This window comes from Lissotriton vulgaris, chromosome 5, assembly GCF_964263255.1.
Source record: "Lissotriton vulgaris chromosome 5, aLisVul1.2, whole genome shotgun sequence".
Classification (NCBI taxonomy): domain Eukaryota; kingdom Metazoa; phylum Chordata; class Amphibia; order Caudata; family Salamandridae; genus Lissotriton; species Lissotriton vulgaris.
In genome coordinates this window covers 1,733,284,929-1,733,429,107 of record NC_141693.1, presented here as the reverse complement: position 1 = coordinate 1,733,429,107, position 144,179 = coordinate 1,733,284,929, and the positions used below count along the sequence as shown (strand labels likewise).

The 144,179-nt window shown below is 46.3% G+C and overlaps 1 protein-coding gene across 1 annotated transcript; it reads left to right on the top strand.

Annotated features, from left to right (window-relative positions):
• The first annotated feature begins 43,294 nt into the window (after window positions 1–43,294).
• Window positions 43,295–128,573, top strand: PDK2 (pyruvate dehydrogenase kinase 2). The gene is made up of 11 exons (XM_086923966.1): window positions 43,295–43,683; window positions 67,276–67,417; window positions 90,111–90,182; window positions 96,384–96,568; window positions 99,061–99,150; window positions 113,460–113,537; window positions 113,775–113,851; window positions 114,139–114,237; window positions 115,805–115,912; window positions 116,078–116,191; window positions 127,912–128,573. The coding sequence occupies exons 1-11, from the start codon at window positions 43,557–43,559 to the stop codon at window positions 128,053–128,055; spliced, it is 1,236 nt and encodes a 411-aa protein (XP_086780092.1). The 5' UTR covers window positions 43,295–43,556; the 3' UTR covers window positions 128,056–128,573.
• The last annotated feature ends 15,606 nt before the right edge of the window (window positions 128,574–144,179 follow it).

The window sequence follows — 144,179 nt, the reverse complement described above, 5'->3', positions numbered from 1 at the left end:
CGCTTCACCAGAGCTCCGACCGGCTCACTTCCTCGATGTATCCCAGCCAGCTTCCACTTCCGTCCAGTCAGCAACGCGGGTTCGGGTATTCGTGGCCCCGCTTACTCGTCACTCCGTCAACCCTTAACTCTGTGTGCACGGAAACCCAAGTCTACTCTTTTCCAAGCAAGCTATTCTATTCTAAATGTCAAGGAAATTGAAATGCCATTAAAAAGACTTTCCAAATAACCCAAATTGAAGAAATGTCCTATTGTGGTTCACCGAAACGGACAAAAACCCCTCCTCTTTGTCACCAAAAACGCAACGCTATCCACACAGTTCCATGCCACACCATTTAACTCCACACATTTCCAATCCCCACCACATAATTCAACGTCAAACCACATTATTCCGCAACATGATTCCACTAAAACTCAACAACACAATTACACATCACATATATACAATCCACACCACACAACTCCACAACGCACAATTCCCCATCATGCCACAAAATTCAACAGCGCACCACTTAATTTTTCAATTCCATTCAAAATTAGCTTTATTCGGTGTTTTGACAAAAAAACCCATAAAAGCATACAGGATACAAAAATAGAAACATTAGCAGACTAAATAACTTTCCTCGTTAAAAAACTTCTTACAAGATACATGTCATGACTACAAAACAAGTGAGAATCATTAAAAAGCGTACAAAATTCTAAAATTCATTAAGGACTCATGGAGTTCATACAGTGTCCTGTGTTGCGTATTATTTGATGTAATAAGGAACAAAGTAATACAATATTTTTGCTTTATCCATACAGTCCTAATCATTACCCATGGTCCCTCTGCACTTTACAATGAAGGTCAAAAATGTTATTGCTGTCACTATGGTGATTTCATCTTGCATCATGTACAATCTGACCAGTGCAGTTTTACAGGTTCTCAATCCCCATGTTTTTAACAGTGGTAACAGGTATCTTTTTCTCCCCCATTGGTAAAATTTGCAAAAGAAAATGCAATGTATGTTTGACTGCTTAGACAGGTCGTCACATGGACATTTTGCCAAGTTAGCGGACCAATCGTTCGTGGCAGGAAATGATATTAACCTATAGAATGTCTCCGTCCTCATTCGAGTCAAGAGCATTCTATGATAGCAAGAATAGATTGGGGCTAGGTAAGCATGAAGGCCTGTACCATCTAGGATATTACGATGGGCTACTATTGTAGACTTATGCCCATCTAAGTACCATCTCCGTTCCTCCAGTAGATCAAGACATGCCACTTTTAGGGCTTTTTTTCTATTTGTGAGCATGATATGGGATTCAGGTAGAGATCTGGTTTGCCAATGTAAAATAAAAACTTTTTCACATAGGCCAACCATGGCTGCTTACTGGAAGCGAGATGATTCAAACAGTCTTGGATTACTTCCCTGTTGAAACTTGTATCATCACATGTCCAGATCTTGAACCACAACATCACTGGGGCTATTTTTATCAGGTCGGTGATATGGACTCTATTCAGTTCGTTGTGGCAGATTGTGGTAGACGTGGAACGGGGGACTGATAATAGATATCTCAGGAAAGCATTTTCCACTGTTTGGATTTGTGCACAATCTGCCAGACCCCAGATACCCGCCCCGCAAACAGCCGTGGAGACACATTTCGCAGCATAAATCTTAAGTAGTATGTCTACAGGTTTCCTACCCAGTCTTTTCGCAAATTGTTTGAGGGCACCTATCGTGCGAGAGAAGGCCAGATTCCGAGAGGTTATTGCTGTTGACCATGTGCCCCTATTGTTAAATATGATACCTAGATAGGAAAAGGTTTTGGTCATAGCAATCTTAGTATTATTAACGAAGGTTTAACACTCTGGTATAATTTTCCTAGTTGTACATGACATTGTGAATGTTTTTCCCTCGTTTATTTTTAATCCTCTCATGGTCATGAAGGTTGAGAATCCTGTTAGCGCTTTCTGAAGGTCCAACTGAGTACGAGCCATGATCACGGCATCATCAGCATATAGTAATAGTGGTACTGAGATGCCGTTTATTTTAGGATAGTCCACTTCAAAGTCTTTTAAAAAGTCTGCTATCTCATTGATATATAAATTAAAAAGGAATGGTGCAAGGATGCAACCCTGTCGGACCCCCTTTGCTATAGGGAATTTCCTGGTTCGCTCACCATTTTTTCCATATCTGACTGTGGCGCCAGTATCTCTGTAGAGTTCCTGAATAAAGAGTAGGATATTTTTATCTATCCCCAGTTTCACCAGGGTTTTCCATAACATGCTATGGTCCAGACAATCAAAAGCCGAGGTTAGGTCGACGAATGTTAAAAACAAGTTCCCTTTTTCCCTTCCAATATATTTACTAGTTATTAAGGCCATGTTTAAACCCTGCTCTACGGTACCTAGACCGGTTTTAAAACCATACTGAAATTTTGATAATATCCCTTTGCTCTTAGACCAAGTTTGCAGTTTGGTTAACAATACTCTGCCTGCAACTTTCATCAGGGTGTCTAGCAAGGAAATAGGGCGGTAGCATTTTGGGTCCTGTCTATCCCCTTTTTTAAATATTGGAATTACTATGGCTTCGTGCCATGTATCAGGAAAACCCCTCTTGTTATACGCGTTTAATACATTAGCTAATAGAGGAGCCCAGAGATCTACATTTTCTTTAAATATATCGATGGGAACTCCATCTGGGCCAGGGGCCTTTAAATTAGCACTCTGTGAGATTGCTAGCTCGAGCTCTAAGGGGGTAAAAGCTATATTTAAAGGGAAGGTCTCTTGCATTTCTGCCTGTTCCACTTGGCTATTAGTAAAATCATATTGTGAGGACATAATTGTTTGATCTTTTTTGTATAGGGAGGTAAAATAGTCAACCCAGACATCTTCCGTTATGGCTATCTCCATCGAATCCGCCTTGCTGTTCGTGGAAAAAAAGGGGGCATTAATTTCTTTCCAAAAAGAAATATTATCCCTCAGGGCACTTGCCTTTAGTAGGGCTTCCCAGGCCTGATTTTTCAATTCATCCTGTCTCTCGCGTAAGGTCTGTTTGTAGGCCCGCCTGGCATCTTTAATCAGACTGGTATCTTTAGGGACTGACTTTAATGCCTGTAATAGGTCTTTATGGGCTTTAGAACAGGCAGAATTAAACCAGCCGTATAGTCTCTTTGCTGCCCCTATTTTTAGTTTTTTGGTTAGCTTTTCATTTATTGTGGCTGTTATTCTTCCATAAGCCTCTACAATTAGCTGGGGGTTAGAGTTAAATTCTAGACAGGTCGAGAATTGTTCTAGTTCTTTCTGGACTAACTCCTTCACAAATTTTTTGGGATCGATTTTTGCCCATTTTATGGCATATCCATTCTTTCTTGCCAGTGATACTGAATGACCATGTAGAATACTAGGTATGCTTGTTACAGGACTCTCGGGCTTCTTAACGGCAATAGTGGTGCTAATCGGGAAATGATCACTTATTGCCAGGTCTTCCGTATTAAACTCCTCCAGACAGCCCTGGTTCCTATTGGACACTAGAATATAGTCAATTACAGTGCCCAACCCTCAACCAAAAAAGGTTGTCTGGAAAGCTACAGAAGGCTCACATAATTCATTGGCAAACCCCAAGTCCCAATCATGCAGTAGTTGGTTTAACATGTTACCCATAATCGAGTGTTCAAAGTGTGTGGTAGGGTCCCCTCTTAAGTTGTAAATGCCACAGTTTTTTGTGGCACTGTAGGGACACAGATGACAATTATAATCACCTACTATTAGAGTACAATCTGCATCTTGCCCACCTCTTGTGAGCATTGTAACAAGCTCAGCTATTAAAGCTTTAGGATCTACTTTTGGCACATTGATATACAAATTAATCACAAAAATGGACCACCCCTTTGCTTTGACCATAAGTCCTTGCATTGATCTGGCCACCCCTACTGTAGATCCACCTGCCATGTATGGAGTCAGTTTTGTGTTACACAGATTAGAGGCAAAGATACACAAACCCCCCGACCCTCTACCTCGATTACCCTGTATTGACGGGACGTAGAAGGTGCTAAAGCCCTCAATGTGGGTCTCCTCCTGGTCCCAGCATTCTTGTAGGCATATTATATCTTGGTTACCCATAAAGGATAGAAATGATTGGGCCCTTGATTTATTGTTTAGCCCTGCGATATTCCAGGAAGTTATTTTTAGGCTAAATTTTTGTTGATTGGCTTCTAATGCCCGTGACTGTTTAGTTGGCCTCTCCGTACCCTCTGCACTATGTTCTACCTCCCTTATGTTTTGTGTGGTATCCCGTGGGCTTGTGGGTGTGACCCCACCATTTGGTTTCAGTTGGGCTGCGGGGCCTTCCCTTTTTGGGGTCTCTTTTAGTTGGTGTGGTGGGTGCTGAGGTGTTAGCGGTATTTCCCCTATTGGGGGATTAGATATGTTCCTTGATGGCCCTGTACTAGTGTTGAGAATCTGGTGGTCCTTTATACTGGACTCGTCTGAGATGCCTACATTAATTCCTATCTGATTTATTGCCCTTATTGGTCAATCGACCATGTCTAGGCAGTCGAACCTGTTCCTTGTGGGAGCCCCTCTCCAGTAATCAGGATTTATGTTTTCTCTTCTTGGTGGCCAGGGACGATTATCCCACCCTCTGTTCCAGTGATTGCTAGTATTCCCATTTCTGTTTCTGTTGTAGTGCCCCACCTGTGTCCAGGGCCAATCCTGAACTTCATCCCAACTGTTCGAGTCACCGTAATTAAAAGTATTTAGAGGTGGGTAAAAAAAGGAGAGGCGCTGAACGTCAACCCCCCCCCCTTTTCTCCAGGGCTGGCCATGAGGATATATAATCAGCTGTGACAGGGTCCTCGCAGTTAAGTACAATACAATCGCCCTGCAGGCTTTTTTTGGTATCGCCAATCCAGAACACTCTTCTCATTGAGATGATTCTGCTATGATTAGATGGATGAAGAGGTCTGTTTTGGCTCAACCACTGCAATACCTTGTTGCGCAAGGACCAGGGGGGTTCGTCTGTACCATCTGCCAGCTCGGTGACCCCGGTAAGTATGACAGTGTATGGGGTCGCCTCAGGTGGGAGATGTATCGGACGCCTATACCTATGGCCTTTCCTCCCATTGGCCTGTGGCTGGGGTGGTTGGGCTTTTTGTGAAGTCTGTGGGGTATCCTTCTGCTTCACTACTTGGCTAATTGACTCGACGGGAGCCGGGTTTTTTTGGGGGTTTTCAATGGGGCCTTTTTGTTTCCCACTCCCTTGTGTTGGGGCAGGTTTTGGAGTAATTTGTTTGTTTTTTGGGGCTTCTGTGTTTACAACTCTTTCAATCGGCGAGGGCTTGGGTCGGGTGGCTGGTAAGGGCGGGGGTTGAGCCAGGTTGTTTGTGTCTTTCCCATTCCCCAAAGCCTTGGCTGGTGTTCCTAATGATTTTTGCTTGAAAGCTGGGGTATTTAATTTAGCTAGTTGCTTCTCAATGGTCATGATGCTTTTTTCCAAAGGTTGCAGATGGCGTTTTAGCAACATACCCATACTTTTTGTGATGAAATCATGTAGTGTTACACATGCAGTACATGGTTTCTGTATGCCACCCCCGTGGGCTTGATTCTCTGTCAGCTCTCGGTGAACAGCGTCCTGCGAGATTGCTATACAATCAGTGTTACTATTAGTAAAGTTCGATTGATCTGCCTGGACTATGTCAGTAGTTGGTTTAAGTGAGGTCATAGTGTTATGCGCAGCTGGTGTTGTCTCATGTGGGGTCAGGTCAGTGTTTTGCCTCTTTGCTATAGCACCCTCCCGCTCGCCCATGGGGTTGGGGTCTACATTATCCACATTGTCATAGGGGAAAAGTAGATCTGGTGTTTTTTCCAAGTCCTCACTGGAGTTAGACCCCAGTGAGAGTTGGGTGGCGGATAGATCTACAGTGTTTGACACCGTATGTATTAATACATTTGTAGTAACCGGTTCCTTAAGCAGTGGAATAATAGGGCCCTGTTGTGTAGGGGTTTGTGCAGAAGCCAGGAGCCCCATAGAAGATCTTCTTGCAACCTCCAGTTCATGGGATACCCTCCGTTCTAAAATGTGTATGCTTTTGTCTATTACCTCATGGGTCTTGGTAATGAATAAGTCTAGGGGACCAGTAATGTCAGTTAAGCTAGAGGTCTTTTTACTTCTCGTACGCTTATTCATTTTTTACACCAAGTATATCAGAGTTATTAATAAGAACAGGACAGATACTTGGTAGAAAATCAGCAAAGGTCACAATTAAAAGTAGCGGTATGGGAATGAAAATATCAATACCGTGGCCCAGTCCAGTCCTGTAGAGTCTGGAACGGGCTGAAACGGGCCCGCCCTTGGCCCGGGCTTCGCCCCACGCTGCGTCCCGCGCTGCGGGAGGGACTTAGCTAGTTTTTATGTTGTGCTGTGATGAGGGGGCGTGGCCGCCGGGGGAAGAGGCACCAGCTGTGGAAGCCAGAGGCTGCTGGTCCTCGCAGTCCCCCGGTGTGGTCCGCAGTAGTTTGTTTGTCAGCCTAGGTCCAGCGCACGCTGGGAGCGTGCTGTGTTACCGCCGAGTGCGGAACTGCTCCCACCAGCAGCGCGACCTGGAAATAGAGCCCCTTTCGACAGTGAGACCCTCCGTGGGCAAATGAGCAGCTTCCTCGAGAGACTATCCACAAAAACAGAGAGGATGAGCGGCACCCGCGGAGCGGGTGTCGCGAAAGGTATGTAGTCGGTGGTGAGGGGGCGTGGCCGCCGGGGGAAGAGGCACCAGCTGTGGAAGCCAGAGGCTGCTGGTCCTTGCAGTCCCCCGGTGTGGTCCGCAGTAGTTTGTTTGTCAGCCTAGGTCCAGCGCACGCTGGGAGCGTGCTGTGTTACCGCCGAGTGCGGAACTGCTCCCACCAGCAGCGCGACCTGGAAATAGAGCCCCTTTCGACAGTGAGACCCTCCGTGGGCAAATGAGCAGCTTCCTCGAGAGACTATCCACAAAAACAGAGAGGATGAGCGGCACCCGCGGAGCGGGTGTCGCGAAAGGTATGTAGTCGGTGGTGAGGGGGCGTGGCCGCCGGGGGAAGAGGCACCAGCTGTGGAAGCCAGAGGCTGCTGGTCCTCGCAGTCCCCCGGTGTGGTCCGCAGTAGTTTGTTTGTCAGCCTAGGTCCAGCGCACGCTGGGAGCGTGCTGTGTTACCGCCGAGTGCGGAACTGCTCCCACCAGCAGCGCGACCTGGAAATAGAGCCCCTTTCGACAGTGAGACCCTCCGTGGGCAAATGAGCAGCTTCCTCGAGAGACTATCCACAAAAACAGAGAGGATGAGCGGCACCTGCGGAGCGGGTGTCGCGAAAGGTATGTAGTCAGTGGTGAGGGGGCGTGGCCGCCGGGGGAAGAGGCACCAGCTGTGGAAGCCAGAGGCTGCTGGTCCTCGCAGTCCCCCGGTGTGGTCCGCAGTAGTTTGTTTGTCAGCCTAGGTCCAGCGCACGCTGGGAGCATGCTGTGTTACCGCCGAATGCGGAACTGCTCCCACCAGCAGCGCGACCTGGAAATAGAGCCCCTTTCGACAGTGAGACCCTCCGTGGGCAAATGAGCAGCTTCCTCGAGAGACTATCCACAAAAACAGAGAGGATGAGCGGCACCCGCGGAGCGGGTGTCGCGAAAGGTATGTAGTCGGTGGTGAGGGGGCGTGGCCGCCGGGGGAAGAGGCACCAGCTGTGGAAGCCAGAGGCTGCTGGTCCTCGCAGTCCCCCGGTGTGGTCCGCAGTAGTTTGTTTGTCAGCCTAGGTCCAGCGCACGCTGGGAGCGTGCTGTGTTACCGCCGAGTGCGGAACTGCTCCCACCAGCAGCGCGACCTGGAAATAGAGCCCCTTTCGACAGTGAGACCCTCCGTGGGCAAATGAGCAGCTTCCTCAAGAGACTATCCACAAAAACAGAGAGGATGAGCGCCACCCGCGGAGCGGGTGTCGCGAAAGGTATGTAGTCGGTGGTGAGGGGGCGTGGCCGCCGGGGGAAGAGGCACCAGCTGTGGAAGCCAGAGGCTGCTGGTCCTCGCAGTCCCCCGGTGTGGTCCGCAGTAGTTTGTTTGTCAGCCTAGGTCCAGCGCACGCTGGGAGCGTGCTGTGTTACCGCCGAGTGCGGAACTGCTCCCACCAGCAGCGCGACCTGGAAATAGAGACCCTTTCGACAGTGAGACCCTCTGTGGGCAAATGAGCAGCTTCCTCGAGAGACTATCCACAAAAACAGAGAGGATGAGCGGCACTTAATTAAAACTCCACTACATACCACTCCAAACCACAAAATACCATTCCACATAATTACACTCCATAACACAGAATCCCTCTCCAAATGATCGCAGTAAACTAAATACCACAAACCTATCCACATAATTCCACAGTACACCATGCGGCATAATTCCACTACAAATCCAATCCACATCACACAATTCCACGCCACTCAACAAATCAATCCAGTACAACCCACATAATTCCATTACACCCCACATACATACACTCCATAACAAAAGACATTCAGGCACATGCATCAAGCTAAAAAGTGGTTGCAAAAATAGCGAATAGCTATTTGCAAGCGCTTTTTAGCATTTTCCAATGCATCAACCAAAAATCCCCAAATCGCAAAATAGGGCGTCGCAAAAATAGGGAAACGAGATATTGCGATTCCTTAATAGCGATAAACCAAACATGTGATTACAAATAAAAAGTTGCTCAAATAAATCGCAATACTAAGCATGAAAAATCGCAAATAGTGATTTCCCTGAAAATCGCTATTTAGCTAGTAAAGATTAAGGGGAATCACAATCAGGTGGTTAAAAAAAATTATTACTCAGCTGCAAATTATCAGAAGGCTATTTAAACTGACCCATGAGGCCATAGAGGCCTTTCACAATGGCAAGCACTCTGCATGTTTGCGAGGAGGATGAGGATTCATGCAGCAGGCCAGGCCAGAAGGAGAATACAGGAGAGGATCTTCCGACTGCGCATTACTTTGTTGGGACAAACAGCAGGGGCAATATTTGATAAGTACAGGCTGAATGCTGCAATGATTCATTACTTAATAGCTGAATTGGAACCACTAATGCAGCGCCAGACACGTAGGACCCATGCGTTCCCAACTCATGTCCAGGTGCTATGTTGCCTGCACCTACTTGCGTCAGGCAGTTTCCAGGGGGTTGTGGCAGTAGCTGGAGGGGTATCACAAAGCTCCCTTTCACAGTTCTTCAAATCCTTCTGGGCGCCATGATGACCAGGATCGACAACCACATCACCTTCCCCACAACCCAGCAGGAATTGACCCAAACTAAACTCAACTTCTACCAAGTAGCACATTTTTCACATGTGATCGGATGCATAGATTGCACCCACGTAGCCATATGTCCCCCAGCAGAAAATGAGTATATCTTCCGGAAATCGTATCACTCCATCAATGTTCAAGCAGTGTGCAATGCGAAAAATATCATAACCGACATTGTAGCGCAATACCCTGGGAGCACCCATGATTCATACATCTTTCGACATAGTGGCATTCACACACGTCTGCTCAGGGGTGAATATGGAGAAGGACACCTACTAGGTAAAAATAAATACGTATTCACATTACTAAAGTATGAAATGGAAATGCATACCTGACACTAAGACTTTGCTTACTACCCTGTAGGTGACAGTGCATATGCCGTGAGGAACTATATCATGACTCCATACTTGAACCCAGCCACCCCACAAGAACAGAGGTACAATGCAGCACACATCAGGACACATAATGTGATTGAATGGACATTTGGATTGCTCAAAAGACGCGTCCGCATCCTGCATAAAACTGGAGGAGCAATGCTGTACCAGTCGGAAACCTGCTGTAGGATAGTGGCTGCATTTGCAATACTGCACAATATAGCAACAAGGAGAGGTATCCCCATAGAGATGTCCGACACTGAGGACAACCAGCCCCCGGCACACCCCAGACTGGCGGATTTGGCAAGTCCAGCGGAGGGGCAAAGGAAACGTGCAGACATCACCCAACATTATTTCCGAAGTATGTAATGATGAGACGCAACACTTAATTTCAGGGAAAAAAAGTTTTTACTGGCACGTGAACAGGTAGTGGTGTTTAGATTAACATAGATGGTGGCTATTATCACAATAACTGCATGCACTAAAGGACAAATAAAACACACAATGGACTTGATACTCAGTCACTATGAATGTCTTGGGCATGGTTACGTCACCATGGAAAAATCCAGAAGTATAATTCTGTTTAGCGCTACCTCCCTCGCACAACCAAACGTCTTTCGCCTGCATCTGCGTCATCACTCATGGATGCAGCGATAGGTGTTGTCCTACGGGTACTGCACATCCTGCCAGTGCTGACTGGCGCCGATATGCTGCTAAGGCTGCATGCCTCACTACCCTCTTACTCTGTAACATTGCTGTGCTCACCAGTACCAGCCTGCATCTGTTCAACAGCAGTGGTTATTTGGCCAAGTGCTTTGGCCACATCCCCACAACAAAGGCCCATGTATATTTGCATTGCCACCGACCTACGTGACAGCAGTGCAGTGCTGTTGCATAACTTGTTGTTAGACTTGGTTTAGCCAGCCAAGCACATCATGAACTGGCGATGCCTCCTCCTCTGTGTGTTGTGTCCCTCCTGTATCACACCACCCAGCTCCTGCAGTGTTTTGTTTGTCTTTCTGTTTACTTTCCACAACTGCTGTAGTCAGTTCCCTCACACACTCAGCCATGACTGATAAGTTCTTGTTCATTTTTGTCATTTGCAGACTTATGGCTCCCATATGTGTCGCTTGCAGGCACTGCACCCTCATCATCTGGGACTACACGCCACCCCACACATTGGGAGATTCTGCCTCCTGTGCCCCAATGCGGGCCCTTGACCTGCGTCTTCGACTCATCCGGACATGTGCCTGAGGTGTAGTTGTGGGTCTCAGGAGCTGTTTCATGATCCTGATCTGTCTCCATTGGCTGCAGAGGTGTGACTGTGGCCCTGCGTCTTGGCGGTGCCTGGGGTATGCTTGGTGGTGTCACAGGTGTCGACACGGCAGCCTCTACAGTAGCCTGTGTGCTGTCTCCACATTCACTGTCATCAGTGTCTACTTCTTCAGCATCTGTGGTGTGAAACAGTGCAAAATAATTTTGTGTTGGTGCTAATGTTGTGTCACATTAAATTACTTTGCATTTAAGCTCTCACTGTCTCTAATCACTGACTGTAATGCATTTTTGTGACATTTAGGCTTACAATGTTGATTTTAACTACCAATTTGGTTCTGCAGCCTACAAGTCCCATAATGCATTTGGGTCCCTATGTAACATGTGGACTGGAGTTTATTACTGTACTTTTGGTGGTTACTAACAGTTTGGGCACAATTAATATGTACATTGATATGTATATTTGAATGCATCTTACCTTGTGTACTACTGGTACTACTTGTGTACTACTGGCCGCCCTGGATGTATCCAGCTGTGTTACTCCCACTACTGCTTCTGGCTAGATAGTGCCCTCAACCAGGTCCTCCAAGGCTGTGTTGTCTGGGACTGTTGAAGTTCCTCCTCCGGTCCCCTTAGCCCCCTTCAGCCTTTGTGCTATTCGCTCCTTAGCATGGTGACACAGGTCGTACCATCTTTTCTTTAAGCCTTCTATGGTGCGATGTGTCACCCCCACAGCATTAACTTTGTTCTTGATCCTGTTCCATATTGTTCGTTTTTCTGCTTCAGGTACTTTCAGTGAGAGTTTCCCAAAGAACTTATCATGGCTCTTTACCACCTCCTCAATGAGGTACCCGAGTTCCCTCTCAGTAAACGTCACCTTGCTCTTCCTGGCCACTGCACCCTCTTCTGTTGTTGTTTGGGAAATTTTTGCTCTCCTCAGCTGTCAGCAAACCACAGTTTGTATTTTTTTACTCTCTCCCCGAGCACTCTGCTTCTAGCTCTCACTTCCTCTGTGCACAGAAAGCATCATGGGCTGATTGACTTCCTGGTTGTGAGGTCATCAGCCTGCTCCCAATGCGACTCAGTAAATTTGCGATCTCGCAATTTGCAATGTTTTTTCTACATTTGCGATTCTTTATTTTGAATTCACTAATATATTTAGCGATTTTTACTGATTCTTTATTTTCTCGCAATCTGCATCAAGCATAGGTAATAGCGAGTCCTTATTTGCGATTCCTTAAAAATCGCAAATAAGGATTCTCTATTTCTTTGCTTGATGCATATGCCTTAAGCCATTTATAATGTCAATCGCTCTATCTCAAACTAATGTGAGATCGATTGCATTTTTTGTTAAAAAATATCCCAGCATTAAAATAGGTAAGGGTGCATTACCTTATATGGTTATAGAGGTCCCTTTACAACTCCACAGACACCTACTAAAAGCCTGTGATACTGCACAATTTTCTTGCTTCTTGGATTTTCTTTTATTATTTATGCTATTGCTGGGATATTTTTTAACAAAATAAAATGTAACAAACACTATAATTTGTAATACTAATAGCTGAAACTTTCAGTAAGGTGAGACCTGTTGAATTGCAAATGCTTGTTTAGGACTTGTGCCCTGACTCAGCTCGTGCATGGGCTCTAAGAGCCAAGCCAGAACCTTTGCTCGGCTCTCCCTGTTAATTTGTTGGCCTGCCCACCTGTACCCCCAACACACAGTGCCCAAAATTGCAATTTTAAAGACTGAAAACAACATTACAACGTTGAGATGAGGAAGCATTAAACAGGTGCCATCTCCATGGCCTCTTCTGCCGTGACTGGGTGAGCCAAAGATCATGTTTGGGTGTGCCTGGCACACTTGCTAGAACCAAGCCTGTTATTTGTCCATGTTATCCATGTTGCCCCACCACCGCCCTCCCTAAAGTGTCCATATTGCCCCTCGCAACCAGTCTCTCTATTGATCTATTGTTCACGTTGCCCCCTTCCAACTACCACCCTCCGCTGTCCATGTCAACACCCTCACCCCCCCAAAAAAAACACTGTACATGGCCGGCGCTTTTCCCCGTACCCTTCCGTGTGTTGTGCTCTTCTTCCCTCCCACAATAAAAAAAACAAGCATTTGCAATGCAATATGTCTCAAGAGTTTGGGCTATGGCATTGTAAATGACAATCCCTTTTATTTATGTGTTTTGAAAACCTGCAAGCGGACCGTAAACATACACTTGGCACTTATAGTCATTGCTTACGAGAAGCAATGCTGGCAGTAACTGCGCCTCTTTTATTGCCATCATTGCTTCTTGTAAGCCAGAACTAAAAGTACAAGGTCCGTGTTTATGGTCCGCTTGCAGGTTTTCAAAACACATAAATTAAAGGCAGTATTGCTTACTATGCCAACAACTCAAACTCTCTCTAACGAAAGACCTATTGCATTGCAAATGCTTGTTTTGGTAGTGCCAAGTCTGCAGTCTGGCACTTGAGGCAGAGCACCCAGCATGCCTAGCAACAGTGCAAGACTTCCTGAATGGTCTGTGGACTATTTTCAATGTTAGGCCATTTAGAGTTTATGATGGGCTGCTTCTCCTGTAACCTCATCCAAATGAAAAAGTGAGACTTTCTCGGTAAGAAGTGGACGAGGCACTATTTTGAGAGAATCAGGAGAACCAAGAGGTTGTTACTGAGACTATTCTCCAAGAGATGGGGAGAAATGGCAGAGTCAGGAGAGCCAAGGCTTGCTGACCCTTCAAGTGCAGCAGTACTGGAGGAGGAGTAAGGCGTGCAGTGCCTTTCCAAGTCAACAAAGTGAGGCAAAGGGAGCAAGGACTCTAATGGCTTCAAGAATTTCTACCATCTACCAGCGACTTTTTCCTACCATCTACCAGGTAGGAAAAAAAATCAATGTACACAAGGTCACATAGAAAGTCTATGGCTGAAAGTCAGCGCAGGGCATCAGGCCAATTTTCCTTTGGAACATTTACTAAAAGGAACTAGAGTCACACAAGCGATGAACCAAAGCATGGGCTGCTCAGAGGAAGCATGGGGGTGCTGAGCCTGTGCAGGGGGATTCATCTGTCAAGGCTGCTCTCATAGTGTTCAAGCGGGGTTCGGGTGACGGGTCATCTAAGACTAAGCGCTTGCTTCAGAATGGATGTGCTTGTAAACACAACGTCTCTTCAGCAGGACGTGCTCGGTTAATGCATGGAGGTCTCTGCTAAAACAGGGGCTCTGTTGATTGGGAGGGTCTCGGGCAGGGGACGCTCGGTAATGTCAAAGAGTGCGTAGTCAAGACATGCATCGCTTTGATAACCCATGGTCTCTATAAAACCAGGCGGCGATCTGAAAATGTTGGTGGATGCGGGAGTGCTCAGCTAATATATATGGGGGGTGAGGGGGCTCAGTTCATATTTGGGGTACTCAGCTGATGCTGGAGTCTGAAATAATGCAAGGGTGCTCTGCTTCTGCTCAGTTTCTGCAGGAGGAGCTCACCACAACGTACCTTCCACAGGATGTTCTCAGCTACTACACAGTGCTCTGATAAAATACAAAGGGCTTCGAGCTTTGACAGGCAGTGTTTAGCCAGCACATGCAGTGCTGCAGTAAAGTAGTGGGTATCTCGTGAATCCAGTGTGTGTGTGTGGGTGGCGGGGGCAGCGGCTGTACGGGGGGATACTGCTGAAGCAGGAGGTGTTCAGCCTGTGCAGGGGACACACTCTACTACCTATGGTGCTCAGGGAATGCGGGTGGGCGGGGTGGAGGACTCACTGATATTCTGAGGTCTCAGATAATACTGGTAGTACTATCTACTGATTGCGAGGTTAGTTAAGGGGTGCTTGTTAAGCATAAAGTGTCTTAAACAAGAAGTCGCGTCGAACTGTATGTTCCATATCCCGGTCTGTTGAAGATAATGCGCCTAGCTGATCAGAGGAACCCATTGTGACGCTGCATCATCACTGAAAGAACTGTCCTCTGATTCCTCTCAGAGGGAGCAAGCATCTGAGCAAGTAGAAAAACTAAATGAATTACTGAAAACTGTGACTTGAAGAAACAGTTCACAACCTCTCTTTCCATCTTTCTTTTAGTTGCTTCCCTGTGAAATGGATCCAAAAAAGTACAAGCCCGCGAGAGGTGCGCGCGTGCCACAGCTAGACATCCGGTTTCAATTATCACGCCCATGTCTGGGCACGATAATTGAAAGCACATGGCGGCCGTGCGGGTAACCGACACCAATAGGCCATGGGCGGAGCAAGCGCCCTCCTTTGGCCAATTGCGTGCTCTTTTTTAAAAAGATGCACTCAAAGGCCAATAGCCTGGGGAAAAAGTCAAAGCACACACGCAGTGTGTGCGAGCATCAGAAGCTTTTTCGGAAAGCCCTTACATGAGTCTTCGCCAGAACAGCGAATGCGCGCTGTTAAAGGCTCGACCTAAGAAGCGATATGCCGGAACCTCTACTACTCGTGGTGGCTTACAGATGTTTTCGCAGGTGTTTATTTCTGACGCACAGCGTAACCCCTTATGCTCCGGCGATACCACTGGAGGGCACCCCCAGTGGGCAATTAGTTCTGACGGCCCTCGCGCTTAGGGAATGGCACGACAAAGGCATACATACCCTTGGGAACCTCTATCACGAACGGATACTTATACCCTACACAACCCTCGTAGACGAGGAAGGGTTGCCACCTGACAATTTCTCACTCATTGCGCACTAGTGGCCTCACTCACGGCAAAATGGGGAGATGTCATGACCGAGCTACAGACGCACTTCACCATATAATACTTGCATGTCATGGGACGCGGCAGGCACTTGACTTGCAGCCTCACTCCAAACTCATGCGGCATTAAGTCTGGCCACGTCGCGCCACAGGTGGGAGTAGGACCAGGGTAGCCAGCTCACTGATAAGGAATGGGCCGGAGTACTGGAGAGCCGCAAGCGCATCCCCAGGAGCATGCGCTTCAGACAGATACAGCTTTACATCATCCATAGAGCATACCTGACTCCTGCGAAAATCAATCGATACTTTAATTGCGGGGATGCAGCATGCCAGCGGTGTGGGGAAACAGGGGACGATCTCCTGCACATGTTTTGGGCCTGCCCTAGGTTGGAGGGATACTGGAGGGAGGTGGTCACTCTGCTGCGCAAGAGCACTGACCAGGTGCTGCCCTACACTTGGCTCACATACCTACTACATAGGTTTCGCAGAACCCCCCGCACAAAGCTCACATCCAGATTCATAGATCTGGGAATGATAGTGGCCAAACAACTGATCAGCAAACGATAGAAAGCTCCTGACCAACCTCACATACAAGCTTGGAGCCACTCTATGCTTGCGTGGGCCAAAGCAGAAAGCCTGCCTATTAAACGCGAGGAGACGTTAGGATTGCGTACGATTCCCATTGCAACATACTGGGATACGATCTACCTCGCACTACAACACAGCTCAGACACGCCGCCTGCAGACCCCTCCACCACGCTGGCCTAAGGCAGCGCTTAATTCCGTGGGCAGCAGCTATGCGTAGGCCGCGCTGTTCTCTTTATGTCAGAAGCAAGCTACCTGTGGCACTTGGTTGACGCACACTCTGGTCATGGGGTAGCAGCTGGATGCTATTGGGTATGAAAACTGCGGGCCATGCCATATATGGACGCAGAAGGGGGAGGGCTACAAGCTACCTGTTTGTTTGCATGCACTTTGCATTTCTCCTTTCTTTACTTTCCACCCTTTCTAATGCATGCGCAGTTCTTAGTTATTTTTAGGGCTCGTCCTATTAATCCCGCAAAGGATAATAGGGCGAGAGTATAGTAGCCAAAATAAGCCGTCAAACCATCGGGCGGATTTCAAAGAGTGCATGTACTCATGCACGAGCTTGCCATTTGCTTCCCAGCCGCCTTGCATCAGGCAGCGCGGCCTCAGGCATTCACCCCAGCGCGCGCTAATTACATCTAATTAATCCCTGCTGTTTCACACTTCTTTCACGGCCGCGAGGTGGTGCTTCAAAGGGATCCGCTCCCCCGCCCCTAAAAGCTTCGTAAACTAACAATGGACTGGAATGTGGCCCAGAGTAATTGCCAATGGTGAGATTAATACAAGCATTCCATCCATCAAGTTTTTGTGTGCTTTATCCCAACACCCTAAGTGGGACGGGTATACCTAGACATGGGTCGCATGCACAAGTGCTACCAGAGAACCAAATCATAACGGACTGATGAGGCGTGATAACCATGAAACCGGTCTTGTACACTTGTGTATGTATTGGACAACAAAGGACCTGCGATGGGCATGCCCTTTGGATTGTATATCTTGGAGATCGAATAGTTAAAACAAGACTGTAAAATAAAATTTCTGTGAAAATTTATGATGAGTATCGAACCTGAGCAGACCTGTGATTCACACTTTATTATTTATTTGACACTGTAAATAAAGACGTTATAAAAATGGCTGTATTTCGCTACCTAAACAAGGCGCATGGGGCCCATTTCCTTCCTGATGTTAGGCACATGGCACCCACGCCTCTGTACCATATGTTTTCATATTTTTATGATATACGCAGAGCCATGCGTTTTGCCCTGCAAGTACACTAATCTGCCTGCACGAGAGGGGAGCAGCTGGAACACACAGCGCTGGCGCCGTCCATCTGTCGGCAGCGCCTTCTGATGCCACCACACACGGAGCTGCTTGAGCCGGTCGGTATTCAAGCTGCAAGGCGGCGGATCGGTGGCACGTCAATGTGAGACACTGATGAACGAGACACTTAACCGATCTCTGCTGATCCCGAAGCAGCAAACAGCCATGCACAGCCGAAGGATGGGAATCAAAGAACTGTAAAAAACAAGGGCAACCGGATTGAGAAAACGCGACCGTCCATAACAATGATAGACGGGGCTGCACAAATGCTGATAACGTAACATTCATTCACAGGTTGTGCAAGTAAACATGCATTGTGCCCTGGAAACCATCCCACAAAAGGTTGTGGAAAAGCCACTTATGAAGCATTTTGAATTTCAAATAACTCAGCGAGCTATTAGTCGGATTTCATATTCAGACCTCTGTGGCATTTGCTAAGGAGTGCATCGCGTAGTTCTGTTGTCTTATTTCTACACATTAGACACATCTGCATACAAAAACAGTCGCCTCCAAATGGGGAAAGCGTTTGTTCTCCACTTAATAGCGCACAATGCGAACTGGAGAAACCTCATTAAATTCAACCTGCTCCAAAGCAAGGCAAAGAAATCAAGGTTCGCAGAAAAAGTCAGCCTGCGGCGCCGCACAATGTGGTGGTTTTAAGAAGGCAAAACATATCCATTAAGAAATACCCCGCAACAACAAAACTAGTCTTGAGACAAATGCAGTCACTATTCTAAAGATTAGTGTCAACAGAGCCAGTACATTCAACGGGGCAAAAACTCTGCAAGTGATATCGGAAGTAAAAAATAAATGAATAAAAGCTGCCATTAAAGGACTTGGAATTAGGCTTAAACACCAATGATAACCTGGAAACAGGGCTCTACTCGGATAGTAACATCTAATTTTGTTAACATTTTCTAGCAGGCACTTACCTGTGGGTATCATCTTAGAGCAAACTGTCTATTGATGTGTCACCCTATTTTAGGTAACATTTTTTTAAACACATCAATTACTTGTGAACGTGTGTGTGTATTCACCTAAAAACACTCCATCCATCCCCCCACTCCATCCATCCATCCCCCCACTCCATCCATCCAACGATCCCACTCCATCCATCCATCCATCCCACTCCATCCCCCCACTCCATCCACCCATCCCCCCACTCCATCCATCCATCCATCTCACTCCATCCATACCCCCACTCCATCCATCCATCCCACTCCATCCATCCATCCCCCACTCCATCCATCCATCCCCCACTCCATCCATCCATCCCACTCCATCCATCCATCCCCCCACTCCATCCATCCATCCCCCACTCCATCCATCCATCCCACTCCATCCATCCCCCCACTCCATCCATCCATCCATTCCCTCCATCCATCCCCCCACTCCATCCATCCCGCTCCATCCATCCACCCCCCCACTCCATCCATCCCCCACTCCATCCATCCACCCCCCTACTCCATCCAACCATCCATCCATCCATCCCACTCCATCCATACATCCATCCCCTCCATCCATCCCCTCCATCCATCCATTCCCCCACTCCATCCATCCATCCCCCACTCCATCCATCCCCCCACTCCATCCATCCATCCCCCCACTCCATCCATCCATCCCACTCCATCCATACATCCCCCCACTCCATCCATTCATCCCACTCCATCCATCCATCCGTCCCATTCCATCCATCCACCCCACTCCATCCATCCATCCCACTCCATCCATCCATCTCATCCATCCCACTCCATCCATCTATCCATCCCCCACTCCATCCATCCATGCATCCCACTCATCCATCCCACTCTATCCATCCATCCATCCCCCCACTCCATCCATCCCCCCACTCCATCCATCCATCCCCCCACTTCATCTATTCATCCCCGCACTCCATCCATCCATTCACCCGACTCCATCCATCCCTCTCCCGCCACACACTCCATCTCTCCCCGCCCCACACTCCATCCCTCCCCACACTCCATCCCTCCCCCTCCCCACACTCCATCCCTCCCCCGGCCCACACTCCATCCCTCGCCCACACTCCATCCCTCGCCCACACTCCATCCCTCACCCTCTTGCCCTGCCTCTATCTCTCACCCTGCCTCTATCTCTGGCCCTCCCTCTATCTATCTTTCGCCCTCCCTCTATCTATCTATTGCCCTCACTATCCATCGCATCACCACAGCATCACTCAGGGGCACCACAACATCACTATGCGCTACCAGAGCATCACTGAACGCCACAACATCACTCGTCGCCGCCACAACATCATTCAGAGCCACCACAGCATCAATCTGTGCAACCATTCAACAACAACTGATTCAAATTGGTTCTCTCAATGTTTCAAACTTTATTACAAATGTCACAAAAAAAGTTAATATTTCACTTCTGTTCTTGTATTTTCATCACAATAAAATACACTAAACATAATCTTCCAAAAAGTTATTTGCAAAAGTTTAAGCTAATGCCATTATAAATTACAATAACTTTTATTTAAATATTAAATATTGAAAAAATACAACCCATTGTTATTTTTAATATTAATTCATCTAAGTCATGTAAATACAACACATATTGCATTACAAATGCTATAGGTGTCACGTTTGCAAAAGTTAACACTATTGGCATTGTAAATGACAAAGTTATTAATTTCGCTATTTTCAAAACAAAAATAAAAAATGTGTCATTTACAAAACTAATACCTCTAACTTTACTAATGCGAGCCCTATTGCATTGCAAATGCTTGTTTCTTCCTTTTGACGTTAACAATTAATCTTTTATTGGCACTCAATCACAAGTGTATGCCAGTGTTCCTGCTGGCTGTATGGGACAGTACGTGCATGTGTGTGCAACAATAGACATTCCCCGACATTTGTACCTTAGTAGATTTTCCATCTGTGTATAAGGAAGTACTTATCATAGCTGCTTACCCTTTTCTCCTTCCTGCTCTTCCACCTTTCGCTTCCCTGCTGGAGCAATGTCGTGCATGTACCTGGCAGTTGCACTTTTGATCCCTGTATTATGCTATTATGCATTACTCAAGCGTGAACTGTAAATGTAATGTATGACTATGCTGTGCCTTTTTGTTATGTTCCTGGAGGCACGCCCCCGAAGCCCGGGGCGTGTGGCGTGCTAGTCACGTGACTCCCTATAATAAAAAGAGGTCTTGCACGCACGCACGTATTCTGATGCGCGCAGACCGAGCAACCAAGTTATTCCCAGTGTCCGACTGAGTTAATTCTAGGGCCACGTGTCAGGCCTAGTCAGGGTTAGATGCCCCGGAGTGTAGGTCCCAGAGTGATACCCCTAGAGCAGCCACTTCCCTACTACAGGACACAACAATTGGCAACGAGGGTGGTTGCCGACTGCTCGCTTGGGGTGTGTGTGTGCCCACTTTCGCGTGAGGCGGCTGCGAGCGTTGCCAATAGCTCGTGGTGCTCGTGCCTTGCTGTCCCGCACACCCCCACACAGCGCGCCCGGAGTGACGACGACTTCAATCCCTGGCACATCGAAGGTGAGCCGCGCTGCCCAACGCTGCCCTGCCGCGCATCGAGGCACGAGTGGCCGTGCGCGGACTTTCTCCCGCAAGGCCTCCCCGTCCGGTGCCGCACCGAGCCCGTCGGCTCGTGCGTGAAGCGCACCTCGGCCCGCCTGGCACGGCGATCAGGGAGGCGGCCGGTGCTGCCTGGCTGCTCGACGGGACGTGGTGTCCACCCGTCCCAGGCGCACCGTCGCCATCCGAAACAGGAGCGCCGGTCGCACGCGCTCCGCCGCCCGTGCTGTGGGATACACCGCGGCCCCTGTCTACACTGCCGGTGGGCACCGACACGTTCTTACGAGGCCGTAGCCTTCAGCGACCTCCTCGGTGTGCCACCTCGGGCCTCGCCTCGGCCGGACACGGGCCTGATCAAGCGCATCCTGGGCGATGGCTACCATTCCGCCCATTGAACCGTTTGTGGTGGAGGGTGCGCCCTCCACTCTCGCTCCGAAATGGAAGGAATGGGTGGACAGGCTCCTAATATTCTTTGAAGCCACAAAGGTCCACAAGGAACAAAAACGCGCCATGGTTCTCCACCTTGGCGGCAAAGACATTCACTCCATTGCTCGGACCCTCACAGAGGCGACCCCCAAGACTCATCACACCCTGATTAATGCCCTCAATGCACACTTTGAGCCCATGGCGAACCAGGACTACGAACGCTTTGTCTTCCGACAAGCACGGCAACTGCCGGAAGAGTCACTGGACGTGTACCACACCAGACTCAAGAAGCTGGCACTAACTCGTGGGTTCCAGGATGTAACGGAGGAAATCAGGGGACAGATAATACAGGGCTGCGCCTCTGCAAAATTGCGAGAAAGGATTCTGGAAGAATCGGGGAAGCCTCTGCCCGACATCCTCACCCTTGGCCGCACGAAAGAACTCTCCAAGGCTAGGGCGGCGCATATGGAGGCTGCACTTCAAGCCAACGTGAAGGTGGAACCGATCAACAAGCTACAGGTCCAGACACCATCCAAGTGGCACAAAAGAACGACACCCATCCAAGGCGGGGCATCGGGACATTCATGCGGATACTGTGGAGGCCCGCGACACCCGGCAACAGAATGTCCGGCACGGGGCAAACGATGCTCCGGATGTGGCAAGATGAACCACTTTGAAAAAGTGTGCCGGTCAAAGAAGTTCCGCAAGCCACGCCAAACGGTACAGACAGTTGTGGAAGGTGATCCAAGCAACAGCGACATGGATGATGATGAAGAGGAGGAGCGGTCCGTGCACAAGGTGCACATGATCGGTACCGCCACCAGACGCAGCAGGATCCTGCCCCAATGCGCCATTCAGGTGGCGGATCAGGAGATTATGGCGGTAGTGGACACAGGCGCGTCCATAAACCTCATGAGCACATCTCTCTACAGAACCATGCCTACCCCTCCGGTTCTCAGCCCCACCCCCATCACTGTGTTTGCCTATGGTCAAGATATTCCACTCCGGATCCGAGGAAAGTTTCGAGCGGCAGTCCGTCATGGGGACAAAGTCACAAGGGCTAACATATTCGTGTCGGAAGAGGGCCAAGGCATGCTCCTGAGCTGCAGAGCAGCTGAAGACCTGGGAGTGGTCACGTTTGCTTTTGGAGTCCACGAAGAGTCGGTGCAACAACTACTCATGGACTTTCCGGATCTATTTGAGGGCATTGGATGCTTTAAAGGTCGGGAAATACATTTACACGTGGACCCCACAGTGCAACCCGTGGCCTTGCGACACCGTCGCATTGCATTCCACCTTCGGCCGCTAGTGGAAGAAGAACTACACAAGCTAGAAGCGGCTGGAATAATCGAGAAGGTCTCAGGCCCCACCCCCTGGGTTTCGCCCATTGTGGTCACGCGGAAACCGAAACAGCCAGGAGCAGTCCGGATTTGCGTGGACATGCGCCTCCCAAATGCCGCCATCAAACGGGAGCGCCATATCACTCCCACAATAGATGACTTAATCGGAGAAATGGCCGGAGCCTGCTGGTTCTCAAAACTTGATCTCCGTGCGGGATACCATCAGCTGGTGTTAGATAAGGAGTCAAGGAACATCACCACCTTCTCCACACACATTGGACTCCGCAGATACACTAGACTTAGTTTTGGGATCTCCAGTGCAGCTGAAGTTTTCCAAAATGTAATTCAGGAACTGATTACCGATATACCTGGGGTGATAAATGTCAGCAATGACATCATGGTGCATGCCCGCACTATCTCAGAAAATAATCACCGGCTGACGCAAGTATTCCGCAGGCTCCGAGGTGCGGGGCTCACACTACATCGAGACAAGTGTGAATTTTTTTTTTTTTTAAATTTTTGTAAACCTTTATTGTGCATGAAAAAGGGAACAAATACGGGCCTACAACCGTCAGGCCGGCCACGGTACATTTGAAGCACAAAAGTGAGCAGTACAGGTTCTCAGTGACATCACGTTGCAACTAGAGTTAAGAAGCGCCACACTGAAATAATCCGTGCCACCGAGAAACAGGAGCATTGAAGGTTAATTTTTTAAAGTTTTTTGATCGAAATGCAAGTAATGAAGAATAGTAGTCAAAGAGAGCTGAGTCCGCACGGTAACTTAAGAACATGAGCAGGCAACATCAGAGTTTGTAATAGCAGCGGGAGCCAGCACCCCCCAAACAGTATGATGGTTCAAGTATAAACAGCAGGATCGTCAGCCAGCTGTTGCGCATCATGTACATCGCTACCCACTCCCCACCTACCCCTACCACGGACCCAGAACAGAAAGAGATAAGAAAAGCGCAGATAGAGAGAAAAAATTAAGGCCCATAGAAACTAAATAAAAATGAAATCTAACCCCCCACCCTACACTCATGCAGAGGCTACGGCCTACCCCCCCCCAGCAGTGTGTCTGTCGCCCCATAAAGAACCCGAAATTTAGAAACAGAAAAGGAAGAAGGAAAAAGAAATTAATACCAAAAATACCTGAAATATAGAGAGGAAGAGAAGGAATCCTAATCTAAACTCTCACAAAAAACAGAAGCTCGGAGGAGGGCCAAGAACACTTAAATCCGGACTCCCAGCCCGCACCAAATCCACGCCCCAGCAATAATAACCCACAGAAGTACAAGGCATTTGCATCCGTAAATGAAGAATAATAGCAACAGTATAGTCACACAATGCATCTAAGGAGTAAGACAGTTCAGGTACGAGCCAGCAGAACAATTAAAAACCCAGGGAAGACGTCTCCATCAGCACTTATCATCGGACTGCCTGTCCACAGAATTCCCACCCCATAGATATGAACCAGCAAATGTGCCCAGCAAGTACAACCACATGTGGGAAAAACATTACACAGAGCATATTAACAATACCAAGGCATCAGTCCAGTCCGGGTCTCCGCTAGCCAAACAGACAAAGTCAGCGCAAGGAATGCCGTCAACCCTGGCCCGAGCGTCGAAAACCTTCCAGAAATGGCCACCGCTGAAAACAAGCCGAAAGAAGAACAAAGGACCAAGATGGCCGTCCTCGATGAAGAAGAAACATAGGAGAACGGAATGGATGCCCCCAATCATTTGGAAGGAATATTTACACGCCAAAAATGGCTGCCACACCGTTTAGACCACCATCTACCTTCACTCCGGGTTCACATTGTATGAGCCAACGGATATTGGCATTTGAGCAAATTGTAATGCAAGAGGTAATGACGAGTATTGAAGAGAGGCAATACGTACGATACAACCTTACGAAGGAAGAGACTCTTGCACTTAAAGAACTTAGCAATAACCCTGCTATCATTGTCAAACCAGCAGACAAAGGTGGTGCAATTGTGCTATAAAACAAAGAGGATTATGTGGCCGAAATTAAGAACCAATTATCCGTGAAGGAGAGCTACCAGCCAATATCGAGGGACCCGACCAGCAACATAAAGGCACTGATTGAAACCCTGACAGAGGACGGTGTCAACAAAGGCTTCCTGAGTACATCGGAAAGAGATTTTTTGATTAAAAAGGATCCCCGGATCCCCACAATATATACCTTGCCAAAGGTGCACAAGAGATTGGATAACCCACCCGGAAGACCAATAATCTCAGGTTGTGGCTCTGTACTAGAACCCATAAATCAATTCATTGATTATTTCCTGCAACCACTGGTACCCGAAACCAAATCCTATGTGCGGGACTCTATGCACATAATCCAACTCCTGGAAGGACAACCATACGACGAGGCTACACAGTTTATGGTCACACTCGATGTCTCCTCGTTATACACATCGATACCACAAGACAATGCAATCAAGGGCATCCAGGAGATATTGGACAAACGTCCAGCTCCCCACTGGATACCAACCTCCTTCCTAATTGAACTGCTTGAAATCGCAATGAAGCGGAACTATTTTGTATTCCAGCAACAGTTCTACCTTCAATGTAAAGGGGTAGCGATGGGAGCGACGTATGCTCCAAGCCTGGCGAATATCTATATGGACCAGTATGAGGAACGCCATCTGTACACAGAAGACAACCCATTCATTGACTCTATCTCGATATGGAAACGTTATATCGACGATGTGATAATGATTTGGACTGGATCTGAAGCTTACCTCAAAGAGTTCTTCCTCTGGCTCAACACAAGAAGTGAGGATATACAATTCACCATGAATTATGACAAGAAGAGCATCGCCTTTTTGGATCTTGTTTTCAAATCGGAAGAGGGTGTAGTAATCTGTGACCTATACAGAAAACCTATGGAGAAGAACACCCTATTGAAATATGACTCATACCACCCACGCAATCTACGAGATAACCTGCCATTTGGTCAGTACCTACGCATTAGACGCAACTGCACGAAAAGAACTGACTTCTTTAAGGAATGCGAGACTCTAACTAAACGCTTACGGGAACGTGGCTACCCGGTAGGTCTCCTGAAACGTGCCAAAAAAAGAGCGTGGTACTGCCCGAGAGAGGAACTCTTGACCCCAAAAGATAAAGACTCAGATTCGGCTGGTTTGGTTTGTGTCACCACTTTCCATTCCAAAAGTAATGTGATCAAAAAGACAATAAAGAAATACTGGAATCTGGTTGCCTCGGAACTGAATACTGAAACAACCCCATTATTCGCCTTCAAGAGAGGGAGAAATATAAAGGACAATGTTGTAAAAGCCTTTTTAGAACCACCTAAACCAGTGACTCTCAGAGACCAGCTAGGTCTACCACCTATAAAAGGACATGTCAGGTGTGGTAACTGCAAAGCGTGTTCCATGTGCATGGATGGTCCATCCTTCATCTACAACAACAAGACTTATAACCTGCCCACCCTGACTAATTGCAACACTGCCAATGTCATTTACATTATCCTTTGCCCATGCAATAAACCATATGTTGGACAGACGACGCAAAAAGTGAAATCACGTATTTTGCAACACATGAGCCGGATTCGTTGTAAAGTACAGGGTGCACCTATGGTGGAACACTTTTTGAGTAATAACCACGATCCTACAACCATACGCTGGCGCATTCTGGAGAAAATCAATATGAATCCGAGAGGTGGCTCACTGACAACAACACTGAACAGAAAAGAATGTAAATGGATCCATATTTTAAACTCCGTAGGCCAGGGACTAAATGAACATGAGGAAATTAGCAAACAGATGGCCCTACTGTAAACACCTGACAACAATTACTGATCCATATGAAATAACCTAGATTATCTCTATTTTATTCTAGGATTGTAATTACGCATATGAAATAACCTAGATTATCTGTATTTTATTCTAGGATTGTAATTATGCATACTATGCTGTCTGTAATTATTTTCCACTGACCTCATTACTGCAACTTTTTGTATGGCTCTACTTGTATGGCGCATATGATTATCAGCAAAGTATCTACTTGATGAGTGTTTGGTTAAACAAGTACCCCCTTGTTCATCTGACATCCTTTCCCCATGAACTTGGGAGCTCTTTCAAATGCCCGTGGTTGTCCAATTTAGAACCCTTCGTGACCACGCGCAGCGCGACTAGTTGCCTAACAACAGACGATCATTGTGCGCATGCGCTTCCAAAGCGTCCAACTATTGCTTAGCAACGGACGTTCACTGCGTCCTCGAGGCGAAAGGCCTTCCGCCTCGCTCGCTGACGCATTACCTGATTGGCCTATCTCGTTCCGGCTCCACGTTGCCTGGAAACGATTACAATTACCGCCCTGAGACAAGCCGCTCAGTACGAGCGGTTTCACCCCGAGAGCTCGGTGCTGGCTTTCACGGCTGGATTGCTTTTTCCACATCAGGGAAGCACTGACGCTGATGTCGATAGATTGAGGGTAAGTCTACACGGCAATTCCTTCCCAGTCTCTGTTCCTATAATATCACGCAGGCAATCCGGCTAAGATACCAAATCACCCGGGCAAACAATAGCATGTTAAAGGACGGCATGTCTTTGCCGGCGCACTCACTATAGTGCTCCCTTCCAACCACGGATGTTTACATTTGATCCTAATTAGGATTCCCTCTTAACCACCCGGGGAGCTTTTTTGATATAAGTTATAATCCATAGGCTATTTCACACGTGCACTATTCAGGGCAGACTAACCGATGTTGTCACTTAGGCACTTTAAACTATGAGTGTACTGAATCCCACACCAGTTGGTCCTTAAATCCCGTTTATATACTTTGTTCCAGGTTGACCAACGGGCTACCTTCTGGATTACATTAATTGTTGAACAATTCCCATGTAAGTAACCTGGAGATATTCTCGTCATTTAAGACGATCATTACAATGCATCTCTCTGATACAGTTTTCCCTTCTTTTCCATCCCCCCCCCCTGTCTTGATAAAGACCCGCCGCGACCACCAACTGGGGCGCAACCAGGGTCGAAACGTCGACGTTTTTTCCCTTTGGCCAAGATAACTCCAGGAATATGGACAATAATTCCTTGATTTCCTTGGAACTTTTACTAGGATGAAACTGGCCACAAAACGATAAAAGAACATATCGTGCTATCCTTCCCCCTTGCCCCTTTTTGTAAAGTGTATAAATTGAATACGTCCTTGTATATAAGTGTCACTACGTATTTCACTTTTGTCACTGGATTCACTACAGTCACTGCACCTTTGTTTGATAATAATGTAGTGGAATGAAGTAATTCCATCTTACTGGTTCATTGTTCTTTGTTTTTAATATATATAAAAACTTTGGATATCAGAGAGTTTTGCTTGTTTGTTTTTTAGAGCTGTCTGCAGCCTAACCCAAAGAGATTGTATAATACCCGACAGAACCACATTTTTTGTCAATCGCATATACCCAGGTTCTGAGGGACACAGGGTTACCCCATTTTGTAAAAATATTCTTTTGCAAGTTTTTACTTGCGAGGGTTCTTTCTGTAACAATTAATTTTGTTGGTCAAGCTTCATTATATTAGAATATTGTTGTTTCCAAATGCACGTCTAGTAAAACCAAGACATGTCAGATAAGGAAACCTTATCCTACACAGAAGAGTACATCACTAAACTAATAGAAGATCAAAACTCTTCCAGTTTTCTCCTGGGCTCTGAGAGAACAACCTCTGATGTAACGCTAAATGAAAAATTGATCAAACTAGAGCGTTTGGAGAAGAAATTGATTCGTTCCAGACTCCATGGACATGTGCTCACGAAATATCTGGCCTCAAATATAATCCCTAAGGGATTACAAGTAAGGAACGAGCCAGGCATTTTCATTGATGTACCTAAATTCAGAGAAGGCTTCAGCTTTGTGGCCAACAACTGCTCCAGGCACTGGATGGTGCTAGGGGTGGAAACGGCCATAGACTACGTCAAAAAGCTCACACAGGAAATTGCTGATTTGAAAAAGGAAATACTAGAGGACGGAGCCCTTGCAAATGCCAAAGAGGCATTAGAAAAAGCTGAAAAAACACTAGCGGAGTTCAACACAGTGACTCTAAACAGGAAATTGAACAAACTCAGCAAGGATATCCGTGCATACGACAAGAAGGTCACATATCCATACTTGGTTGACGAATACTACCAACAAGACGACCAAGGCTTCTACACCAACAGAGGCAGGCAAGCACCTAGGAGATTCGCAACATTCTCGGATTCCTCTGTAGGTAGCGGATCTGACTGTGAGCAAGAAGGAGCATCAACCAGCAGGCAAGCATTGGATGCCCAACAACAACCTTTTTAGGGCTCGCCTGCTGATGCGCTTCTGCGCATCGCTGGCGAAGCTCTATTACGGCTTATCCAGTGTTGATCCACCACTGGCGATTCCACTGGCGATTTCTTCAAGTGCATGTGCTTTTTAGGTCATTGCGCAAGCGCAAGCCCTAAAAAGCGCGTGCACAATGCCACCAGCCGCCTGCCTGCCTGCCTCGCATTACCAGATCAAAGGCAGCCCAGCCCCCCTCCCACAAGCTTCTCAGCGTGTGCTCTGCCTCAGGCCTGCATTTCTCCTCCCCTCGGGCAAACAGATAGCCGCAATAACACCCTCCCTGCTCAGCTTTTTTTTCTCAATTTCTCCCCGTCTACACTTCCCATTAGGAGCCCTTCCTCCCCCCAGATAATCTATCTCCATAAGAGATAAGCAGCTCTTCCACCATCTCAAACCCGTATTAGTGCTCCTCACTATGCATGTTTTTACTTAGAAAATCAGCACAATGCAGCAGTGTGACATCAAGCCAGGTTCATCGACATCACTGCAAAAGTAAAGTTTTTATTCCCCATTTCCTCTTCAAGAAAGTGACTGCGCATCAGCCTCTACGGATCAGAAAGCGGAGCCCCCCCCCCACTGACCGGGCTGCGAGTCAAATGGCCATGTTTCACAAATTATGGTTTTCGTGGTCTTATTCTGGAGTAGCCCTGTTGGCAAGAGAGGAAAGAGCAAGGCTCTGACAGTCAGTCCTCCTCTGCTTCATAGTATGCCGAGCCACTATAGTAAGTTGAACAAGGGATATTATTTGACAGAAAGAGGCAACCTGCATCTATTCACGGAAATACATTGAGCAGTCTACATTTTTATTTTTTAAAGCTACATACAATGCACCATAACTATTCTAGGTCTACAAATGGAAATACATAACAAGCAATATTTTTATTTATTTTTTAAGAGGTGCATACTTAAAAAAATTATTACAAAAATTAAACATCAACTAGTAATTAAAAAACCTAGCAATTAAGATATGCCACGTCAAATAATAACTTTTGTCGCCAATTAATTATCAGTGTCTGGAATGGATATGGTCACACCCTCACTCACCCTCAACCCCTCACCCTCACTCACCCTTAACCCCTCACCCACACCCTCACTCACCCTCAACACCTCACCCTCAACCCCTCCCTCACGCTCACCCACCCTCACCCTCACTCACCCTCAACACCTCACCCTCACTCACCCTCAACCCCTCACCCTCACTCACCCTCAACCCCTCACCCTCACTCACCCTCACTCACCCTCAACCCCTCACCCTCACTCACCCTCAACCCCTCACCCTCACTCACACTCACCCTCACCCTCACTCACCCTCACTCACCCTCACTCACTCTCACTCACCCTTACCCTCACTCACCCTCACTCACCCTCAACCTCACTCACCCTCAACCTCACTCAACCCCTCATCCTCACTCACCCTCAACCCCTCACCCTCACTCACGCTCAACCCCTCACCCTCACCCTCACTCAACCTCAACCCCTCACCCTCAATACCTCACCCTCACTCACCCTCACCCTCACCCAACCTCAACCCCTCACCCTCAATACCTCACCCTCACTCACCCTCACCCACCCTCACCCTCAACCCCTCACCCACCCTCAACCCCTCACCCACACCATCACTCACCCTCACTCACCCTCACTCACCCTCACTCGCCCTCACACGCCCTCACTCACCCTCACTCACCCTCACCCTCACTCACCCTCACTCACCCTCACTCACCCTCAACCTCACCCTCAACCTCACTCACCCTCACCCACCCTCAACCCCTCATCCTCACTCACCCTCACCCTCACTCACCCTCAACCCCTCACCCTCACTCACCCTCAACCCCTCACCCTCAATCTCTCACCCTCAATCCCTCACCCTCAGTCACCCTCAATCCCTCACCCTCAGTCACCCTCACCCTCACCCTCACTCACCCTCAACCCCTCACCCTCACTCACCCTCAACCCCCTCACCCTCACTCACCCTCAACCCCTCACCATCACTCACCCTCACTCACCCTCACTCACCCTCACTCACCCTCACTCACCCTCACTCGCCCTCACTCACCCTCACTCACCCTCACCCTCAACACCTCACCCTCACTCACCCTCAATACCTCACCCTCACTCACCCTCACCCACCCTCACCCTCAACCCCTCACCCTCACTCACCCTCAACCCCTCACCCACACCATCACTCACCCTCACTCACCCTCACTCGCCCTCACACGCCCTCACTCACCCTCACTCACCCTCACCCTCACTCACCCTCACCCTCACTCACCCTCACTCACCCTCAACCTCACTCACCCTCACCCACCCTCAACCCCTCATCCTCACTCACCCTCACCCTCACTCACCCTCAACCCCTCACCCTCACTCACCCTCAACCCCTCACCCTCACCCTCACTCACCCTCAACCCCTCACCCTCAATCTCTCACCCTCAATCCCTCACCCTCAGTCACCCTCAATCCCTCACCCTCAGTCACCCTCACCCTCACCCTCACTCACCCTCAACCCCTCACTCACCCTCAACCCCCTCACCCTCACTCACCCTCAACCCCTCACCATCACTCACCCTCACTCACCCTCACTCACCCTCACTCACCCTCACTCGCCCTCACTCACCCTCACTCACCCTCACCCTCAACACCTCACCCTCACTCACCCTCAATGCCTCACCCTCACTCACCCTCAACACCTCACCCTCAACCCCTCACTCACCCTCACACTAACTCACCCTCACTCACCCTCAACACCTCACCCTCACTCACCCTCAACCCCTCACCCTAACTCACCCTCACCCTCACTCACCCTCAACCCCTCACCCTAACTCACCCTCACCCTCACTCACCCTCAACCCCTCACCCTCACTCACCCTCAACCCCTCACCCTCACTCACCCTCAACCCCTCATCCTCACCCTCACTCACCCTCAATCTCTCACCCTCAATCCCTCACCCTCAGTCAACCTCAATCCCTCACCCTCAGTCACCCTCACCCTCACCCTCACTCACCCTCAACCCCTCACCCTCACTCACCCTCAACCCCCTCACCCTCACTCACCCTCAACCCCTCACCCACACCATCACTCACCCTCACTCACCCTCACTTACCCTCACTCACCCTCACACTAACTCACCCTCACTCACCCTCAACCCCTCACCCTCAATCTCTCACCCTCAATCCCTCACCCTCAGTCACCCTCAATCCCTCACCCTCAGTCACCCTCACCCTCACCCTCACTCACCCTCAACCCCTCACCCTCACTCACAACCCCCTCACCCTCACTCACCCTCAACCCCTCACCCACACCATCACTCACCCTCACTCACCCTCACTCACCCTCACTCACCCTCACTCACCCTCACTCACCCTCACTCGCCCTCACTCACCCTCACTCACCCTCACCCTCACTCACCCTCAACACCTCACCCTCACTCACCCTCAATGCCTCACCCTCACTCACCCTCAACACCTCACCCTCAACCCCTCACTCACCCTCACACTAACTCACCCTCACTCACCCTCAACACCTCACCCTCACTCACCCTCAACCCCTCACCCTAACTCACCCTCACCCTCACTCACCCTCAACCCCTCACCCTAACTCACCCTCACCCTCACTCACCCTCAACCCCTCACCCTCAACCGCTCACCCTCAACCCCTCACCCTCACTCACCCTCAACCCCTCATCCTCACCCTCACTCACCCTCACTCACACTCACCCTCACTCACCCTCACTCACCCTCACCCTCACCCTCACCCTCACCCTCACTCACCCTCACCCTCAACCTCACTCACCCTCAACCTCACTCACCCTCACCCACCCTCAACCCCTCATCCTCACTCACCCTCACTCACCCTCAACCCCTCACCCTCACTCACCCTCAACCCCTCACCCTCACTCACCCTCAACCCCTCATCCTCACCCTCACTCACCCTCACTCACATTCACCCTCACCCTCACTCACCCTCACTCACCCTCACCCTCCCTCACCCTCACTCACCCTCACCCTCACTCACCCTCACTCACATTCACCCTCACCCTCACTCACCCTCACTCACCCTCACCCTCACTCACCCTCACTCACTCACCCTCACTCACCCTCACTCACCCTCACCCACCCTCAACCCCTCATCCTCACTCACCCTCATCCTCACTCACCCTCAACCCCTCACCCTCACTCACCCTCAACACCTCACCCTCACTCACCTTCACCCTCACCCTCAACCCCTCACCCTCAATCCCTCACCCTCACTCACCCTCACTCACCCTCACTCACCCTCACTCACCCTCACTCACCCTCACTCACATTCACCCTCACCCTCACTCACCCTCACTCACCCTCACCCTCCCTCACCCTCACTCACCCTCACCCTCACTCACCCTCACTCACATTCACCCTCACCCTCACTCACCCTCACTCACCCTCACCCTCACTCACCCTCACTCACCCTCACTCACCCTCACCCACCCTCAACCCCTCATCCTCACTCACCCTCATCCTCACTCACCCTCAACCCCTCACCCTCACTCACCCTCAACACCTCACCCTCACTCACCCTCACCCTCACCCTCAACCCCTCACCCTCAATCCCTCACCCTCACTCACCCTCAACCCCTCACCCTCACTCACCCTCAACCCCTCACCCTCACCCTCACTCACCCTCACTCACCCTCACTCACCCTCACTCACCCTCACTCACCCTCAACCCCTCACCCTCACTCACCCTCAACCCCTCACACTCACCCTCAACACCTCACCCTCACTCACCCTCACTCACTCTCAACCCCTCACCCTCACTCACCCTCCCCCTCTCTCACCCTCAACACCTCACCCTCAACCCCTCACCCTCACTCACCCTCAACCCCTCACCCTCAACCCCTCACTCACCCTCACTCTCACTCACCCTCACTCAACCTCAACCCCTCAGCCTCACCCTCACCCTCACCCACCCTCAACTCCTCACCTCACCCTCACTCACCCTCACTCACTCTCAACCCCTCACCCACCCTCACCCTCACTCACCCTCAACACATCACCCTCACTCACCCTCAACCCCTCACCCTCCCTCACCCTCAACCCCTCACCCTCCCTCACCCTCAACCCCTCACCCTCGACCCCTCCCCCTTAACCCCTCACCCAGCCTCACTCACCCTCAACACCTCACCCTCACTCACCCTCAACACCTCACCCTCACTCACCCTCAACACCTCACCCTCAACCCCTCACCCTCACCCTCACTCACCCTCACAACACATATTGTGTTACAATAGGTGTCACATTTGCAAAAGATAAAACTATTGGCATTGCAAATAACAAAGCTATTAATTCGCTATTTTCAAAACAAGCACATAAATAAAAAATGTGTCCTTTACAATACCAATAGCTCAAACTTTCCTAATGCAAGACCTATTGCATTGCTGTGCTTCTCTCCCCTGCTGCACTCTCCTGCTCTCTAGAGATGTGGCCTAACGACAAGAGCTGCCATCTAAGTCACGTAAATACAAAATATGTTGCATTCCAAATGCTATAGGTGTCACATTCGCAAAAGTTATAACTATTGGCATTGTAAATGACAAAGCCATCAATTTAGCAATTTTAAAAACAAACAAATAAATAACATATGTCATTTACAATACCAATAACTCCAACTTTTCTAATGCGAGACCTATTGCATTTCCAATGCTTGTTTAGAACAAGGCTACCGTCAATCCAACCGAGGCGGAGGTGCCCAGCGAGGTTGGACACCGAGAAGAACATGGAACAAATCGAAAGGAGCCCCGAGAGGGAACACCAGAGTGAGATTTTACCAGCCGGAGGTGCATGGGGAAATCTCAACCCGCAAGCAAACCTACAGATGGTAACAGAGAATGAAGAAAGAAGATCAGAACTAAGAGTAAACACACAGCGGGTGGATGCCAACAATCCCCGCATGGATCAGGCTATCACAGTCTCTACACCATCGTTACAAACAGCAGGATCTGAGTCTACGGCATATGAGGGGACACAGAACGATCTTGAACAACAAGGGGGTGCCCCTCCACCAGACGATTGCATTATAAATCTTTCCAATCATCAGATGTCGCCTGCAGAAAGAAGTGTTCTGAACAAAGGCCTTACATTTGTGCCCAGTAACCGACCAGATGCCTTCACTACGAAATTGGAACTGCAAAAGTTCTTCCGTAAAGTAAGGCTACAGTATCACTTTGGAAGGAATATTTACACGCCAAAAATGGCTGCCACACCGTTTAGACCACCATCTACCTTCACTCCGGGTTCACATTGTATGAGCCAACGGATATTGGCATTTGAGCAAATTGTAATGCAAGAGGTAATGACGAGTATTGAAGAGAGGCAATACGTACGATACAACCTTACGAAGGAAGAGACTCTTGCACTTAAAGAACTTAGCAATAACCCTGCTATCATTGTCAAACCAGCAGACAAAGGTGGTGCAATTGTGCTACAAAACAAAGAGGATTATGTGGCCGAAATTAAGAACCAATTATCCGTGAAGGAGAGCTACCAGCCAATATCGAGGGACCCGACCAGCAACATAAAGGCACTGATTGAAACCCTGACAGAGGACGGTGTCAACAAAGGCTTCCTGAGTACATCGGAAAGAGATTTTTTGATTAAAAAGGAGCCCCGGATCCCCACAATATATACCTTGCCAAAGGTGCACAAGAGATTGGATAACCCACCCGGAAGACCAATAATCTCAGGTTGTGGCTCTGGACTAGAACCCATAAATCAATTCATTGATTATTTCCTGCAACCACTGGTACCCGAAACCAAATCCTATGTGCGGGACTCTATGCACATAATCCAACTCCTGGAAGGACAACCATACGACGAGGCTACACAGTTTATGGTCACACTCGATGTCTCCTCGTTATACACATCGATACCACAAGACAATGCAATCAAGGGCATCCAGGAGATATTGGACAAACGTCCAGCTCCCCACTGGATACCAACCTCCTTCCTAATTGAACTGCTTGAAATCGCAATGAAGCGGAACTATTTTGTATTCCAGCAACAGTTCTACCTTCAATGTAAAGGGGTAGCGATGGGAGCGACGTATGCTCCAAGCCTGGCGAATATCTATATGGACCAGTATGAGGAACGCCATCTGTACACAGAAGACAACCCATTCATTGACTCTATCTCGATATGGAAACGTTATATCGACGATGTGCTAATGATTTGGACTGGATCTGAAGCTTACCTCAAAGAGTTCTTCCTCTGGCTCAACACAAGAAGTGAGGATATACAATTCACCATGAATTATGACAAGAAGAGCATCGCCTTTTTGGATCTTGTTTTCAAATCGGAAGAGGGTGTAGTAATCTGTGACCTATACAGAAAACCTATGGAGAAGAACACCCTATTGAAATATGACTCATACCACCCACGCAATCTACGAGATAACCTGCCATTTGGTCAGTACCTACGCATTAGACGCAACTGCACGAAAAGAACTGACTTCTTTAAGGAATGCGAGACTCTAACTAAACGCTTACGGGAACGTGGCTACCCGGTAGGTCTCCTGAAACGTGCCAAAAAAAGAGCGTGGTACTGCCCGAGAGAGGAACTCTTGACCCCAAAAGATAAAGACTCAGATTCGGCTGGTTTGGTTTGTGTCACCACTTTCCATTCCAAAAGTAATGTGATCAAAAAGACAATAAAGAAATACTGGAATCTGGTTGCCTCGGAACTGAATACTGAAACAACCCCATTATTCGCCTTCAAGAGAGGGAGAAATATAAAGGACAATGTTGTAAAAGCCTTTTTAGAACCACCTAAACCAGTGACTCTCAGAGACCAGCTAGGTCTACCACCTATAAAAGGACATGTCAGGTGTGGTAACTGCAAAGCGTGTTCCATGTGCATGGATGGTCCATCCTTCATCTACAACAACAAGACTTATAACCTGCCCACCCTGACTAATTGCAACACTGCCAATGTCATTTACATTATCCTTTGCCCATGCAATAAACCATATGTTGGACAGACGACGCAAAAAGTGAAATCACGTATTTTGCAACACATGAGCCGGATTCGTTGTAAAGTACAGGGTGCACCTATGGTGGAACACTTTTTGAGTAATAACCACGATCCTACAACCATGCGCTGGCGCATTCTGGAGAAAATCAATATGAATCCGAGAGGTGGCTCACTGACAACAACACTGAACAGAAAAGAATGTAAATGGATCCATATTTTAAACTCCGTAGGCCAGGGACTAAATGAACATGAGGAAATTAGCAAACAGATGGCCCTACTGTAAACACCTGACAACAATTACTGATCCATATGAAATAACCTAGATTATCTCTATTTTATTCTAGGATTGTAATTACGCATATGAAATAACCTAGATTATCTGTATTTTATTCTAGGATTGTAATTATGCATACTATGCTGTCTGTAATTATTTTCCACTGACCTCATTACTGCAACTTTTTGTATGGCTCTACTTGTATGGCGCATATGATTATCAGCAAAGTATCTACTTGATGAGTGTTTGGTTAAACAAGTACCCCCTTGTTCATCTGACATCCTTTCCCCATGAACTTGGGAGCTCTTTCAAATGCCCGTGGTTGTCCAATTTAGAACCCTTCGTGACCACGCGCAGCGCGACTAGTTGCCTAACAACAGACGATCATTGTGCGCATGCGCTTCCAAAGCGTCCAACTATTGCTTAGCAACGGACGTTCACTGCGTCCTCGAGGCGAAAGGCCTTCCGCCTCGCTCGCTGACGCATTACCTGATTGGCCTATCTCGTTCCGGCTCCACGTTGCCTGGAAACGATTACAATTACCGCCCTGAGACAAGCCGCTCAGTACGAGCGGTTTCACCCCGAGAGCTCGGTGCTGGATTTCACGGCTGGATTCCTTTTTCCACATCAGGGAAGCACTGACGCTGATGTCGATAGATTGAGGGTAAGTCTACACGGCAATTCCTTCCCAGTCTCTGTTCCTATAATATCACGCAGGCAATCCGGCTAAGATACCAAATCACCCGGGCAAACAATAGCATGTTAAAGGACGGCATGTCTTTGCCGGCGCACTCACTATAGTGCTCCCTTCCAACCACGGATGTTTACATTTGATCCTAATTAGGATTCCCTCTTAACCACCCGGGGAGCTTTTTTGATATAAGTTATAATCCATAGGCTATTTCACACGTGCACTATTCAGGGCAGACTAACCGATGTTGTCACTTAGGCACTTTAAACTATGAGTGTACTGAATCCCACACCAGTTGGTCCTTAAATCCCGTTTATATACTTTGTTCCAGGTTGACCAACGGGCTACCTTCTGGATTACATTAATTGTTGAACAATTCCCATGTAAGTAACCTGGAGATATTCTCGTCATTTAAGACGATCATTACAATGCATCTCTCTGATACAGTTTTCCCTTCTTTTCCAGCCCCCCCCCTGTCTTGATAAAGACCCGCCGCGACCACCAACTGGGGCGCAACCAGGGTCGAAACGTCGACGCTTTTTCCCTTTGGCCAAGATAACTCCAGGAATATGGACAATAATTCCTTGATTTCCTTGGAACTTTTACTAGGATGAAACTGGCCACAAAACGATAAAAGAACATATCGTGCTATCCTTCCCCCTTGCCCCTTTTTGTAAAGTGTATAAATTGAATACGTCCTTGTATATAAGTGTCACTACGTATTTCACTTTTGTCACTGGATTCACTACAGTCACTGCACCTTTGTTTGATAATAATGTAGTGGAATGAAGTAATTCCATCTTACTGGTTCATTGTTCTTTGTTTTTAATATATATAAAAACTTTGGATATCAGAGAGTTTTGCTTGTTTGTTTTTTAGAGCTGTCTGCAGCCTAACCCAAAGAGATTGTATAATACCCGACAGAACCACATTTTTTGTCAATCGCATATACCCAGGTTCTGAGGGACACAGGGTTACCCCATTTTGTAAATACAGACAAAGTCAGCGCAAGGAATGCCGTCAACCCTGGCCCGAGCGTCGAAAACCTTCCAGAAATGGCCACCGCTGAAAACAAGCCGAAAGAAGAACAAAGGACCAAGATGGCCGTCCTCGATGAAGAAGAAACATAGGAGAACGGAATGGATGCCCCCAATCATCAGTAAGTCCAATGTCAAAAAGGATCAGCTTATCGACGCATACAGGAGGAGGCACATTTTGTCTATGAAGATAAGAGGCTCCGGGGGCAGATGTAGCAGGGAGGACCAACAACCGAGGAGTCAGCGAGCGATGCTGAGGCAGCAACTGCAGAGGCAGAGTCCCAGGCTTCGGAATAAGGGGAGACAATGTAGCCGAGTCTCCATCGACGGGCAGAGCCGAGTCATTGTATCCAGGGATCGCCCGCTGTACTGGAGAAGCCTGCTGAGACACAGTATCCACTTGAGGAGCATTTGTGGGCAGCAGGGGGTCCGGTCGTCTCAGGCGCCCCAGTGCAAGTGCCACCTCGTCAATCTTGCGACCCAGCTGGCGAGTATTCCGCTGCCATGCAGTCCGTAGGTCCGCAATGGCTCCCAGGATATCGCTATAGTCCAGGGTCCGCCGCGGTCCCACACAAAGCCAGCCTCGGGTCGATGTCAACGGTCCGCCGCGATGGGCAAGAGCAGGCAGGACAGGGCATACATGGGACAGGGAAGCACTCCCATCCCCGTCCTCAGAGACCGGCGCCATCTTCGTCTCCTCAAGAGGACCCCAGTGGAGAGAGAGCGGCGACGTCCGTGACACACAGCATCAGGCAGGGGCGTCGGTGAAAGTACGGCTCACTGTACAGAGCGGCTCTCCATGATTGCCCCTCTGCCGCCGGACCCTCAGGCCGATCCACGGCAGAGAAGGCACCGCAAGATGGTGTCGATTCAGCCCACCCGCATCACAACAAAGGAGGCGGCGGGGGAAGGGATCCTGTCCCGCCAGCCCGCATCGCCACCAAGGCAGGAGTCTCACCAGGTCGGGAGGGGGCCACACCGTCTCTTTCTGCAGGCGGAAGCGCCACTTCGAACACCGGCACCTCCACGATCCGTCCCCCGGACCCTGGTGTAGCAAGTTCAGCAGCGGCGATCGGGGCAGGTTCCAGGGGTAATGACGGCAGACGGCTCGCGCAGCGGGTTCACCTTCAAACCAGCCCGCAGAGACCTCGGAAAAACGCGGTTACATGCAGCGCGTTCAATCCGTCGTGTCACCGCAAGATTTAGTCAGGATCAAGTGTGAATTTTTGCGAACAAAAATAGGGTTTTTTGGATATGTCTTCTCAGCTGATGGTGTCAACCCAGATCCTGACAAAGTAAAGGACATCAAGGATGCGCCACCACCCACGACGGTTACGGAAGTCAGGAGTTTTCTTGGCATGGTAAACTACTGTGGTCGCTTCATCAAAGACCTGGCCAACCTAACTCTCCCGCTGCGTGAGCTCACGAAGGACTCCACTCCGTGGGACTGGGGACTGGAGCAGGAGTAGGCGTTCCAAGACATCAAGGCCTCCCTCTCCAGTAACACCACGCTGGCATTCTTTGACCCTCGAAATGCCACACTCATAGCGGTAGATGCCGGGCCGGCTGGGTTGGGGGCCGTGCTGATGCAAAGGCCGAGGGATGAAATAGATTGGACTCCAGTTGCCTTTGCCAGTAGGTCCCTCACGGACACAGAACAGAGATACTCACAAATTGAAAAGGAAGCAATTGCAATTCATTGGGGATGTCGACATTTCCACCTGTATATCCATGGGAAGCCATTCACGGTGGTGACCGACCACAAGCCGCTAGTGGCTCTGTTCTCAGGGACTTCATCAAAACCACCCCCAAGAATAGAGAAATGGCTATTGCAACTGCAGGAATACAACTACAACATTGAGTATCAACCTGGAGCGAAGAATCCGGCAGATTATCTATCGCGCCATCCCAGACCTGCCACTCCGGAGGAGATGGATGAGGCGGAAGAAACAGAAGCGTATGTAAAGTGGGTAGTGGCCAGGTCATGCCCGCGCCCCATATCCCTGGAGGACGTAGTGAGCGCCACGGCCCAAGACGCCTGCATACAGAGGGTCAAGGATATCCTTCGGACTGCCAACTGGCATAAAGCCAAGGAGGGCTGGAAGGCGCTCACCCCGGAGGCCCACAAAGTCATGGAAAGCCTGTACCATGTCAGGGACGAACTCAATGAAGACGCGGCGGGATGTCTGCTGCGAGGGCATCGTCTAGTAATACCCACGGCCCTTACGGGACAGGTAATCCAACTAGCGCACGTAGGCCACCAAGGGATGGTCAAGACCAAGGCCCGGCTGCGAACGAAGGTATGGTTTCCTCTCATGGACGACATGGTGGAGAACATGGTGAGGTCGTCCACTGCCTGTCAAGTCACGGGAGAAGCATCTCGGGAAGCCCCCATTATTGTAGAGCCCCGACCCCAGGGACCCTGGGAGCGGGTCAACATGGATTTTGGCAGTCTCCCGGATGGGAGACACACGTTGGTGATGATAGATGACCACTCAAAGTACCCCGAAGTAGAAATCGTGGCAAGTACAAGTGCAGACTGTGTAATCCCGAAAATGGAAAAAATTGTTGCCACTCATGGTGCCATGAGGGAGCTTCGAACGGACAATGGGCCCCCATTCCAAGGGCAAGATCTGGATACCTATCTGTCATCTCTTGGGACTCGCCACAGGCGCATAACACCACGGTGGCCTCAAGCCAATGGGGAGGCCGAGAGGTTCATGAGAACATTGAACAAAGTTATCCGTATTCAGACGAGGAGATGTGGTGCTTCTTCGTAACCGAATAACTAGTGGCAAGTTCAGACTCAATTATGAGAGGAGACCTTGGAGAGTGATTGGGGTGAAAGGCACCCGTCTTACTGTGATCCGAGGACGAGAGAGGGTGACTCGCAATGTATCTCACTTCAAACTCTTTCACTCAGCAGCTACAGAATCAGAGCCTCGGCAGAGTGTTGAACAAACTGAAACTGCAACTAACACACCAAATGTTGAATCAACACCCAGTCACGAGGTCAGCCAAAGTAGCGATCTGAGAGCAGCAAGTGAAGAAGTGGGAGGTGACGCGGAGACCCTCGAGGAGGCTCCAGATCCGGAGGGGGCCGACAGAGAGGCGCCAGGTCCCGAGTCAGAGGCTGGAGCAGAAATGCTGAGTCAAAGGGGGTCGCAGCACCGTTTGAGAAACAATCCTGTTCCCTCCTGCTGGTTACGAGACTACTTCACGTAGGACTGTTCCTACTGAATGTCTATGTAGCAGAAATAAACAGTAGATATGATGTTGCTGCAATCAAAGGACGCTGAAGGTGTTTACCAAACTATTACCTGAAACTGTTTGAAAATGTTTGAGTTCGGTTATCGTTGTGTTTTTGGTTTTTCCTTATTTTAGGAGGAATGTTATGTTCCTGGAGGCACGCCCCCGAAGCCCGGGGCTTGTGGCGCGCTAGTCACGTGACTCCCTATAATAAAAAGAGGTCTTGCACGCACGCACGTATTCTGATGCGCGCAGACCGAGCAACCAAGTTATTCCCAGTGTCCGACTGAGTTAATTCTGGGGCCACGTGTCAGGCCTAGTCAGGGTTAGATGCCCCGGAGTGTAGGTCCCAGAGTGATACCCCTAGGGCAGCCACTTCCCTACTACAGGACACAACACTTTTATGCCAACTGTACTGCTCAACATTGCTTTCTTACTAGTATGACTTGCATTGCATTATTCTTAAAACCCAATAAAACAGATTAACAAAAAAAAAGCGCTGAGACAACATGGCTAAAAAACTGACAAAAGACAATAGTTGCTGCAAGGCACGACCTATTGGCTTTGCCAATGCTTGTTAATATTTGGCGTTTGTACACCAGGCTGGAGAGTTGGTTAATTAAAAATATAGAATTTACAGAGGCAGTATTCCTCTCGTCTGGCCCGGCACAAACTCTCATACTAGCCGCGCTCCTTGTTGACTCTCGGTCGCTGGGCGGAATGAGCCAAAGTCCACCCCTCCGGCTCTTGGCACATCCCACTAGGGGCGTGGCGATGCCTGTTTACTTGCTGTGATTGGCAAGAGCGTTGACTTGCGCTGATTGGTTGAATGCGGACAGACGGTTCTTTTGGCTGGAGAGGTAGAGTCAACGGAGACCCTCTGAGTTGACGAGGGCCTGGGTCGTAGACCCCGAAATCTAGGGGCGGAACTAATAGACTTCAGATTGAAATCCGGAAGAAATAGCAGGCTGGGAGAGTGGAGCCGGACAACCCTGAGATCGAGCCCTGGATTAGGGCTGCAGAGAGCAGACACCCAGCAGCCCATGCACGACCTCCACTGACGGCCCCACTATGAGGATGCCCCTGGTTCGCACCCTGATGCTGGCCGCGAGCCGGGCAGGGGGCGCCCCAAAGCAGATCGACCATTTCTCCAAGTTTTCTCCATCTCCGCTCTCCATGAAGCAATTCCTGGACTTCGGTGAGTTCTGCTTGCCCCCAGGGCCAAATACCGTGTGGGGGAACAAAAGGGTCATTTACAGTGGGGTATATCCTGGGGAAGATGCCGCGGTTAGAGGTAATGCCATTTGGAAGAGCAATATAACAAGGACGAAGGAAGGTCCTCCTCCCCAAGCATGCCCCCCCCCCCCCCCCACAGGAATATGTAAATATTGACGCAAGCAAAGTGTATATAAGGGATATATATCCGGCTCGAGATACATATATTTGAGGATAATATGGTAATCGGAGCACATCAAATGCAGAAGCTATACAGAAAACAGATATAACCAAGTGGGTGGATGTACATTGTCAAGAGAATGATCTGTCATGTACCTTCTGTACATTTACATGACAACTTTTTATAATTATGTATTTATTACTTCAGTTTCAACAGCGTGTAAATTATCTTAAATGACCAATATTACTATTGTCCAATTCAATGATAAACAAGTTATCAAACTTGGAGCTATGGAAGGATGGGTTGACCTTCCTGAGGTGCAACCTGTGCCCTGTACAGCACACATATGTTAGATTGAGCACACATCTGTGTGAGCCATCCTGCTTGACAGGGGTGTACACATCAGAGTTAGAGCTGGGGATATATTGGTGTATTTCACATTTACAGGCTGTGTACCACTAGGAGTGAGGCCCATACAACTTTTAGGGTGAATCGACTTTCTGACTGCATTAGCAAGCTACAAATGGCTAGGCAAAGGGCATATGCTAAATGTCAGAATATGTATAAAACCATGGACCACGTATTTGGATAGGTGTGTGTGTGTATATATATATACATATATATATATATATATATATATATATATATGTATGCGGGGAGTATATCCTACAGGTATACATCACAGACAGGAAGACTGTTCATGTTGATTTCTATTTATGTCGCGCTGAAACGTGTGGGGTTTTGAGCGGATCCGCACTGCAAACATACATTTAGGTTTGCTTTTCTGAGTAATTGGTTACAGTAGACAAACACGTTTTTTTGCCTTTCTGAAAGAAGTTGTGATGTAACACCGGGGCAATCCCACAAGCAGTTTACCTAGTAAAGCAAAGTGTTTGTATTTTGTTGTCGATTTGTAAAACTCCTTTTGTCTGTTAATTTCATGCTCCTGCTTTGGCATTTAGTGTAATACTTCATTTTTTTTCACAGGTAGGTGCAGAGTGCCACCAAGAACTGTGTTATAGTTTCAATTTTGAGTAAACAGTGAGTCCCATAACCTGAGTGAGATATCATGGTGGACTTTTGGTACAGATATGGATGCCCTTTGCATTTTTTGTAGGTACCTCACTAGTTTTTCTTGGGGATGCCAATTACATTGTGACTGTGTACTAGTTCTCCTAAGATGTTTTCATTTAATTTCTTTCTTTGCATTCTCAAGTGCAATTTACTCTAGTTCTCCTAAGGAGTAGCAGCCCATATATTAGTATCTGTCGTCAAGGAAAAATTGAAGACTGTGGTTAGAGTCTAGTGTTAAGACTCGGCACCAAGGTTCCCATTTGGGTGGGGGCACTTTTCATATACTGTTATTTACTCTGCCGGTCACAGAAGAGAGAAGGTCAAAAGCATTACAATTAGTTTTTTTTCCTTGGAAAATTAGTTTCTTTCATCCACTCCAAAAGATTTGCATTTAGCTGTTAAATAGTTTACCCATTTTATGGACTTCTATCTTTAGATTGGGCATGTCACCATACAAGGACAACCAGTTATTGTGCATCGTCAATTAAATTGCGCTGTGGTTACCAGTCATAGTCTCAGCATCCTCGATGTGAGCCGGCCACAGAGGTGTGAAAAGTTATCCATCTTGCATAAACAGATCGTATAGGGAGGGGCCGTCAAAGGCATTAAATGGGCGAGGTCAAAATGGGGAGCCTGATGGTTGCGTTTCCCTGATAAAAGATGTCTTCTATGGTGGCTGATATGTCTCGGTACATACTTTTAATGTTCTATCTTAAAGGGGTATGGATACCATCTAGACGTATTTTCTGAGGTGCTCGCTACGTGTTTGAACCTTACTAGTACCAGGGGTGGCTCTAGGCTCATGGTTACCTGGGCAGGGAGCGTAGGTAGACCCCCCCCAAGAGGGGTGGGGGGTCAGGGTGTTTGGAAGTGGAACAGAGCCGTAGGCCGCTAAATCCCTGCCAGGGGGCGCCACGCAAATATGTATCCATCCTCAGAGGATTATTATATTAAGGATATATAGTGGCTTGGCGGCCCCTGTGGTTTGTCGGCCCTGTGCAGGTGCACAGCTTGCACATGCCTAAGGCCGCCCCTGCTAGTACAGTGATGTGATGTCAAAGGTAGTCAGACAAGTCAATCATTGTTAGCAAGTGCGCGTTAACCCTGTAGGCCTCCATTAACAGCTGGTCTTTGACAGCAGCCAAACGACCTCTTGTAATTCAGCAGAATGCTGTTTAGCAGTCACAAGACTGAATTGTTTTTTTAATACAGAAAACTTGTTAACTTTTACTTCCTAGACATAGTCAACTTTATTCTAGGAGAGAAAACATCGTCATTGGTGGATGTAAATAAGCTAGCAGGATTTATTGGGTCTAGTCTTAGGTGTAAGATTCACGTCACAAGCAGAGAAGTAAATACTGTGCGGAGGCCCATTTCAGAACAAAAGATAATTTTAACGGAAGTGACGTATACATTCTCCTAAGGGTAGAACTTGGGGGCACTTGTCATTGGCAGAGGGCATATAGCTGAGCACAGAGCTTTTTTTGGAGCGGGGAGGGGGTCGCAAATAACATGGTTAGAGTTTGTTACAGCACCGGTAGGATACATGTATGGAGGTCCGACTGGGCCTTCCTCTGGGCATAAAAGGGAGCTTAACAGCCTTGGAAGCAATGTGTTGTGGTCTTGCGATACTTGGTTCCATTAATTGTTTGAACCTCCTGTGATGCAGTGAACAGGGAACTCCAGGCAATAAAGTGAATTCTGCATCTTGTGTGATCGCCTTGATTATTAACACTACACTTTGATAGCTTATGCTCAGTATGCATTTCTGAGGTTGGCACCATTTGGCATAGACATTGTTTGCTGTTTAGGGCCCAAGAGAACTTTACAATCAAAGAACATGTTTTTGAATGTATTATGAAGGATGACAATAAGATCTGTATCAGAATGTAGACGTGTTATATTTTGGTAGTATTATTTATATCGTAAACCACTGCTTATTAGTTGAGAAATGTATGTTTTGATTTATAAACTAGAATACATGTGTGTAATTTAATGAAAATAAAAGGATGGCCTTGCCAGGGGATGCAGTTGCATCCATGTTGGAGAGGTGCACAAAAGGTAGTATTTGACAGGACGACATTGCAGGATGCACGTATAATTTCACCATTCGGGGGGGGGGGGGGGGGGGGGGGGGTTCGGGTGTTTCTTGTGTGTGGGGGTAGTGTTTAAGAGCATGCATGGTGGATGGGTGAAAAGGCAGAGGGAGAGCATGCAGAATTATGTTGATTGTTTCACATGGTGTAGTAGGTAAAATCAAGAGATAGGCAGTGCCAGTTTGTGTGAGTCTAAAGCAATGCGTGGAGATGATAGGACATTGACAAAGAGGTGCGATGGAGCTTCAGTGATAGATTGTGGAGAGGAGAGTTGCAGTGGCTAAACGTACCTACCATAGGGTACGATAAGGTATTGTCTCCACAAGGGTTGATAGCAGGTCTATGGCCAAGGTTGGTTGAAAGTAAACAAAGATGCTGCTATGACGTGGTGAGTACGGCTGCTGTCTTGGTTAGTAAGATGCTGCCTTGCTATCATTGCTTAATAAGGATGCTACCCTGTAATCCTCATTAAGTAAGGCTGACCAAGTTGTGATGGTTGGGTTAAGTCTGTGATCCAATTTTGCTGAATGGCTGAAGCTCTGTTTTTTGGGTAAAGTCTGCGTTTCTCGTCTGCTGGGTAAGTAAGGTACATGTAGTGATGGTTGAGTTAGGTCTGTGACGCTCTAATGCTGGGTGAGTAAGGCTTGAGCTTGGATGTGATGTCGGGGTTATGCCCAGCCCTCTTGTGCTGGGTGTCACTCATGCGGTGGTAGTTGGTTTACATCTCCGGGTCTTTTGTGTTGGGAGACTGAGGCTGGAGCCAAGATGTTGGCCGGGTGAAGTCTGCGGGTCTTTGTGCTGCGTGAGTAAGGCTGGAGTCATGTTGTTTGGGTTGTCTTTAGTCTGTGGCCCATTGTGCTGTGTGAGTAAGGGATTTGTCGTGTGCTCTTCTCACTGCGTTTGGCAGTTTACCTTTTGGGTAAATTTGTCGTACTTATTGTGTTCGTCAGGTGACCAATATCAGTGACGCTTGAACCACGGTGTCCAGCTGGCAGAGGCTGCTGTCCGGTGGCCCTGGCTTGGCATGGCTATTTAGTCGGGTTGGGGGTGCTACTGCTTGCCTGGTTAATATCGTTATTCTGACTGCTTGTGACTGTTTCTTTCATTGTTCAGTTGCTGCTCATGTCTCGCAGCTAAGCAGTTACACTGTCCACGTGGTGTGTCCAGAGGCTGGGTCAAAGGCCCGCCTTTTGATCCCGCCTCACACTGCCAGGTAGGTAAACATGACCCTGCAATAAACGGTACCTATTTCATCATCAGCAGTCTGTGGTGCGCGCGCAGTCAACAACACACCCCTCTTCTGACAACGCCCCCTCCAGCGTGCCCCTGCCCAGCTGTCTGGGTCCACGCCCAGCGCCGGGGCTCAAGGGGTGGGAGGCAGGCAGGCGTTCGCTTGGAGAGGTGCCCTACTTCCTTTGCCAGGGCATCGCTTCCTGAAGCAGGGGTTGTTCACTTTCTGCTTCATGCACTTTCCCTGCACCCTTTTCTTTCCTTATTGACTTTGAACTTTACCTAGTTGCATTTTCCCGCAAAGCTTGCTCCATACCATCTCTATGCCATCTGTGCGGCCGCTGCTTGTCTGAACAAGCATTGGCATAGCTAATCGGTCTCACATTTGGGACCCAAGCTGAGAGATATGCCTAAGTAGAAAAGAGAGCGTTTGATGTACCCAACGATTGAAGGGCTGTTAGTGTGGATTAAAACGATGTACAGACCCTAATGCACTAGCAAATGTTAAAAGGGCTTGTCCATGAATCAGAGAGACCGGGAAGTTTGCAAACTTATTTCGATGTTTGTGCAAATCCTGCATTGCCGATTCCTGGCGAGTTGCACTGCTGAAACAAGGTCAACAGAGGTACCTATAGGTGAGATGGACTGGCCCCAAGAGTTCTGTGACCTCAGTGACCGAGCCAAACTCGCTATAGGGTGTGCTGCTTCGTAGGTCTGCCCACAAAACTGGAGGTGAACTTTAGTATGGAATACGGTGGGCATGCCTTCAAGGTTAATCCACACTTGCCACGGCTAGGGTCCACCTGCTGGTGCTAAGATACCAGGGCTTCAAAGGTCTAGTGTGGCCTTCTAAGGCCTAGCATGGGAATGTGCTCCCTAAGGATAGTGGTCTTGTGGACTGGTCATGAATGCTAAACCTGGTTCCCCAATTCCAAATTCGCCAGCTCTGGCCTTAGTTCTTCATTGTCTCCCCCACAAAACACCAATAATGCCTCTCTGAGAGAAACTCACATTGCCTTCATCTGCAACCCAATTGTGTCCCACTATAAACACCTGGATGCGACTCATTTTAAATTAGGCACTAGACAAGAGTAATATGCTACCTGTAAAAAAAAAAAGTAATATTCCTGGAAAAGCAAACAATTATACGGAACGCAAGATTAAGTAACACATGTGAAATCTAAGCAGGCACAGCATGGTTACCTTAATGCTGTTACACTCATTATTCAGAAATCAATGGGTGCTTTTACCCAAAATGTCAAGCACATGACTACAGGGCCAGGAAGGGACCCATTTCAATGTCCATTGCTTATATCCTTACAAAATGTAAGCAGTATGGTTTAAAAAGACCACATCCCTGAACACAGAGCTGCGGTACACATTTTATAGTTTAAATATTTTTATTGGTTTTAAACAAGAAGAAAAATGAAAGCACACTACTCCTCAAATCAGTGCCCTAGTGACCACAAGGTCGCAATAAGTATCGGTACCCGAAGGTATAAGCATGGAGCGGGATCTTCAAAACATAACTAGACTACATAAAGAACCCCACTTCCCCCCCATCCACCTACCTCCCTCCACTCGTCCATGTAAAACCAACAAAAAGAGGAAAGGGGGGGGCGGGGGGAAAAACTAAAAAGGAACCAGATGGAGCGTAGTGTCGTGTTTTCCGGCTGGTCTTAGGGTCAACACTCGGGATTTGTGTATCAGGAAGGCAGAGGAGTCGGAGATACCTAGGGCATGTGAGCTCCCGGAATTCAGAGATCAGCATAGTGAGGAAGGGCCGCCATAGCTCAGGGAACTTAGACCCTCTGCCCGCTAGTGTAAGAGTGAGTTTCTCCATACGCAACACCGACCACAGCCGTTGGAGCCAACCCGTATGTGTTGGGAGTTGGGTGGAACGCCAGTGAATTAGGATATTCTGTGTCGCCGCACCTAAAGCGATAGTAATCAATCGGCCCCTCTTCGATTTAAGGGGATATGTCAGTGGATTAGGCAAACCCAGGAGGATATAGGCGGGGAAGCGTGGAATTTGTGTCTCGAAGTTGGAGTCAATTTCGTCAAGGATTTGGGTCCAATATGATTGTATACAAGTGCAGCTCCATAATATGCGCCAAGGTGCCCACCTCCCCACACTCCCTCCAACAAAGATTGCTCCGGCGAGGGTCAAATCGGTGAATGCAGTCGGGCGTGTAGTACCAGTAAGTGGCAATTTTGGTAAGGGTCTCCGTGAGTCCCATGTGGTACGCTGAATGTCTCGCCCAGTAGTAAATGCTCTCCCATTCTCTGTGAGACAGTGTTCTCCCCAGGTCTCTTTCCCATCTAGAGTGGCCCGCGTTAGAAGTGTGCGTGGTGGTGGATAACAGCATTTTATAGAGATCAGAAATAAGTTTCTTGTCAGAGATGCGTGTTACAAGCCATTTTTTGTATGGAGTCTTGAGACGCTGTGCTTGTGGTTTGATCGTGGGTTGCAGCGCCCAGTGTCGGGATTGTAGGTATGGTAAACGCTCTAGTTCTGTGAGGCCGTAGTCTTCTTTAAGCTGTGAGAGCGGAATTATGCCTTTCATGTCAAAGAGATGACCTAACCGGGGTGTGGAATTTTATGAAATATGTACTTGTCCATGGGACAAGTAGCTTCATAAATCTACAAGTCCTGTAACAAAATCCACTTGTCCATTTGGTGCCATGTAGTGCGCCGTCAAATAATGGCTGCAATCTCTTTATCGAAGAGCTCTGATAATAGCCTCTCTGGTTATGTCAGGCTATTACTATAGAAGGATTTAAATTTTTGAGTTTTTCACCAGCTCTTCTCTCATTTTTTTCCATACTGAGAAAGGTCGGCAATTTACCCCTGACAATGGCAGAAGTAAAGTTTCTTCCAGGGCCGGGAAAAATTTGTTTGTAGAAAAAGTGAACTTGTAAATAGTGAACAGATTTCCGCTGGAGCATATTCATATTTGCTCATGCTAAGATGCAATTCTCAAATATTTTCTAGGACTACGGTTTCCTGGCCTACTTAAGGAAATTCATGTGAATTCATGAAAAACGTAAATCTGCATTAATTCAAAGACATTTATCATGGGTGCACTTTTGTGACTTTAACATTTGAGCCCCTAATTAAATCTGAGTTAACCAAGACCTTGTGTTTTTATTAAAATGCTATCTCTTCCTATCTGTGAGCTGGCTTCACTGTGTGTCACAGCATTCTGCTCTTTTACAAAGTAGTTTTGTTCAGAGCCAGGAATGTCTATGGCAATATGGCCTTTATGAGACCAAATACTAGCGGTCTAGTAAGAACGCGCTGGCATACAGCACCACGCCTACCTGATGATCCCAATGTAGAGAAAGGAGCATAGTGTAGGCCAAGAACCAGAAAATTAAAATACCCACCACGTTGATCCAAAGTTCTTATGACACCAAACAAGCAAAAAAAGTAATTGGAATCCTCGCTAGAATAGCTCTCTTGTCTCTTCCATCTAAGCATCTATCCATTCATCCTTTCACCCACTGATATCTAGCATTTCACTTTTACATTGGCACCCATTCATTCTTTTATCCATTAGCCTTTCACCAATCTGTTCGTCCGTCAGTCCATCTGCTCATCCATTTCCAAACCTACCCATCCATCTCCAAACCTATCCATTTCAACCATCCATCCATCCATCCTTTCGCTCATCCACACACCTTCCCTTTCACTCATCTATCCACCCTCCATTTCACTCATCCTCCCCCCTTGACCCATCCATCCTTCCACTCAATCTTCCATTTATCCTTTACACTCATCCATCCTTTCGCTCTCTAATCCTTACACCCTGTAACCCATCCACCATCCCTGTCACTTAACCATCCGGTCACTCATTCATCCATCCATCCATCCATCTAGCCAGCCTCACTTCTACTCACTCATCCTTTCACCCACACATTCATTCATCCTTTCACATTAATTACGAATCTTTGTCTGCCGAGCTGCAGACAGAAGAGGCCCATCAAGAGCACCACCTCTACTGTAGCTGCTAAAGTGGGGCATTCACGAAGCCCCTGTTCAAACCTATCCTGACATCTCCAAACCTATCGATCCAACTGATCCATCCTGCCTTCCTTTCACTCATCCATCCTTTTGCTCATCCATCCATCCTTTTACTCCACACATCCTCCTTTTCACTATTCATCCATCCTTTCACTCATCCATCCATCCCATCCATCCTCCTTTTCACTCATCTATCCACCTACCATTTCACTTCCTCCATTTATGCTTTTGCTCGTCCATCCACCCTTTCACCCGTCCATCTTACGTTTCGCTCATATATCCATCCACCCTTTCACTAATCCCTCCATCCACCTTTACACTCAACTGTCCACCCATCCATCCATCAACCATTCCACCCAGCCACCCACCTATCCATCCCCGCCCACTCAGCCATCTATCCCCACCCACTCAGCCATCTATTCATCTACTCTCTCACCCATTAATCCACCCTTTCAATAAGCCGTCCATCCTTCCACTCATCAATCCACTTTCAACCTATCCATCCACTCACCCATCCCTTCATTCACCCTTGCACTTATCCTACCATTCTTTCAAGCATCCATCCTTACATCATCCACTCATTCATCCATGTATATATCCTTTCACTCCACTCATTCATCCATCTATCCATCCAGCCTTTCACTCATTCATCCATGCATCTATACATCCACCGTTCACCTATTCATACATGCACCTATCCATCCATGCACCTATCCATCCACCCTTTCACTCGTTCATTCATTCATTTAAGCATCTAAACATCCACCCTTTCACTCCACTCATTCATCCAACTATCCATCCAGCCTTTCACTTATTCATCCATGCATCTATCCATTCATTAATGTATGCATCTATCATCCACTCTTGCACATATTCATCCATGCATTTATACATCCACCAGTTCACTTGTTTATCAATGCATCTATTCATCCACCCATTCACTCACTCTCCCACCCACCCTTTCAAGCCCATTATGGGCCTTTGTCTGCGGACCTGCAGACTGAAGAGGCCCATCAAAAACTCTACAGCTGCTGTAGTTGCTACAGCGGTGTGTTCACAATGCCCCTGGTGCAGGCACAAAGTGAGATGAGAGGCCTAGTGCAAGGACAGAATTGGGGGTGGCCTTAGGCCTGCATGAAAGTCCATGGGGAAACTAATGAGCTTTAAAGTAAGCCCTTGATGAAGTGAGATATGGGAGGCCAAGGGGAGCGGGTCAGGGATGTTAGAGAGTGCAGCAGAGGGTGGGGTGGGGTTAGCAGGTTCAGGCACCGGGTGTAACATAAGGTGTACAGGAAACGCAAGGTGCCCAGGAGGAAGGGCATGAGAAGGGAAATCAAATTGAGTTGAAGATAAGCAGGGATATTGGAGCCCTATGAGGCCCAGGAGTGGAGCAGAGAATACAAGGCAGGGGTCATACAGTTCAAGTCAGAGCAAGGGGGCAAGAGGCAGAAAAAGCAGCCTCTTACATGCCATTGCTGCAAGTGTACTGGAGCTGCAGAAGCTCGATGTGTATCTCATGCTTGTAGAAAATAAAAGGACCAGGGGAGGGCCTGGAAGCCACACGAGCTTATCGAGCTTATCGAGCTAGCTCCAACTTTGAGCTCTGCTTTATCATTTTGTTGTTCTGCTCTGAAGAAATTAAAGTGCAGGCCCCAGCTTTAGCATTGACCCTTTCACTGCCAGTAAACTGCTCAGAGCAACTTATTTACTGGCTGTGACCTACAGGGTTGAACAGCTGTGTATCGTATTACTATAAAACTGTCTACTTGTCCTTTGGACAAAATGTAAATTAAAACCTCTTGCCCTCCTAAGAAATCTAGATGTCTCAGGCGTCGGGAGATAGGAATTCCCGCCTTGAAGTTAAGCTTACATTCAGTAAGTGAGAAGGAGTGAGGCAAACAAAAAGAGAAGGAAGAAGGGGAATAAAAGAGAGGGGGGCAGCTGACCGCGGCAGGGCAGAAGTGGACATTGTCCTTGTCAGAGCAGAAGACGGAAGGGCCTCTTTCTAGCCAGACATGCCCAAGTACCGCCTGTGTGCCGACTTTTCTTGGTATAAAAATTCGTCAACTATGAGAAATGTTTTCAGCACATGACAAGCATTGTTTAGCATTATGAAACCCACTGACTTTTTAAAATATAGGAAATGCTATCAATTAAAATAAATATGCATACATGCCAACTTCAAAGAATACCTACTGAAGTAGGAGATTAAGTGAACTGCAAGCAGCGCTGTGTGCCAGCGAGCGGCGAGTAGAAGGCGGAAAGAAAAAGAGTGCAGTTAAACAAAACATATGGCCCATACTGAAAGGGTCCATTTAGCAGGGGCAGTCGGCAGGGCGGTCTGCAGGGCGGCAACAAAACACCCACAAGGCGAGACAAATGGAAACTATTCACCAACAATAACTATAGAATTAGTAAAGGCAGACCAAGCAACCAATGAAAAGCGGTGGGCTTGTGGTGAGTGTCCACAGACGGAATAAAACATGCCCCGCAGAGCATCGCATGCGCGCTGCCTCTGGGCTCAACGTAGTTTTGGCAACATCCTGCTAGGCATTACAGCGCTGCCCATATCTATTTAGGGAAGTTTTGGGAGTTTACGTCTGTATTTTTGTTTACTTTTTTAAGGTTCCTTGCTGGCCAACACAAGGTCCGCCCTTCTTCAGTAGTCCACTAAACCAATATTAACCAGCAGGTCTGGTACCTTAACCCTTTCGCTGCTGCGGCTATTCCGGCGCAGTGCTAAGGGGCGGGGGGGCCTGCGGCACTACCACGCTGGTGATGAAACCGCTCCGTCACAGCCCACCGAGGGGCAAGACGGAACGGTTCCGTCACCAGCGTGGAAGGGGTTAATTGGTGCGTTGACTGTAGAAGCCTGTGTTCGACATCATGGTCCAAATCCCGGCAGGCCCACTCAGCCTTTCATCCTTCTGAGGTTGATAAAATGAGTACCATTGAGTTGTGTAGCAATAAACATCGGTTATTCAGCTCCAAGATACACTTCTGAGTAAATTTGTCCGTTACTAATACACATGCTATGTTATGTTATTTAAGAGACACATCATCAAAGATCAGACACAATGATGCCAGGCCATTATTAACCCGTTGCGTGCTCATGACGAGCTCAGCTCGTCACGAGGCACGGTTGAGCTGCACTCATGACAAGCTGAGCTCGTCACGGCCGTTGGAACGTTCGCAGGCAGGGATCATTTCCCCACTGTGGTGAACTTTCCAAAACGGGTGTGGCCGTGACTGGCTTAGCTCGTCATGAGTGCAGCTCCAATGCGCGTCATGAACACGGCGGCGCCGCGCGCGTTCACCCCCCACCCCCCGCACAGCAGGAAAAAACGCCCCGCAGGGAAGGGGTTAATATCCAATGACAAAATCCCAGACACTCTGTCTTTGAGTGCTGAGAGCAATACAAGGGCATTTTCCACAGTAGAAGCGCAATTTTCAAATGCTGCCAACATCACTTTTTTTTTTTTAAATTTGTTTTTATTGCAGAATTAGAAACCATTGCATACAATAAATCAACCATCACACTCATGGTGTCCCCCCGCATAGATCGAGTAAACATAGAGTATACACAGCCATTCAGCCTGTATCCCGGGGGCCGGGCGGCATAATGTTCCAGATTGCCAGCAAGACATCATAGTGAGCATCCCTGAGGGACAATTGGTCGAAAATCTCTTCATGTATCTGCATTTTACCCCCCCAACACCTAACCCATCCCCGACACCGTCCAGCATAGTCTAACAGCCCGGTCTCATGGCGATATTGCGATCCCGCCCCCCAGTCCCTGTGAGGGCCTTAACATAACAGTGCCGCGTGCTCCTGCCCCTGCTCCGCTATCTATCCAAACTCTGCAGACCCGTAGGGACAGTCACAGGCCCGGAATTACCTCCGCTCCCCAACCTGGATCCCGGTGCCCAACCCACACCTCAACAACCCCAAAACATCACCCATTCCCTCTCCCCCAGCAACCGCTAATGACGTGGGCCGTGTTCCTAACGCCAGTATGGGTCCTGCTACAGATCTACTAATACCTCCATACTCGTAAGCCTAACGGTGTCCTCATGCCCTATCCATTCAGTCCTCATCGTCCACCAGGGAGTCACGCAGAGCCTGCACTGTCAACTCCCACGCGCGCGCTGATTCCAGGCTCTTTTCATTGTCTAGCTTGACTGCTTGTCTAATACGGAGCACACTCTCGCATTCAGACCACCTCAGCAATTCATTCGTCCATCTCCTCACAGACGACCCCTCCCTGGACTTCCAGTGCCAGGTGATCTCCCTCTGCGCCAGTATCAGCCCCAGGTCAATACATTTACTTGTCACCTTAGTGTTTTTTGTGTGTGGGAACCAGAGCAACAAGCACGCCGCCGTGTCAAACTCCACCTCCCTGTCGGTCACTGCATTGAGGAGTTCCCCAACCTCCGCCCAGTAACCCTCCAGATTCGGGCAGCCCCATAACAGATGATCCAGACCCGCCTCCAACGCCAAGCATCTCGGACACCGCGCTTCCTGTACCTGAAAATACCATTTGATCTTCTCCGGGGTCAGGTAGGCCCTATGCAACACATAAAAATGCACCTGCTGGAAGCGTGCGTTCCTCGTGCCCTTCCATGTACGCTTAAGGATCTGACCCCACACCGTGTCCGGAATGGGCCTGCCTATGCTCACCTCCCATTTCGCTTTCAGGCCCAGGAGCGGTTCTAGCCCCTCATGCAACATCCTATTATGGAGGCAGGTCACCGCTTTAAAGGTGCCGGCGGCCATCACTACATACTGGCAAGCCATAGTTGTTTCCGGTTCAATGAGCCCCCCTTTCCAATGCTTTTGCATGGCCGCCACTACGGCCGCATGCAAGAGGAAGCTCCCCTCCGGCAGCCCAAACTGTTCTTGTAGCGTTTGGAAGGGCACCAGCGTCCCATCAATATACAAATCCCCCACCACTTGCAGCCCCAGCTCCTCCCACTCTAGTAATGGAGACCAGTCGCCCCCATGCGGCAGCGCAGTTAGCATACCTATCGGTATCTCCGGGGCATACGGTCGGGACGCCTTCGCTCTCCTCAGACTCCTCTGCCAGCATAACCTGAGCGTCCTCTCCTCCATGGTAAGGCCTCGCAACTCCAGTTTCTGCTGCATGATTATGTAGAATTCAGGGGTCCCCCTGCTGGGAGGGGAACACTCTAGTGCACAACAAAAGGACCGTAGTCTTATTCCATAAACAAAATGGTCAAGAGTCTATATGTTTACTTTCATAGGTTTTTATTCACTGATGTGAATATTTTCCTTGTATTCATGTTCATCTTTATATTTCAAAGCAAACTGGTGTTATGGCACACTGGGTAAATCCACATTAGTAATCCTCAACAAAAGTCCCGATGCATTTCGGGCCAGAGCCCTTTCTCAAGGGAATACTCTACAATGAAAACATAGAATGAAACCAGAGTCAGTATATGGGCGTGAAAACAACCGAGTCATGTCAGTCTGGTGCATGCAAAAAGCGGTGAAAAAATAGTACGAAAATAAAAGCTGAGCCACTCACTGAGTTAAAAAAGTGAATCCGCTGGAAAACGGTAGTCTAAAGTGATAAAATGAAGTAGACGGAACCGTGTTCAAAGTAAATAGAAAGTTCTAGGTGTGCACAAACCCAGTAGTGAAAGAAACGTTAAGACGCGCGTGTTCATAGTCAGATACCCAGTTTCCAACGTGAATGACAACCTCGTGCATATTAAAAATAAAGCGGGAGGCAAACTGCCCTGATGTTACTTACTAGGTGAATTTGAAAGAAATGCCTCGCGATGTGCCGACGAGACAGAGGTGCAACCATTCGGTATACGCGTGTGTGTTAAATATCTAGGTAGTAAACAAGGAGAAGGGATGGTGAAGCGCGCCTGGCAACACCCGCAGCGCGGAAAGTAACCTCAAACAGCTACTCTATCTATTGAAAAAGGAATCCAACCAGAAACTTCATGCGAGCACCCTGATACGGTACCATCGGGTACAACGGATCCCCCGTGGCCTGAGGGTCCCACTCAAACCACTTCTCTGCAAGAACAACATCCAATTTGTAGAACGTTGGTATTCTATACTAAACAAATGTTCCCTCGATCTTATTTTATTGATCGTAGAGGAACTTTCCAAATCCTTGGAGGAATTAACACGCGAGATAACAAATGTAAAAAAAGAGCTGACCGATACTATGTCTGCTGAGGAACTGAACAAAATGTTAGAGGACATCAATATCCAACTGGACAAACATACCCGCGAAACACAGGAGAGAAAACTACGCAAATTTAAGAGGGACACTATAGATTATAAGCTCGGCGAGGTGTATACCTGGGCAGAGGTGTATGCCCGCCGACGCTCCAACAAACCTTACAATCCCACATCAGCCACGGAAACATCATCTTCAGAAGATGACACCAGATCTCGATCAACCCGTACGACACCAAGTACGGATACACAAACTCCGAGCACCTCCACTGATCCCTCTGTGCATTTTTTAGAATTAGGTCTGGACCAACAGAAAGATCCCGGGGGGAAAAACCCGCAGAGGAAATCGAAAAAACACCTCCTCAAACCAAGAAAAAACCCAAAGGCAGACGTTGAACATTCAAGACAATCTTGTTATCAACATCTCTTCAACTACCTTAACCAATGAAGAAATTAACACCCTACAAAAGGGTCAATCTTTTGTCCCCACCACGGCCATTAACACATTGGAGCTGGAAGTTAGTGCATTCAAACTGGGTATCTGACTATGTACACGCGCGTCTTAACGTTTCTTTCACTACTGGGTTTGTGCACACCTAGAACTTTCTATTTACTTTGAACACGGTTCCGTCTACTTCATTTTATCACTTTAGACTACCGTTTTCCAGCGGATTCACTTTTTTAACTCAGTGAGTGGCTCAGCTTTTATTTTCGTACTATTTTTTCACCGCTTTTTGCATGCACCAGACTGACATGACTCGGTTGTTTTCACGCCCATATACTGACTCTGGTTTCATTCTATGTTTTCATTGTAGAGTATTCCCTTGAGAAAGGGCTCTGGCCCGAAATGCATCGGGACTTTTGTTGAGGATTACTAATGTGGATTTACCCAGTGTGCCATAACACCAGTTTGCTTTGAAATATAAAGATGAACATGAATACAAGGAAAATATTCACATCAGTGAATAAAAACCTATGAAAGTAAACATATAGACTCTTGACCATTTTGTTTATGGAATAAGACTACGGTCCTTTTGTTGTGCACTAGAGTGTTCCCCTCCCAGCAGGGGGACCCCTGAATTCTATTGTCGACTCCCCACACTGCCTGGCCAGACGGTGTCATACTCTGGTTGCACACTACAACCCTTCAACTTCACGCTACCGTTAGGAATATTTACGCTGTGCGAGCTCCCACTCTTCGTTGCATGATTATGTAGGCCAGGACATGGCGTTGTATCCCCTGCTCTCGGTCGTGTTCCGGCCCTCTAAACACCCTAGCCACATGCTGTGTGAGAACCTGAAGTTGCGCGGCCAAGTAGTACAACTCAAAGTCAGGGACTGCCATCCCCCCCTCAAGCTTGGGACGAAGCAACGTGTTCAGTGCCACTCTACGGCGACCATGCCCCCAAAGGAAGTCGATGGCCATCGTCCGCAAGTCCCTAAAGATCCTCTGAGGAATCCAAATGGGCATCGTGCGAAAATAGTACAAGACCCGCGGGAGCGCCACCATCTTCAGCAGAGCAACCCTACCCAACACCGACAGAGGGAGGGAGGCCCAAAAAGACATGCAACCTCTCAGCGCCCGTGTGCACCGCCCATTATTACCCTCTAATAAGTCCGCGACCTCGTGGTAGATACGGACTCCTAGATAAGTAAAGCAAGATGGCTCCCAGACCACCCCAACATCACGGACGGGGCAGGGCGCGTCCGCCCTAAGCGGAAAGACACAAGTCTTCGTCCAGTTAACCCTGAGGCCCGACAACCGACCAAACTCAGACAGCATTTCCATTGCCCCTTCCAGAGCCCGTTCCATATCCTCCATGTACAGTAGCAGATCGTCCGCATACAATGAATGTAGTGCAACTGCCCGCCTCTAGCGATCCCTGCGTACATGTCTCCCGACCTGGCACGCACCGCCAGTGGTTCCATCGCCAGTGCAAACAGAAGGGGGGAGAGGGAGCACCCCTGTCTCGTCCCCCTACCAACTGGATAAGCCGCAGACACCAGAGTTCCCAGACGCACTTGCGCCGTTGCCGAGGAATACAACACCTTCGTCCATCTGCGAAACCCTTCACCAATGCCGAACTTCACTAGAACTTCATCCAGATAGACCCATTCCAAACTATCAAAAGCCTTCTCAATGTCTACAGATAACACCGCCTGGGCATCGTCCGTGTCCGCTGCACCATCCAATATCCCAATCAGACGGCGAATATTAAGCGCCGTGCTCCTCGTGGGGATAAACCCCGCTTGGTCCCTGTGCACCAGTCTGGTCATATGCTGGGTCAACCTGGAGGCTAAGATACGGCTTAAAATCTTATAGTCCACCGTCAACATGGACAATGGCCTGTAAGACCTCACGTCAGTCGCTTCCCTGCCGGGTTTCAGCAACGGTACTATCAGTGCCTCCCTCATTGATCCGGGCAGACCCCCCAACCTGTGAGCCTCCTCATACACCACCAGTAGTCTGGGTGCCAAGCTATCAACATACTTCTGGTAAAGTTCTATCGGCAGGCCATCCACCCCGGGTGTTTTATTCCTCGCCATATGTTTAATGGCCGCCCTAATCTCGGCCAGCGTGACAGGTCCACCTAAGTCCTTTGCATCATCATCGTCAAGCACCGGAAGCTGCATCGACTCCAAATATTCCTCAATTTCCCAAGCCTCCACTCCTAACTGACTCTCGTACAACTCAGCATAGTAGGCCCGAAAGCACTCCAGCACCGCCGTTTGTGAAAAGACCGTCTCCCCCAGTTCATTTTTGATGCTCAAGATCGGGCAGCCTCTGAGTTCAGGATTAGCGAGCCTAGCCAGTAACATGCCTACCTTATCCCTTTGTAGCATGCGCTCTAATGGCATATTGTCTGTAGTCATAGCTCCGCAGCCGTTCCGTTTCGGTAGCCACCACCTCTTTGGCTTCCAGTAACCGGGCCTGTAAATCCGGTCGGTCCGGCCTACGCCGCTCCAGATCCCTCAATTTCTCCTCCGCACTGGCAAGCGCATTCAACACCGACATTCGAGCATTCGAAAACCTACCCATGCATACTCCTCTCACCACCACTTTCATCGCGTCCCATTCAGTGGACCTACAAGTAGCTGTCCCCTCATTCTCATCAAAATACTGATCTATGCCCCGTTGGACCGCGTCACTAAACACAGAGTCCTCCAGGGTGTCGGACCGGAGCCGCCATGTTGGAATCGCGGAGCGAGCCCGCTGCCATTGGACGTGCACCAGCAGAGGATTATGATCCGAGATGGTCCTGGCCAGGTACTCCGTATGGGAGACTAATGGGGCTAGGGACCCGCTGCACAAGACCGAGTCGATCCTAACATGTAAAGCGTGGAGGGCTGAGAAAAAGGAGTAATCCCTACCACCCCGGTGTTGTTCCCGCCACACATCCAGCAGTCCCCATCTTTCCTGCCAATCCTTCCTGTGTGCAGCTAACTTACGTACAGGGGAATCGACCAGTGGTGGGTGAGATCTATCCAAGGCCACATCTGTGATCGAGTTGAAGTCCCCCCCAGTATCACAGGCCCCGCTAAGAAAGAGGCCAAGGAGCCGGATAAACCATCAAAGAAGCGGGCCTGATCAACATTTGGAGCGTATACACAGCTGAAAACCACATCCCGACCATACAACCTCCCCTCCACCGCCACATATCTGCCCTCAGGATCCACCAATTGATTCAACACCTGGAACGGTATCCCCGCTCGCACCCATATCAGTACCCTCTAGCAAACGCGGAGTAAGTGGTGCCAAAGACCTGACCCCTCCATCTCTTCTGTAATGCGATGCATTCCTGTTTCGTTAAATGAGTCTCCTGCAACATGGCAACCTGAACCCCCCGCCTCACCAAATAAGCATGCACTTTGTGGCGTTTGACCATAGTTCGCAGTCCTCGGACATTCCATGTTAGGCATTTCAAGTTAAGTAACGTCCCCATACCAACGTAGAGTGATCCAGTTCAAGTATAGCCATTCAATGCCCACACCATAGCAGTTGCCCCCCCCTAAACGAACCATAGAAAAAAACTCCCCAAACCCCACTCCCCAGGACAGAGCCTACAAACCCAGTTTCAGCCCCGATCCAAACCTTAAACAAAACACACATCCGACTAACCTGTGGTCGCCACCACAGAAGGCCTTAGGGGCCCTGAGAGGGTGAGTTATCGCCGACCCCGGGCAGGCGGAGCCCGCGCCCCGCGCCTTCCATCCCGCAATGCTGATGCTTCACCCTACCTGGCGACCCATCTAGTGCCAACAGGATACCTCCCCACAAGAGACAGTGTCCCAAGTCCCACATAAGAGTCAGCCATGAAAAATCTCATCAGACGTCTGGGGGGTGACCACCGGCCCCTTCAAGCTCTCCGCCTCCGAAAATTCCTCTCCAGTCCTGCCACCGTCCTCGCCAGAGTCCGTAGTCACTCTCCTGCTGTGATCTCGTGATGGCCGCCGTCGCTGCCAGCGCCCCTCTTTTGTCCGCAGCCATTTGGGCCTCCCGTTTCGCTCGCTGAAGTTTATTGCGGGAGCGAATCCGTTGAGATTTCCGGACCTGAGGCGGTTTAGGCCTCTCTCGCTGACTTTTGCCAGTCCTGTCCGTGCCAGCTCGATACGATTCCAACCACGACCACGCTTCATCCGGATTTTGAAAAAAATGAGTATTCCCATCCAGGATTATCCGCAGCTTGGCCGGGAAGATCAAGGAATACTGGATGCCCTCCTCCCTCAGCTCCTTTTTCACCGCCAGGAAGGATGCCCTGTTCTTCTGGACCACCTGAGTATAGTCCGGGAAGATCGTGACTCGGCTGTTTTCCACCTCATACGGACCCGAGGCCCGAGCTTTCTGGATTAGGAGGTCCCGGTCTTTATAATGGAGGAGCTTCACCACCATCGGTCTAGGGGGGCGGCCAAGCGCTGGTGGGCGAGCCGGCACCCTGTGTGCTCGCTCTAACGTGAAGAAGGAAGTGAGACCCTCCGGTGCCACCACTGTCCGGAACCAGTTCTCCATGTAGGCCACCGCATCCTCCCCTTCAATTCTCTCCGGCAAGCCTACGACCCGCACGTTGTTCCGTCTGTTGCGGCTTTCGGCATCCTCCGCTCGTCGCTCCAACGTGTCCAGCCGGGTCAGGATGTCCGTTATCTTATGTTCCGCGGTCACCACCGCCGGTTTCAGGTCTAATAGCAGCTGCTCATGGTCCTTAACCTTATCCGCCAACTTGGCATGATCCGCTCTCAGGAGCCCCAGCCCCGTAGCGACCTGCGCAATGTCCTGCTGCAATGCCTCCTTGGTCGAGGTGATGGCATCCAGAATAGCATCCAGGCGCCGGTTCAGTCTCTGCTCCTGGTCCATCATCGGCGGGGAGGCCTCGCCGACGCGGGATAGCGCGGCCGAATCGTCCCGGCCCTGCTCCGTGACGGCCGCTCCTCCCGCAGCCGCCATTTTAGGTGTCTCTGTCGCCATTACACGGGCAGGCCCGGACCTCACCAGGGCCCGATATCCTCAGCCCAGGGGACGTGCGCATCAGCAACGATCGTGGTAGAGTGCCTCCGCTGTGCCTGCAACTCTAAGAATCGAAAGTTCTAGCGCCGTCCGCCCCACTGTCGCCAGAACCAGGGGGAGGGGGGGGAAGTAGAGACGAGTGCGTGCCCCCAGTGCACCAATCCAATGTTGGTCACCAATCTCCCCGCTCCTCAGGTCCGTGCCAGCAGTTCCCACAACTCCGATCTTGCATAGGCGGGCCACCCCGCAAGCCGATGCCAACTCTACCCAGTTTCGGTTCAGAGACCATCGACCCTCGCCGCCGCCATTTTCTTCGCACTCCGGGCAACACCTCGGGCGTCGTCTTACTAGGTCTCCGTGGGACTAGCGGTCCCCAAAGAGTTCTCAGCCGCTCTCCAGTGGTTCCCCAATACCTCGCAGGCCAGTTGCACCGATCAGGGGTCGCCCCAGGTGTAGTTTTCAGGAGAAATAGCGGGACCCTGCGCGGAGCTGCAAGCTCACGCCGCCATCCCGATCGGCGTCCAAGCCACGCCCCTCCTGCCAACATCACATAATGCACAATGTATGGCGATCCGGAATTGTAAGATGTCCAATCATGCAGTTCTGCCTTCAAGATCATTGCATCACATTGCACTTCTTATTCTGATTCGTGTATGTCTTATCGAGCCATGATTCGCCTTGTACTACTTTTGTAGCTGTATCAGCTGTTCATAAATATCGAACCTCTACACAAAAGGACCACCTAGCTTATCAAGGCAGCTCAGTTACCTATCTGCTGTAGCACCATGTTCACTGTTTTTCTCTTGCTTTATCTTTGCTTTTAACACCAGCGTTTTCAAATTCGTCATTGACTTGGCGCAATGCACCACTTCTGCAAAGCAGTTCGGTGCATTTCCGCCCCTTTCTGTAAGATAGAACTCTTTTGAGTTATTTTCCGCTCAGGTCCAGTCCCATGACTTCATGTTCTAGAACCACATGGCCTCCAGTTTGCTCAACTATTTTACTACACTTCTATTCTTTGGGCATTCAGATATCTGCCGGGCGAAGGTAGTGCCATTGCAAGGGGAGAGTTCAAAGGTTGAAGGTCAAGATCACCATTTGCTGCAGAGATTAAGACTGCTCCCATCTCAGGTCAGCATGCCTGAAGGAGTTGAGGGGTCAAGGGAGGGGAGTAGGCTTGTAAATACAGCCAAGTTCAAGGAGAAGGAAGGAGCCACTAGGAGGTAAATGCTTCAGGCAGTCTTTTGCAGACTAACAGGCCATTGCAGTAATCTGATGCGTTCTAGTTCAAGGTCTTACCCTATTTATTTGTTTTTCCTACTCGTTCAGAAGTAGGTTGCAGGCATTTTTAAAGACACTCATTTTCTAATATGCATGTTATCCCACAGGCATAGTTTTATTGTCGTGTGCATTTGTTTGTGTGTGTTATTGGCTACATCTCCGCACAACGTTTGTACTTTTCAGAGCAGGCTATAACTACAGTCTGACCTATGTGTAAGGTCAGTAATCAAGGCGTGGGTGAATACAGAGGGGAGATCTGTGCCATTCCCATCAGCCACTACCCTCTGCCAGTAGTGAAATCCTTCCTGTGTGGCATGGTATGTGCTAAAAAATTCTTGTGATTGTTGTATTAACATACAGTGAGTGGTATGTAATTTTGAAAGTGATACTCTAAATGACCAGGTCATAGAGGAGCAATACGTGGACCCTGTTGAAGGGAATCCGGTATATACGGAAGAGTGAGTTTTCGTTATTTCATGTACCAGATCATGGATTTAGGGCCAGATGTAGGTAAGTAACATTTACCGAATCTTAATTACCGAAAATTACCGAATGTTACCGATTCGGTAATTAAGATTCGGTAAATGTGAGGGGTTGGTATGTAGGGAATCCAGATGTTCCCTTTTACCGAATCGGTAAAATTCGGTATTTACAGATCGGTAAATTTACCGATTCTGTAAAATACAGGGCCCTACATCTCAATTTGCATTTACCGGTCGGTAACGGCCGAAATCGGCCGTTACCGGCCGGTAAATGGCCACCTACATCTGGCCCTTAGTTCTTACGTCTTCAGAAGGAGTGTTTCAGTGGGTGGTGGTGGCTCACATGAAAATGTGGTTCAATGCTCAAGAGGCCTCGAGTTTTAGTTATTCTAGATGTGCAGAATTTTGTTCTTGAGATGTTGTTGATCATCCACATTGTTGACTAGATGTGAGGTAAGCATGATAGCGTGAATGGATGGTTTTTATAAGTTAAACACCGGATCGTGGATTTAATCCTTTCTTTGATGAGGAGTCTGTGCTGCTCCTTGCGAAAGGGTGAGATGTGGTCTCATATTCTTGTGGATGGCATAAGGCTGGCGCTTCACTGTAGGACTACGTTGATGGAAGCAAGTGCAGCTTGAGGGACCACCAGCAAGGTTGTATTTGCCAAAGCTTAGATACGAGATGGCTTGCAGATTTTTAGTGTGCAGAAGAAAGAGTTTGGTCTTTTTGAGGGAGTGTAGTTGATAATTGGCTATTTTGTTCATGTGAGGAATAAGAGTCTGAGTGGAATCAAGCATGAACCCCAATATTTTTGCTGAAGTTGAGAGCGAGGGAGTGAATCCATCCACTTTCAGTTCATCCATCAAAGCTATTTTGTTTCCGTGCCTATGAAATATGAGAAGAAAATCAGTTTTCCAATAGTTTAGCAGTAAGGAGTGGCCTGCAGTGTAGCAAGGCTGGGTTCTAGTCTTTTAATGACATGGCTGGATGATGATTTGCTGTAGAGCTGATTGTTTATTGGTGTGTATTTATGGCATTTAGTTATAGTTGTGGCACAGTGAATAGGACTGCAGTGTGAGAAAGGTGCAGGGAATTGGCGATGGAACTGCAAAAGTGCGGTGTGTAGTCAGAGAGATTTTTAGTATGTAGCGGGGGGTTGTGGTTTAGGAGACCATGGTGCAGTGTATGTAGGTGGCAGTGGTGCAGTATATTGGACAGTTAATTGAACAAAGGGGTGTTGGGTATCTGGCCAGAGAGGTGATGGGTGTGGGACAGAGATGATCGGCAGGGGATGGGTGCAGTGTATTAAACAGATTGGAGCAGTGTATCGGACTGAAGTGCAGGTATGAGAAAGAAGTGTGCAGAAGAGTGAAGTTTTTGGACAAGAAGGGTGTATTGTAGGAATTATATGGTGGGTCAGTGAAAGGCATGAGAAATAATGGAAACATTACAAAGCTGATGTGTCCTTCTGCTCCACTCCAGGATCTAGCAATGCCTGTGAAAAGACCTCCTTTGCCTTCCTGCGCCAGGAGCTGCCAGTGCGCCTCGCCAACATCATGAAAGAGATTAACTTGCTACCAGATCGACTGTTGGGAACCCCTTCCGTTCAACTCGTGCAGAGCTGGTAAGAGCTAAATCTACTAAATCTGTACCTTTTAATCTATTCTGCACCTTCCAGGCTGCTGTCCACCTCACTGATCCTTCCGGTTCAACCCAGTGGGATGGATCATTTACCCAGTATCATGAAGGCAATAACACAGCTTTTGGTGGGCACCTCATTCACTCTCCACACTTTCCGTAGAACCTGGTTATGCAACCAGCTCTAAATGGAAGTAAGCTGGTACCAGGTAGGCATCTGGGCACACTTCTGTCCTAATTGATGGGTGATCAGTCCACAGCAGAACCACCAACCGCCAGGGAATACATTACATGTTCGCCTTTACCAACATCATTGATGCCACTTATTTGATGAAAACACACCCACTCTCATTCCCCTCCTTCTACCGCCTTCCTCTTTTTCCCCTTCTGTCTCTCAAAATTAAGTGCTTTTTATTCCACAAATTGCTAAATTCTAAAAATGGTCGGAAGATCATGTTGAAGCTTGACTAATTTTGTTATAAAATAAAAGAATCCGCTGCAATGAAAACTATGCTTATTGAAGAGTCAATAAAGTTAGGAGCAGCGTTTTCTAACACCTGAAACCTTTACGTATTTTTGTAAATATATGCTTAATTCACATTCTATGCGTATAGCTTTTCGTCGCTGTAACCAGCAAGAATCAAAGGTGCTCATGTTCTTGACCTTGTAATGTAGGGTTGAAAAGCGGAGTCTCACTGCAGAGTTTGGAACCAACTGCAGAATTAGCATGTTGTACAAATGCAAAATTAATCTGCCCATTGAAATTTTTATATAACATTACTTTAATGTGCTGCAGGGCGGCCACAAAGATCCAGCGATATCACTCAATAAAAACAATGAAGCGAGCAGAAGAGGAAAAGATACAATGTGCTATTTTTACTTTTTCAAAAAGGGTTCATTTCCTTTCCGCTGGCCTCGATGGGATCTGTTCCCATAGAAACCTTGGTCCGGAGAGACGGAACTTGGCGCAACGTGCCGCATTTACACGCGTTGGTCTACACAGTATCTTATTATTATTATTTTACGGTATTCACCTTTCCCCTACTTTCTGGCTTGCGCATGCCCAGCAGCTAGTGACCTTTCCCCCATTTTCTGGTCACGTGGAAGTTCGTCTAGCTTTCTGGTGGTGCACGTGCAGGGGTGTACGTGCAGCAGCGCCACGCGGCCGTCACAGAGGGTAATGGAACGAGCCGGCAGCAAGTGAACTGGAAACACGATAATGTACCGACCCCCTCACATTTGTGTTTCTCATAGCTGCGTAAGGATACCGCCAACGAGCAAATAAATGAGCAATAGAACATGGACGCCATGTAGTATATTTCTATACTTTATTCTCTTTAGTTTCTCTTCTTGGTAGAGTAGTTCATTACGTACCTTTTTTTACCGTGGTGTTTTTTTTAAATTAAGATAATACCTTCCTTTATTTTTTGGATATTATAGGAACTTTGAATCATATATTTGCAAACCGGGGATTTGCATTTTCTGCATCGACTGGTTGTGAGTTGGAACCCAGCCTGGGATGCAGTATGTGATGCCACCTTTGAATTAATAGGTTGCAGCGCAAATCCACCCATGGCAACATTTTGTAACAGGAACGCGGGAGCTGGATCTGAAAAAATCGAGGCAATTTATTTACCCCTTTGGTTGACATTGAAACGGGCAAATTTATGGGCGGACTACTAAAAGAAACCACTTTTTGGCTTTAAAAAGTGTGAGTCTCCTGCCTGAGTCTGGTCTTTTTGCCACGTATACAAATTGCCCATGTATATGGGGTCGCAAATAGACCTGCCTAATGAATATTAATTGAGCAGGATGCAATTTGCGACCCACTATGATTGGCTCAAAAAATGAATGGATAAAAAGGACTACTACGTACCTTCGTTTACATTTTTTAACTGGAAATATTTTTCTTAAAAGCTGGCTGTGTGCAGTAAACACAGATGCTGCTTTAAAAAACAAGAAACGTTTACCAAGTCATGAGGGGGAGTCGGCAGTTCTCCTCTTTAGTAATGCCTGCTCCCCACGAGGCCAGCAATAAGACTCCTAAAGGGAAAGCTGCTGTGGAACGCTATGCCATGGAGATTCAATTACCACCCCAGCTCTGAGGTCAGTTACTAATCATTGATTTTTCGACTGTACTTGTGCTCATAAATCAATGATACATATCCCTTTTTCGAAATGAGTCGTACAGGAATGCCTCTTTCACACCTACTTCCTTTTTACAATTCGAAAAAGGTTGCATAAGTCAGGAAAAAAATCGAACTCCTAATGGGTCTTTTGTACACAGGAAACATCTCTATTGCACTCACAAACCGTGTGATTCTCTGATTCGAACTCTTTGCTAACACAAACTACCTTTTATACATCTGGTACCTCATGATGAGGATGTTGTGCAGCTTGTCCTGGAAAATGTTAATTCCCAGGCATATAGTCCGAGGCACACTATAAATGACCTCACCATTCAAAGGAACACTCCTCATTGAACTTATAATAGGATGTTCAAGTTCTAGAAGAATTTGCAGAATTTTGTTTGTTGATGTGATTTTTTAGTTGTGATATGGAAGCACAGGAAGGCATCGTGGGTCTAACACTGGGACGCTTACAGTGGCAGTGTACTCTGGACTGCTGTCCTAGTGGTGTGGATATGGGTGCGTTTGTGTGAATGCTTTTAGTTGTGCGTAAGGGAGATAGACTAGCTCTGTTTGCAATCGAGGATAATGTAAAGGCATAGGAAGCAAATCCTTCCCTGTCGTGAGAGCCAATGTGGAGCTTTCAATGCTGTGGGGAAATGGTCTTTTCTCTAGTACCCTTCTGCCAGACAAACTTTTGCAATCTGTGCTCTCTTAAGGGCTCCTTGGTTACACTCATTAAAAGGGCATCCTAGACTATTGTCTATAACAGCTGTATTGAAGGAGGACTGTAAGGATGGAGGAGTAAATTTGATTACCTTGAAAAGGTACAGGATGTGGTATCAGACGTTACTGGTACCAGTATTAATATGAGCATCTTTAGATGGAGTGTTGTCAAGGTGGACCGTCTTCTTGAGAGAGATGGTGCAACTAAAGAACAGGGATAAAGATTAGGCTGGGCTACTTTCACAATAGGCGGACATAAGGACTTCTGTTTTCCCTCTATTAAGTTTTAGCCAATTTTCCTTGTTTATATATTGAAGTCATGCAGGCACATAGTGGTTTGCCAAAGTTTGTCTCTGGGTTATCAGTTGTTAATAATACAGTGGTACTTGGGCGTCTTCAACGGAGAACTGAATAAATAGCTGATGACTTAAAGGTCTGTAACAGCCCAGCAATCATGTTACTTCAGTCCTCGACCGAAAACCAATCCAGTGGCCATCAAATTTAGAGTGACATAGGTCCACCCGTCATGAAGTATTATTCTCTGCCCCATTTCATCTATGCTTCACAGACCTCCCAGTCACACAAAGGGCAGGCGGTGATGAGGATGATAGTTCTTTACCTGGCTGATGCTGTCCTTGGCTCTGAATCCTTTTGTTGAAAATAGGTATCAAAAGATGTTTACCTACGTTTTGAGGCTTCTACAATTGTCATGATGAAGCCTGAGACCATTCTCTCAAATCCCTTGTAGGGTTATCTTTAGTCACATTTCTGTTATTCATCATGTTATTAGTATACAATTTCTACATCATGCTATTAGTATACCATTTCTCACCGTAAGGAATCACAGAATTCCGGTCAGCTCCTTCTGTATAAGGTTTTTATACTCCCTCGCAGCTGAAGATAGGCTAATGCTAAGACTTTGTTGTCCGCAGTGTTAGATGTGGGAGTAAAATATTCCAGTGCTCCTGGAGAGTCTTTGTATTGAATTAAATGTTGATACTATGCCTTGAGATCCTGCTTTGAAACCCACTGTGCCCTGTAAATTAACTGCTATCAAGATTATGGGGCCGATTAGGATGGCGGACGGACTTGCGTCCGTCCGCCACCCCTGAGTAGGAGGGACCGTCCGCATGGGCAGCAGCGGTCCCTCCATGGCAATTAGGATGTGACCGCCACCCTGGCGGTCACATCCTGTATGTTTTACATTGCGGCTGGTGCTGCTTGAAGCAGCACCCGCCGCAATTTAAAAAATGAAAGCAGTGCATTTGCATGCACAAAGCGGCAGGCACCGCGCGGTGCCTGCCGCTTCGTGCACGCAAAGGCAGGGGGGTACCATAGGTACCCCCCATGTGCACCCCCCACGCAACCTTCACCCAGGGGGCCCGCAACGGGCCCCCAAAGTGAATGTCCGTATGCTTTTCCACGGCAGAAAAGCCGCAGCGGAAAAGCATTACTTTCCCTACATCCTAATATGGCTGGCGGTGTCTGATAGACACCGCCAGCCATGTTAGTGCTTTTCCGCCGTGGTCGCCTTCCGACCGCGGCGGAAAAGCGAAGGACAGATTGTGAGACCCACCAGCCATCCTAATTTGGCGGTGGGTCTTTCAAGCCTCCTCGGCGGATTTCCCGCATCCTCCGGGCCGGTGGTGGCTTCCGCCGGCCCGGAGTATGCGGGAAATCCGCCATCATAATGACCCCCTATGTGCCTTTCTCTTTTGATTGCTTTGTTGAGTTGCCTCATGCCTCTCACAGCAGTTTGTCCTAATGCGTGACCATAGAGGAGCATGTCCTTGGAAACTTTTTAATAAAACGCATGTTGTAGTTTTTATAGCTCTGGCTTAGCTTGACGGCAGGCTGGCACAATATGATGTGATGTCAAGCACCCCTGGTTATACAATGGTGTCCATATGTAATCTTACTTGTTTCTGATTAAGGTATATCAGCCGTTCGGATTGTATAGTATATTCTTCCAGTTCTGTGTCTGCCCCACATTGCCTGATATACCACATTTAAGCTCAGCTGAGTGCCAGACCGTGCTCATGTGACATAGATTTGCATGGGGATCTTCCATTTATGCAATGTGAATGACTGAATAAAAGCCAAGCTAGCCAGAGTATATGCATAGGAAGAAGTGCACCGCAAAGCAGCATATATTAGCATGTTTTCACTAGGGATAGTCTTGGGCTTGCCTGTTTGTATCAGTCTTTTTTTTTGTTAATTTGCAATTTTTTGCTGTAGCATGGCTAAGGCCCAAAATATGACAATGGACCACTGCAGTGATGAGGAATTATAGGGTTGGAGACTAGGGCCGGTCTATTATACAGAGATAATTGGCATAAGTGCAAACAAATGCATAGCAAGTATTAAATATCAGTTAGCAACTTGTTAAAGGGACGCTTAGCATGTTGCAAAAATGGCCTAAGTTCCAAAGTGTGAGTATAGGTAATAACTTGGTTTTATGAAATGAAATGAAAAATAAACCTATATAGCGCTCTAATCCCGCAGGTATCAAGACACTGTGTTCCAGAATTTCTAAACCCACTCAGGAGAACCTGATCTAAGATGAAAAAAGCCTGGTCTTTAAGTGCAGGGGTGTCGAATCTAATAAAATATCTACTTGTCCATAGAGCAGGTTGCTTCATAAGGCTACTTGTCCTGTAACAAAATCTACTTGTCCCTTTGGTGCTGTATAGTCCGGCGACATATTATGGCAGCCATCTCATTATGTAAGAGCTCTGATAATAGCCTCTCTGATTATGCCAAAGCTCATACCATAGTAGGATTCAATTTCCTTATTTGTCCACATTCTATATATCTTTATACTGGGGCTGAAGAGTGCGTTAAGCAGCAGTTCCCCATGGTCGTATTGCCCTTTTGAGTCTGTGCTAACCTACTAACTTGCATGTTTTATGGGTTTTCATCAGCTTGTCTTTAATATTTTCCCATATAGAGACATTTTAGAAATATACTCCTGACAAGAGCAGAAGTAAAACTTCTTTCAGGGTTGGGGAAAAAAGTGGTTGGTGGGAAAGTGAACTTGTCTTGCGCAACCGATTTTCACTTGAGTAAGTCTACACATGATTATTTCCCACTGCTAAAATGCAGTTCACAAATTTTTCTAACAGTACGATTACTGCCTCACTTCTGTATAATCTTGTGAATTCATGTGAGCGGTAATCTGCACTACCATAAGGACGTATACCATGGGTTCACTTTTGTGACTTTCTTTAAGAATTGGACCCCTATTTAGGTCTGGTGTTTTGTTTTTATTAAAATTGTATGTCTGTGTCTACCAGCTGACTTCACTGTGAGTGACATCATTCTGCTCTTTCACAAAGAGCATACTGGCACACAAAGCAGTTTTGTTCAGTGACAGTAACTACTGTGGCAATGTATGGTTTTTGAGACCAAGAATATTTTTGCTTTTGCAAATGTTTGTTATAATGATGAGGGTCTGGTAGCTTCCACAACAATAACGTTTTACAAAACCAATGTCAAATCAAGACACGCATTGACAACCTAAAGGCTGACCACCAATGTCATACCTATAGGATTTGCCAATGCTGGTTTATTTTCATGTTTCCTATAATTTTGTTGCAACTGGTTTCACAGATTTTCCATTACGAATATATTTTTTATAGAAATGTTAACATGCATCAACCTATTTGGTTAAAGAAGTTTCAAAGAAATGGTACGTAAAATTTCAAAGTAGTTTAGCAAACCTTTATTTTCTAGTTGCATTTTTTTAATGAACATTTTATTTTGAAAGCAAAGAATCATCAATCTTGCTTTCAAGCCTATGCATGTTTTGCATCCAATCAGAGAGCATCCTGGAAGCATTGTACGTAGCCACATATTGTTAAACTTTACAAACATATGTACACATTTTTAGGTCTCGCTAGAGCCAGCGCGTATGCGCTGGTCTGCAAAACATTTAGTAACTGGCTTTTAAAAGTGCTACCAAAGCCTTTTGCCGGCCACCAGCGTGCGGTCACACGCGCGTGATCGTGCACAGGCCATCTGGCTTTTGTAATGGCTCATTAAGCCATGCTCCTCCACCCCCTCTCTCTCTGCTCTCAGCCTTGCACTGCCCGCCCCGTCTTTGCCTCTCTCGCCATCAGTCCCCACCCCCCTCGCTCTCCTTCCTTCACTCGCTCTCTTCCAAAGCAGCTGGTTGTAAATCCGAGTCCTATAATCATCCATCTTTTTCACTGTCCCATTTTCTTCTAAAATAACACCCACGCTTAAGTTTCATGCCTTAATTTTCCTGTCTATGTTAATCACCCCAATAGACTTTTGACCTATGAGCCGAGATTGCTGTTTCGTACACATTTTCTGATCGAAATGCGCTGGCTTCTCAATATAAATGAATAAACAGGCTCATCCTTGTTACTGGAAGGAATAATAAGTCCAAAAGAGGGGGCACGCAACAGGCAAAAGTGAACATTGTACGTTTAAATGAAGACAAGCAAAAGTCAGGTTTGTGTAAAATTACAGACCTGAACCTAAAATTATTTTCACTCACAGAGTTTATTTAGGGTCAACATGCACATTAGGATTTCAAACTGCACATTTTACAAAAGGATAATACCGACTCGGCACAAGCTTTCAGCCGAGATTCGCACAAATCATGCTAGAAGGACAGCAGGCCCCTCTAATTAAATTTTCAACTCTCTGAATAAGGAGGAAGTCTGGATGCTAATGACACCACCAGGCAAACAAGAATCCCACAGGCAAGCCATCCGACCATGAGGGCACGTGCTGGCTAGGAGCGCCATCTATCAACTTAATGAGGAAAGTCAAATAATGTTTCTTAAGTATGGGGCCGTACTGAAGAACATTTGGACTGCAGCCATAACAGGGAAAGTCGGGTTTGCCCTATTTTTGTGCTTCTACAGCAGGTAATGGAACAGGCAGATTTTGCTCCTGTGCATATTAGAGAATGTTTTTTTATAGTGCACAAAATGGACCACATAGATTTTGGAAACATTGCTGAACATATATATATATATATATATATATATAACACATTTTCTTTACATAAATTTAATTTATGTGTTCCATAAATATTTTAAATCAAGACTAGTGACCCCTATTATCCGCCACTTTCTTGTTACTTAATCTCTTTCCAGCCAGAAAAGAACAGTAGGAATAATGGCAAAACAGAATATTTGAAGAAACAAACTACAACTCACAGCAGCCATTGGGCTGGAACTACTAAATACCACTGCACAGGTGTAAATATGTTATGCTTCATCTTTCTTTCCGGGGGTGGCAGTCAGTTAAGAGGCGCATTTACCCTGCATTATGTGAATACAGCTGTATACTTACTCACAGTGAAACTTTTACCTCTGAGGCCTTGTGACTAGTTTTGAGTTCCTGATCGCTTTTCACCGGGGCCACCAGGGTCACCGTACAGGTATCTCCTTGTGCTCACAGTTCGGTCATAGCGTTTGAGTTTTCTCTGCTTAAGGGGTATGTGTGCTCCAATTAATAATTTTGCTGTCACAGGAACCAGAGAGAGTTTCCTTTACACCAATTTATAAAACAGCCTCAGTTGCCCTGCCAGAGCATCCCTTTTTCAAATTCTCTACCACCACGCCTCTCCCCATTTCACCTCTCAACGACGGCTTCTGGGACATGCTCGGCACTTCCGCACCTGTTCACTCGACCACCGCAGCGTACATTGCAGGGGCCTGCGAGCTCTTGGCCAGAACAGGGGCAGCTCCAGCCGTGCTGCATGTTGCACACTCGCTCGGACAGGACCCCGCACATCTTCCCGTCTTCAAGCTGTTTTTCAGTCCCACTCCCCCCGTAGGCCCTGCCCCTAAATCACCAATGGGGTCCAGTCCTCTTATTAGATGTCCCAGAGAAACCGTCTCATTACCATTCACTTGTGACCGCTCTTTTGTTTTGCCGTCTTTACACCAAGGGAGGTTATGTTCAGCCTGCTGATTGCAGGGGCAACTCTCGGGTCACTCTGAGGAGCATTAGAGGCCCTGTCTTGTTCGGATCACTTAAGGATCAGGTCCTAAGGGCAGAGCTTCGGCAGCAGTGTTGTACCGCATCTCGTGTCTGGCCTCACCCCCTAATTTGTTGAACTTTAATGTACTTATTTTGCAAGTGAGGTCCAATGTGTGCTTATTTGTTCTTGGGGTCTTAAGACCTTTTAAATGTTATTTGTATATGGTCTGGGCTCCAATCTCGATTGCTTCTTTTTTTTCTTCCTTTTCTAAGTTTAAGGTTTGGTTGTACAAACGCAACAGGCATTCTAATGCCAAATCCTTAAAAAAATAAATAAGGGATTTTCGCTTTGGTATGTGGAATTCCTGGTTTGGCAGTTGTTTGAGCTGTCAATGCATTGCTTAGGGAACGGGTTTTAGAAGCTTCCTTGTATTCTTTTACAAGCATCAGCTTCTTTAATTGACTTTACAGGATTCATTCCATTCAGGTAATGCATTGCCTGGGTAGCCAGGATTATTCAGAAAGCCTATCATTTTCTTTCATGTCCTATTACAAAGATTTGTTGAATGAAATTATTGGTGTCCAGGAAAAAACCCATTTCAGACGACAGAAAATAACAAGCATTGGCATAGCGAATAGGTCTCGCTTTTGGAACCTTCTAAGTGTTTAGCCATGCAACAGTTGATGTTGTTGCACCAAGGATATTGTGCTGCATAACTAAATACTTAAAAGGTCCCAAAAGCGAGAACTATTGGCTATGCCAATGCTTGTTATACTTGGACCACTGTCAGTAGTGCAGCCTGAACTTACATTTTCTTAGGGCGCCTACCCTAATAATAAAGGCTTTATATTGATGAACCATAAATAAAAGTTTGAACAGCATTAACATATGGACACAAATATTATGGTAACTGCAGACAATGCCCTTCCTTGGGCCATAATGTTGTATGTAGTGTAATATGGCAGCCAAAGGGTTTGTGCTGCAGGGGGTTTGTCCTATCTGACCCAAGGACAAATCTTGTTCTGGAACCCAAACAATATATGCTTGGATGTCGGGCTATAGGAATTCCACACCCCTATAGGTGTTTTCGGAAAGAAGCAAAAGAGTTGATTTTTGCATTGTGGCTTGGCAAGGTATTCCATAATTTGGCAGCTGCAACTGAGAAGGAGCATTCGCCACCTCTTGCCTTTCAGAATTTTGGCACAGTAACTTCTATACTTGAAGCTGATCTTCGAATCCTACTTGGCTTATACAGACGAAAGGAAGATCTAATGGCCTGTGAGCTGTTGCTGTGAAAAGCTAGGTGAACTGTACAAAACGCTTTGAAAATCACCCGCTTCTTGACTGGAAGTTAGTGGAGTTCTCGAAGGCCTTCTCTAAGAGAGAGCTATTTCCGGGTGTTAAGAATGAGTTGTGCTGCGCATTTCGCACCAACTGAAATTTGTTCAGAGAATAGCTGTTTATGTCATAATAGATAGCATTTCAGTAGTCTAATCGCGAGGTAATTAACACGATAGCCACTGTTGTGTGTTGCTCCTCAGTAATGAAAGGGAAGATCTTCCTGAGGGATCGAATTATATAAAAGCAGGTGCTTGTGGTTCGATTTACCAGCAGATTGAAGTTGAGGGAGTTATCGAACAGAACCCCTCAGTCCTTTACTGATTCAGCAGGAGTTTGGAGGGACCCACATGAATCCTTCCACCAGAGCTCTGACCAGATTGAGTGCTGGGATCCAAAGGCCATATCTTCTGTCTTATCCGCATTAAGCTTAAGGAAAATTCCCAGTCATGCAAAGTTTGAACTTATCAGTGAAGAACACAATAATTTGTGTGTCATCTGCAAATGATACTACCTGGAATCAAAACGATCTCACTAAGGCTGCCAAAGGGAGACATAAGAGTTAAAAGGTTTGGGCTGAGAGAGGAGCTCTGCGGAACCCCACCTGGAAGGCTGAAGGCCTTAACTCTAAAGTGACTACAATTTACTATCTGCCATCTCCCAACAAGGAAGTAGTGAAGCAGTTCTACCTCCTTGGGCCCCACCCCTATTCGTTATAGCCGTTTCACAATTTGTGAGGGCATGATAGTGTCCAAGGCTGCTGATAGGTCCCAAAGGACCAGGACAGCCGACCCTCCCTGATCCACCTGCATTCTCATATAGTCAATGAAGCAATAAGTGCTAGCCCCATGCTGTGGGCACTCCTGAAACCGTTTTGAGAAGGGTCCAGCAGGGTGTGATAAGTAAGAAATAGTTACTTTAGAAGAAGAGACTTCGAAAAGAGTCCTTAAGTGATTGTTAAATAATACATAGAAAGTAAACAGATATCAAGGCCACCTGAAAGAACCTTTTAAATAGTAAAATACACATTTTTGCCAGTTCTAAGTGCTGTAAGTAACATGTTATTATTACTCAATATGCAGTATTCACTATATTGACCCATGGAATATTGGAGGCTGAGTTTGGCTGATCAGGATTTCAACTCCATAACCTCAGAAACACTGCATGTGTCTACATGTTAAACATTCACTTCAGTGAGCCATCTTGCTGATTGTTACGAACATACAGGAAAGAAAATACATTAAGACTGAGGGCACCCTTTACAAAAACATGAGAAGCTGCAATAGCCTTCTTTAGAAATATCCCTCCGCTGTGCATCTAGAGAGAAGCCGGAGATCAGCTCATACTTTTCTACACATTACTGTACCACAGAAGTACAAGAATGAATGCAAAAGTGAGACAAGTGATGTTAAGGATTTTTTCTGTTTCAACATCATACCTACTTTCTCTGCAAATTAAAAATAGTTTCTTCTGTGCACCGCAAATGTAGATGTGTTTATTTGTGGAACAAAGTTAAATGATCACAATCTTATGTCAATGATTTTACAGCTTGAATAGTTGGTGAATCACAGGTGACCAACTCAGCCTCCCCATAAATTTGAAAGATTATAAACATAGCTCGTTCTTTTTGAAAAACATTCTAATGACTATGACTAACAAAAGCAATTGAAGATCTCTAACCCTACTTGTAGATGCCATCAAGCAATTGAGAAGCTGACAAAAATTTAATATCAAGATGTTGCCTTTTTGTTAGAGATATTTCTATCTAATGTAAAAACACAGCAAATTATTTTTCACATGTTGACTTGTGATATTATATTATCAGCTTTTGGAAAGTATGTGAAAATGTTTTTAGGTCCTGTCCCATAGAAGCAAATAAATCTCATTGGAGTTTTGTAGGTTGAGCATTTTAGGGTCAGGAATATGACAATTACCTTGAAAAAGTTCATTTGCTTTAGCTTTATATAAGTTACAGGAGTGATAGATACTTTTTGCCCTTTTTTAACTGCGACTTTATAGATTTTGGAATAATATAGTAAGTGAGTTCATCGTTGTGTTTGTTTTGCTTTTAGCCTCTTTCTGGATGCTTTGTAGAAGTCTTTTTTGGAATGATGGTTTTGAGGACTAATGTCAGCCAGTGATTGAACTTGTTTTCTGGAGCGATGAAAGTTTTCCTACCATGGCAGCTAGAGATGCATAAGGCAATGTCTGTTAGGTTGTATTCATTCAGTAATGATTTTGATATTGGGCGCAGAGTCCAGCTTTGTAGATGGATCCTTAAGTGGATGTGGGTTCCCGTTTTAAGGTTTGCTGTAGTAGTTGGTTCTGGAACAGCGGAAGCTAATCTATCCAGACCGTATGGAAGTTTTTGTTATGGCAAATTCATTGGTAAATGCAGATTGTAAAAACGAGAAGAAGTCCTTTGCCTTTGTGAAGGTCAACTGAAGACTGGATGATGAGAAAACTGAACATATTTCATTAAAGTATGTAAGAGGTTCTTGATTAGTGCCGTTTCTTAGGCTTGAGATAGCAGCATCCCCATGTGAGGCTATTTAATTCCGAAAATCGTGATCTCATTTGGGGAATGGACTCTTGGCATGAAGGGAAACAATTAGAAATGTGTAACACGTCTTGCTCACCGTTATTGAAAACCTGCATAGTAATTCCAGAAGTGAGTCTCTGCAGATTGGGTTTGTCAGATTTAGCAGTAGGTTTTATAACGTTGCATAGTTATCCTTCAAAATTAGGGGCACATTTTGTGCCAGCCTTAGCTTACACAGATGAAGTAGTGCTATATTGATTAACAAGCATCATACCGCAAAACATACCACTTCATAATGAAAAAACACAGAGATGAAGGTAATAACATTTAGTGGCTCATCTGTTGCTAAACATAACTGACTTGAGGGCAAGTGACTCTTGCTTGTCCACAATTTCATTGTGTGGAACGTCATTGGGTGATTTTTTTTCAAACGGAAAAGATACTACGTCCATAGAAGGGCAGAGCATATAAATATTATACAGGGTTTAAATCTGGTTTAGAAAAAAACATGGACAACTCTTTGTTCTGCTTTTACTCTGCTAAAATTGTAGTTAGGTTATTTCTTAGCACACCGGAATTATGTACTGAGGAAAACGCTAGAAGGAATGCTAGAGTCTGCGTCAATCGAATCGAAGACATTGGTTCAGAGCTTGAAATCAAGTCAGCCAAGGTTAGGGCCTGTCATTCCATGATAACTTTGGTGTGACCGACAAAATGGACTGGACAGTATCCCTTTTGCTGCGACTCCAAATGATTTGACTTGGTCAGCTAAGGAAGTCTAGATCCTGAAGTGATTCGTAGAATCCTATTTTTGTCTAGTGACAGTCAGTCCCACATAGATTTATTTTTGAGAAAATATTAACATTTCACATATCCAGGGTGTGTGATTTAATAGAACTGGGCTAGTAAAATCTGTTACATCTTAAGAGTATGCATATTAAATAGAGGTTTGTGTTTTTTATTTACATGACTAGGACAGGTAGCTTTATCAGTTGCTTCAAGTGAATCCATTTTTGGTGTTAAAACTTACTGGATCTCAGAACAGCATTAATATGTAACATTGTTAGTATTGTCTATGTAATCGGGAATCAGTTTATTTCAGATGTATTTGCAAGTGCCTGGAATTGCATGTGACAGGTAGGATTTTGTCATCTTTTGGCAATTTAAATGTGTTCATGTATAACAGATAATTGTTTTACTTTTATTAATTTTCCTAACAACATTTCTATAGATAATTTGATATGTTTTTTTGGGTAATTTTACTTTAAATAGGCCTTTTGTTCTTTTTTCTTTCAACAAAATATATATCAGTAAAGTAGAGGAGCAATTGAGAGTTATAAAAGCAGAAGAGGAGCACACGGTAGAAAAAGAAGGGTACCTGAATGACTATGAGAGGTTGGGCGAATGAAAAAGGAAAGGGAGGTTTAGAAAGAGCTGAAGCACTGTTATTGTAGTTTTTTCTCACATGAGATATGGTTGTTGTACTGGAGAGGATGAAGAGAGGTAAAGCACCATAGGAGGGGCAGTTTAACAGCATTAAAGTGGGTTTAAGAAGTGGTACAAGGTGGGGGGCATGGTCAAGCCAAGCAGCACGATGGCTTCTCACTAAGAGGGTTCTGCCGGCCGAGGGCACACATCCTTACAAAACCCTGCCTTAATCTCTTAGCTGATACAGCACCACCCACAGGAAACTTGCCTGGGAGAGGCGCAAGCAGAATCCTAGGTCTCCGGGGGCCGGAGGTGAAGCTGGGCCTGTTGCGACCAAGTGAACGCGATCCCGAGGCACACGTCGGAGCAACGTAGCGGGAGCTGCTGCTGAATCGGCATCCCTGCGATGCGCTGGTGCTGGAGGCCGGTGGTTGCGGCCCCGTCTGAGTGCCCTCTAGGGTCACGGACACCCTACTGGGGGTGAACCCGCGAACACTGATCGGTGCAGTATCAAGGCAACGGATTTAATTCAGCAGTTTCAGACTGTAGTTTGTTCCAGCCAAGAAACTGCTTCCAACAATCAGGAACTAAGTATGTTCTACTGTACCCTGCAGAGCTCAGAGTGCAAGCTGAAGGCAAATCTCTCATTTTCACAGATTCGAAAGCCGCGCTGAAATTCGCCAATCAGTCGGCAAGGACACAAACCGGCCCAAAGCAAACGGGTGGCGCGCCACCAGAAGGCCACCTGAGTGGCAATGATTGAAGCACTGCCTCCGTACCTCTGCCCGGTTTGGTTTTCAACATAATACAAAAAACTATTGTTAAGGGTTCTCTCTGTCTATGCTCTGGAAGACTGGTCTAAATATCACTCATGTCATGCCTGCCTATCTTCTTGTTAAAATGCTGTGTCATTACCCCATCTCACATAGTAAATGTAAAATCATAATTTGAGATTCCTCAGGGCTCGGCCACCCAGCCTTAACTGGCAGGGGTGCACGCCGGCCAACTCCTCGTTCCCCATGGAATAACTCTCTTGTAGCCTCTTTGGCTATTCTGAAATAGTTGTTCTGGTTTGGGGTAATGGGAGGGATACTTACTCAACCTAATTGGGGGTTTGTGTGGGAGGGGGTGGGTTAGGTTCTGTTATTGCTGTTCCATATTGCAAAATGTCCTGCTGAAAATGTTGCTGTTGCATGATTCCACCAAGACACAAGACACACAACACCGACCCATAGATGTTCATTTCCACGGTATGCATTCCTTCCTACATGTCTAGCATTGCACACAGTCTTATTACATACAGGGCCAGTCGCTCCCAACCTGGACCTGACACAAGTCTGCGTAGATTTAATGAAACTGCAGTACCTAGAATGTATGCAGTCTAAATGACCATAGAAAAGCGAGCTTAGTACACTCCTATCTAATCAGGCACAAAGTAAGACATTTGTTTCCTACAAGAGACCCACTTAAACAAAACATCACAGGCCAGGTTGAAATCCAGCAAATGGGGGGGACATTCACACCTCATCCTACACTAATTACTCTAGGGGAATCATGCTCTTAATTCGCAGAGGACTCCCATGGACAAGCGAACGAGCTATAATTGACCCAAAAGGCATATTGAAGGGTGGACTCTACGGACAGCAAATAACTTTAGCAAACATATATGGGCCAAACAGACAATCCCGAATTCTTTAACTGGGTGTGGCAGGGGATCCACACCCTGGGAGGCTCTGTGATACTCTGGGTGGGTGACTTTAATGTTGTTTTGTCAAACCGCAGAGACAGAGTGGGCGCATCTCATACCCATCATTCACCATCGGCAGTCACACTTCGCACCATAATTGAAGATCATTACCTGGTAGACACTTGACGCGCTTTACATCTGGATGCCAGAGAGGGCACCTGCATGTCTCAATACCATAAAGCCTAGTCCAGATTGTATGTTTGGCTCACATCCAAAGGCATCCACTCTTGGATAACTGAGGCCATACACTACCTAGCACACTGTTGGACCACGCACCGGTGGTGCTCAAGCTCCAAATCCCGAGGCCTTACATAAAGCCCTTCACATGGCGCCTACCCCTAAATGCGCTGCTAGATACGGTATTTAAGGAAGAGATCTGGAACAAAATAATGGAATATTTCGAACACAACACAGGTACAGTGGACTCGGGCACAGTTTAGGAGACCTTCAAAGTTGTCATTCGCGGGGATTGCATAGCCCTGCAGTCAGGAGTTCTGGGAGACATCTTCAGCTGCCTCACGAAAATAGAGGGAGAAATCCAAGACATAGAACGCCAATACTTCCAATCCCAAACACCTGAAGTACTGGCTAAAGTGAGAGAAAAATTAACTGAATTCCAACATGAGGGTGAAAGGGAAACCAAATTCCTGCATAAGCATGCACAGGCCCGCAAATACGGGGAGGGAGATAGCCCGGGTAAGACATTGGCTAACCTACTAAAACCGTCCAGAGGCTCCTCATACATTGTTGAGCTACAACCCCCTGATGCATCACCGATCCATTCTCCAATTCAAATCCTGGGCACAATTTATGTTTTTATGTTTTTTACACCCAACTATACACCTCAAAGACAACCCCTTCAGACTCAGAAATTGAAGGGTACCTAGACTCTTTTGAGCTATTGTGGCTAAGCGGGGCGCATCATGAATACTTGGATGTGCCGTTCACGGCTGAGGACATCCAAAGAGTCATCTAGAGCCTTCCCGGGGATAAGGCCGCCGGAGCAGACTGGTTTACCTCTGCTTTTTATAAAGAATACGTGACTCTCCCCTCGCCTGCTGGAGGTATACCAGGAGGCGCTACAAAAAGGGTCACTTCCACTATCCATGCACGTAGCAGTCATTATAATGCTGCTCTAGCCAGGCAAGGACCCAACCACATACGACTTATACTGCAGCAGGGTTTCCGTTCTCCCACAGAACTGTGCAAAGAGATCTAGAACCTCGGTGAATTAGGGTGACCCAAAACCCACCTTAGTATCCAAAATCCCCTTACCGAACTATCTACAGTGTCTCATTGGTCATAACAAACTCCCAATGTCTTAGACAAACCAGAACATGAACTTGGGTTACCTCAGGTATCGTGGAACACATGAACACTCTTTCGCTCTATAATCATTTCAAACCACAACGGGGAGTAAAAGAACACACATGCAAGTTTGAAATATTTATTTTTTCAATGCAAGGTTCTCAAACGCAGTATCCTATATAATACCAGCATACATATTATAAAAATCAGAGTTATCAGCATAATCACTAATCCATAGTAAGCGAACGGTGATAGCATATTATAATGCAAAAATCAATAGAAATCTGTATCACCTATATTTCGTGCACCCTATTTAGCATTCTATATTATATCTAAGAAGGTCTCATTTGGGTTTTAGCAGGGCGGGCCCATACCTCTAAATGTCAGTAGGAGAAGATTTCATCATCAGCTACCAGCTCTCTGCATGCGAAGCACCATCAAGTGTGTTTTTGCATTCTCGGTAACTCTATCTTAAACCCGCTTAGAGCCCAATGTTGGCAGCAACATTATTTGTGTTATGTCTAATGTGGTGCGAGGATCAGGCCTCCCAGCAACCTTGTGTTAGGTTATTCTATTCTTAGAGAGTGCAGTTCTCAGTGTGCAGACAGTGTACCAAGTGTACCAAGCACAACTGATATCAGAGCAATAACATATTATTCTCAAATAAATCACATCTTTCGTCTAGGTTGAAAGCTACAATAACAATTATGTGTCGTGTGCAAACTGAAGCCGAAGGAAAATATGTTGTTTAAACATTTAATAAACTCATGCTAACTTAACACAATATATAGAAAAACAGTAACTATATGACAATACCGCCTGCTCTAATAAACATAGACAATAAAAAATTTGCTAAACTACTGGCGAACAGACTGCAGCCTCTCATCGTACGTCTGGATCACTCTGGATTTGTGGCAGGTCGTTCCACCTCTCACAACCTAAGGACATTCTTTACGCTGATGCATTATCTCGCTCCACATGTCTCTGCTATAGCCGCCTTATTAGATGCCCCTAAGGCATTTGATTAATTAGAGTGGAAATTCCTCTTCATACTCCTAACTCGGCTGGGAATGAGCCATACCTTTTATACAACAAAATAAACTCCTTTTATGTTTCAACCAAGGCAAGAGTGAAGATAAACGGTTTGATTTCTGATCCCATCACTACCTCGCGAGGTACCCGACGGGATGCCCACTATCACCCCTACTGTTTGCTATCACCACAGAGCCGCTTGTGGCTAGGCTAAGACAACACCACACGAACAGGGGTATAGGATTCACTACCAGGGGCTTGATAGTGCCTCACCCTTTACATCATTGACCCCGCTGTTAAATTCGCGCCTGTAATCAGAGAGCTTATGCGATATGTGGGCATTTCAGGAATCCACATTAAGGGGTCCAAGTCTACGATTCTCCCACTTATAGAAGGTAAAGCAGCCTTTAAATCTGAATTCCCGAGAGCCTAGCAGACGGACCAACACGTTATCTAGGCTTCTGGATAAGCAGGGACATACATACAGTCTGGACGGCCAATTACGGTCGGGTAATGTCATGGATTGTAGAACGACTCTAAAGATGGAAGAATCTGCCCTTGTCCCTCTCAGGTCGCATCGCAATTAAAAACATGATAATCATCCCCAAACCGCTGTATCTATTTGTAAATATTCCCATCCCTATAACCGCACAATTCTCAAACACTTCAAATCAAGCCTGGTGGAGCTAGTCTGGGCTGGAAAACAACTTAGGGTATCCTGGGAATTCCTGACAATATCACTAGCATAAGGTGGCCTTGGGGCTCCAGACTTTGTGCTGTATGCTTACTGTGCACAGGCCCAATATTTGCACTTCTGGCAACACCCAACGCCATTTCAGCCACATGTCGCCTTCGAAATAGACAGGGTTGCCCCCTGCCACTGTCAACAGCGTTGTATCAAAGTTATAAATGCCCTAGACAAGAAATTGACACCACAGAAACCATGCGCTGGGCTTGGGGAGGACTCTGTAGGAGGGCAAACCTGAACCGGATATACGCACCATCCATACCACTAGCCAACAACCAACAAATTCCCCCGCTAATGGAGTAGTCGCCTGGGCTCACACACACACACGAAGGTTTGGATACATTCAGTGATCTGTACCCCGACTGCCAATTCCTCACACTCCAGCAACTGAGCGGTTCCCCGCAACCATCGTCACTAGACACGCTACTATACCACCAGCTCCGGGCATCATGCAGTGTAAGGTACAATATTTCCCCGTTGTCCCTCGCCACTCCTATCCTATAGCACATTCTTACAGAAACGTCAGCCCGCAAATTGATAGCCCGCATATACACTATCACGAACCCCGAATCTCAGGTCATCACGCCTAGTTCGCACAGCGTTTGGGATACAGATATTGGCGTTGCCTTATCTGATGAACAATGGACCTTCTGTTGCGGTCAACTAGAGAAGCTTTCCCAAATTATCGCATCAGACTAATACACTTCAAATTACTGCACCACTTATATCGCAATCCGACACAACTTCATTGCATGGGCATAGGGCCCGACACAAAATGCTGGCGAAGCAGGGCATCAAAGGTGTCATTTCTGCATCAGGCCTGGGAATGCCGGTTCATAGCTGGATTCTGGGTTGAGGTGTTGAAACACATACAGGACATAACAGATCAAAAATTGACAAAAACTCCCTTTGAGGCGCTGCTGGGATATGTGCGAACCATTCCGACCGCAGGTAGACAGCGCTCCTACTTCTGGCAAAAAGGTGAGTAGCCATGCACTCGGGGAAGACAACGCCCCCAGCCATAAAAACCTGTGTAGCAGATCTTACATATTGCAGAGACCAGTTGACATGTTACTGGGAACTTGTGCCGGTCCGGGCCCGCCCCAAAGATACGTTCCATGGAGGGGGATACGTTGTAATGGGCCCTAGACAAACACAACAGGCCCGGTTCCGCAACCACCGCGTTGTAAACATATTAACCAGCAGGTCACTGGCTGCTGGCAGCAGACATAGGTACATATGCGCTCCGATTCATGTGTGATCCGCGAGGCAACTTTTAAGCTTGGCTGATTAAAAGAGGTGTGCTTTTTATGAAGATGATGTGTCAAGATACAGCTCTCCCGACTGTAAATAACCAAGTCTATGTAAAACACAGAAATGTCGGATAACCGGTACAATGCATGTCTTGAAATGCACTAGCTCCAATAATATTGATCAATACTGCGGTGGTTTATGTTATGTTAATAACTGTTATACTCAATAAAAATAAATAATAAAAAAAGTATTGGTGCAACGTGGGCAAGAGTATTAGGACTTAAAAAGATCCCTCATGTTTCAGCGGATGAGGATGAGGAGCTTTAGCAAGCTTTCAGAAAAAGTTTCTGATCACTTAACAGAAGGTGTCCAAGATCGATTGGAAAAGTTATATGGATGAGTAAACTTAAAGAACAGTAGAAGAGAGTTTATGATCCGATTTATGCCACATTGTTTCAGCCTGTCTCTGGAGGGGTTAAGAGCCTGCCTTTAGGAGAAGGATTGTGGAAGGTGTCCGTGTAAAGACTGTAGGGGGATGTGAAGGGTGTCGAGGGAAGGGTTAATTCTTGAGAAGAAATGACCAGTTGATTTATGAGAAAGGTCAAGGGGAATCTATTCTGTGACAAAGTAGTGGGGTAAGGGCGGCACAAGAGTGATCTTTGGCTTAGGGAGCTATTGGAGAGAATTTATGGGCCTCGTTAGGTAAAAGAACCATCAGAAGTGTATGATTAAGGAGTGGTTTTGGGAGCTGTCTAGCAGGGCTTATGGAAGTATTGAGTGACATAAAAGTCAATAAGAGCACTAGAACAGGGCCAGCTTGGCTTCGAACGGACCACGATTAGTTCATGATAGTTAGGGTGCAGGATATAAGGCTGCACGGCTGAAGTGGAACTCAGCCTGAAGGACTGTCTTCCCTAAGTCCAAGCACATGAATAGTGGAAAAGATGTTGGATGACGGCACAATGTCAAGTTTAAGGAGGAGAGTGTGTTTGACTTGGATTGCATCCCAGAATGGGAGCCTTTAAATAATTCCATTGTTATTAGGTGCATAAACCCCATCCTTTCAAAAACTTTGTTGTCAATATTAACTTGAAAGGCCATCAGCTTGGAAATCTACCAATCCAAGTTGATCCTTACACCCAGGCAGGTGAAGGGCCGCAGAAGAAAATCTGTAGGGAAAAACGTCAAATTGAAAAATTCTAGACTGTGAAATATGAAGTAGCTATTTAAAGGTCAAAACATATGCTCTCGCCCTACACCTCCTTTGATGGCCATCTTGGCTGACCTGATGACCATAATCAGTAATCTCTGATTAAAAACTAGATTATCCCTGGAAGAATCATTTACTGTGTTTAGTTACGTGCCCAAATTGCTAATGCAACGATTCCTGCTCAGGTTGCAAAACAAAACAGCTTGGAAGTAAATATCAGGGATTTCAGTGCTTGCACATGGAACTGAATAACTATAAAGCCTCCCTTCAATGGCGTCTGGAATTTTTGTTTTTGCTTGTTCCCTTTTATTTTCCAACTTCATGCTCCTGTTTTCACACTGGTTTGTTTCACAGACTCTGTAATTCTGGTAACTCACCTCGAACCTTGTTGCACTTCTATTTGTTTTTTTTTTACCTGCTTGCCTTTCCTTGTTTATTTACTCGTACTGTTGCTTGAAGTGATGTTCCTATTCCCTCCTAATTATATTCTCATTTCCTTTGAACACTACCTTTATGTTCACTCCTCCAACACGTGTGCTTAGAATAAGACTTCATTGTTTAGGTGACCTCTTTAATTACTTGTTTTGATTCTGTCTATTAACTTGCACATTCCATTCCGTACTGACATTATTTTATATGTATTTAGCAGCTGTATGTTTTGATGTATTGGGATAGTTTGTTCATTACCTTGAATCGCGTAACTTGACTTTGTGATTGAAAAGTGCTTTAATGCTCCCGGGCCATGCCTGCGCAATATAAAACTGTAAAAATAAAATTAAAAAAAAAACCTGTTTCTATGGAGTGTTCATTGCAAAAATGCTTTTTTATGGGTTGTTAAATGCCATTTTGTCTGCCAAAAACTACTGAGTCTGAATGTGCCAACAAAGCTTGAAACCTGAACCAGAACATCTATTGGTTTCATTATAAATTGAATTTATTTAATCTGATGCTCACAAATTTTAATGTTGAGTACGATACTTTCATAATGCATTTCAAATAATATTTTCTAGTAGTTTTATTTGTATCTTTTCCAGCAGTATGTTTGCTTACAAACTCAAAGATAGATGAGGTGGTTGTGTACTAAAGCTCTCCACAGCACCCTTACGCTGCAAACATCGGTCTAAATCATGCATCTGGTGTACTTTGTTGTCCAATATGTGCGTACTGACCACAGTTTAACCCTTCTCTCCTTCTTGTCTCATCTTCCTCCTCTTAATCTCACACCCTCACTCTCTTTACTGATCCCCCGCAGGTATGTTCAGAGTTTGTTGGACATCCTGGAGTTTCTTCATAAGAGTCCGGAGGACCAGAGCACCCTTGAACAGTGAGTGCAGCTCTCAAGTCATATCCAATTAAGGAAATTGATGTATGTGTGATGTTGTGCTAGCTTATGTGGAAGGGTGAGATCAGTGTGATGTGTCAAATTGGTTTGAAGCATTTCTAAATGAGACATTCTTATTATATGCAGATTTGTAGAGCACGCTGTCACCCGAAAGGGTATCCTGGCACTGAGCAGGTGTGTGTCTAAGCACACCTAGGGCCTAGTGGGACTAGTCAAAAAGCCAGGTCTTCAGCTAGTTTCGGAATTCAAGAAGTGAGGAAGAGGCTCCTATATTAGTGGCAAGTGGTTCCACACTTTATGAGCAAGTAAGGTTCGAGTGCAGGATCTATTTAATCTGTTTTTCCGGGTTTATGGGATTTGTGCAAGTAGGAGTCTGGACGAGTGTCAGTGTCGGGAAGGTTTGTGAAAGCAGATGTGATTGATATCAGGTCACGTTATATCCAGTGCCTAATTTGTAACAAAAAGCAAAAGCCCAATGGTTTTGTTAGGATTCTGACACTGCCGAAATCTGACCTTCTTAGTTTTGATTGCTGTCCCTTAATCTCACTCTTGCAAGTTATTTGTGTACTCTGCTATTCCCTTTTATCACAGGTTCCTATCTTACTCTTCTTCCTAATTTCTCTATTTTCTGCCTCTCTCTCTCTTGCTTAGAGTCATTGTCTGAAGATAAAAAGTAAGTCTGTGTTTCCCAAACGTGAGCACGGTTGCCCACTAGCAGAAATCACAACACAAATTAAGAACGGAATATCTAATGGCCTTAAGGTAGGCCAGGTTGTCGCTGCAGGCTGTTTTGAAGTTTTGAGTACAGGTTTGATCTCATGAATGGCTGTGTAAAAGTGAGTAGATACAGGTATTATGTCATGTTAAGTGGTGCTGAAGTATGGGAAATGGGTCAGAATATAGGTGCAAGTATAACGTTCTACCAGGATGCTTTGTTGTATTAGTGTGCGTCTGAGCGTGTGATGATCTGTCTGATTTTGGTAAAGCCTTTGATGGAAGTGTAATGTTATGAAGGCCATATACAAGTCTGTAAAAGTAGTGGTGTCTCACTCTGGTTTAATGATGAGGTTCCGGAGTTAAGTTTTGATGGGGGTCTATCAGAAATGTGTGATTTCAGACCCTAGTGTGATTGCAGTGTGCCTGTGTTTATAAAGCATGTCATTATGTGATCTGGTCTGAGGGCTGGTGATAAGAGGTCTGACAGTTCTGTTTGGATTAGTGTTGGATAACATTTTTTTGTGAAATGTGTAAAATAATTCTGCAGTGAATTACACCTGAATAACTGGTTTACCAGGTCATCGTGCATCTGTTTATCAGTGTGATGTTTTGTGTGTTTTTTTTTTTGTAGATTTTGGATGCGAGAAATTAATAATATCCTTAGGCTTTCCTGTTTTCAGTTTCTATTTTTGTAAAATTCTAGTGTTTTTTTTTTTAGCGTTCTCAAGCGATTTCAGGACCTTAAAATAACAATGGTTGTCAGTGGTTATACATTTTTTCACTATTAAAAATAACAGAAACAGTGTTTTTCCGGTGTTTATGGAACTTTTTGCTTTTATTATTGCTTGCTTTCTGCACTGATAGTGCATTGTATATAGACCGTGTATATGAGGTCCAAATACATTTTTACAAATCAAACTTATCGTAATACACCATACAATACTTCTTCAGTAAGTCTTTGGTCATGCATGCTCGCTCTTTCCTTCCCATGTAAACTTTTATCTGTGAAAAGGCCCTCTCAACATTGGCACTTGAGACAGGCAACGCCAAAATAGCAAGTACACAATTTGCTAACTCTGGCCACAGACCTAGCTTTCCATGCCAATACTGGTGCACCTGAAGATTGTGATGCTCTGTGACAGGTTATGCAACATATTCGTTGAACCGGGCGCATATAGCCTCAGAGTTATTGAGGTGGTCATAAATGAGGCAGCTCTTATGAAACTCTGGAGAAAATGTCCCTTTACGGAAGGGATCTATAACTTGTGCAGAGTACCACAGTGAGGCTTCATTGACTTCAAATGCCATGGTTAGTGAAGGGCTATTTCTCATACATTGTAAAATAAAAGTTCCTGAATTGCTCCTCAACATTTCTTTGCTTTCCAAGTGCCAAACACTCTAACATGGAACATGTTGCAGTGCCAAAGTCACTGAAAGTGTCGCCCGGCCTACTCTCGAGGAGATGTTTCACATCTAGACCAATAATGCTGAACACCTAGACACGGGTGTTTTCAGAATGTAGTTTTTAGGTCTCGCCTACGACGAACACGCTGAAAGCGCGTTCTCGCAGCGAGAACTATAGTCGGCGTCTCAGCAGTCTGAGAACGACGAAGGGAGACAAGCCCTGATCGCGCGCAGCGTTTCCCCATAGGATAACGTTGTGTGCGTGGCCAGGTCTTGTCTCCATGGCATGGCAGACCGGATCGCGTCGCGCGCCTCTCTAGAATGCAGGGGGAGTCTGCAGAGAGGCGCGCGGCGCTGATAAACAGCCATGGCCACCTTGACTCATTTTCCCAGACTGCACGCTCAACGCACCTCTCTTTCATGACACACTTTCAAGCCTTTACTTCCCCAAAGTTCCAACATCTTCGCTATTCATTTCCACTAGGTTCTCTATCCTGTTCACAACGTTTACAGGTCCCGTTTGTTCTGACCGTCGTCGTACTATGTTGGCGTTTTTCCCCATTTGTATGTCATACTTCTCTAACCTTATTGACACTGTGTACACTTTTAAAATTCTTCATGGACAGTATTAGAAGTGTGATAAATGAGGTCCCAGAAGGCATGCTGCTCCCTTTATTTCTTCTCATTTGCACATTTTTACCTGGAATTCTTCGAAACAGATCCAACAGGCCACAGTTCTGTTTCGTAACTGTGACTTTAAAGTGCGGACAGATTACTAGATGGTTACTCGTGTCGTGCTCCGAGGGCCTCTTGTTTTCTCACATCTACTTTATTACCTTTGCAGGGCTTGCATAATTTACCATGCAAGGACGCCACGTGTCGACACTGTATTCTTCTGCTCCGCTGTCTCTGCAGGGACATAGTTCAGACCATCAATTTTTAAAAGGTTCTTGGTTCTCTGGAAAAATGAGCCTGGTCGTGGTTTATGCGCACTCCCGGCCCCGTGAACAGCTCACGCCGCCTTGTTTCCACCGCGCAGGCCGTCCCTGCTCACACGTGATCCTGTTTTCCATGGTGCACTCTTGAGGGCACCGCGTCGGCCCATGACTCGGCACATGCACCCGGAGGTACAACAAGCAGGAAGCTCGCGCATGACTTCCGGCACTCATGTGTCTTTATTTGATACCATTTGCTGACGTGGAGCGGGGCGAGACAGCTGCTAGGAACAAGCATTTGCAATGCAATAGGTCTCGCATTACTGAAAGTTTGAGATATTGCTGTTGCAAACAGTAATGCAACGCCAACAGCTCAAACTTGCAGTAATGCGAGACCTATTGCATTGCAAATGCTTGTTGTAATTATGTCCACTACAGCAGTCATGCTTTCCTGTAAAAATCTAAGTCAAGAGAGTGTACTTTTTTTGAATCCCAATCAATATGTGTCTAAAGATCCTCACATGTTTTGCCTTTGGCTTCATAACTCAGCAAAAGTGCTGTAAACGGTTTCCACATGGATAGTATAGCATTTATGGAAAGATTCTAATGAAACCTACATTTTTCCTATCAGTGAAAGACTCAAATATAGCTAAAAATCAAATATTATTTTGATATTTCCTTATTCCCTACAGTTTATAAAATAAATAAACAACAACTAAAACATGCTTCTAACCCCTGTATTTTTAGGCCAAAGATCACAAAACTGAAAAAAGGAAGGAGAAACAATATTTTACTGACATCCCTAAAAGCAGAATAATGTTTGCCCAGTCTTTCTTACTGCTACCTTATATAACCAAGTTACATTGTAGTGGCCCCTTCAGGAAGAAATAAAAATGCCTCTTTCACTTTTCCTTTCTTTGAATGGCATTTAGTTTGTGTTTTTGCAGTTTTTTTTCAGTGTTTATATCTTTACACTGGTGAGGGCTATTTCCCTTCCGGTGGGGTTTTATACGTTATTATAGGTTTAAACCTAAAACCAGACAGCCTAAATATACTTTAACACCTCGAATGGTGTCCACACTGAATACTGAACCCACAGTATTGGTGGGACAGAATATTGAGGACAAAATATCAGGGGAAAAAACCATTGACTGGTAAGTCCAGATTTTGTATACCTAAAACCACATATATGTATCTATGTGGTACATATATGTTCAAAGTTCGTAGATATAGGAATAGTAAATCTATAAGTTCCTATTTGCACTTACCTTTTTTCCTCGATATTCCGTCCTCGATCTTCTTGTACTACGCTTTTGTTGGTGTCGCTATTCAGTAGTACAACCACTTAGGATGAATTCTAAAAGTACAAATAAATACTTACTTCAATGGGTCCAATTGTTTTATAATGCATCCAATAAAGACCCAAGTCCTTTTGTGGCAACAGGTTGTCTTTGTTTTTTGTACTTTATGATGTGATCTTTTAACATAGTGGGTATAGCTCAGTGTTGTTTGAGAGCACCTTGGCACAGGTCTGTGAGTACATTTGTGTATTTTAATAAATACAACTTTTACTTAATACTACAGAGCACAATTCTGTTACTTCTAAGCCTTAAGCCTTGCTAATAATGGATGCTACCATTACTCAGTGTACAGCTGTTCAGTTTACTTCTTTGAAAAGGACAGAAGGATGAGTCCCTAATGTTAGAATTAGTACTCTGCACACCAGTAGGCGTTAAACTTGCTGAACAATCCATCACCCTAATTGAGATTTCTGAGTACAGATGCAGTGTTATGCACAGATGTCCCAGTATAAGAGTTTAGATACAATATTATAAATTGGTTTGTAAGTTTAGATGTAACCTTGTTCTTGCAGTTAAAATATGACACCCTGCGTTCATCTGTTGCTGTAGGTGTGTGTGGAATGTATGTTTATTTAATGACAACTGGCACAATGCAGTGACATTACAGTCAATTAAATGTCTCAGACCATACGATAGTGAGTATTGTATACAGTTTTCTGATCTAGCAGGGCAAGAGGGGAAAGTAGGGATTGTCGCAATGGTGGTTTAGATGCTGTGATCATTGAGGTTGACCATAAGAGGGTGCTTCATGTGGAGAGGAGTTTCAACTAGGGTTTCCGTGCTGAGGGGAATTGCAGTGGAGGATTGTGATTAGTCTAAAGTACCAGTTTAGAGCAGCGCCACCACCCCTCCTGTCACCAACCGCAAATAAAAGGATAATAAAACGGGGTTCTAACCAGTTTTATCATTGTTTTATTGACCCGCCCCCAAGACTCCGACGAATCTTGGGGGCGTGTCTAGAGGAATAACACTGTGGTGAGGGAGTGAGTTCTAGTGCACCCTTGCCACTTCACTGCGCATGAGGTTTTTGGCCAGCTATTTCAGGCCAGCCAAACACCACATGCGCAGTGAAGCTTTCTCCATCCCAGAAGCTTGGGCTGGAGAAAGCAGGCTCAGGCTCCCAGTCTGCCAGGGAGCGCAAAGTTGTAGCTCAGGCCAATCCTGATGCTGCTTTCCTGCAGCATCATGATTGGCCTCAGTGAAGTTTCGGAGCCTCTCGACAGAAGAAGGAAGAGCGGGATGGAGCGGATGGCAGAGGCAGTGTCGATCAGGTAAGTTTATTTTAATTTTTTATTTTGTCCCCTAATCACACCCCTTTCACCCCCAGCTCCTCCGGCACGCCCACCACTTTGGTAGGGGACGCTGCAACTGGTTTAGAGTGTGTTATAAGGTGGCTTTGAGCAGGAAAGTAGTCGTTTGCTGAGCACATCACTCATTGAGAGGTGGCAGGAGAGGTACCTTGCAAGTTGGTCGAGGGAGGTGCCATACGCTGCCTTAAAGACAAAGATGGGGAGTTAAAAAATCTCCATTTTTGTTGTGTGGGAAAGTAGGTGTTTCAGGAGCCGTGGGGGAGTGGTGTCCATCCAGTGTGTGATTTTTTGTGAGGCAGTCAGATTTTAGATTGCATGTGAGATTGAGGGATGACTGGGAGGAAATGATGTGCTTGTCATTAGCATAGAGATGAGAAGAGATTAAGACGATGTTGCAGAGGAAGATGGTGTATAGAGAGGAATTGAGACCAATTCCATCTCCTTACTTTCTTAAAGGTTCACAAACGCACTCATCACCATCAGGAACCGGCACAATGATGTGGTTCCAACTATGGCCCAGGGGGTCATTGAGTACAAGGAAGCCTTCAGCGTCGACCCAGTGACAAATCAGAATGTGCAATACTTTCTGGACCGCTTCTACCTGAGCCGCATCTCCATCCGCATGTTGATCAACCAGCACAGTGAGTAAAAGAGTCTTTCTTAATAAAGAGAGGAAACATCTCAGAAATCACGAGGGACAGAGAAAGCTGGCAAGCTCAGCGATCTTCAAGCAGAGAACAAGTGCAATAGAGAAGGACATTTGGATCTGGCAATATGGTGTGTAAGTTGCATACAAACCGATTGTGCATGTTCTAATCGTAACTCCAGGTACCATCAAGACTGTAGTCCCTATGTTAAAAGTGTGCCACCATAGCTTTCTATGCACCGTGTGTGCGCCTTACTGACATTTACTTAGCGGCTACATGGTAATTTGTACATACATCCACAAAACACTATGTTTGTGTGTATTCTATAGCCGGACCTATCCAAAAGGCGCTGGGGTGCTTGCTGTACAGTACCAGATAATGTGTTATTGATATTCAAGCTAGAAGAAAAGCCAGGCCATTTCAAAAATATTGTTCCTCCTCTTCCACTACAAGCCAACCATCACTTTCTATAGGGTGCTGCTTTACAGCCAGTTCATTTCATGTTTATTCACAAGAGATTAATGTACCAAACAGAAAACATTCTTTACATGTAACCATCCGTTTCCTCTGAAGTAGATTCACATGTGACCTATGCACATCCCCTTGGTGGTGTAAGAAGAGGATAACATGTAAAAACGTTGCACATGTTTAAATAGAACACAGCACTTGGCCTCCTGAGGGAATTATTCTGAGGTGGAAGCTGTATCCGAGTGCATTGTGCTCTTCAAGTAGGGGCGAGTCATTAAGAAGTATGGCGGAAACCAAAATCATGATATTGTTAAAAACAGCTTTTACTTTTAAGGGCCCGACACTTTATGGGAGAAGTTTGCAAAGAAAATAAATGTATTCATCAACATGCCAGTAATCACGGATAAATAACTTGTTCCTTACCTGAGTACCCAAAGCAAGCTAGAAGGGGTGACTTCTACCGGGCTGTTGCCTAGCTGGACCTGTACTGTCCTTTCCGTGCTGGTTACCAAGCTGGCGCTTTGATGAAGCCTCTGCTGTTCAGCCCAGCTATGTTTGTAGCTTACTCTGGAGAACATGAAGCCTCTTTTGCTTCAAGATTGGCTAGAAAATGCTTTGAAGGACATGAGCCTCACATCCTTAAAGGAACCAAGAACCAGCACCAAAACGCCAATGGGTTTTTGTCAATAGATAATCCGCTTCTTAAATGGTACACAAGTCGAATATTTTCAAGTTGTGGTGTCTTCAGCGAAGTTTGTTTTCTTGACCCAGGTGCATTACTGCTTGTCTAGTTTACTTTAGTTTTAAACTTTATTTTAGTGGTCCATCTGTGGGCTTTCTCTTGCTCCCTTTTACATCAGGCCTATCAAATTCTTTTCCCAAGACACGATATGCAATTTTTCTAAAAGGTAAAACAGCTCAGTCTTTCCTGCAAATGGTGCCCAATCATTAGAAGTGTTAAAGGTAGGCCATTCGAATTCTAAGATACCATTTTTGTGTATTATCTTAATTTTTCAATTTCCTAGAAGCTGAAACTATTGGGGCTGTGGTGCTGGACTCCACATTCATAGTGCCTGAGCGATATAATCACTAGGCTACATTTTGCAGTTTTGAATTCTAATTTCATCACCACTGAGTATGATTGGTTACTTAATTAATTAGTAGCGCGTTTGAAGTGTCCAACCAAGGTGAATCTAAATTAATTACCCATATGTTACTTTTTGCACACTATCAGTGTCTTTGTCTGGTACAGTTAGATGACTGGACAGGGTTGTTAAAATGTTTTACAAATGTTAATATTTTTTTAAAATTATTAAATACCGATCGCTCCGAGGGGCAATAATGATTTTCCAAATCATTTGTTGTACTGGACCAGAAACAAGCATCCTGAGACCGGTTTCTGGTTATCACCCTTCATCAGTCTGGCTAGCTTGAATCCAGTGGCTCAGCTGATGGCTGCTGCCCATACCCCACAGAAACATGGCTTTTGCAGCATCTGGAGCCCTACCAACTCAGGGCTATTTTTTGGGTTCTCAGAAACAAGTTGCTGCTTTGGGAGATTATTTCTGAGAAACAAAAGTACAATGAGCTGAACAAAGCCTCCATGTCGACTGGGATCGTAAGAGGGCAGAGTCGATCATCAAGCCTCTCTGGGCCCGTTGGACCAAGATGGTTGCTCACCAGGAGGAAAGTGAGCCTCCATGTGTTAATGCTCATGCATTTATTGGTCTTTAACAAGCAGGGGGCAGAAGGCCCAATGAAGAGTGTACCATGCAAGTGTCAGAAGAAGTTCTTATCTTAATATTGATTCACTTAATCTATGATTCCAACACCAGAAGAGGTGGTGGATAAGAAGGTGACAGAATTCATGGCTTAATGTGGGGCAACTACAAGCTAAGCGGGACACGTATCACACCAATTCCAAACATTTTAATATGACCTCTGTGCCGTACATTAGCGCATGAGTACAGACACCTTTGCTTACAATGCTCCTCATCTCACTCTGTTTATCTTTTCAGCTTTGATTTTTGATGGAACGACGAACCCTGCACATCCCAAACACATTGGAAGCATCGATCCGAACTGTGATGTGACTGACGTAGTGAGAGGTATGTTGACATTTGTTCTTGTGGAAGAGCTTTCATAGACTTCCCCTTCCTATGTCTCCGATCATTTCATAGAAGGCAACAAGAAACAAAATCAGTGGCAGCACTCAAAATAAAATTGCAGTTATTCCAGTGAACCTCGGTAAGTATCCAATTTCTTCTGCAATATTGGAAGAAATGAAAAGTTACCAAGCAGTGCTTCAATGGCTAAACTGCACCTTTGCAAAAGATGATCTATATTGACAAGAATGCACTGGGAGGGCTACTGAGTCGAGTTTCACTTGAAACGCACAGCTGAAGGTTATTTGTGAGTGCTAGATCTGTTTTGAGTGCTGCCAGTTTTTTGGGGGGATTGGGAGGGGGGTATAAAACAGTTCCTGAGGCCCGTGCCAGTGGTTATGCACCAGAGGCAGATGGCCAATGCAGTATCATGTGGTTTGATGAACAGTTTTAATCTTATGCTCCTATGTACCTCTCCTGCATGGTTTGTGCCGGGAAACCTCTTGGGGTTGCTACACGCATGATACATTTTCAAAAATAAAATTAAGAAAGCACTGGTCTATAAAAGTAATGCTGTAAACACTTTTGACACTCCGTACCTGCTGTACTCCACCGAAGAGTCCACCAAGAGCATAACTAGCTTGATGTTATGTTACCTGTATTTATTCAGCGCCTGTACACCAGTCGGTTTCATGGCGCTGAAAGTGAAACGAGTGGATTAGGTATTATTGACCAGGACATTAATTGTATGCCTGTCTAAATAGGTTTTTAACAGTGTCCTGAATTTTATGTAGCATGAGGCCAATCTGACCTCTGGGGGTGAAAGAAGCCCAAATACAAAATTTTTTTTTTTAATTTAGGCCCAGACAGATACTTCTTAAGGGAAGATCTCAGTGGGTGATTTGAGGTGTATTCCTACTTACGAGCGATAATGAAGGAAGGACTTTTGATACTGAGTGATTAAAACAATGCAACAATTTTGGAAGATTGTTCTTTGTTCCAGAGGCAGCTAGTGGAGGACTTTCATCATGTGGGTATGTGGTACCGTTTAGATTGTTGATTTATCACTTGGGCTGCCTGGTTCTGTACAATTTGAAGACTGTGAATGAGGCTTTTAGGTTGGCCCACACATAGAAAGTTGGCGTACTCTATCATTGAAAGGACAAGGACGATGACCGTTTGAGTTACGGCCTCTAGGGTAAGGAAGTTTGCAATTTTCCTGATTCTGCATAGCATTAGGAAGGATGAGGGAATCACTGCCCCAGTTTGTGACTTCATAGAAAGTACATTATCGATGATCACCCCCGAGACTCTTTACTGTTTTTTTGGGAAGAATGGGGTGGGGTAGCTCTCATTGCATAAGGCCAAAAGGACACTGTCCAATATTCGAGCTTGCTTTTGGTGATGACGATTTCTGTTTTGTACGAGTTTAACTTCAGATGGTTGGTGTTCATCCAGTTGCAGATGAACAGCATCATGGTTTGAAAGTTCTCCTTAGATTCAGGAGAATTGTCCATCCTGAATAGTAATTGCATATCATCCGCATAGTTGTACATTGTGCAATTCATCTTTGGGAGAGTGTGGACTAGAGGGCAGATAAATAGATTGAAGAGGTGTGGGTAGAGAGTTGAGCCCTGTGGGACTCCGCAATTTAGGTGGACTTTCAGACGGACAGATTGGGAAAGGTCCTTTAGAAAGGAGGTAATCCAGTCAAGCGCCAGGCCCCGCAGCCCTGTGGTCTCGGCACTAATCACCAGGAGATTATGGTCCACTGTGTCTAAAGCCGCCTACAAGTCGCGGAGAACCAGCGCCTGGATGAAGTCTCTGTCACATTCTTCACACATGTCGTCCTTCACAGGGAGGACGACCGCTTCTGTGGAGTGGACTGATGGGAAACCAGCCTTACAGGGGTCTAGAAATTTGGACTCCTCTATAAAAGCACAGAGGTTTCGTGCTACATGAGCGTCAAGTACAATAGGCAAAAATGGTAATAGGGCTATGGAGGTGATAGTTTTTCAATGTACGTGGGTCTTTGCCTACGATCTTTTGGAGGGGAACTCCTATGGCCTTTATGAATATGCTAGGTCCCTTCCCTAGGTTGAGGGAGAGGTTGAGTAGGGACAGGGCTGGGTCCGAGAAATTGGAGAGTTCTGTTTTTAAAACTTTAGGGGGGCAGGTGTCCTCTAAAGATCCTGATTTCACTTTAATCAGCAGATCCTTGAGGCAGTCCTTGCTTATACCAGTGAGTGAGGATAAGGTTGTCGGGGTTCATGTTTCTCAGCGTAATGTTTGAGAGAGAGCTGGTAGGGATGCTTTCTTTAATAGTTTTGATTTTGTCATTGAAGAAGGCATTCAGAACGTCGCAGAGCGTCTGTGAAGGAGCGGTAGGTAGTGTGACTTTCGGGATTTTATAGTTCATAGACTATTCCAAAGATGATCTTAGGTTTGTTTATAGACAAAACAATTTTGATTGTAAAAAGAAAAAAGCGGATTTAGCTTGCAAGATATGTGTTTTTTATTCTTTGAGATGCTTTACAACGATTTCCTTTGCATTTGGGGAAAATTCTTTCACCATTTACCTTCACAGCGACGTAGCTCCAGCTTAGTTAGTCTACGGTAATCTGTGAACCATTTGAAGGCATTGTGCCGTCCAGCCTGTTTTGATTTGCGTAGTTGGGCGTGGACATTGCTGGCCAGCGTTAGCCAGTTGGAGATTGTATTTCCGCACAGATCTATGTTATTATTTGGATGAGATATGGCTGTTGCCAAGAAGTTACAGAAGGAGCTTACATTGAACTTGTGACCAGCTCCTAGGGAAGATTGCAGGACGATTTTTTTTTTGGAGGGGGGGGGGGTCAGTTTGGTTAATGAGAATTGTGGTGGTCGAAACACTTGCATGGAGGTACTGTAAGATTAAACAGGTATAAATGAGTAGTACAGACGTAGTCTAGTGTTTAGCCCTTGATGGGAGTGAGCACGTTATTCAAGGTTTAAGCTGCTAAGGTGGTCAGAGAATTCCATAGATAATTATCCTCCCTTGTCATTGTTTGCCCAGTAATTGAAATCGCAGACACGCAAGATTTTTGTGTGATCGAGGAAGAAGGTGGAGATTAGCTCGTAGAATAGCTGTGGGTAGTGCCACACGTAATCTGATGGTCTTTAGGTAAGGAAGCATTTGAGTGGGGGAGTTAAAGATTCCAATTGGATTACAAAGGCTATCGACCGCTTGGTTGTTTAGTGAAGTTAGTTCGGAGAACCGTAGGTGTTTCTTAGTCACTGTGGCTACACTGCCTCCTACTTTACCGGCTGGACAGTTGGTTTGAAGAATATAGTAACTGTTGGGCAGGGCGGCGAGGATGTCAGGGGAGGACTCATCTGTGAACCACGTTCCAGTCAATAAGAGAATGCCTGGCGATTTGGAGACTAGTAAATGAAAGATCTCTGTTTGATGTATCGTCATGGGGCGAGGGTTTAGATCGAAAATCATTAACTTGCCAAGGTCGGGGTTGTGTGTGGTATGGCAGGTATGAACAGTTTTGTTGGAGAATGATGGGCTTTTTATTTCTGCAGTATTAAGCGTGGGAGTAGTAGAGTCCTAAATTATGAGTTTTTAGCAATAGTAGAGTGTCTAATTAGTAGCTTATTGAGTGGAGGTTTTTAATTTCATCAGAGGAATAGATGAAAGTTTTGGCATAGTGGCTGGGCACTGACGGGCACAGATGGGCTTGCCTTTGATGTGTTCATGCTGTTTAGTCATTAAATGTCCTAGAGCTCTATAGCAGCGCCCCCGCCCTAGACTCAAAGCTCTATGCTTATTGCTTCCCTCTAGATTAGGAATTCTCTTCAGAGACTCGCTATTGCGGTCAACTAAAATAATGATACAAAGCAATTTTAAACGCATTACACAGGTTTTTAAAAAGATTAATAAAGTGCAATTGTAAAAATAAAAGGTTTTATCCCATCTCGTTGCACTGTGAGTCTGCGCTGTTTCGGTCATTAAATAGACAAGAGCTCTTTAGATCCGCACCTCCTTGGTTTCAAAGCTGCATGCTTATTGGTTCCTCCAGATTAGGAGTTCCCATCAGAGAAGTGCTAGTGCTGTGAACTAAAACGATGATTCAAAGGAATTCTAAAAGCAGTACACAGTTTTTAATGTTAATGTTAAAGCTATTTATGGAGCGCAACTGCTACCCGAGGGTGTCCAGGCACTGTACTTGATGTCCTGCAGTGGCCTAAACGCAGAAGAAGAAATAAGAAGTCTTTTTGCAGTGAACAGCCAAGTTTTCAAGGCCTTCCTGAAGTCCAGCAGATTTGTCATGCATCTAAGAGGCAAAGGGAGGTCATTCCATGCCTTGGCTGCTCCTACCACAAAGCTTCTGCCACCCCAGTCTCTTTTTTTTTACACAGGGCACTGAGACTAACTTGGCTTCTGAGGACCGCAGTGATCTTACAGGTACATACCAGCGGAAGCATTGTTTTAAGTGGTAGGGTCCATCTCCTTGAAGGGATGTGTGGACCACGCACAAAGATTTAAACAGAACACGCTTTTTAAAGGGCAACCAGTGAAGCTTTTTAATTTCAGCTGAAATTGAGGCATATTTTGGGATGCCAATGAGTAGTCTGGCAGCTGCATTCTGCAGGAGTTTAAGTTTTTTTAAGAGCCCCTCCTGGATATTTAGGTATACGCTGTTACAGTAGTCCAATCTGGATATGGCTAAAGCCGTGATCACTGTTTGTTGGCTGTCTTTCTGCAGGAATGACAGTATTTTTTGGCAGGATCTCAGAGTGTAGGATGTAGCTGAGACCACTGATCCTTGAAACTGAGTTTGTTGTCTATATAGACTCCTAAGTTTTTTTACTTTCCTAGTGAGAGATGGAAGGGGACATAGTGAAACTGGCCATCATGCTGGGGTCCAAAAACCTGGCTCATTACCAAATACTACCACCTCCGTTTTATTGAAGTTAAGTTTCAGGCAATCTTGGGCCATCCAATTTCCTACAGCTGTCATGCAGTTATGGAAGCGCAGCTGGTAGTAGTGTCACCACGATTTGTGTGTCATCAGCGTAAGACCTTAAATTGAAACCAAAGGATTCAATTAGGGGAGCCAGCTGTTCCACATAAATGTTAAAAAGAGTCGGACTCATGGATGACACCTGTGGGACCCCACAAGGCAGTGAGAAGGGTTTGGCAGTAAAATCTCCATGGGAGACTGTCTGTACTCTATTGGATAGGAAATATTTAACTAAATTCTATGCCAAGCCCTTTACTCTTGAAGCCGGTCCATCAGTAAAACATGATGGGCCGTATCAAAGGCCGCAGAGAGGTCCAGCATGATCATAGCAGCTTTTCCTTCCTGGTCAAATGCGGTCCTGATTTCTTCAGTCGATTTAAGAAGTGCGGACTCCGTGCTGTGTCCCACCTGGAAGCCATACTTGGGGTCCTACAGCTGTCCTTCCTCCAAAAATTGACCGAGTTAGGTTTTCATTATTTTTTCTGCGTTTTAGCAGGTAGTGGGAGTCTAGATATGGGTCTAAAGTTGTTGACGCCTTTAGGATCTAGATGTTTAAAAAGGTCAATAAATTGTGATGTCAAAATCAAGTTTTTATCGTATCTCGTTCGGCAGTTCGATTCAGTCTCCCACGCTCCAGTAGGATCCTCAGTATTTGGGAAAGAAGAGCTGCTGCTGCCGGCGCTACAAGAGGTGCTTGGGCTTCCTGCAGTTTGGGATGCGCCCGGGCCTGTCTATGCCTTTCACAGCCAAAATGAGGTTGGGCTAGGCCACCCCTTTTACTTTTAAGTATTCCCCTTCTTTATGAAATACTGATCAATTGATCTTCATTGTGACAAGGAGCATGGTGAAAAGGAAATGTTTGAGGCCGGGTGACGGGGGTGTGTTTCGGTGTCCTGAGAGCCTTAAGGAAAGTTTTAGACCTTCTCCCTATTTCTGCTCGAAGGACGCTGGTGCACGCCCTGGTCACCTCGCGTCTTGATTATGGGAACCTGCTATATCTGGGGGCCACGAGCAAGGTCATGGGCCGCCTGCAAGTGCTCCAAAATGCCGCGGCGCGGCTTGTACTCAGGCTCCCTAGGAGGTCACCCTCCAAACCAGCTTTACTAGCCCTCCACTGGCTCCCTGTGGAGAAGAGGGTAGAGTTCAAAGCCCTATCCACATGCCACCGCATTCTGAGCGGTAAAGCCCCTGCTCCGCTCCAGAGTCTTGTGACACACTATGTGCCCACACGTAATCTACGGTCCTCACAGACCGGACTGCTAAAGGTCCCCAGAGTAAGGAAGGCGCGCATGGGAGGAAGATCTTTCAGACACCTCGCTCCCAGATGCTGGAATGCCCTACCTTTAGAACTGCGACTAGAACCATCTGAAGTCCTGTTCAGGAAGAAGCTTAAAACCCACCTTTTCAGCAGGTAGCCTTCCGTGGGAGGGGGGGGGGGGTGCAGCCACTTCACTTACCACAGCGCGGGGACACGCCAGTGGCGTAACCAGGCGCTTTACAAATGCCCAAATCAATCAATCAATCATTAGATCGCCATCTATTGTTGGGCTCGGATGGTTGCACCGAGTTGTTTTGGAAGAAGTCTTTGTAGTCACGAGATAGGAGACTCCTCCCTTGGACAATAGAGTGCATGGGCATCGACTCCATCCTTAGATTGTCTTTTTCCTCCATTGGGTTTGAATGCAACTTTTGTGCACCGATTCGAAAACTTCATTTTATAACTTTTTCGACGCGCGAAACATCTATAACTCTTCAAATCCTATTCAGACTTTGACACTACCTCCATCTATTCGATTCCGGTCGTAGACCCGGGCTGCGGGGCCTATCGACGCCGCTGGGGCTACGGCTCATGGAAAGGACGCCGTTCAAAAAATGCCCCCAGTATGGAGCAAAATTCCCACACAACGACCGTCATAAGGTCTGCAACCTGTGTCTCTCACCAGAACACGACAAATCCAGCTGCAATGCCTGCTCCTCTTTTTGATCAAAGAAGACTATTCGTGATTGCCGGGCTCAGTGACACATCATGGCGGAGAGATCAGCTACGGAACCAGTGGACATCTTCGATGAAGGCCCAGATGTCCCAGAAGAAGATTCTGAAGAACTCAAAATCGTGTCAGAAGCTGAGGACTCGGATGACCCCATCACTCCTGGTTAACGAGCGAGTACTACTGCCCCTGCCCCAACCCCAACCCCACCATCACAACAAAAGGCACTGGTTAAGACTTCGCCTGCTGGCCCCAGTCTCAACTGAAAACATGCTTCAAAAGCCCCGCCTTCGAGCCCGGATCCGAAGAAAAAATATAAGCCTTCCGGTAGCTCGGTACCGAGCAAACCACATGTGATAGTCCCACAGGCGCCTTCCATACCAAAGCCAAAAGGACACTCTGCTCCGAAATCGGTTTTGATTCCGTCCGCGCCAAAAGACAAACAGGCCCGAAAACATTCAGGCCTGCTATTAAATCTGCTTCGAACACTTCCAAGCCTAAACATCACGATCCGCAAAACACATAAGATGATGGACGGAATGTTGCACAATGGCAAAACATTCACCCCAGTCACAGATCTGGGTGTAATCCATTGTTATTTTGCTCACCAAGCCACCCCAGTTCAGACATGGCCATATGCAAATCAGTCTTGACCCTGCGCCTCATGGGAACAGTCCAGCCCGAACTGCCAAGCCAGGTCTATCTGGACCGGAATCAAGCATCCTAGGACCGGTTTCTGGCTATCAGCCGTCTTCAGCCAGGATAGCTTGACTCCAGTGGAGCAGTGAGCACGGGACCCACGTCTGGGCATACCCTTCCCACTTAGGGTGAACAGCAAAACACACAAGTTGATGGACGGAATGTTGCACAATGGCAAAACATTCACCCCCCAGTCACAGATCTGGGTTTAATCCATTGTTCTTTTGCTCACCAAGCTACCCCAGTTCAGACATGGCCATATGCAAATCAGTCTTGACCCTGTGACTCATGGAAACAGTCCAGCCCGAACTGGCAAGCCATGCCTTCCCTGGACCGGAATCAAGCATCCTAGGACCGGTTTCTGGCTATCAGCCGTCTTCAGCCAGGATAGCTTGACTCCAGACTGATATACGGCTGGGTTCAAAATGGAATGGCATGGTGAGCAAAATAACGAGCAAAATAACGATGGATTTAGTCCCAGATCTCTGCACTGGGGTGAATGTATGACATTGTTCTGCTTTCTGTCCATCAACTGTTGTTTTTGCATTTGTCACCCCGAGTGGGACGGGTATGCGCAGACGTGAGTCCCGTGATCTCCATGCCACTGGAATCAAGTTGTTTTTGTAAACATCACGATCCGGCTCCGAAACCCAAGTCTTCGGAACCGGCACTACTGGCTAGATATAACATGGTTCACTACGATCAATTAGAGACCCTATTACGGCATTTACCAGACCAATATAAACCCCAAGCAAATTACCTCATTCAAGAGGGAAAATTATTAACAAATGCCTCAATTAAATGTGCACTTGACGCGACACACTTCTTCAAGATCCATTAACACCAGTGTATTGCTCAGACGACATGCATGGCTGCGCATCTCAGGCTTTAAGCAAGAGGTCCAGACAATAATTCTAAATCAGCCGATCAATCAAGAACCCCTTTTTGGACCGGCTGTGGACACAACTCTTGAAAAAATGATAAAGGACACAGAGACTGCAAAGTCCATGGGAGCCTTACAGTCTCCACAAACACATGGTTCTTTTTGTCGCTCCTTTTATAGAGGAGCCTCAAAAAACATCAGTACAGACACTTCATCTCCAATGAAACTACCTCTCACACATCCCCCTACAGAGGCTATTTTAGGGGAGGTTATAGAGGAAATAATAACAAAGGCATAGGACGAGGTAACAATAACACTCGTACCTCCCCTGCCTCTAAACCGTGACTTCCCTCCACTCCCCCCAGGCCATTCCACTCCGATCGGGGGGAGATTATCACAGTTCCTACCTCTCTGGAAACACATCACAACAGACAAGTGGGTAAGACAAATTATCCAACATGGTTACTGCTTAGAACTTAAAGCTACCCTCCCCCCCCCCCCCCCAAAATACCACCCAAGCAGCGTCCCATGTCTACAGAACATCTTACACTGTTAAAACTAGAAGTTCTCTCGCCGCTTCAAAAGCAAGCTATAGAGCCAGTCCCCTTGCTTCATCAGGGAACAGGAGTCTACTCCCTGTATTTCCTAATCCCCAAAAAGGATGGGACTCAAAGACCAATACTCAATCTCAGACCCCTCAATCTGTACTTACACTCTAATCACTTTCACATGATCACTCTCCAACAAGTGCTTCCACTGCTCCAACAGGGAGACTTAATTGCCACACTAAATCTCACGACGCATACTTCCACATTCCCATACCTCCTTCTCACAGGAAGTATCTAAGGTTTGTGGTGAACGGACAACACTATCAGTTCAAAGTCCTTCCATTCGGGGTAACCACCGCACCCATAGTGTTTACCAAATGTCTGGCAGTGGTAGCAGCACACCTTCGAAGACAACACATAACATAACATAACATAACATAACATAACATGTGTATTTGTAAAGCGCACGTTCACCCAGCGGTTTCTTGGCGCTGAATAACAGATGTTTATTGTTACCCAACTCAATGGTACTCATTTTATCGACCTCAGATGGATGAAAGGCTGAGTGGACCCGCCGGGATTTGAACCTGTGACCATGAGGTCGAACACAGGCCCCTGCAGTGGACGCATTAGTCCACTGAGCCACCAGACCCCAGACACATTCATGACTTCCCATATCTAGATGAATGGCTAATAAAAGCCAGATCGTCCCACCAGTGTGCTTAACACTCTCATCAAACCGTACAAACACTCCACGACTTGGGATTCACAATCAACTACACCAAGTCGCACCTCCAGCCCGCTCAGATACAACAATATCTAGGAGCCACGATAAACACTAATACAGCTCTAGCATATCCCAATCCAGCCAGGATAGCCAGTATACAAACCCTCATTGCCAAATTTCAGATACAACACTCTCTCCCAGTCAAAGAGTTCATGCAACTAATATGCATGATGGCATCTTGCATCTTTATTGTACCATATGCAAGACTTAAAATGCGTCCCTTACAGGAATGTCTAGCACATCAGTGGAGTCAGGCTCAAGGACAACTTACAGATCTGATGTTGGTAGACAGCCGCACACACCGCTCTCTGCCGTGGTGGAACACAACAAACTTATCCAAAGGGCTGCCGTTCCTCGAGCCAGTTCCACAGATAGTTCTAACATCGGACGCATCACTCACAGGATGGGGAGCTCATCTCCTCAATCACACCACCCAAGGCAAATGGACCACTCTACAGAAAGTGCTCCATATCAATCATCATTCCATCTCCATGTACAAAACAAGGCTGTCCTCATCCAGACGGACAACATGACAGCCCTGTATTACATACAAAAACAAGGAGGCACACATTCTCTGCAGCTGCCTCAGCTCGCACAGAACATTTGGAGGTGGGTCATTCCACAAAACATGTACCTCCTTGCAGAACATCTTCCAGGAGTTCACAATCCGATTGCAGATCTGTTAAGTCGACAGATACAACAAATTCATGAATGGGAATTACATCCACAAGTTATTCTACCATTCTTCCAAATGTGGGGCCAACCACACATAGATCTGTTTGCCACACACAAAAACGCAAAATGCCCAACCTTCGCCGCCAGGTTTCCACACCCGTTGTCCAAGAGCAATGCGATATGGATGAAGTGGTCTGGCAGATTTGCGTTAGCTTTTCTGCCACTCCCACTGATTACACTAGTGGTACGCAAGCTCCGACAACAGTCTATAAAGTTGATCCTAGTACCTCCTACATGGGCACGTCAACTGTGGTTCACCACCCTGTTGGAACTCGCACTAGTACGCACCAAAAACTACGCCTCTCTCCATCACTACTAACGCAGAACCATGGAGAAATAAGGCACCCCGATCCAACTCAGCTGAATCTGGCAATCTGGCTCCTAAAGTCCTAGAGTTTGGTTACCTTAACCTTCCTCCGGACTGTATAAACATCATTAAAGAAGCCAGGCGACCTACAACCAGAGCTTGCTATGCAGCAAAATGGAAGAGATTTGCCATTTACTGCGCTAACAATCATATCGATCCACTGGATGCATCCACCCAGAACATCATTTGCTATTTGCTACATTTGCAAAGATGTAATTTAGCATACTCATCCAAATGTCTACATCTAGCAGCACTTGCCACTTACTTACAAAACAGACAACACTTGTCACATTTTAGAGTGCCAGCAACTATGGCCTTTATGGAAGGCCTTAAAATAATCATTCCTCCTAGATTACTACCGTCTCCGGTGTGGAATCTCAACATTGTACTTACTAGACTCATGGGACCCACATTTGAACCTTTACATAAATGTGAACTTCAGTTCTTCACATGGAAAGTAGCTTTCCTTATAGCAATCACCTCTCTTAGAAGAGTAAGTGAGATCCAGGCTTTAACTATTCAAGAACCCTTCTTACAAATACACCGTGACAAGGTAGTTCTCAGGACAAATTCAAAATTCCTTCCTAAAGTCATATCTGCTTTTCATCTTAACCAATCGGTAGCGTTACCAGTGTTTTTTTCAAAACCCAGACTCCGTGACAGAGAGAGCTCTTCACACGCTAGACGTCAAAAGAGCTCTACTTTATTACATTGGCAGAACTAAAATCTTTCGAAAAACAAAAAAATTATTTGTAGCTTTCTCTCCACCTCATAAAGGTAATCCTATCTCTAAATCTGTGATTCCAAGGTGGATTGTCTAATGTATACAAACATGCTACCAAAAAGCCAAACGCACATTAACAGTTCCCCCTAGAGCGCATTCAACACGCAAACTAGGGGCTTCTATGGCATTCTTAGGGAACATTCCCCTAGTAGACATCTGTAAAGCAGCAACATGGTCTACAACACACACCTTCACTAAGCACTATTGTGTTGACGTACAAGCCAAACAACAAGCTTCTGTGGGCCAAGCTGTTCTTAAAACACTTTTTCAAACTACTGCAACGGATACAGATCACCACTGCTAGGGGAGATACTGCTGTACAGTCTATGCATAGTGTACTATCTGCAACTCATATGCCTCGAACGGAAAATGCTACTTACCAGTATGCATCTGTTCTTGGCATGTAAAGCTGCAGAGTAGTACACGCCCACCCGTCTCCCCGGGACCTGTATCTGTTCCAGTAATATCTTACTTAGATATACACACATGGACATCCTTTTTCTTTTCTACTAACTCCATCATTTCCCATCATGGCGAAAAACAATATAAGGATGGAGTCGATTCCCATGCGCACTATCGTCCAGCGGAGGAGTCACCTATCTCGTGACTACAAAGACTTCTTCCAAGACAACAACAAGGTGCAACCATCCGAGCCCAACACCAGATGACGATCTAATGCATAGCGTACTACTCTGCAGCTCTACATGCCAAGACAGATGCGTACTGGTAAGTAGCATTTTCCTTACAGCTACTGCTGGTAAGGGCCTCCCTATATGTAATTTATTTGTGAACTTCCTTACTAATACAATGAGTGCCTTGGATAAAGAAATCGATTTTGTGGAAGAACGGTTGTCCGTTATTAGGAAATCTGTATCCGAAAAGTTAGTAAGTAATGCTAAGAGTAAATTGCATTGGGACTCTTCCCTTATTGCTTTCTAGCCTTGGAAATTCAGTAAAGAACAGAGGGTCCAACCCTTATATATTTGATTATCCTCTAACACTCGATGTGGCAGCTGATGATGCAGGTTCTAAATCAACCCTTGACCTGACATACTCTTCGCCATCAGCCACAAATTAAAAATATGCGAATCATGCCCGCATGGGAAAGGGAAAGCTGTGTCTAAACCAGTGGAGTCCCATGGCCCAGAAAATAACTTAACTGTTACAAAGGAGGGTGGTGACCAGAAGGCACTGGGAGACTACTGAGTCATATTTCAATTGAAATCCCCAGCTGAAGGCTATTGGTATGTGTAAGTCCTGTTTTGAGTGTTGCCAAATGGAGGGGTTGGGAGGTGAAGATGAGAAACCTGAAATAGGTTTTTGCACTGGCATGGGTTAGGCTTATCATTCCTTGGATAGCACTCTTTAATATTCTACTGTTGGAATGCAGAAGCAAAGAACGTCTTTAGTTGGAAACTCTGGAAATAGTTCATGTCTAGAAATTGATTATTTATGTCTAGATTGTTAAATGCAAAAGGTTGCAAGGCTGTATTTTTACAGTACTGTGCATATTTCCTAGGAACAATATGTAACAGGTGCTTGTTAAAATACTGTCTCATCCATCCCATCTCCCTCGCCTTGGCTTACCAACGGAAGCTCCTATCAAGAACTTATTTTCCTTGATATTGGCTGATGAAGATCATTTTTGGCATTAAGGTTGCTCAAATTATGTCAAAAGCAGAGACTGTGAAAGGGAGACCCAATTTTTGGGTGAGACAAATGAGATGGTTATGGTGTGTGCGGATGGTATCTTTTTAAGATCTGAAAGTTCCTGCTTATTTTAAAATCCCTTCGACCCTTTTGGAAAAGGAACTCGCAGGGAGCATAATAACCGGCACGTTTGCCATAGTTGTAATATTGTGAACATGGAAAGAGGAAAATTGGTTTGATCCATTTTTATGCAGCATGAGAAACACTATTTGAACCAATGTAAGCAAAGTAATGTATCTCCCTAATTGAGAGTCAAAACCTCATACGTGATCATTATTTACATCAGAAATTTCTATGCAGCTCTGTAAAACTGAAAATTGCTTGTCATATCTATGCTCTTGACAAATGTTTACTAGCTAGCAAAGATCTATTCTACTCTAGTTGTTCACATTTCACATTTAAAGAATATAAAACAAGAAATCACTTTTCAGGCTTCAGAGTACCGAAACCTACAAATCTTTACAGGGAACTGACAGAAATTACTGGATTTATTTGACAGAAATCATGCTAGTCATATTCTGACATTCACGGTTTCATTGATAGCAAAATCTTCTTCATAAATCAAGGTTGTATGTTAATGATACCGCCATTGAGGAGGATCTGCAGTAGAGCCACATTGGCTCACCACATACGAAGGTGAGGCCATTGAATCGTTCCACAAAGGGTATTTTAAAAGGAATTTTAATTTAAAATGGCTCTTCTGATTTTGTTCGTTTCAGGGTTATCCAAAGGAGGGGTGTTGTAATGAGTCTATTTCGATTTCCTCCAAAGGCCAATAGTGTCACTTCTCTCTGTGCAGATGCCTATGAAATGGCGAAGATGCTGTGTGATAAATACTATATGGCTTCGCCTAATCTGGAAATCCAGGCAGTCAATGGTAAGGAAATTGTGTTGCATGTGATTGCATCACTTTCGGTAGACTCTAAGTTGGTGTCTGGATATGTGAATATATGACATACCAAGCGAGTAATATGTCTGTGTATGTTTGTGCGCATCTTGATCTGTATATACAAGTCTTGTAATCTATTTATGTGTTTGTTTCAGTACGTGGTAGAATGAGGGCACTTATCCGTGAATCTGGTCATTGACCTGTATTCTGCTTTTCTCTCCATAGCTAATGAATCAAGACACCCAATTCACATTGTATATGTCCCATCTCATCTTTATCACATGCTCTTTGAGCTCTTCAAGGTAAGCATAGCTCTCCTTTTTGTTACTACACAGCCCCCACAAGCGCAGAGCTACCTATACCTTTTGGCGTACACAACTGTCAGGCCCATATGTGCCACTTGCTCATTCCCCTCTGTCAGCTTTACATGCAATATATACAACTTCAAAAAGCAGCATTATGTGTCTTGCTTCCTTTCCTCTGTAAAGGACGCTTTACCCTTCTGACCATGTCAAACACCCCCTTGTCTCTCTTCCAAACATGTCGGAGCAGCAGGTCTTTATGCTATTTGATCTTGGTTTCCTTGTAGAATGCCATGCGAGCGACAGTGGAACACCACAGCTCCAGTCCCTCGCTCCCCCCCATCAAGGTGATGGTGGCTCTGGGCGGCGAAGATGTCGCTATTAAGGTAGGATGAGATGTAGTGTATTGTCATAAATGTATGTATAGTAAAGCTTGATGACACTTTTTTTGAAGCAAGCAATGCCACAGGTTGGTCCAAATGGGTAATGGAGATATTTTTGCCTTAGATAGGAACAGGATTATTTTTTAGAAAAGTCGAGTGTTCTCAGAAGGACAACGCTATGCTTTATCACATTAGAATTGCTGTGAAACACAAATCCATAGATCTCATTGAGCTGGAATAAAAAATAAAAAAACAAATAATAAGAGGATAATTCCTTTTAAGTCCCTATTCCCAGCGGGGGCATCATTATAAGAAGCTGCCCTTCATGGGAGATTTCCTTTTACTGGCACCTGGGCCGTATTACTGTGGGGAATATTGGCCTGTGACCTAGCAGTTGGCACGCATCTATAGAAAGAATTCATGAACATCCTCACCTGAGCAAAATAGTAAACAAAAATAAACCAACAGTATCTGCATGCGGGCACATTTATTTTAGTCTAATTTTGTCCATGATCAACGGTGGAAGTAAGGATTGTTCTTACATGAATCTGTTGTTTTTGTGATGGCCCTTAACCTCAGTGTATGGGCAACTGCAGTTAACCTGGCAGCTGTGTTTGTTTCAGATGAAATTTCGACATTGTGCATCTAAGTCTCTGTATGGCATGCTGCAAGTAGGTAAAGTGCACAGGCAGGGTAGGATGTCTACAGCTATATGTTTTGAGTGACTGGTACTTGTGTGGTAGAGTCAAGTTATATAACCTCTAGTCTCTGAAATAGCAGGTGAACCCTGTGCTTGAGAACACCCAGTTGCCGTTACGTGAATAGAACATCTGTTGTCCTCAGTACAATTTGTGCTGTAGTCAACCAGATGTGATAGGGGAGTGGCTTGATGTAGAAGGACCTGAACCTGCATAGCAAGATAGATGGTTTTGTTTTTGGACCTTTGTGTGAAGAGCACAATGTATCGTAGTATGTAGTTCTTCCTATGTAGTGAGGCGGTAATTACCTGTCTGTATTGGGTGTTTTAGTATGCATGTGCGCTTATTGAGAGGTCTTTTTCCATGTGTGGTGGAGCATTATGTAGCTATGTCTGTTATGGCCACTAGTTGGCTCTTTTATGTCTTGTGCGGAGGTGATCTTATGTCTTGGGTGTCTGTTAACCCTGTGTGATGGAGCCTGGGAAAGTTTCTTACAGTCTTGTATGGAGAGGGGACTAGCCTGGTTTGTGTTTATTGTGTCAGTTGGCCCAGAATTGAGGTGTTGGTCAGCTCTGTTACTACTGCATGGTGGTTGCTCATGTGGGACAGTGACGAGCCCTGTGTGTCTCGTACAATGGTCATCCTTTTGTAATGGAGCATGTTTGCTAGAATAGTGTTTCCCCCTTCGTGTTGGATTAGGGGTCACATTTTAGGTTTCATAGTAGTAGTTGGCATGTGTGATGAGATGGTGAAGGTTGCTGAGCACTAGGTAGCCATTTCTGCCTTGAATGGCTGTTGGCCATTGTATGGTTGGATCTCTCTGTGATGTACGGTGGTATTGACCCTTAGTGAAATATTTATGTGTTTTACAGATGAGTGACCGAGGAGGTGGTGTCCCACTACGCAAGATTGAAAGACTCTTCAGCTATATGTATTCTACTGCACCCATGCCACAGCTAGGTGCAGGTGGAACACCTCTGGTGGGTATCATTCACATATTTTACTGCCCCTGTATTAGTCCTGCCTTGTGGTAGTGACCCCATAATCATTCCACTTTACTCTCCCAACATTCTCTCCTCTCTTCCTTAATTCCAGTATGCTGCCGTTTCATATGCCTTCTTTTAATTTTACCCATTTCTCCCCAGGCTGGTTTTGGATATGGGCTTCCTATTTCTAGACTCTATGCCAAGTACTTCCAGGGTGACCTGCAGCTTTACTCCATGGAGGGCTTTGGAACTGATGCAGTCATTTATCTTAAGGTACGGAGTTTGCCAATCACCCATTGCTGCGTAATATAAAGGGGGCAGGTGGCAAGATGGTCAGACCGTATGTGATGGAGCGTTTGTGAGCTTCCTTTCGTCGAATAGTTCATACTGCCCACTGCATACTACTGGTGCCTAAATTCTCAACAAGAGGCAACATAAAGAGATGGTTAGAGGATATAATGGGTATGTATTTCAGATCATTTGCTGTGGCCGTTCATCTTTAGATTGCCATAGTGCATTGAGATAGTGTATGAATTGATCAGACAATTTGTGGAGGGTTTTTGGGAGTTCTGTAGATGAGACTTTTTGGGTGGTAAGTAGGGGTATTTGGATCCTGTAAAGGATTCCATTGCCCCCAGTTATAACTGCTGTTAACAAAAAATGCCAATATTTTGTGTCACAGTACCTTGAACTGAGAACCGTCAGCAGTGTAATTTAAATCAACTGGTCACAGAAATGTCTTTACACCTTTCCTCTTCACAACAGATTCAGACAGTTATCAACAAACTGAGGCACTCTGAAGCTGGAATAATCCTATTGTTGCATGAGTGGCCTCAGCAAGCTAATTTTCTGATTGGGGTCCTGCAGCTTGGCCAAACTACTTCTGAGCTCCTTCTGAACTTCAACAAGACTTTGACCAATGCCCTTTAGGGAACTTGGGCCAAGCTGTAATCTGACCTGCCAGTTAATAGACAAATTGGCAGGTGTCACCGTCCTGCTCCAGGAGACCCGGCCTTCTCGTCCCAGCAGCCTTCCCCAGAACGTCTCAAGATGCAGGCTTCCACAAGCCCTTCTAATCCGAACTCTTTTCGTACCTCTCCCCCTGATAGGAAATTGAAGCAAGTGGCGACATTTTTAAGCGCCTCTTTTCGCCCACTAGTTTGGCTCTGCATTCTGTTAAAGCTTCCTGTTTGTCAGGCCGTTACAGTCATGCGTTTGGTATTCCCCAGCACATGTCCTTTCTGTTGTGCCAGAAGATCTTCACCCTGTACTATCTCAGGCGATAAAAGACTGTTGTGATGCGGTCAAGTTCACAATTTATTTGTGCAATTTGGACTAGTGTTGCCATTCAAGGCTTGCATGGTTATGCTCAACTGGGTTCTTTGGCGTTGTCCAGTCCTCCTTGGTGGCCATGCCCTGTGATGAGACTCGCCTGCTCGGAGACAAGGCGCACTCCACCATTGAACATTTCAAAGAGAGTATCTCGATCTGTGCACTCTCAACACCTTCCTCCAGAAGGAGAAATTCAAAATGCTCACCATGGCCCAGGTCTTGTCTGCCGTCGAACCTGGGGACTGGATAATGGTGGTGGTGTACTCACAGGACGCCTATTTCCACATTCCCACACTGCTGGCCCATTAGCGCTACCTGCGGTTCGCGGTGGAAGAGGAGCTCTTTCAGTTTGCTCTGCTTCACTTTGGTCTCACCAGTGCCTCTCGGGGGATGGGGACGGGGATCACAAAAGTCTTGGCGTTGGTGACAGCCTTTCCTTACCTTGACAACTGGCTGTTATAAGCAGGGTCACCCCAGGCAGTCGGGATAGGCTCGCCCTAGGGAGTCATCACCCACCTCGAGACTACGGCAAACCTGCTGTCATCTTTGAGGTTCACTATCAACATCAAGGAGACCTCTCTCCCACCAAGTTTAGATTTAGCAGGAGACTGCAGAAGATCTGCAGTGGTGTTAACTGAACCGTAATTGGGTTAGTGGCAGACCCCTCTGTTTCCGCCACCTAGAACTGACAGTGGTGACTGATGCATCGTTTCTAGTGTGTGGAGGCCATCTGTAAGGGGTCAAGATCAGCAGTCTCTGCCAGCCGAGGGGCTCCAAATTAACCTTCTGGAGCTGACATTGAAAGCCTTCCTTCTGTCAATCAAAGGGAGGCTGGTTGGTTCAGGTGCTAACCACCACCATGTGGTACTGTAACAAAAAAAGGCGTGGTCAGGTCGCGGACACTATGCTAAGAGGCCTTGTGCCTCTGGTAGTAGCTGGACTCGCAAGGAATTTTCCTGGTGGTGAACCACCTGGCAGAACCTTTAAATGCCAGGGCAAACGAGCTCAGTCTTCGATACCTAGTCATCCTAGTGGTTCTGGATTGGGCATGGAGAGTATAGTATCTGGAACTGTTGGGCTTAAGCATATGTCCTTCAACCTGCTGGGCAGGGTTCTCCACTTGGGCCTTTGCAAACTCCACCTTCCTGCTTTGAGATTGGCAGCTGCACACTTTTCACATTCCTCTGGATTTTTTTTTAAGTCATCTTGGCAATCAGGTGTCCCTTGACTAAAAATGTATATGCCTGTTGTTAGGAAAAATTGGTGTTTCGGTGTGGCACTCATCAGATTGACCCCCTCCAGGCCAAACTATCTGATGCTTTGTTATTTGCTCTGTCTCCTGCTCAGCATGAATTTGCTCTTGGCAAAGTTAAGGATTATCGTTCGGCCTGGCGGCCTTCTTATGTTGTTTGATCAGCCCCCGCCTTGTTTAAATAACCAGTTGTGATGCTATTTTTGAAAGGGTGGCAGCACATTTCCCCATCTTCTTTTTTCATGCCCCTGGTCCTGAGCTATCTGAAGTGACCTCCATTCATGTCTCTTCATAGCTGTCCCCTATGGCTCCTTACTATTAAGACTGATTCTTATTGCCATCACTTCGGCACAGGGTGCGAGTGAGATTTATGTTCTGTGTGTCACTCGTTCTTTTACCTCCTTTTTCCCAGACAAACTTGTTCTATGAACACAGGTCTCCTTCCTATCGAAAGTTGTGATGCAGTTCCACGTCAAGAAAACCATCACTCCCTCCTCTGACTCACCTCTCTAAAGAGGAGTGACTTAATCGCTTAGACACCACAAGAGTGCTGATCTTTCACATGTATAACATCAGAGACCACTGGGTGGACAATCGGCTCTTTTTGGGGTTCTTAGGAGTGAAAAAAGGCATGGTAGTGCAGAAGAGAACTATCTTGCGTTGGATTGTGTGCTGCATTAAGATGTGCTACGCACTGACCAAAAAGTAGCCTCCAGAAGGACTACGTACTCATTCTACTAGGGCCAAAGCTGCTTCCACTGCATTGGTACATGGTGTTCCTGTCCTAAGCATTTGCCAGACCGCTTCATGGGCTTCCCGCCATACTTTCACAAAGCATTATTTCCTGGAGAGTTCGGTTCCCTGGGAGGGGTATTTTGCCCAAGCGGCGCGGAGGACTTTTTGGTTTGAGTCCACTTCCAGACTCGCCTCCAAGTAGGTATTGCTTTGGCATTTATTTATAAGGTGAGGAACCTGCGGCTAGAAGTCCCTATTGGGATTACAAGTTACTTACGTTTGTTAATGCTCTTTTTGGCTGCTTCCTCACCAACTCTCCCAACCTCTCCTTTTCTGTGATTGGACTCTATCTGTTAATAAAATCCCAAGTCTAGGAATCTTCTTACTGTCTACCCGTTTGTTTTTGGTGCACTGTGTCTAGTGCCCCTAGCAGTCTTGAAAGCAACAGCATGCCGGAATGGAGCCTATATAGGCCCCAGACTTCATTTCTGGAGAGGAGCAGTGTCTGTGCAAAACCACAAGGCTCCACCTACCAGCGTACAGAGGTACTGCTGAAAAGTTTCTGGATCCAGTTTAATGCCTGGAGATTCAAAAGGTGAGGAATCTGTGGCTCAAAAGTCTCCACCAGGAAGAGCGTTACGGAAAATAGGTAACTTGTTCTTCGTATCCATAAAGTAGAAGTAATTACAGCTATGCTGTGGAAAATACCCCAAAAAAGAAGACCTATAAGGAAAGTATTCACTATGTGTTTGAATGATAAAATATTGTAAGAGTAGCTACGCCTTGTAAAAAAAAAAAGGAAAGTAATGGGTAACTACAGGTGTGAATGATTTCTTAAAGAACTATTTTGTTGAATAGTTAAAGCAATTCCTGGGAAGTAAAGAAGCTGTCGCTGCCACCAGAATATATCACCTCATTTCACTGCTAAAATGGGATGTACGACGTTACCACGCATGGTTTTACCAGGCGTACCTTTACAACGCGTTTTTTACAGCGCAAGTCGTTACCACGACTTGCGTTGGAGGGTTGCGGACTTAGGAATTTTTTTATTTACTATTCCAACACCAGCCTACATACAGTAGGGAAGGTGTTGGATAGTAAATTAAATTATTCCTTGTCCTGTAGCGCCCTCCAGCGCAAGTCGTGGTTACGACTTGCGATGTAAAAGACGCGTTGTAAAAGTACTGCGGAGTAAAATCCGCGTGGTAAAGGATGTTCCCCGCTAAAATGTGCTCTAAGAACCTCTCTACCACATGGCACTTGATTGCAAAATGTATATAAACATTTAATCAGATCAGTTTTAAAATTATATATTAAAAGCTCCCCTTGAAGAGACTGCAAACCTCAAGCATACGGAAAACTTGAAGTGCTACAAACTAAAAAACTGGACACAAGTTTTGATGTGACAAAGTCAACGGAGGGACACATCCAGTGACCTAGTTTAGTTTTCTGAACATGTAGGTATATTTTGGTAATATTTATGTGAGAGTAGAATTTTTGTGACCCCGAATGAAGCAGTCTACTGTATCTTTGTGATTCTCTAATAACACTAACAAGATCAACAGCAATAACAAGTACATTTGAATGCCAACATGGTGCTGTGTTTAAAAAGTTATGCAATAATGCATACCTCTCCCTATCAACATAGGAGTCTGTGCAATGGTTATTTCATCGAGTTAAATAGATAAACTATGTCTTAGAGGAGAGTAGTTGGGGGCTATCTCAAGGCAAGTAAATGAGGATATCGTAAGGAATATCTGTAGGGAACTAGATGGGAATTACTGGTAGAGGCTAGATGGTGTATGCTCACAGTGGATGGGGTAGGTTGAGGTGAGCGGTTGGGTGTTTTGGAACTAAGTACATAGGCATGTTTGGGACAAGTAGATATTTGATGGTGAGTAGGTGGGGATGTTTGGATGGAAGGAGTAGAGTAGACGGTTATCGGGAGAATAGATGGAGAAGTTTAGAGGCACTTGGTGGGGGGTGTTTTGGAGATGAATACAGTTGTTTGAAGGAGACTAGATGGGGAAATTTGAAAGAAAGTATGTGGGAATGTTTGAAGTAGTGTAGATGGAGATCGATATTTGGAGTTCAGTAGACTGAGGTGTGGAGGAATGTTCATGGAGATGTTTTGTGGCAGGGTTGGGGTGCTGATGTGAGTTATGGGAAGTTAAGTCAATGGGCAGTCTTTTACCATATTTATATATTATATTATGTTATTATTATAAAGGCTTTTATAGCGCGCTCTATTACTAAAAAATAGTATCCTGGCGCGAAAAAGTGAGGGCAGAGCAAAGAGTAGATGAGGGTATTTATGTAGCATTAATATGTATGTGTTCGAGGCATGTGGGCCGCTAAATTCATATCTTGTGCATAGATCGCCGCCTAGTGTTGGGTCCGGATGCCTGCACCTTGTTGTCCTGGAAGAGTCTTCGAAGTATCACGAGATAGGTGGCTCCTCCCCTGGACTACAGTGCGCATGGGCATCCTCTCCATCCTCAGATTGGTTTTTTCCGCCATTGGGTTCGGATGTGTTCCGAGACTCTCGTTCGGAACCTATAGGAAAAACTGGTTTCTTCAGGCCAAAAGGCCTCTTTAAGCGTCGGTATTGTACTTCGTTCGGTTCTGAGTTAAGTTACCCGGTTTCCCGGATACTTGAGCACTTGTGCTCCCAGCTTTTTAGGCCCAATCGAAGACTGACATCGACGATGGAATTTCAGGCCCCGTTTAAACGTTGCCCAGTCTGTAATGTGAAGTATCCTCTCTCAGACGTGCACCCTGTGTGCAACAGATGTCTCTCTCCAGACCACGACGAGGAGAGTTGCTTGGCCTGTTCAAAATTCAGGTCGGAAGAGGCGCTCGCTCTTCGACGTGAGGCGAGACTACCGGCGCGGAGAGCGTCGGATGTGGAGGATATCTTCGAGGCTGGGGACGATGAGGGCGTCCAAGAGGAGGAACCGGAGCACTTCTCCGACCCGGCCTCCTGTGAAGAATCTTACTACGGAGAAGAGGTAGACGATGATAACATCGAAGACGATGAAGCCGTCGAGGTAAGAGACGACGGTATGGCCATTGGAGCCGCAGAGGGCGGTTCCAGCGATGAGCGAGACCCAACCGAAGCTTCGGGGGTCGAAAGTGACACTGTCTTGTCAAAGGCTCAGGTCGAAGCACCGCCTGAAGGCCTTAGCCAAGATCTTTATACTCATTCTACAGCCCCGCAATCTGGCCCGGCTAAGAATACTTCAGAGCCTTCGGTGGGTACGCCTTCGAAAACGAAACCGAAACTGACTAAAGACAAATCAAAATCGAAACCGAAACTGGTCAAACCAGTATTCGTTTCGCAAAGCCTCGTTCCATCGGATCCTAAGAAGGCTCGGAGTGTCATTGCCCCTTCGGGGTCACAAAAGGGTGCCAACCCGAAGATCGGTACATCCAAGAGGGTGCCAAAGACCAAAGAAGATGGAGCGACGTCGTCTAAGGCTGCCCCCGGGGGCGTGGACACTGAAGACGGACTTGGGTCGCAGCCGCCCCTCAGTCTGAATGCATACAAGTTGATGCTGGTGAAGGTTCTCGAAGACAAGAACAAAATGGCCGCGTTGGAACGTGACGCATCAAACCGCAGCCATTTTGGGAGTCCCAGCGCAACACCTGGCTCGACGTTGGCGATGACCGTGAAAAAAGTCAAACAGCCATCGAGGCCTCCACCTATAGTCTTTGGACTGCCTCCGACCGTAAGACCTAAAACGTCTAAGCCGGCACAGGGCTCCGACCCTGAGAAAATGATGTCAAAACTTAAGGGGACGACCGCCACTCCTGAACGTGTCGGTTCCAATCAATCTTCTTCTGAAAGCTTAAAAAAGTTGGACATTGACTCTGCAACTGGAAGACTCACCCTTTTCAAACGGAAGATCTTGCCGGAGAAGCCAATGGAATCCTATCAAATTCCACTTAAAAGGAAAAGGGACTCTGCTTCCTCGCCAGTTCTTTTTGAGTCCGTAAGGCCTTATGGACAAGCCTTTACACTTTCCCCCACACGCACCGAGGATGGTGGGGGGATGACCAAAATGACGAGCAATTCAACTATCCTGATGTGTCTAATCAGGATGATTCGCAGGATGTGCTCGACGATCAAGGCACGGTGGACACCCAGTGTTACCAAGTTAAAACAGCTCCCACAGAGGATACTGCGGCGTTCAATGCTCTAATTAAAAGGGCAGCGTTGGATCATGATGTGGTCATGCATGCAGACCCAGTTGAGGAGGACTTTCTGTTTGATACCTTCTCTACGTCGGACAGATCAGTGAAGACGCTGCCGATGCTGAAGGGTGTCCTTAAGCACGCCGCTGACATTTTCAAGGACACAACCAGAGCAAGGGTGGTGAACTCACGAATTGAAAAGAAATACAGGCCTGCTCCTGTGGACCCTTTGTATATAAGGGGTCAATTGCCATTGGACTCTTTGGTGGTCTCCAATGCCCGGAAGAGGGCGAACTCACAAACAAGTGGTGATGCTCCTCCCCCCGACAATTAGAAGCCTCTGGGAAGCGGGTTGCTGCGCAGGCAGCAAATATTTGGAGAATAGCCAATACACAGGCTCTACTGGCTAGATACGATAGGGCTCACTATGATACACTAAAGTAATTGTTGCAACACTTGCCTGATGAATATAGAGAGGGGCGGAAATGTTGATTCAGGAAGGGAAACTGATATCAAACGCTTCTATCAAGTGTGCACTAGATTCAGCTGACACTGCAGCCAGGGCCATTAACACTAGTGTGATGCTAAGGAGGCAGGCATGGTTACGAATTTTAGGATTTAAGCCAGAAATACAAACGAGTTTGCTCAATCACCCCGTTAACCCAGATTTCTTGTTTGGGCCTGACGTTGACACAATTCTTGAAAAGATCAAGAAGGACACCGAGACGGCTAAGTCTATGGGGGCCTTGCAGTCTCAACAGTTCAGAGGGGGTTCTTTTCGTCGCTCAGGTAGTAGAGGGCCGTCAAGAGGGCAAACATCTCAGCAAACACAATACAATAAAGGTGGTGCACAGACCACCTTTAACAAAAACAATAGAGGTGGATACCGTGGTAACAGCGCCAAAGGCAGAGTACGTGGAAATAATAACACCAGGTCCTCAGCAAATACCAAACAGTGACGTCTTGTCACTGCCCCCGGACCATGTAACACCGGTCGGGGGACGACTCCAGCAGTTCCTGCCAGTCTGGGAAAGCATTACCACAGACAGGTGGGTGAGGCAACTTATCCAGTACGGGTATTGTTTGGAACTGACATCCACTCCACCCAACATACCCCCAAGACACCATCCTATGTCCTCAGAGCACTTAAATTTATTACAGCAAGAAGTGGCCAGCATGCTGCAAAAAGGGGCCATAGAACTGGTGCCTCTAGAGGAGCACGGGACAGGGGTGTACTCTCTCTATTTCTTAGTCCCAAAGAAGGACGGGTCTCTCAGACCCATTCTGGATCTGAGACCCTTGAACCTATACATCCTTTCAGAACATTTCCACATGCTGACTCTGCAGCATGTCCTACCATTGCTCAGTCAGGGGGATTTCCTGACAACTCTGGATCTGAAGGATGCATATTTCCATATGCCCATACATCAGGCACACAGGAAATACCTCAGGTTCACTATACAGAACAAGCATTACCAGTTCAAGGTACTACCCTTTGGAGTGACCACTGCTCCCAGAGTGTTCACCTAGTGCTTGGCGACAGTGGCGGCACACCTTCGAAGACAACACATTCATGTCTACCCATACCTGGACGACTGGCTTGTCCAAGCAAAGTCGGCCCAGCAGTGTGCCAGCCACGCGTCCCGCACAATTCATCTTCTGCACAGTTTGGGATTTTCTCTGAACTATCCTAAGTCGTATCTTCAACCCGCTCAAGTACAGCAGTACCTGGGAGCGACGTTGGACACTGTGACAGCTACAGCCCAGCCAAACTCGGTGCGAATCAACAGTATGCAACTGCTGATTCGCAAATTCAGACCACAACACTCACTACAGGCGCAAGTGTTTCTGCAGTTGATAGGCATGATGGCCTCCTGCATATTCATAGTCCCGCACGCGAGACTGCACATGCGTCCGCTCCAAGAGTGTTTGGCACAACAGTGGAATCAGGCTCAAGGACAATTGAAAGACCTAGTGTTGGTGACCGGTCGTGCGTACAACTCTCTGCATTGGTGGAATCCATGCAACCTTTGCAAGGGACGACCGTTCCAAGAGCCTGTACCACAAATAGTGCTCACGACGGACGCATCCCTCCTGGGGTGGGGGGCGCATCTCCTTCATTACACAGTGCAGGGACTATGGTCGAATCAACAGAAGAAGATGCACATCAATCTGCTGGAATTGATGGCAATCTTCATGGCAATGAAGGCTTTCACGATACACCTGTGGAACAAGGTCGTGTTGATCCGGACGGACAACATGACGGCCATGTATTACATTCGGAAGCAGGGAGGTACTCACTCTCCACAGTTGTCACACTTGGCACAGAGTATGTGGAAATGGGCCATTCAGAGCAACATTTTCCTCATGGCGGAGCACCTCCCGGGCCAGGACAACCAGATGGCGGATCTGCTCAACAGGCACAGTCATCAGGTGCATGAGTGGGAGATTCATCCTTCGGTGCTGCAACCGTACTTCCGGCAGTGGGGGCATCCAGAAATTAACCTGTTCTCCACAAACGAGAACGCAAAATGCCAAACTTCGCCGCCAGGTTCCCACACCCGCGGTCTCAGGGCAATGCGATATGGATGAACTGGTCAGGCAGATTTGCGTACGCTTTTCCGCCGGCCCCACTCATACCTCTGGTGGCACGGAAACTTAGACAGCACTCGATGACTCTCATCCTGGTTGCTCCAACGTGGGCGAGGCAGGCATGGTACACCACGTTCCTAGAACTTTCCGTGGTTCCTCATCAAAGACTGCGCCTTACACCCAGTCTTCTCACTCAGAGCAATGACGAAGTTCAGCACCCAGATCCCCAACAGTTCAACCTTGCGATATGGCTCCTGAAGTCATAGAATTTAGGTATGAATCTGCCTCCTGATTTTATGGACATCATTAAGGAGGCAAGACGGCCTACCACTAGGGCCTGCTATGCTGCCAAATGGAAACGTTTTGTCATTTACTGTTCCAACCATGACATAAACCCGCTAGATGCATCAACACAGAACATTATTTGTTACCTGTTACATTTATACAGATGCAATCTGGCATACAGTTCTAACGTATTCATTTGCGGCAATAGCGGCTTACTTACAGAACAGGCAATGCCTTTCACTGTTCAGAGTGCCAGCCATAAAAGCTTTTATGGAGGGACTCAAGCGAATCATTCCACCCAGAAGACAACCTTCACCGGTCTGGAATCTTAATGTAGTTTTGACCAGACTGATGGGACCTCCTTTCGAACCTCTCCACTCTTGTGAGATACAGTTCCTAACTTGGAAGGTTGCCTTCTTAGTAGCGATCACGTCGCTGAGGCGGGTTAGCTTGCTGCAAGCCCTAATCATTCAAGAACCTTTTATACAGGTTCACGCAAATAGGGTGGTACTACGCACTAACCCTAAATTTCTGCCCAAGGTAGTTTCTCAGTTCCACATTAATCAAACTATTGAACTGCCAGTTTTCTTCCCTAATCCAGACTCAGTGGCAGAAAGATCACTGCACATATTGGACGTCAAACGGGCTCTCCTGTACTATATAGACAGGACGAAGGATTTCAGTAAGACTAAACAACTCTTCGTTGCTTTTTCACCACAGCACAAGGGCAAACCCATTTCCAAATCAGGTATAGCCAGATGGATTGTTAAGTATATTCAGATTTGTTATCAGAAGGCTAAACGCACACTAACAGTCCCCCCAAGAGCGCATTCGACACGCAAGCTAGGGGCATCCATGGCTTTCTTGGGTAACATTCCATTAGAGGACATATGTAGAGCAGCCACATGGAATAATATACATACATTCACCAAACACTACTGTGTTGATGTACATTCCAAGCAGCAAGCTGCTGTAGGACAGGCTGTTCTAAAGTCCCTCTTTCAGGCTGCTGCAGCTGGCTCGGGCAACCACCGCTAAGGGAGAAACTGCTATTTATTCTATGCACAAGATATGAATTTAGCGGCCCACATGCCTCGAACGGAATATGCTACTTACCAGTATGCATCTGTTCTTGGCATGTAGGGCCGCTAACATTCATATCGCCCGCCCATCCTCCCCGGTGCCTGTCGCAGCTGTAGCAGTCAGAATTATTTGTAAAGCATGGTCATCAGGTATCGTATTGGACTCCATCTCTGCCACAATGGCGAAAAACAATCTAAGGATGGAGAGGATGCCCATGTGCACTGTAGTCCAGGGGAGGAGCCACCTATCTCGTGATACTTCGAAGACTCTTCCAGGACAACAAGGTGCAATCATCCGGACCCAACACTAGGCGGCGATCTATGCACAAGATATGAATGTTAGCGGCCCTACATGCCAAGAACAGATGCATACTGGTAAGTAGCACATTCCTTATGTTGGATATGTATCTAATTATTTTTGGAATAGATATATATTTTTGTCAATAGGATACAATTCTTGGATATGTTACATTGACTGTTTCTTGGTGTTGCTATATTAATCTGTCTTTTATTTTCAGGCACTGTCGACGGACTCAGTGGAACGCCTTCCTGTCTACAACAAATCCGCCTGGAAGCACTACCAGTCAACTCAAGAAGCAGATGACTGGTGCCACCCCAGCACAGAACCTAAAAATCTCTCCACATATCGTCGGCTCAGCTAGCTGGTAGCATTTTTCACACCGTCCTGGCACTATGTCAGGGACTAGTTTCTACACCCTCGTAAGACTAAGTCATGAACTAATCCCACACCTGCTGCAATATAGAGGGTGATGTATGCAAGTGGCATGGGGAACCTCACAGCGTGAGGTTTTGTGCAGTGTTCATCTGTTTTGTGTGTCCAAATCCTTCACTGTGGGACCAGTGTGTCCGATTATCTCACATCATGAGTGCTTTGGCAATTTAAAGAAGATGTCTCAAACCTTCCTTTGAACAATATCCAGCACTTTGAACACTCCAAGTATTTTGACCTACCTTCTGCAGTTGTTACCGCTAAACGGAAAAGAAATCTGACAGGAAAAGGCCTTAAAGGGCCATTTGAAAATGTGACGTTTTGAGACTGATCCTGAGAAATCGAGAGAACAGACGAGCGAGAAGTAGGATTTCATCTCTCCAGACAAAGACAATGGATGATCATAATCCAATTTTATTTTTCATGGAGAATAAATCTTACTTCGTTTTATCAGTGTTTTCCCCAAATATTTTATTTATTCTGTGCGAAACTGTTGTTCTCTTTGCAGGTGGAATGTACAAAGCAAAGCAGAAATTGAGGCAGATGGCCCTGTGGAATGAGAAGTGTTTTGCTTATTGGATTTCTTAAACTTTCACATGCTGTTCATGATCCTGCTGCTTAGTAGGTTGGGTCTAGCTAGGTTACTTGGTTCGCTCGTAAAGAATATTGACTGAACAGTGTCAATGTTTCACCCCACAGCACGATTTCCCTTCATTTGGCTTGAGCTGACACAGCATGACTGAAAAACGTTATGGAAGAAAAGGAGCAAAACTGATGATTCATTGAGGACTTCAACACATTGTTGGCAAATGATTCATTCCCGAAGATAGACAATGGAGAACTGTTCACTTCTTTATCCATTTGTGAGGTTTCAATGTGTTTAGTTTGTTCAGTTTTAGAAAATAGACTGTTATGTCAAGAGTTTAATAAGCTATTTCAGTGGACAGACAAACATTGATGGTCCTTGAAATAAACCAGGACCAAGTCAGGAATAAGTCACACTTCTTCATAGAAAAAGTTTTGTGATTCAGGACATTGGTAACCAGTTTTTCTAAGTCACCACAAGGATGCCTCACATTGTGGTTCTTGGCAGATCAATCTGAAGCGGTCAAGAACTGCATGAGAGCAGAAGAGAGGTTTCCCAAGTAAGTGGAGGCTCCGGAATGAGGATCAGACTGCTTTGGAAAAAATAACCCTGAAAACATTAAGATGATGAAAATGTCTATTCTCAAGATTAGAAGATACTACATTTTCAGACTACTCCAGAGGACCCCTTAAAGGTGAAAGGGATCTGACTTCAGCTGCGTCCAGCATTAGAGGAGCAATTTCAAAGCAGTTGCCTGAAAACAACATTTCCTGAAACATGCAAGACTGACAGACTCGTCCTTGATCATCTCCTATTTAAATGACAACAGATTCAACGTCTAAAAATGTACATCCACAGATGTTATTCAAAGAAGCATTAGATAAGTGATGAAACATCTAAGATGAAACCTTAGCCTTAAGTAAAAAATATCAGACCACATTACTCCTATAAAAATGATCAACATTCCAGGGACTGTTGGATATTGACTGGTAGATATAGAACACACAATGGAAGAATTAGGAACTATTCGGGGATATATTAGGGTGCTTGGATCAGTAGTCTTACATTTGTGAGGCGAGTTCATTTATTGCATTTACGGCTTCAGTTGACTCCTGATAATGAGAATGAAAAAGCTGATGCATTTTCTTGGAAGGGCAGACATTTACAATTACGTTGATGGTTGTCAACACCACAGCTTTACTTGCAATATATGAGCTTGGTTATTGGAATGAAATGGAAGAACCCTTGAAATATTTAATAGAACGCAATATGAGAAGAGGTAGGGTACTGCAGGAGGAAATTATAATCCACTGGAAGTGTTAGGCTGCATTTTATGCTGTATAACCATTACATGCTGTTGGTGCCTTGGTGTGAGTCTTGGCTCAGAGTTTTAGTTTTGGCCCAAGTGGAAGCACAAGGCCGGAATATGCCATTTGCTAGGCAAACTTTATTTGGTATACGGCTGGAAGAGACTCTAGGTGAAATGTATAATCTAACTGACAAATGCAGAAAATGTTTGTGGTTTGCAGGTGACTATGTTCTGACAATTATATCATCAGGACATGCATAGGTATACACTGCAGTATATAGGACAACATGGAAGATAATGGCAACCATTGCAGACTCCTCAAGAACTCCAATAAAGATTCATGTGCAGTTAGCAGAGGAAGGGGCTGTACAGACAAAAATACCACTATCACTAAATAATGGATGAATAGAAAGAAAATGTCTGTTGGAAAAAAAGCACTTGACTCAATTTGGCACCCATTGTAAAGTTAATGGAGACTGAATTGGTGATAAAACCTGATGATATTATTATAAGGCAACATATGCTTCAGTCGCCTCCAAGTTGAAGACAAACGTCGTGCAAACAAGGGTATATCAACCTTGATGTGGTCTCGTCTTACCCCTGTTCAGCATGCATGTATGTGATACTTGTATAATGTGAGCCTAGCCTGAAGACTGTCAATCGCTGTACAGGGTCAAAGGTAAATACACAATTATTGAGTGACTGGAGTGGTATTGGCTTCTGGGATCAGAAGAGGACTGGTACTGCATCATCATGAAATGGTCTTTAAAGATGTGTGTGTTCAGCTCTTTCTTAAATTGGAGCAGGGTTGGCATAGTCTTGATGGACAGGGAGATGTTATTTCTGATCCTTGGTGCATAGATGAAGAAGGCTTGTTGCTTTGTTTTTTATTGTTCACCTTTCTATGCCTACAGACCGATGGTGTCCTAGCTGCAAGTGTGCCGAAAAAAAAGCCTGAGACGATCGGTTTTGCAGTGTAGTGGGGGTGCTGGTTGTGATGGCTTTCTAAATGATGGAACTGGTTTTGAATCAAGTTCGGGCCGGCAAAGGGAGCCAGTGAAGTTACATCAGTAGTGGGGAGATGTGGTCTTATTTCTTCAGGTTCTGTATGAAATGTGCTGTGGTGTGCAGGATGCCCTTAAGGGTAACTAGTGTGGATTAAAGGCGACCTATAGGGCAGGGGATTGGCGCCATATAAATGTGAGAGTACACAAGCCTGAACAGTAGCTCTTAAGTCGCTTTCTGTGGCGGGTGTTTTCACGTTCTTTAACATCTACTGTTAGAAGAACCCCAGGCTCTATATCTGACACCAAATACCTTAGAAGTAAATGGTTGCTGTCAGAGGATGTGTGGAATAACAAATGACATGCTGAGGCAACGTGGACCTTGTTTATTTGCTACTCTATCTTAATTCTGAATGAATGTTAACCGCTGCACTGCCAAATCCTCCTTATGCAGGCTGACAAACATTCCATGTGAGAAAGAGTAAGGAAAAGTAGATCAAGCAAAAAAAATGTTGAGGGGGATAATTACCCACCTCAAATAATTATCACAATCCTTGACAGAGTGAACCGTTAAGTCACTAAATAAAACTGAACTCAACCCCTCTGATGGCTATGGCACAGAGTAGACTGGCTTAACTTGGAGGCAATGTGTAAAGTATTTATGCATTCTTAAAACAGTAAAGAAGTTCAGAGGCAGACCAATAAAAATCCCAAAACAAATTAGAAATATCGAGTAAGATTTTAGAAACCAGAATGACACCAACATGTCAAAAATCCAATAAGGGAAACCAGAGATATGAATTTTTAAACTTGTAAGTAGAAATGGTGTCAAGAAGCACAAAGTGCCAATGATAATCAATGGTCGTGGTAGAGCAAAAACCTTGGTGCAATTTGATACAGACCACAATGGAGCACAGGTCAACTACACTAACCAAGTTCAATCTTGTCAAAGATTTTACCTTCTGGCTTTTGCCCTTTACGTCCCCATCCACCACAGAAGTACACTTCTAAAGACCCTCATGAGAGGCACTTAGAGACTCAAAGGGTGTTAGGCAGAGTCCAGTCCAAGTCCATTTGCCACTGATAAGCTCGGCTTCTTGTAGCTTGTATCTCTGTAGCCCAAGAGGTCTGCCTTTTGACCCTTGGAATCCAATTCATTGTACATTGTAAAAGAGGGACATCAGGTCCTATCTTCTAGGCTATTCTCCGGTTTCAGACAGCAAGTTGAGTCCTCTTCTGTTCTTCCACAGTTCTAGGAGTGTTCTGAAGTGGATGTCTGGAGATGACACATTTATGCCTGACGCTAGCTAGTGGGTGGAATGACCCCTGGGCACACCCTTATCAGTGGGTTAAAGGTTCCCGGACTACCCCTACCCACTTCGGGCATTTTCAAGACGTGACATTCTTTAGCCACGCTAAACTTGTGCTCTGTGAGATTTTGGAGGCTGGGGTGGGGTTTTGGGGAGTGTACTACGGTAATCCTAGTGTCCTCCCATAACTAACACCAAATACAGTTTGTGGCAGTCCCTGTATTGCCCTGAAACCCAAAGACAAAAGTCAAATGGGACAAAGCAGGATTCTTCAGCAACCAGCGAGTGGATACACAAGAATGTTTTTGGCATCCGCCGCTTAACATTTGAAGTGTGCCCCAAGTGTGATATGTAAAACCCCAACAGACCTGTCGAGCAGGTCTTGACACTCCAGCAGGATTTGACACTGTGAGATCAACAATAGGCCACCTGTCTGGGGGACAAAAGAATGGTACAGGCCTGAGTGTTAGCTACATCTGTTTGTGACAGCGTATTTTTCTTTGAAGTTGTCTCACCTTGTTCACACCTGTTCAAATTCTAATTTCTGGCTGAAGTAAGTGGGAGAACAAATGCAAAGGGGTGTCCAGAGGCTTAAGGCATGGAAAAGGTAACTTTGGAAAAGTGCCTCTTTCTTGAACGTTACTACAAATTCGATTGCACCTTTAAATTGGATTGAATTATATTTCTAGCTGCTTTCAAACCAAAATTAGCATTACTAAAAGTAATAATGTAATCCAGTGTTTTTCTATAGAACAGCCAGCACTGCTACAGTGAAAATAGCTTTTTAGGGCACATTTGCTATAAGGACATGTTTAACATTATACCTTTTAAATGTCCTATTTTTAAATACCATGCACCCTCCCTTTTGGGCAGAAAAGCCTATTTAGGAATGACCTACCAATATTTAAAATGAAGAATTAAGGGCTGTCAAAAGGGGTATTGTGGCAGGTAGAATTTGCAGTTAAAACTCATCAGCCAGACTGCATATAATAGGCATACATTCCCATTTGCACTGTCACAGCGGTGAGTGGCACAATGGGTGCTGCACCCCACTAGTGATATTTAACTTATAGGCCCTCGGCACTCTTTCTTCCATATCCTAGGGACTAATATTTTAAGTCAAGAAGTTAAATATGGCAGTTTGGGGGGGTATGCCAAGTTTGTTATGGTAAAAGGGGAAGCACAGGCACTTTACCGCAGGTTAGTAGGCGATAAACTGCACAGAGCTTTACAGCCAGCAAAAACAGTTAAGGCAAAAAAACTAGGGATACACCACACAAAGGACTGTCATTTTCAGCAATAGATAAATTACGCAGTGCCAGTCGCCAGTGTGTTGTGATAGATAGGTCAGAGTTTCCATAAGAAGAGCATTTCTGGTTTTGTTAATAACTTTGGTGCTGTTTGTAGAATCTCAATGAAACTTTCCCCCCAAAAAGTTAAAGCACCTCGGCTCCACTCTTGAAAGGTTTGGGGTGATTCATCAAGTGGAGAAAAGAAACAAGGGAGGCCTAAAATTTTGATTTCCCACACTAATGCCCTTAGGAATTTTCTGTTGAAGCTATAGAAAAAAACAGCTGAATGGAATTTAATCAGATTTGCCAAAATGTTATAATTTTACCCCCAAAAAATGATTATGTGATTTGGTGTAGATCTGTTCTGGCACTTATGAGAAATTTGCATTTAAAGAGGTGCTTGGGGTGGCCGGAAAGGGTTTAAGAGCAAGTGTATCTGAATTGTTGTTGTCCCAGGTATGCTCTGATTGGCTATTTAAAAGAGACTATTAATCCTGATTTACTGGCCAATGTAGGAAAGTAGGATCATTTTCATGGTCACCCCCACTTTTTGCTGGTGTCATTATGTTTTACTGACTAGCCGGACAGGGATGCTGCTAATCAGGGCCCCAGTTTCTGTGCTTATTCCCTAAACTGACATGGAGAGTAGTTTGGTACACTCCAGATTGGCTACAGGTGCCCCCTGGTAAGTCCCTAGTATATGGTCGAAGGTACCCAGGACGTAGGTACACCATGCGTCTCCCATGGGCTGAAGCATGTATTAGGCCACCCATGAGAGACCACTCAAATTGTGAGTATAGGCCTGCCATTGCAGCCTTTGTTAGCTGGTGCTATCACCACTAACAGATATACGTTTCCTAATATCTGAGATTACTGCACTTCTAATCCTGAAGGCAGGGGGCTCGGTTCTAAGTGTGAGGGTGCCCTGCATGAGGAGGACACCCCTGCATTCTTCAAAGTCCATTCTCTTGGGTTGTAAGTGCATCAGCCATTAAGATACATAGAGTGGCCATGAGTCATTACACAGTGGCTCTATCTAAACTGGATGTAACAAACCTTGTCGTGTTTGGTTTCAAACATGTTGTAATCATACCCCTGCACCACCATAAACTGTGCGGGAGGTATGATTCCATGCTCTGAAAAGCTCCTCCGGAAGGCCCTCAGTACTCCCGGTACCAGTCTTCTAGACCGGGACAGCAAACTATGGCTGCTGCTGACCAGAGACACGATTCTGCCCTCCTGCTGCTGACCCAAGCTTGAGCAGAGGAAGGCAGGACAATAGGTCTTCTATCCTGGGAGGTGTGACCACCTCCTAGACAGGACTGAAGTCCACATTTGGTGCCCTCTGTGCATACTCCATTCCAAACAAGTTCCGGGAGCCGTTGGCTCCCGCTCTACCGTTAAACTGGACAGAGAAAATGGAAGTATTCTCCCCACTGTCCAGCCCCTCCTCTGGGAGGAACCCCTGAATTGATCCAACCCTTTCCTTAGGGTACTTAACGGCTTAACTGTGGGTTGGTCCCTAGATTCGTAGTTTCCACAAGATTCAGATCACATGCCACTTCAACTTCGACTGTCTGGGCACTCTGGACCTCGCTGGACTTCGCGTTGCAAACCGAGACTGCAATTTGGAAGGCTCCTGCTGCTCCTGGTCTCGTCGTCCTGCAAGTCTGCTGCAAAGCCTGTGGCTGTGCTCCATACAGGTTATTCACAGAGCCTGTGAACATCCAAGACACCCGAAGGAATCTCCCTTGTAGTTAAGGAGTCCCTTCCTCTGCATCTGCAGGGACCGTAACGCAACTGACCAGTCTGCTGATCCTGGGATCCCACGGACTCTGAAAGACTCAGCAACACAGGTGGTGGTTCTGCAACTTCCTCGAGGCCTGCACTGTCTTCTCACCGAGGCCAGTGCTCCTCATCGGAACCGCTGGACAAAACCCCCGTGCACCGCTTTGACTTGTGTTGCCAAGGCTTGTTGTCTCTCCTCCAGAGAGCTTCGGGCTCCAAGAAGCTCCATCCTCAAGCATCTTCTGCAGCCAAGATCTGCGCCTGTATGGCATCCTTTGCATCGTGGGCCTTCATCCTTTGGTGAGCTGCTCGAGGTTCTCTTGCAACTCCTGTGCCTTTGTCCCGTGGGTCCCCTTGAGGGTCTTCTTTGGTTCTAGTATGCTCCCCTACTTGCTCCGGCCTTCTCTGACATACCTGCTCATGGTGAGTCCCTTGGACCTTGCTGTTCCCGACATGGCACCTTTTTCTTCCCTTACGTTGGTTGCCGTTACCAAGGCTTGTTTTTGCCCCTACCAGACACTTACCCCTTGGCTCTTGACATCTGACGTGGGACAGCTTGTGCACAGTTTCTGGTCCTCTTCTGTGATGCCTGGTCCTTACAGCTGCAACTTCAAGGGCACGATCAACTCTTCGGCATCTCCGACATTGATGGGCATTCGTCTTCCGTGCCTCCGGGTAACTCCTGAGTGGCATAGACACCCCTCTGCTTGCAGATACCTCTCACCTTGAATCCATTTTTGGGTTTCACCAGGCACTTTCACCTTCTTTGCCAGCAGCATCTTTCCCAAATCCTCCATTGTGGTATACAGCGGTTACCGATGTCACTTCACTATGTACCTGGCTTCCCTGGTGTAGGTATCCTGGTTCCTGGGTACCCATGGGTGGGGTGACTCTCCAACCTTCCATCTTCCACGTGGTTTCTTTGGGGTCTACTGGGAAGGGTCCTTCTTCTTTAAAACTACAACAGCGACTTACCTATTGACTAACATTGAGCACTTGGTCGTGTTCCTACACTGCACACGAACTCCGTGGGGTTCCTAGATACTTACCTTGGGTCCCGGGCTCTTCTACGTCTTCTGGGTCCATTCTCGACTTAGGTCGTGGTTCGCATCCCACTTTTTTAGTATAGGGTTTGGTCTCCCCCCGGAGACCACTGTATATTCTGTGCTATTTACGTATTCTGTTGAGAAAGTATTGTTTGTATCTCCGGGTAGGAGATAATACATTGTGTTAATAATACATATTTTTTATAACTACACTGTGAGGGTCTTTTTCACTTAACCTATACGATAATATTAAGTCCTGGTAAAACAAGCTACATTACATTTCTTCTGGACCAAGCCAGAAGGCTGCTCTCCACAGCTACCACTTAGAGAGCTTTCTAAGGTTATCTAAGACCACTAACACACCATAAGGGTTGCCTGGATTAGTGCAGGGTGCTACAATTACATAAGTGAGCACTATATACTAAGCCAACCTCTCACATCCACTATCTGAACACTATGTTGTGGCAGCCATTATTGGACTACGGGACATGGCCCCTGCATCCTGAAAATGAATTAAAACAATATACAGGGCCAGAGTGAACAGACCCTGACCCCAATGGCCTGGGGCCTCCCCTCCCCCCACCCTTCTCTATAGATTGGCCAGCCACAACATGGACAAGATATTGCAGCCATTACAGGACATGTGGAATAAGGAAATGCATGTAGCGAAAGCCTGTTTGTGGGTGTCACAAAGAGGAGCACATATAAAGGATGATTACAGGCTTTAGTCACAGTATAACTCATCTGTTGGTGGCACCATTCTAATTTTAGGAAATGTGGGTGTGCTCTGAGGTGATTTTATTCCTCTGGGCCTCTGCTGGAATTTGATAAACTGTGGTTGAGAGGAAACTGTTTTCCCTGGGGATTTTCTCACAAGAGGTCATGGAGGTGCTCCAGAAGCTGGTGAGAAGGGCAGCTGAAGTCATGGACCTTCGGCTCCCTTCGGTGGAAGTCAAGAGTAAGTGAAATTTTTTTTTTTATTGTTTCAGTTAATTAAAACCACAACAATACATTTTAAAAGAGTCGACTAATATGTTTAAAGTCAAGAGTAACATTTTGACAGAGGTTCTGCAGCTGGGTGTCTCCTCCTCGTAAACCCTCCTGCCTTCTAACAAGGCGTTGACCAATGTCCTTCTAAGAACCTGGTCCAAGCGAAGCACAGGGGCTCCTATGATTAGGACAAGCGCCTGCTGCCATAACTCTGCACTGTGCGACCCAAAATTCCTCCTCAATTACCCTATCCCCAAGAGCTTGGTGTTCCAAGCCCTTACCTCACAAGGCGTATTCCCTTCCACACCCCCGGACCGAAAATCCAAGAGGCTGGATAGTTGAGGCAAGAAATATGTTTCTTCCGCCAGCCTTGCATTGCTTTCGGTGAGCACTGCATGCCTAATGGACCATTACTCCCACTCCTTGTGGGAAATGGTTGCGCGAGTGCTGCCACATGCCTGGCTAAGATCTTCTGGGTTTTCTTGTAATGTCCAAGCTTCCTTTATGGATATGTCCTGTGATGGCACCCGTCACTTTGGAGATGAGGCAGACATGGCCCTGCAGCGCTTTAAGGACTGTCTGGCTATGGCCATGTCCTTGGGCCTCTCACTTGCGACCCATCCCCCATCTGCCTTCTGCCCCTTTTGTGGCCACAGAAGGGGCTTTGAGCTGCGCCAGCCATATGCCAGCCAAGAGACCGTGCAAATTCAGCAACCTCTGCATGGCTCTTTTCACCCCATGGGTCCTATTCCCTGCAGCCTTGCTAGTCTGGCTCTTCAAGATCATAAGCGGCCAGTTGGTGGCAGGATTAGCCATCACCCCCACTACTGACAAAACATCACATCGGACAGGTGTGTTCTTCAGTTAGTCCAAAGGGACCTGAAGTTCCAGTGGGCGCAGCATTAGAGAATCTCTCCAACATGGTACAGATCTCGGAAAGAGCTGTACAGGACCTGCAGTGGTGGCTTGCAGACCCCGATTGGGTCAGAGACAGACTCGCTCCCTTCTCCGATGTCTCTATTCGAGCCACTTTGCCCCCTCCGATTCTCTCCTGAGCATCAGTGGGGGCAGAGTGGCTCAAACAGAGATGCCACACTTTGAAGAAAGTTTGACTATACAGTGACAATCCCACTCTGGTCACGGGTTTGGAACACCAATAATGAGACTCTGGTACGTTTCAAGTGTGTGTCTGTCAAAGGCAAGTATTGCTGTACATCTATCCCTGTCACTCAGTTTAGTTAACTAAGAGGGATTAGGAGCCAGATGTAGGTAGTCCAATACCGATCGGTAACGGCCGAAATTACGGAACTTCGGCCGTTACCGACCGGTATTAGGCATCTGAGATGTAGGGGCCATATTTAAGGATTCGGTAATTAACCGAATCGGTAATTTAAGGAATCAGTAAATTACCAAATTCTTAAAATACTGATTCGGTAAATTACCGAATCCTTAATGTAGGGAGCACTCAAGTGAGTGCATTTGTCATTTAAGTATTTGTTATTTACCACCAACTACAAGTTGGTGGTAAATACCGTATACCTTTAAAAAAGCAATTATTTGCTTTTTTTAAAGTGCCATGTGGCAGACATACATGCCCTTAGGGCAGGTATGTGTGCCACATGTGCACCCATGCTCCATTCAGGGGTGCAACAGGGTGTCAATGTGACACCCTGCCACCCTTGTAAATGGTCCCCCTATTACCGATTCGGTAAATATTGAATCCGTAATTCCCATTCATTCCTATGGGAATTACCGATTCGGTATTTACCGCATCGGTAATACCGAATATTACTGATTCAGTAAAATGTACTGAATCTTTATCTACATCCCATTTACCGATTCTGAAATACCGAATCGGTAAAATTCGGTATTTTAGGATCGGTAAATGGAAATTACCTATATCTAGCCATAGGTCTTGTACCAAGGGATCTGTATCCTGAAGAATGTCGACAACCCATTAGGGCGAGAGGAACAGGCCCAAACATGTTGATACTAGCAGACAGGGTGATAGGGATATAGTTTCTCCGATACACCCGCTAAATATTTTTAATCTGTCAACGGGAGCCCAGAATAAATGAGAGGGCACCTGCTTAGACAGTTTTAATACTTTTTTCTTTCTGCAATTGAGATCCCTTTCATGTAAAATTCCTTCTAAAAAAATATATACACGCGCTCCGCCCTGAGCGTTACTTTGCACCAGGGCGTAGAAGCAGCCCTATAATGAAGCATGCCACTATTTAGTGGGTGAGGGCAAATTTCCCAGTTGGTTTTCATCCTAGAGTCTCTTAATGTCACATATTCCCAGGTCCTGACTAGGGTAACTGGGAATTTATCAAAAAAGTTGTCCTTCCCGTTTGGTGAGTTTTATAATCTGATTTGGAGAGCGAGGGAAGGCTTATTCCCTAGTCCCTCCAGTTTTTTTTTGCTTGCCAAATATCTGCTTTATTTCATGTAATTCCAGACATTAAAGTCATAAACAAATCAGTATCTTTATATATCTCCAACTCAAGGCGTAGTCTGCACTCAAAAGGTTCAATTCTGTGCTTGTCATCTGCTTCTGACATGAATCCTTGGAGCCAAAGTGCTTCGTATTTTCGAGGCCATCCTCCACTACACAGCAGGTAAAGGCCATGCTGCAGCTCTTCTCTATGCTCCACATCCCTCTGGAGAGTGTTCAGATCCTCAGTTGGACTTCCGCAAACATGGCCTCCCTTAGCGTCGGCTGACAGGTCTTTGGGTCTCTGCCCAGCACCGGGCCATGCTTCCTCTCCCTTGTCGAAGGCCATGTTGGTTCCCACCGGCCCAAAGGTACCAACTGGTTGCAAAGCTGACGCCAGTCTTTCCCTCAGTGCCAGTTGCTTCAGCACCTTGAAGCCTTATTTGGCTGAGAACCAGATACCTTGCAGGTCCTTCCGGGTGTTCCGCATGATGAAGATGATAAGGAGGAGGCAGACAATTTGTTACTCCTCACTATACTGATGATGGTCTGTTGGACTACCATAATGCTACTGTTATTCATACCTGTCCAGAGACGAAACTAGACTCCCTTTTGAGGCTCTCCACTGATGAAAGGGCTTCCTTTGCTGGTGGTATAGAGGGCAGCAGAGGTGTTAGATCTGCATTTGCCAGCAGTGAAAACTAAACTTAATACCCTTATTGAGATTTTGTAGCCTGGCCCTTCAATTGTAGAGCCTTTACCACCTTTCAGTGAAGCCTAGACTGACACTTTGGCTGCTGCATGGGCTGCTCCATTCTACTGGTTAGTTGCCCCATTGCTGGGTATATCAGATCTGCTTTAGGTGACTCCGCTGTCTTTATTCTGCACCCAACACCAGAAAGTTGCATTGTGCACGCTTCCGACAGGCTTCCGACTGCAAAGTGAATTCCAGTGCATTTCCTACTGCTTCACCCAAAAGAGCGTCTAGGCCATTATTGTATATAGAAAGAGTGTGCTCTCTTCCAGCACTTTGTCAGTAGTATATTCTGCCTGTTTGCCACGTTCTGTGTGAAAAAATCAGATAATAACTAGGGGCCCAATTCACAGAACTAATCTGAGACAAAATCCTAAACTTACTACTTTTGGTATTCACAGAAGGCACTTACTACTTTTGGTATTCACAGAATGCACTTACTACTTTTGGTTAAAATTACTACTTTTGGTTAAACTTACTACTTTTGGTATTCACAGAAGGCATTTACTAGTAGTAAAGTCAGGCGTCCTGACTAAATTCCTTCTTTGAATACCAAAAGTAGTAAGTTTAACCAAGAGTAGTAAGTGTAACCAAAAGTAGTAAGTTTAACCAAAAGTAGTAAGTGCCTTCTGTGAATACCTATAATAGTAAGTTTAGGATTTTGTCTGGGCTGCTGTGACGGCTCCAGGTAAGGGAGGGAGATGATATAGCGCTGACAGCAGCACACAGAATGGTGGCGAAGGTCTGGGATATTCTCGATTGCCATGTCTGAAAAGACTATCGGCAACAGCAACATTGAGAGGGAGATCAGTCAGGGTGCATGCTGGCATGGTTGCTTAAGAGGGAACGTCCTCCTACAACAATTTTTGCTCTCTGGGCACCTGATGGCCTACTGGTCAGATGGCCGTTACAAAGCTACTGCCTGCTCATGTTGCCGGGTTATATACTTCGCCGCCGTAGAACGAGGAATGGGGAGTTGCTGACTTCCTGGAACGAGTGACTCTTCCTCGATTAATGCTGGCACAGACAGAGCGATTGGGAGAAGTCATAACCTTCGAGGAACAGAGGGAAGCGCTCCGATGTATGCCTAGAGGGAAGTGCCTAGAGCCTGATGGGTTGCCGGTTGAGTAATATCAGGCACACATGCTGCCACCCTGCTCCCAGCACTTTTGAAAACCCAATTGAAGGTCCATGACCTGGGAGAGCTTTGGGCATATATGAGAGAAGCAGTTATACTCATGCTTCCAAAGCCAGGCAAGAATACTGTGTATCCGGGGTCATATCGGCCTCTCCATGCTGAACACGGATGTAATACACCTCACAAAAGTCTTAGCACTTCAGCTGGGGCGTGTTATTACAGATTTGGTGAAAGATGGCCAATGTGGTTTTGTGCCAGTAAAGGGCTCACACATGAACCTAAGGAGGCTGTCTCACGTGATGCTTGAGACATGGGAGTCTGTATTCAGAGCAGCTTTGGTATCATTTGATATAAATAAGGCTCTCAATACTCTATCTGGGTCGTATCTGTGGGAAGTCTTGACTCGAATGGGGCTGGGAACTGGATTTTTGTCATGGGTCCAGCTACCTTGTAAATTGCCCAAAGCTAGAGTGTGTTTGGGGACTGAGGTGTCCAAGGCTTTCGTATATGAAGGGGTACCCGGCAGGGCTGCCCATTGTCACCACATTTGTTTGCACTGGCGATGGAGGCACTTGCAACATACCTTCGAGACCTTGGAGTATACCAGTCGGAGACAATCGTCATGTTGTCACCAGTAGTGGTGCGTCCCTAGGGGGCGCTTGGGCGTTGCCCCGATGAGCCACATAGACCCATATTCAGCTTAAACAGTGACCGTTCAACTTCCAAGTTCATAAAGTCTTGAAACGCAAATTGTGTACTAGTACCGGGACACTCCAAAGGCAGTCATACGCCAAAGGGGGTGGGGCTGCAGCAGCTTGAGTGACAGACTGTGCGCGGCCGTGGCACTAAGTGAAGCAATACTAGTGTGTATGTCCGTTTTTGGGCTGGTCATTTTCAGGACCAGCCCAAACATGCGCACACTAGTACCATCCCCTTATTTAGGAGAGAGACTAGCGAGTGACGGACCCGAGGGTGGCTTGCAGCAGCAGCCCCCCCGGTCTCTAATGGGCAGGGAGCAACGCTGCTCTAGCCAATCCTGGCGCTGCTAATGCAGCGTCTGGATTGGCTGAGACACCGTGCAGCCTGAGCCAGAGGGCAAGCAGAAAAAGTATTGGGTGCACCACGTGGGTGGTGGCACTGCTGCACTTGCTTAAAACGTATAGCCAATCACTGTGGCTTATGTTAAGCCATTCAGACAGTGATTGGCCATTTCATTCTTGACGTGAGTCGTCGCAGCGCAGCACCGCGCCACAGTACACAACACACACACCACAGACCTCGTGCTGGCAGTCGGTGCCGTCCTGGCTACTCGTGACTCATCGTGGCTCGTGACTCGCGTCAGTGGTGAAGTTTTTTGATCCACATTTTGGGTCATTCACATTGATCATTGTTTCCGTCATCAAGATCCTGATGATCATCGTTGAGAATCTGTCAGTGTCATCATCATCTCATCTGTGTTGAAAAGTAAGAGTTGGGCGGGCCGGGGGCCCCCTCTGTGTGACCCGACGCAGTGCATCTGTCATTTCGCAGGGGCTCGGGGCCCGGCTTCCCCTAGTAGTTGTCTTGTCAAACGGTACACACAAACAGTATAGATTTCTTGTCTTTACATATTTTAATTTCTACTACTGTTTCACATTCCTGAGATAAGATCCCCTGTTCGTTATCATCTGGGTAACGGTTATTACACTGTTAGCGGAAGCAAGTGAAGTGAACCGTAACAAAGCACGTCTATCTCCCGGCGGCTTCCTAAAGCACTGAGGCGCCTACTCTTTGTTGTTTGCCATTATGTGCTTGCTATTATTGACTTCCTTTGTGCGGTCACTGGTGGGGGGGATATCTAGGGGGGAAATGGGGGTCTAAAAGCGTAGGTGAATAACTGGCGCGGCGGTTAGGAGGAGGCGTTAGTCCACTGGCCATGAGGTGCTGCCTGGCTGTTTTAATACCACACAGTGGTCGTAGGGTGGCCAGTGGCCACATGTGCTGCACCTAGGAGCGGACTGGACTGGAGATGACAGCAAAAGACTTGCAAAGGAGAACTGCTAGGGCCTAGGCTGGGCTGCTGGCCACTGACCTCTGGCCAGTCACTGACCAGAACCCACCGCTCGGCTGGGTGGGTGGGCCCTCAGTTTTCCTTGTAGGGCGATTTGGATGTCGGATCCCCTGCGCAGTCTTGCCTAGCCCCATCAGGCGTCGCCAGAACTTCACACACCTCCTGCTAGGGCCAGGTCTGTAAGTTGCAGGACTGGATGTGTTGAAGTTCTGCTACAATAATACAGAGAGAGAGAGGGTCATAGGGAAGTTTTAAAGACCAACTCAGGTTCACATCCCCAAACTTTAACTTGTAAACAACACAACAAACTGGGGGTCTAAAGGCCAATGCTATGGCAGGCTATCTATACTTT

Excerpts from the sequence above, each read along its gene's own strand:
- PDK2 (XM_086923966.1), top strand. The coding sequence starts at position 43,557 with ATGAGGATGCCCCTGGTTCGCACCCTGATGCTGGCCGCGAGCCGGGCA. Across the intron at positions 43,684-67,275 it reads GAAGCAATTCCTGGACTTCG|GATCTAGCAATGCCTGTGAA; the intron begins GTGAGTTCTGCT and ends GCTCCACTCCAG. Across the intron at positions 99,151-113,459 it reads TGTGACTGACGTAGTGAGAG|ATGCCTATGAAATGGCGAAG; the intron begins GTATGTTGACAT and ends CTCTCTGTGCAG.